The 112,640-nt window shown below is 42.0% G+C and overlaps 2 protein-coding genes across 9 annotated transcripts; both read left to right on the top strand.

Annotated features, from left to right (window-relative positions):
* The first annotated feature begins 19,191 nt into the window (after positions 1-19,191).
* LOC137438675 (myelin protein zero-like protein 3) lies at positions 19,192-59,566 on the top strand. 6 transcript variants are annotated; one of them, XM_078767476.1, is made up of 9 exons: positions 19,192-19,520; positions 35,087-35,282; positions 36,964-37,146; positions 44,453-44,515; positions 45,906-45,963; positions 51,634-51,788; positions 51,919-52,132; positions 55,476-55,596; positions 59,040-59,566. In XM_078767476.1, coding segments are annotated over exons 5-9 (651 nt in total). In that variant the 5' UTR covers positions 19,192-19,520; positions 35,087-35,282; positions 36,964-37,146; positions 44,453-44,515; positions 45,906-45,962; the 3' UTR covers positions 59,200-59,566. The 6 variants fall into 6 exon arrangements, with proteins under 6 accessions (XP_078623602.1, XP_078623603.1, XP_078623601.1 ...); XM_078767477.1 differs by having other exon boundaries at positions 59,043-59,566; XM_078767475.1 differs by lacking the exon at positions 45,906-45,963 and adding an exon at positions 58,523-58,634.
* A 16,371-nt stretch (positions 59,567-75,937) lies between these two features.
* LOC137438318 (myelin protein zero-like protein 3) lies at positions 75,938-99,464 on the top strand. Of its 3 annotated transcripts, XM_078767478.1 has the most exons (8): positions 75,938-76,035; positions 76,612-76,704; positions 76,816-76,932; positions 77,077-77,255; positions 82,015-82,076; positions 91,840-91,991; positions 94,236-94,464; positions 98,323-99,464. In XM_078767478.1, exons 5-8 carry the CDS (start codon positions 82,025-82,027, stop codon positions 98,637-98,639), a joined length of 750 nt encoding a protein of 249 aa, XP_078623604.1. In that variant the 5' UTR covers positions 75,938-76,035; positions 76,612-76,704; positions 76,816-76,932; positions 77,077-77,255; positions 82,015-82,024; the 3' UTR covers positions 98,640-99,464. The 3 variants fall into 3 exon arrangements, with proteins under 3 accessions (XP_078623604.1, XP_078623606.1, XP_078623605.1); XM_078767480.1 differs by lacking the exons at positions 75,938-76,035; positions 76,612-76,704; positions 91,840-91,991 and having other exon boundaries at positions 76,810-76,932; positions 98,323-98,862; XM_078767479.1 differs by lacking the exons at positions 75,938-76,035; positions 76,612-76,704; positions 76,816-76,932; positions 82,015-82,076 and having other exon boundaries at positions 77,083-77,255; positions 98,323-98,862.
* The last annotated feature ends 13,176 nt before the right edge of the window (positions 99,465-112,640 follow it).

The raw sequence follows: 112,640 nt of genomic DNA on the forward strand, positions 1-112,640 counted from the left end.
CCCCGGCAATGCTGCGCTGCAGCATATTTAATTATTTGGCATGGGGCGGTGTACTTTGAATGTATGTGTACTTGGTTTGTTTGTTGTACACCGCTCCTTTCCTATGCCATCTCCAGGCATTGCAAATCGTCATTGCCGGGCACCAAAGGGGGCTCGGCAGTGACGCACGCTGAAAGAGAGTACTCAGTTTTCACTCTGGTTTCTTTCTTGTTTGTTGTACACCGCTCCTTTCCTATGCCATCTCCAGGCATTGCAAATCGTCATTGCCGGGCACCAAAGGGGGCTCGGCAGTGACGCACGCTGAAAGAGAGTACTCAGTTTTCACTCTGGTTTCTTTCTTGTTTGTTGTACACCGCTCCTTTCCTATGCCATCTCCAGGCATTGCAAATCGTCATTGCTGGGCACCGAAGGGGGCTCGGCAGTGACGCACGCTGAAAGAGAGTACTCAGTTTTCACTCTGGTTTCTTGTTTGTTGTACACCGCTCCTTTCCTATGCCATCTCCAGGCATTGCAAATCGTCATTGCCGGGCACCAAAGGGGGCTCGGCAGTGACGCACGCTGAAAGAGAGTACTCAGTTTTCACTCTGGTTTCTTGTTTGTTTGTTTTCTTGTTTGTTTGTTTTCTTTCTTGGTTGTCCGGACGATATCTCAGCCATCCTTTGAGCTAGGAAGCTGAAATTTCGGCACAAGAGTGAGCAAGTCCTTTGTCAAAAACGGTATTTTTTTTTTTGATTAATCAATAAATTGAGGAGTTATTTAATTATTAGCGATTAATTAAGTACTTATTTAATTAATCAAATTTCCTTTCTCTTCTGACCATTAACTCAGGCACCTTTTGAGTTAGGAAGCTGATATTTGGACATGCCAATGACCAGGTGATTTGGCTGCAAAGGATATTTTTGATTTATTAATTAATCAATTAATCGATTAATTATTTAATTATTCGATTAATGACAAAAAAAATTTTTTTTTAAAGTTACAGATTCTGATGAAATAGTGGTAGTTTATGTGTTCTCTGACCAAATTGATTAATAATTTAATTTTTTTATGATTATTATTTATTTATTTTCATTATTAATCATTTATTTATTTTCTTTCTCATTTGGCCAATATCTCAGGCACCTTTTGAGCTGGGAAGCTAATATTTGGACATGAGTGACCAAGTGATGTGGCTATCAAGGATATTTTTGATTTATTGATTAATCATTTCATCTATTAATTATTTATTGATTAATCGATTAATTATTTATTGAGTAATCAATTAATTATTTAATTTTTTATAAATGACTTATTTAATTAAATTTCTAAAAGATACATCTTCGGATGAAGCACTAGTGCTTTAGGTATGCTATTAGCCAATTGATTATGAAAATATTTTATGATCATTTATATATTTAAATTTCACAATTAATCAATCAATTATTGTACTCCTCTCCCTCCCAATGCAGCCTTAATGAGCTGCACTGCGGTATTGCCGGGCGCCGGAGGCGCCCCGGCAATGCCGCGCTGCAGCATATTTAATTATTTGGCATGGGGCGGTGTACTTTGAATGTATTTGTACTTGTTTGTTTTCTTGTTTGTTTGTTTGTTTGTTTTCTTTCTTGGTTGTCCGGGCGATATCTCAGCCATCCTTTGAGCTAGGAAGCTGAAATTTTGGCACAATAGTGAGAAAGTCCTTTGTCAAAAACGGTATTTTTTTTTTTTTGATTAATCAATAAATTAAGGAGTTATTTAATTATTAGCGATTAATTAAGTTCTTATTTAATTAATTAAATTTCCTTTCTCTTCTGACCATTAACTCAGGCACCTTTTGAGTTAGGAAGCTGATATTTGGACATGCCAATGACCAGGTGATTTGGCTGCAAATGATATTTTTGATTTATTAATTAATCAATTAATCGATTAATTATTTAATTATTCGATTAATGACAAAAAAATTTTTTTTTTTTAAAGTTACAGATTCTGATGAAATAGTGGTCGTTTATGTGTTCTCTGACCAAATTGATTAATAATTTAATTTTTTTATGATTATTATTTATTTATATTCATTATTAATCATTTATTTATTTTCTTTCTCATTTGGCCAATATCTCAGGCACCTTTTGAGCTGGGAAGCTAATATTTGGACATGAGTGACCAAGTGATGTGGCTATCAAGGATATTTTTGATTTATTGATTAATCATTTCATCTATTAATTATTTATTGATTAATCGATTAATTATTTATTGAGTAATCAATGAATTTTTTATAAATGACTTATTTAATTAAATTTCTAAAAGATACATCTTCGGATGAAGCACCAGTGGTTTAGTTATGCGATTAGCCAATTGATTATGAAAATATTTTGTGATAATCTTTTATTGATTTTAATTATACAATTAATCAATCAATTAGTGTACACCTCTCCCTCCCAATGCAGCCTCAATGAGCTGCACTGCGGTATTGCCGGGCGCCGGAGGCGCCCCGGCAATGCCGCGCTGCAGCATATTTAATTATTTGGCATGGGGCGGTGTACTTTGAATGTATGTGTACTTGTTGTACACCGCTCCTTTCCTATGCCATCTCCAGGCATTGCAAATCGTCATTGCCGGGCACCAAAGGGGGCTCGGCAGTGACGCACGCTGAAAGAGAGTACTCAGTTTTCACTCTGGTTTCTTGTTTGTTGTACACCGCTCCTTTCCTATGCCATCTCCAGGCATTGCAAATCGTCATTGCCGGGCACCAAAGGGGGCTCGGCAGTGACGCACGCTGAAAGAGAGTACTCAGTTTTCACTCTGGTTTCTTGTTTGTTTTCTTGTTTTCTTGTTTGTTTGTTTTCTTTCTTGGTTGTCCGGACGATATCTCAGCCATCCTTTGAGCTAGGAAGCTGAAATTTCGGCACAGTAGTGAGCAAGTCCTTTGTCAAATACGGTATTTTTTGTTTTTTGAATAATCAATTAATTGAGGAGTTATTTAATTATTAGCGTTTAATTAAGTACTTATTTAATTAATTAAATTTCATTTATCTTCTGACCATTATTAACTCAGGCACCTTTTGAGTTAGGAAGCTGATATTTGGACATGCCAATGACCAGGTGATTTGGCTGCAAAGGATATTTTTGATTTATTAATTAATCAATTAATCGATTAATTATTTAATTATTCGATTAATGACAAAAATATTTTTTTTTTTTAAGTTACAGATTCTGATGAAATAGTGGTAGTTTATGTGTTCTCTGACCAAATTGATTAATAATTTAATTTTTTTATGATTATTATTTATTTATTTTCATTATTAATCATTTATTTATTTTCTTTCTCATTTGGCCAATATCTCAGGCACCTTTTGAGCTGGGAAGCTAATATTTGGACATGAGTGACCAAGTGATGTGGCTATCAAGGATATTTTTGATTTATTGATTAATCATTTCATCTATTAAGTATTTATTGATTAATCGATTAATTATTTATTGAGTAATCAATTAATTATTTAATTTTTTATAAATGACTTATTTAATTAAATTTCTAAAAGATACATCTTCGGATGAAGCACTACTGGTTTAGTTATGCGATTAGCCAATTGATTATGAAAATATTTTGTGATAATCTTTTATTGATTTTAATTATACAATTAATCAATCAATTAGTGTACACCTCTCCCTCCCAATGCAGCCTCAATGAGCTGCACTGCGGTATTGCCGGGCGCCGGAGGCGCCCCGGCAATGCCGCGCTGCAGCATATTTAATTATTTGGCATGGGGCGGTGTACTTTGAATGTATGTGTACTTGTTTGTTTTCTTGTTTGTTTGTTTTCTTTCTTGGTTGTCCGGACGATATCTCAGCCATCCTTTGAGCTAGGAAGCTGAAATTTCGGCACAGTAGTGAGCAAGTCCTTTGTCAAATACGGTATTTTTTGTTTTTTGAATAATCAATTAATTGAGGAGTTATTTAATTATTAGCGTTTAATTAAGTACTTATTTAATTAATTAAATTTCATTTCTCTTCTGACCATTATTAACTCAGGCACCTTTTGAGTTAGGAAGCTGATATTTGGACATGCCAATGACCAGGTGATTTGGCTGCAAAGCATATTTTTGATTTATTAATTAATCAATTAATCGATTAATTATTTAATTATTCGATTAATGACAAAAAATTTTTTTTTTTTAAAGTTACAGATTCTGATGAAATAGTGGTAGTTTATGTGTTCTCTGACCAAATTGATTAATAATTTAATTTTTTTATGATTATTATTTATTTATTTTCATTATTAATCATTTATTTATTTTCTTTCTCATTTGGCCAATATCTCAGGCACCTTTTGAGCTGGGAAGCTAATATTTGGACATGAGTGACCAAGTGATGTGGCTATCAAGGATATTTTTGATTTATTGATTAATCATTTCATCTATTAAGTATTTATTGATTAATCGATTAATTATTTATTGAGTAATCAATTAATTATTTAATTTTTTATAAATGACTTATTTAATTAAATTTCTAAAAGATACATCTTCGGATGAAGCACTAGTGCTTTAGGTATGCTATTAGCCAATTGATTAAGAAAATATTTTGTGATAATCTTTTATTGATTTTAATTATACAATTAATCAATCAATTAGTGTACACCTCTCCCTCCCAATGCAGCCTCAATGAGCTGCACTGCGGTATTGCCGGGCGCCGGAGGCGCCCCGGCAATGCCGCGCTGCAGCATATTTAATTATTTGGCATGGGGCGGTGTACTTTGAATGTATGTGTACTTGTTTGTTTTCTTGTTTGTTTGTTTTCTTTCTTGGTTGTCCGGACGATATCTCAGCCATCCTTTGAGCTAGGAAGCTGAAATTTCGGCACAGTAGTGAGCAAGTCCTTTGTCAAATACGGTATTTTTTGTTTTTTGAATAATCAATTAATTGAGGAGTTATTTAATTATTAGCGTTTAATTAAGTACTTATTTAATTAATTAAATTTCATTTCTCTTCTGACCATTATTAACTCAGGCACCTTTTGAGTTAGGAAGCTGATATTTGGACATGCCAATGACCAGGTGATTTGGCTGCAAAGGATATTTTTGATTTATTAATTAATCAATTAATCGATTAATTATTTAATTATTCGATTAATGACAAAAAAATTTTTTTTTTTTAAAGTTACAGATTCTGATGAAATAGTGGTAGTTTATGTGTTCTCTGACCAAATTGATTAATAATTTAATTTTTTTATGATTATTATTTATTTATTTTCATTATTAATCATTTATTTATTTTCTTTCTCATTTGGCCAATATCTCAGGCACCTTTTGAGCTGGGAAGCTAATATTTGGACATGAGTGACCAAGTGATGTGGCTATCAAGGATATTTTTGATTTATTGATTAATCATTTCATCTATTAAGTATTTATTGATTAATCGATTAATTATTTATTGAGTAATCAATTAATTATTTAATTTTTTATAAATGACTTATTTAATTAAATTTCTAAAAGATACATCTTCGGATGAAGCACTAGTGCTTTAGGTATGCTATTAGCCAATTGATTATGAAAATATTTTATGATCATTTATATATTTAAATTTCACAATTAATCAATCAATTATTGTACTCCTCTCCCTCCCAATGCAGCCTTAATGAGCTGCACTGCGGTATTGCCGGGCGCCGGAGGCGCCCCGGCAATGCCGCGCTGCAGCATATTTAATTATTTGGCATGGGGCGGTGTACTTTGAATGTATTGTACACCGCTCCTTTCCTATGCCATCTCCAGGCATTGCAAATCGTCATTGCCGGGCACCAAAGGGGGCTCGGCAGTGACGCACGCTGAAAGAGAGTACTCAGTTTTCACTCTGGTTTCTTTCTTGTTTGTTTGTTTTCTTGTTTGTTTGTTTTCTTTCTTGGTTGTCCGGACGATATCTCAGCCATCCTTTGAGCTAGGAAGCTGAAATTTCGGCACAGTAGTGAGCAAGTCCTTTGTCAAATACGGTATTTTTTGTTTTTTGAATAATCAATTAATTGAGGAGTTATTTAATTATTAGCGTTTAATTAAGTACTTATTTAATTAATTAAATTTCATTTATCTTCTGACCATTATTAACTCAGGCACCTTTTGAGTTAGGAAGCTGATATTTGGACATGCCAATGACCAGGTGATTTGGCTGCAAAGGATATTTTTGATTTATTAATTAATCAATTAATCGATTAATTATTTAATTATTCGATTAATGACAAAAAAATTTTTTTTTTTTAAGTTACAGATTCTGATGAAATAGTGGTAGTTTATGTGTTCTCTGACCAAATTGATTAATAATTTAATTTTTTTATGATTATTATTTATTTATTTTCATTATTAATCATTTATTTATTTTCTTTCTCATTTGGCCAATATCTCAGGCACCTTTTGAGCTGGGAAGCTAATATTTGGACATGAGTGACCAAGTGATGTGGCTATCAAGGATATTTTTGATTTATTGATTAATCATTTCATCTATTAAGTATTTATTGATTAATCGATTAATTATTTATTGAGTAATCAATTAATTATTTAATTTTTTATAAATGACTTATTTAATTAAATTTCTAAAAGATACATCTTCGGATGAAGCACTACTGGTTTAGTTATGCGATTAGCCAATTGATTATGAAAATATTTTGTGATAATCTTTTATTGATTTTAATTATACAATTAATCAATCAATTAGTGTACACCTCTCCCTCCCAATGCAGCCTCAATGAGCTGCACTGCGGTATTGCCGGGCGCCGGAGGCGCCCCGGCAATGCCGCGCTGCAGCATATTTAATTATTTGGCATGGGGCGGTGTACTTTGAATGTATGTGTACTTGTTGTACACCGCTCCTTTCCTATGCCATCTCCAGGCATTGCAAATCGTCATTGCCGGGCACCGAAGGGGGCTCGGCAGTGACGCACGCTGAAAGAGAGTACTCAGTTTTCACTCTGGTTTCTTGTTTGTTTGGTTGTCCGGGCGATATCTCAGCCATCCTTTGACCTAGGAAGCTGAAATTTTGGCACAATAGTGAGAAAGTGCTTTGTCAAAAACGGTATTTTTTGTTTTTTGATTAATCATTAAATTGAGGAGTTATTTGATTATTTGCGATTAATTAAGTAGTTATTTAATTAATCAAATTTCCTTTCTCTTCTGACCATTAACTCAGGCACCTTTTGAGTTAGGAAGCTGATATTTGGACATGCCAATAACCAGGTGATTTGGCTGCAAAGGATATTTTTGATTTATGAATTAATCAATTAATCGATTAATTATTTAATTATTTGATTTATGACAATTTTTTTTTTTTTTTAAAGTTACAGATTCTGATGAAATAGTGGTAGTTTATGTGTTCTCTGACCAAATTGATTAATAATTTAATTTTTTTATGATTATTATTTACTTATTTTCATTATTAATCATTTATTTATTTTCTTTCTCATTTGGCCAATATCTCAGGCACCTTTTGAGCTGGGAAGCTAATATTTGGACATGAGTGACCAAGTGATGTGGCTATCAAGGATATTTTTGATTTATTGATTAATCATTTCATCTATTAATTATTTATTGATTAATCGATTAATTTTTTATTGAGTAATCAATTAATTATTTAATTTTTTATAAATGACTTATTTAATTAAATTTCTAAAAGATACATCTTCGGATGAAGCACTAGTGCTTCAGGTATGCTATTAGCCAATTGATTATGAAAATATTTTGTGATAAGCTTTTATTGATTTTAATTATACAATTAATCAATCAATTAGTGTACACCTCTCCCTCCCAATGCAGCCTCAATGAGCTGCACTGCGGTATTGCCGGGCGCCATAGGCGCCCCGGCAATGCCGCGCTGCAGCATATTTAATTATTTGGCATGGGGCAGTGTACTTTGAATGTATGTGTACTTGTTTGTTTTCTTTCTTGTTTTCTTTCTTGTTTGTTTGTCCGGGCGATATCTCAGCCATCCTTTGAGCTAAACAAAAAACAAAAAAACACCTTTAGAGGCCATTTTCCCCCGCAAGCGGGGGTTGGCCTTTTTCGGGAACTGTGGTTGTTGTTGTTTTTCGGTCCCCTTTTTGAAGCAATGTTTTACGGCCGGATGCCCTTCCTGACGCCAACCCTTTTTGCCGCTTTTAACGACAAGCAGGGAATTACCAGTGAACTGGTAATTTATGTGTTCTGGACTGGTTATTTTGGACTGTGTTCTGTTCTGTTTGTTTGTTTGGACTGTGTCCAAAGTCTGTCTTTTGGACTGTGTTCTGTGTCTGTTTGGACTGTGTTCTGTGTTTGGACTGTGGACTGTTTTGGACTGTGTGTTGTTGGATTTTGGACTGTGTGTTGGACTGTGTTCTGGACTGGTTCTGGACCAGTGAACTGGTTATATTTCCTTTGAGCTAGGAAGCTGAAATTTCGGCACAATAGTGATTATTAATCAATAGCAAGTATTTACAAGCTATTAATCAATAGCAAGATTAATCAATCAATAGCGGCACAATAGCAAGTCCTTTGTCAAAAACGGTATTTTTTTTTTTGATTAATCAATAAATTGAGGAGTTATTTAATTATTAGCGATTAATTAAGTAGTTATTTAATTAATCAAATTTCCTTTCTCTTTTGACCATTAACTCAGGCACCTTTTGAGTTAGGAAGCTGATATTTGGACATGCCAATGACCAGGTGATTTGGCTGCAAAGGCTATTTTTGATTTATTAATTAATCAATTAATCGATTAATTATTTAATTATTCGATTAATGCCAAAAAAATTTGTTTTTTTTAAGTTACAGATTCTGATGAAATAGTGGTAGTTTATGTGTTCTCTGACCAAATTGATTAATAATTTAATTTTTTTATGATTATTATTTATTTATTTTCATTATTAATCATTTATTTATTTTCTTTCTCATTTGGCCAATATCTCAGGCACCTTTTGAGCTGGGAAGCTAATATTTGGACATGAGTGACCAAGTGATGTGGCTATCAAGGATATTTTTGATTTATTGATTAATCATTCCATCTATTAATTATTTATTGATTAATCGATTAATTATTTATTGAGTAATCAATGAATTATTTAATTTTTTATATATGACTTATTTAATTAAATTTCTAAAAGATACATCTTCGGATGAAGCACTAGTGGTTTAGTTATGCGATTAGCCAATTGATTATGAAAATATTTTGTGATAATCTTTTATTGATTTTAATTATACAATTAATCAATCAATTAGTGTATACCTCTCCCTCCCAATGCAGCCTCAATGAGCTGCACTGCGGTATTGCCGGGCGCCTGAGGCGCCCTGGCAATGCCGCGCTGCAGCATATTTAATTATTTGGCATGGGGGCGGTGTACTTTGAATGTATGTGTACTTGTTTGTACTTGTTTTCATCTTTCTTGCTTTCTTGTTTGTTTGTCCGGACGATATCTCAGCCATCCTTTAAGCTAGGAAGCTGAAATTTCGGCACAGTAGTGAGCAAGTCCTTTGTCAAAAACAGTATTTTTTGTTTTTTGATTAATCAATTAATTGATGAGTTATTTAATTATTAGCGATTAAGTAAGTACTTATTTAATTAATTAAATTTCATTTCTCTTCTGACAATTAACTCAGGCACCTTTTGAGTTAGGAAGCTGATATTTGGACATGCCAATGACCAGGTGATTTGGCTGCAAAGGCTATTTTTGATTTATTAATTAATCAATTATTCAATTAATCGATTAATTATTTAATTATTTGATTAATGACAAAAAAAAAATTCTTTTTAAGTTACAGATTCTGATGAAATGGTGGTGGTTTATGTGTTCTATGACCGAATTGATTAATAATTTAATTTTTTAATGATTATTATTTATTTATTTTCATTATTAATCATTTATTTATCTTCTTTCTCATTTGGCCAATATCTCAGGCACCTTTTGAGCTCAGAAGCTAATATTTGGACATGAGTGACCAGGTTATGTGGCTATCAAGGATATTTTTGATTTATTGATTAATCAATTAATCAATGTATCGATTAATTATTTAATTATTCGATTAATTACTAAAAAAAAATTTTCCCCCAGTTACAGATTCTGATGAAATGGTGGTGGTTTATGTGTTCTGTGACCGAATTGATTGATAATTTAATTTTTTAATGATTATTATTTATTTATCTTCATTATTAATCATTTATTTATTTTCTTTCTCATTTGGCCAATATCTCAGGCACCTTTTGAGCTGGGAAGCTAATATTTGGACATGACAGTGACCAAGTGATGTGGCTATCAAGGATATTTTTGATTAATTGATTAATCATTTCATCGATTCATTATTTATTGATTAATCGATGAATTACTTATTGATTAATCAATTAATTATTTAGTTTTTTATTAATGACTTATTTGATTAAATTTCTAAAAGATACATCTTCGGATGAAGCACAAGTGGTTTTGTTATGGTATTAGCCAATTGATTAAGAAAATATTTTGTGATAATCTTTTATTGATTTTAATTATACAATTAATCAATCAATTAGATGTACATCTCTCCCTCTCAATGCAGCCTCTATGAGCTCCACTGCGGTATTGCCGGGCGCCGGAGGCGCCCCGGCAATGCCGCGCTGTAGGATATTTAATTATTTGGCATGGGGGCGGTGTACTTTGAATGTATGTGTACTTGTCATTTATTTATTTTCTTTCTCATTTGGCCAATATCTCAGGCACCTTTTGAGCTCGGAAGCTAATATTTGGACGTGAGTGACCAAGTGATGTGGCTATCAACGATATTTTTGATTTATTGATTAATCAATGAATCGATTAATTATTTCATTGTTTGATTAATTACTAAAAAAATATATATTTCAGTTGCAGATTCTGATGAAATGGTGGTGGTTTCTATGTTCTGTGACGGAATTGATTAATAATTTAATTTTGTAATGATTATTATTTATTTATTTTCATTATCAATCATTTATTTATTTTCTTTCTCATTTGGCCAACATCTCAGGCACCTTTTGAGCTGGGAAGCTAATATTTGGATATGACAGTGACCAAGTGACATGGCTATCAATGATATTTTTGATTTGTTGATTAATCATTTAATCGATTAATTATTTATTGATTAATCGATTAATTATTTATTGAATAATCAATTATTTATTTAATTTTTTATTAATGACTTATTTAATTAAATTTCTAAAAGATACATCTTCGGATGAAGCACGAGTGGTTTAGTTATGCGATTAGCCAATTGATTATGAAAATATTTTGTGATAATCTTTTATTGATTTTCATTATACAATTAATCAATCAATTAGTGTACACCTCTCCCTGCCAATGCAGCCTCAATGAGCTGCACTGCGGTATTGCTGGGTGCCGGAGGCGCCCCGGCAATGCCGCGCTGTCGGATATTTAATTATTTGGCATGGGGGCGGTGTACTTTGAATGTATCTGTACTTGTTGTACACCGCACCTTTCCTATGCCGTCTCCAAGCATTGAAAATCGTCACTGCCAGGCACCGAAGGGGGCTCGGCAGTGACGCACGCTGAAAGAGTACTCAGTTTTCACTCTCGTTGTTTGTTTTCTTGCTTTCTTGTTTGTTTGCTTGTTTGTTTGTCCGGACGATATCTCAGACATCCTTTGAGCTAGGAAGCTGAAATTTCGGCACAATAGTGAGCAAGTCCTTTGTCAAAAACTTTATTTTTTGTTTTTTGATTAATCAATGAATTGAGGAGTTATTTAATTATTAGCGATTAATTAAGTACTTATTTAATTAATCAAATTTCCTTTCTCTTCTGACCATTAACTCAGGCACCTTTTGAGTTAGGAAGCTGATATTTGGACATGCCAATGACCAGGTGATTTGGCTGCAAAGGCTATTCATGATTTATTAATTTATCAATTAATCGATTAATTATTTAATTATTCGATTAATGACTAAAAAATTTTTTTTTTTTTTTTAGTTACAGATTCTGATGAAATAGTGGTAGTTTATGTGTTCTCTGACCAAATGGATTAATAATTTAATTATTTCATGATTATTATTTATTTATTTTCATTATTAATCATTTATTTATTTTCTTTCTCATTTGACCAATATCTCAGGCACCTTTTGAGCTGGGAACCTAATATTTGGACATGACAGTGACCAAGTGATGTGGCTATCAAGGATATTTTTTGATTTATTGATTAATCATTTAATCTATTAATTATTTATTGATTAATCGATTAATTATTATTTATTGAGTAATCAATTAATTATTTAATTATTTATAAATGACATTTAATTAAATTTCTAAAAGATACATCTTCGGATGAAGCACTAGTGGTTTAGTTATGCTATTAGCCAATTGATTATGAAAATATTTTGTGATAATCTTTTATTGATTTTCATTATACAATTAATCAATCAATTAGTGTACACCTCTCCCTCCCAATGCAGCCTCAATGAGCTGCACTGCGGTATTGCCGGGCGCCGGAGGCGCCCCGGCAATGCCGCGCTGTAGGATATTTAATTATTTGGCATGGGGGCGGTGTACTTTGAATGTATCTGTACTTGTTGTACACCGCTCCTTTCCTATGCCATCTCCAGGCATTGCAAATCGTCATTGCCGGGCACCAAAGGGGGCTCGGCAGTGACGCACGCTGAAAGAGAGTACTCAGTTTTCACTCTGGTTGTTTGTTTGTTTGTTTTCTTGGTTGTCCGGACGATATCTCAGCCATCCTTTGAGCTAGGAAGCTGAAATTTCAGCACAGTAGTGAGCAAGTCCTTTGTCAAATACGGTATTTTTTGTTTTTTGAATAATCAATTAATTGAGGAGTTATTTAATTATTAGCGTTTAATTAAGTACTTATTTAATTAATTAAATTTCATTTCTCTTCTGACCATTATTAACTCAGGCACCTTTTGAGTTAGGAAGCTGATATTTGGAAATGCCAATGACCAGGTGATTTGGCTGCAAAGGATATTTTTGATTTATTAATTAATCAATTAATCGATTAATTATTTAATTATTCGATTAATGACCAAAAAAATTTTTTTTTTTAAGTTACAGATTCTGATGAAATAGTGGTAGTTTATGTGTTCTCTGACCAAATTGATTACTAATTTAATTTATTTATGATTATTATTTATTTATTTTCATTATTAATCATTTATTTATTTTCTTTCTCATTTGGCCAATATCTCAGGCACCTTTTGAGCTGGGAAGCTAATATTTGGACATGAGTGACCAAGTGATGTGGCTATCAAGGATATTTTTGATTTATTGATTAATCATTTCATCTATTAATTATTTATTGATTAATCGATTAATTATTTATTGAGTAATCAATTAATTATTTAATTTTTTATAAATGACTTATTTAATTAAATTTCTAAAAGATACATCTTCGGATGAAGCACTAGTGGTTTAGTTATGCGATTAGCCAATTGATTATGAAAATATTTTGTGATAATCTTTTATTGATTTTAATTATACAATTAATCAATCAATTAGTGTACACCTCTCCCTCCCAATGCAGCCTCAATGAGCTGCACTGCGGTATTGCCGGGCGCCGGAGGGGGCTCGGCAGTGACGCACGCTGAAAGAGAGTACTCAGTTTTCACTCTGGTTGTTGTACACCGCTCCTTTCCCATGCCATCTCCAGGCATTGCAAATCGTCATTGCCGGGCACCAAAGGGGGCTCGGCAGTGACGCACGCTGAAAGAGAGTACTCAGTTTTCACTCTGGTTGTTTGTTTGTTTGTTTTCTTGGTTGTCCGGACGATATCTCAGCCATCCTTTGAGCTAGGAAGCTGAAATTTCGGCACAGTAGTGAGCAAGTCCTTTGTCAAATACGGTATTTTTTGTTTTTTGAATAATCAATTAATTGAGGAGTTATTTAATTATTAGCGTTTAATTAAGTACTTATTTAATTAATTAAATTTCATTTCTCTTCTGACCATTATTAACTCAGGCACCTTTTGAGTTAGGAAGCTGATATTTGGACATGCCAATGACCAGGTGATTTGGCTGCAAAGGATATTTTTGATTTATTAATTAATCAATTAATCGATTAATTATTTAATTATTCGATTAATGACAAAAAAAATTTTTTTTTTAAGTTACAGATTCTGATGAAATAGTGGTAGTTTATGTGTTCTCTGACCAAATTGATTAATAATTTAATTTTTTTATGATTATTATTTATTTATTTTCATTATTAATCATTTATTTATTTTCTTTCTCATTTGGCCAATATCTCAGGCACCTTTTGAGCTGGGAAGCTAATATTTGGACATGAGTGACCAAGTGATGTGGCTATCAAGGATATTTTTGATTTATTGATTAATCATTTCATCTATTAATTATTTATTGATTAATCGATTAATTATTTATTGAGTAATCAATTAATTATTTAATTTTTTATAAATGACTTATTTAATTAAATTTCTAAAAGATACATCTTCGGATGAAGCACTAGTGGTTTAGTTATGCGATTAGCCAATTGATTATGAAAATATTTTGTGATAATCTTTTATTGATTTTAATTATACAATTAATCAATCAATTAGTGTACACCCCTCCCTCCCAATGCAGCCTTAATGAGCTGCACTGCGGTATTGCCGGGCGCCAGAGGCGCCCCGGCAATGCCGCGCTGCAGCATATTTAATTATTTGGCATGGGGCGGTGTACTTTGAATGTATTTGTACTTGTTGTACACCGCTCCTTTCCTATGCCATCTCCAGGCATTGCAAATCGTCATTGCCGGGCACCAAAGGGGGCTCGGCAGTGACGCACGCTGAAAGAGAGTACTCAGTTTTCACTCTGGTTGTTTGTTTGTTTGTTTGTTTGTTTGTTTTCTTGGTTGTCCGGACGATATCTCAGCCATCCTTTGAGCTAGGAAGCTGAAATTTCGGCACAGTAGTGAGCAAGTCCTTTGTCAAATACGGTATTTTTTGTTTTTTGAATAATCAATTAATTGAGGAGTTATTTAATTATTAGCGTTTAATTAAGTACTTATTTAATTAATTAAATTTCATTTCTCTTCTGACCATTATTAACTCAGGCACCTTTTGAGTTAGGAAGCTGATATTTGGACATGCCAATGACCAGGTGATTTGGCTGCAAAGGATATTTTAGATTTATTAATTAATCAATTAATCGATTAATTATTTAATTATTCGATTAATGACAAAAAAAATTTTTTTTTTTAAGTTACAGATTCTGATGACATAGTGGTAGTTTATGTGTTCTCTGACCAAATTGATTAATAATTTAATTTTTTTATGATTATTATTTATTTATTTTCATTATTAATCATTTATTTATTTTCTTTCTCATTTGGCCAATATCTCAGGCACCTTTTGAGCTGGGAAGCTAATATTTGGACATGAGTGACCAAGTGATGTGGCTATCAAGGATATTTTTGATTTATTGATTAATCATTTCATCTGTTAAGTATTTGTTGATTAATCGATTAATTATTTATTGAGTAATCAATTAATTATTTAATTTTTTATAAATGACTTATTTAATTAAATTTCTAAAAGATACATGTTCGGATGAAGCACTACTGGTTTAGTTATGCGATTAGCCAATTGATTATGAAAATATTTTGTGATAATCTTTTATTGATTTTAATTATACAATTAATCAATCAATTAGTGTACACCTCTCCCTCCCAATGCAGCCTCAATGAGCTGCACTGCGGTATTGCCGGGCGCCGGAGGCGCCCCGGCAATGCCGCGCTGCAGCATATTTAATTATTTGGCATGGGGCGGTGTACTTTGAATGTATGTGTACTTGTTGTACACCGCTCCTTTCCTATGCCATCTCCAGGCATTGCAAATCGTCATTGCCGGGCACCAAAGGGGGCTCGGCAGTGACGCACGCTGAAAGAGAGTACTCAGTTTTCACTCTGGTTTCTTGCTTGTTTTCTTGTTTTCTTTCTTGGTTGTCCGGGCGATATCTCAGCCATCCTTTGAGCTAGGAAGCTGAAATTTCGGCACAGTAGTGAGCAAGTCCTTTGTCAAATACGGTATTTTTTGTTTTTTGAATAATCAATTAATTGAGGAGTTATTTAATTATTAGCGTTTAATTAAGTACTTATTTAATTAATTAAATTTCATTTCTCTTCTGACCATTATTAACTCAGGCACCTTTTGAGTTAGGAAGCTGATATTTGGACATGCCAATGACCAGGTGATTTGGCTGCAAAGGATATTTTTGATTTATTAATTAATCAATTAATCGATTAATTATTTAATTATTCGATTAATGACAAAAATCTTTTTTTTTTTAAGTTACAGATTCTGATGAAATAGTGGTAGTTTATGTGTTCTCTGACCAAATTGATTAATAATTTAATTTTTTTATGATTATTATTTATTTATTTTCATTATTAATCATTTATTTATTTTCTTTCTCATTTGGCCAATATCTCAGGCACCTTTTGAGCTGGGAAGCTAATATTTGGACATGAGTGACCAAGTGATGTGGCTATCAAGGATATTTTTGATTTATTGATTAATCATTTCATCTATTAATTATTTATTGATTAATCGATTAATTATTTATTGAGTAATCAATTAATTATTTAATTTTTTATAAATGACTTATTTAATTAAATTTCTAAAAGATACATCTTCGGATGAAGCACTAGTGGTTTAGTTATGCGATTAGCCAATTGATTATGAAAATATTTTGTGATAATCTTTTATTGATTTTAATTATACAATTAATCAATGAATTAGTGTACACCTCTCCCTCCCAATGCAGCCTCAATGAGCTGCACTGCGGTATTGCCGGGCGCCGGAGGCGCCCCGGCAATGCTGCGCTGCAGCACATTTAATTATTTGGCATGGGGCGGTGTACTTTGAATGTATTTGTACTTGTTTTCTTTCTTTCTTGTTTGTTTGTTTGTTTGTCCGGGCGATATCTCAGCCATCCTTTGAGCTAGGAAGCTGAAATTTCGGCACAATAGTGAGGAAGTCCTTTGTCAAATACGGTATTTTTTGTTTTTTGATTAATCAATTAATTGAGGAGTTATTTAATTATTTATTAGCGATTAATGAAGTACTTATTTAATTAATCAAATTTCCTTTCTCTTCTGACCATTGACTCAGGCACCTTTTGAGTTAGGAAGCTGATATTTGGACATGCCAATGACCAGGTGATTTGGCTGCAAAGGCTTTTTTAAATTTATTAATTAATCCATTAATCGATTAATTATTTTATTATTTGATTAATGACAAAAAAAAATTTTTTTAAGATACAGATTCTGATGAAATGGTGGTGGTTTATGTGTTCTCTGACCGAATTGATTAATAATTTAATGATTTTATGATTATTATTTATTTATTTTCATTATTAATCATTTATTTATTTTCTTTCTCATTTGGCCAATATCTGAGGCACCTTTTGAGCTCAGAAGCTAATATTTGGACATGAGTGACCAAGTGATGTGGCTATCAAGGATATTTTTGATTTATTGATTAATCAATTAATCAATTAATCGATTAATTATTTAATTATTAGATTAATTACTAAAAAAAATAAAAATATTCCAGTTACAGATTCTGATGAAAGGTGGTGGTTTATGTGTTCTGTGACCGAATTGATTGATAATTTAATTTTTTAATGATTATTATTTATTTATTTTCATTATTAATCATTTATTTATTTTCTTTCTCATTTGGCCAATATCTCAGGCACCTTTTGAGCTGGGAAGCTAATATTTGGACATGACAGTGACCAAGTGATGTAGCTCTCAAGGATATTTTTGATTTATTGATTAATCATTTAATCGATTCATTATTTATTGATTAATCGATGAATTACTTATTGATTAATCAATTAATTTTTTAATTTTTTATTAATGACTTATTTGATTACATTTCTATAAGATACATCTTCGGATGAAGCACTAGTGGTTTAGTTATGCTATTAGCCAATTGATTAAGAAAATATTTTGTGATAATCTTTTATTGATTTTAATTATACAATTAATCAATAAATTAGTGTCCACCTCTCCCTCCCAATGCAGCCTCAATGAGCTGCACTGCGGTATTGCCGGGCTCCGGAGGCGCCCGGCAATGCCGCGCTGTTGGATATTTAATTATTTGGCATGGGGGCGGTGTACTTTGAATGTATCTGTACTTGTTTCTGTTCTACTCATTTCATTCTTTCCACCACAGCTCACAAAGACATGATTTTTCTTCCCAGTTCACCCTTGACATTGATTTGTTGACCAAACGAACAAGCCGACACAAAACGAAGCAGGAAATAGGTTTCTGGTTGACATTTACATGTAAGTGGAACAGGAAGGATCAGGGTATTGCTTACGCCATGCTTGGTACAGAAACATAAACACAAACCAGCATGACGTCGTTTTTTTTTTAATGTCCTTTTTTTTTATATATATACTGAATCGAGGCTCGTGAAAGAGCTCTGGTTTTAAATGTGTCTGAGGTTAGAATTTCCAGCAACACCAGGAAGTAACTATTGTAAGTGTTTTCTGGGTTAGTAAATCCCAGCCCGATCGTTTTTCCAGTCTTCAATGACAATGCTTAGGAAGCTGGGATGATGACGTCACAAGTTTCATTTCCTCTTTTCATTTTATTCGAAATATTTTGTGCGATGTTGTTCATTCACGGGTATTTATGCTGGAGGACTGGCAGGAGAACGTACAGGTATGCACATCGAAGCTGTCATATACTTACCAGTGGAACTCGGTTGACTTTGGGATTTAAAGTTTTTACCTTTTTTTTTTTTTGTACGAGATCGAGGTTCGTGTAAGAGCTAACATCAATCACAAAAAACACCAACAACAAACGGACACACAAAACATACAATAAAGGGAGCGGGAGACAGAGGAAAGCACACAAGTACAACAGTAAATACCCAGAATGGACACATTATAAACACAATGTACCCAGAATGGACCTTTTTATTGTTTCTGAAGGTTTGCCAAAAACTTAAGGAACCAGATGTCAGGTTCAGGATTCTACATTGAACTTTCAGAATGCCCTTTTGGACTTCAAAGTTCACTATTTGACACTAAGGCTGGAATATGCAACTGAGCGGCGTCCATCACATTGCATTAAGGGCCTAGAATTACTTTAATGATATACTAGCCTCTGATATATTATGATAGTATGATGCTGTACCTACAAAAACATTGCAATGTCCTTGAAATGTTAGGCCAGCATAATTTCGGGGAAAGGACTTCATGACTTATTTCACATCATAACATTGGTGACGAGCGGTGGGCGTGGCCGTGCGCCAATGTCTCACGTCCACAACACTCTCCCACATCACATGATAAACACTGGTCCATCGTCAACGGGTGAATCAGTAGTTTGCGTTCTTTGAATCCTCGGCAGATATTGCATATTGCTCGCAGTGGAAAGGTTCGGAGGCCCCAGGACTGGTTCGAACCCCATTGTGGTTCTGTATCAACCCACGCATCTCCCTTGCGGCTGCGATTGTCAAGATTGCTGAAAGTACAAAGATCGAGATTATCGAGTCAGGTGCGAAGCGGAGTCGAAATCTATAGAATCTCCCAAGAAAGGAACTTCGGATAGAGTTCTGGTAAGTCATTGTATATCCCCTACACGTTTGGAAAAAATGTAGATATTAAGACTTTCAATAATTATATGATATATATATATATATACACACACACAAGTTAAATTAGTTAAATGAAGGTCATGTTGCACAGTGAATTCATGTTTTCTACAACTGAAGTTACCGAACACGTTTTTGTGCGCCTGAACCTCCCCAGTAACAGGATGATTCCCTTACGATAAAATGCTTTCGCTTGTTTAGCTTTGTTTCTGTGCCCTTGTGGGTCTCCCCTGGAGGCTCATGGAAGCGCAAGCTGACTGAGGCTATGAACTGGCAGCTGGAAAGCTAGTCTCGTCTTGCAGACGAGAACAGCCTCAGGAAACTGGTTCCACAAGCAGGAGAAAAGAGGAACAAAAGAGCGGAAGTGTGCACTAAGGACTTTAGGAAGAGATTACTGGAGGAGCTGGGTAAAGTCCAAGGGCTGAGAGATCAGAGGAAGCTAAACCATGGGAGAAGTTGTACAATACTAACTTGAAAGCATCTGAAAATGCAAAGCACGTCCGCGTCCGTTTGTACTCAGATGTCTTCTTCCGTATGCTTAAATAACAGAAACAGTTTGAAAAGTAGAACGACACTCTTTGACGTCATGACGTCGACCGATATGCCTCCGCCCACATTATTACATCATTATAATAGCTGTACTAATTTGATTTGAATCAATTCAGCTTTTCTCAAGTTATTCAATTTTTACCTGACATGACCTCTGACCTTTGATCTGTTGATGCCATAATCCAATCAGCTAATCTTTGCGTCATATATACTTATACAAAGTTTGTTCAAAATCCCATCACTGGTTCAGGACTTGGCGTGGCAACATAATTTTTACTTAACATGACATCTGACCTTTAACCTCATGCCCCCAAAATATAATCAGTTCATCTTTACCTCATTAAATATACCTATTCCAAGTTTGACTAAGATCCCATCAGCCGTTCTTAAGTTATCATGGTAACAAAGTAATTGTAACTTAACACGACCTCTGCTTTTTGACCTCATGACCCCGAAATTGAATCAGTTTATCTTTGCATCATAATATATAATTATACTAAATTTAGTGAAAATCCCATGACTGGTTCACAAGTTAGCTCGGTAACAGAATATTTACCTGGAGGGATGTCTGAAATTTGACCTTCGACCTCTTGACCCCACAATCGAATCAGTTAATCTTTACATCATTATACATACTTGTCCCAAGTTTGAATTAGATCCATTCAGCTGTTTTCAAGTAATAGGCCTATTACAGACTTTGACCTTTGACCTCTTGACGCCAAAATCTAGTCAGGTCATCTTAGCATCATAATACATACTTGTACCAAGTTCGACTAAGATCCCTTCAGCCGTTCTCAAGGTGAACCAATTCTGTGACCCAATGCAAATTCTTAAACTTTATTTTGAGGATTTTATGCAACCTTGATCTTTGACCTTTTGATCTGAAAACTAGAGCAATGCGACTCTGAGCCAATATGCCTCTGCATAGTCACACAACGGGTAGATGTCCTCGTTCACTGTACTAAAAATGAACAATTTTGATTTAAATCTCTTCAGCTATTTGTTTTCAAGTATCACATTTTCACCAGCCATGACAGGTTTCACATCGATCGGTGAAGTGGTTTCAGAGAAGGGACTTTTTTAGTTATCTGCTTTCAAGCTAATATGGCTGCCACACCACGTGACAGATGACCTTAAAAATGTAGACTCTGCATATGTATGGGTAGGGGATCACGTTTGTGAAGTTTCATGTTGATTGGATAAGGTTCATTTTTCTATCGAAGATGGTTGCCAAACCACGTGACCTACGACATCATTTTCAAACTATATGCAACAATGATGTTAGATGATATTTGTAAAATTTCACATCGATAGGGTAAGCGGTTTCAGAGATACAATTATTTAATATTTTCCTTCAATCCAATGTGACTGCCACATGTGACCAATGACGTTTTCGTGGTCATCTTTAATCGCTATGCCTAGTCAATGACACACGTAAAGCTTTGAGTTGGTCGCTTTGGTGGTTTAGGAGAATATGTTTTTGTAAGGATTTAGGTTAAATCCAATATGGCTGCCAAACCATGTGACCTACAATGTCATAAATTTCATATTTCAATAAAAATGGGTCACAGATCATGTGCATGCAATTTCAGATTTTTAGAATAAGGCATTCAATTGAAACATTTTTGGCTGGTATACCACTTCACCGATGATGTCATCATTATCATGCTTTTGTTCCCCATTGGGAGTACTTGACAATGTGCCAAATTTCAAGTTTTTCCATTCAGCAGTTTCCAAGAAATAATTTTTTAATCATTTGCATTTAATCCAAGATGGCTGCCATACCACGTGACCTATGGCATCAGAATTAGCAATAAAACATTCTGCGTCGGTGTCACTCCTACCCTGAAAGTTTTATCTCAATCGGACATGTGGTTGCTGAGAAAAACGAGGTTTAGCCTGTACAGACGTATGGACGTAAGGATGGACGGACATCCAAAAACATAATGCCTCAGGCCACCTTCGTGGGCGGAGGCATAAAATAATCGACTCTTACCTTTTGATTAGTGAACCAATTAAGTGACCTGGGATGCAAAATCTTTAAATTTTAGGTCAATCGGGTGAAAATCAGCGATTTTACGCAACCTTGACCTTTGACCTTTTGATCTAAAAAAAACAGCTTATAGTTTTTGATTGGTAAACTAATTCAGTGACTCAATATGCAAATTTTTTTAATTTCAGGTCAATCGGATAAAAATTGACGATTTTATGTGATGCTGACCTTTAACCTTTTGACCAAATTATTAATTTACCTTGTCCATATTATCATAATAAAGCTTTGGTGCAAATTTGATGACAAAACTCAAATGGTAAATTGAAATTTCAGGTTCATTGTATGAAAATTGATAAATTTTAGGTGATGCTGACCTTTAACCTTTTGACCTTTTGACTGTATTAATAATTTACCTTCTCCATATTATCATAATAAAGCTTTGGTGAAAATTTGATGACAAAACTCAAATGGTAAATTTAAATTTCAGGTCAATTGGATGAAAATTGATGATTTTATGTGATGCTGACCTTTGACCTTTCGACAAAATTATTAATTTTCCTTCTGCATATAATCATAATAAAGCTTTGGTAACACACACACACACACACACACACACACACACACACACACACACACACACTCACACACAAAAGTGATTACAAAACCCTATCTGCTGCGCAGGGGACGGGATAATAATAATAATAATGTCGCGCAACTCCGGTTACACCAGTCGCGGATGGCCTAAACGGTCTTATTCGGAGGCAACAACCAAACACAGATTCGGCTATATGTCGCGTGGGAGGAAGAAGGAAAATGGAGGCTGCGGCAAAAGCTTACATTCAGCGCACCGACGTAGTTCCGGTCCTGTAAGGGGATTAACTCAAGCGGGCACAGGTTTAACAGGGGATGCAAAATAATACAAATGTTTATTAAAGGAAAAAGGCAAGGACAGGAAAAAGTATGCGCCGGTAACAAATATCCTAATTGGGACGTCCCCACTCGACAGATTTCAGAAACGAGACGAGGGAATATGAATTAATAAAAAGAACACGTTCGTCGTGTAATTGGGAAAGGTAATGTAGTGTGCAGTCTTATCTGTCTGTAGTCTTGCATGTAACACGGCCCCGCTCGGCCGCCACCAGGCCTCACTCCAAGCTCCGATCCTCTCGCCGCCCACGAGGTCCGTGCACCAAGCACCAGGCGTCCAACGCAGGCCCGCGAGCTCCACACAAGGTCGACCCTCGACTCAAGCACGAACACAGAACGACGAAGAACGGCAAAGGGGGGAAGAGAGCGCGAGTCCACTGCACGCCAAGTGCCGCTTCGAGGCAAGTTCAAGCCAACGAAGCAACTCTCACAATTCTCTCCCTGTCCGAACTCCACTGCTGGGGAACTCCTCTGCTTGCCAACTCACTCACTCCACTGCGTCTCAAGACTCACTGCCAGAAGCAACTGCTCTGAACCAACTGCCGCGCAACCCACTCACTCCGCGAAAGTTCTGCCGCCCCTCGTATCACTCCGCGGCGGTGACGTCAGCCTTGGCGCGCCACCCAATCAGTGGCCTCCACCGAATCACAGGCCTGTGATGTGGTCATAGCACGTGGGACTTGAGGTGGGTAGGCCTGTCGGAGGTGTAAATGGCGGTGGCCATGCGGCGGTGTCCTGGCCTGGTTTCCTTCCTAAGTCATGTTAGGGAAGGGCGTTATTTAGTGTTGCGCTAAGGACCTGTCAGAATGTCTATGTTGGTCTGCAGTGCCAAAAGGGACAAAGGTTTGGCTAACCAGGTGAGGACACACAGGGGCACTACTCTTTAATCCCTAACTCTACTTAACACACGAACCTCCTGGTTAGTTCACAAGTATACATCTTAACCCGACAAATGCCTACACATACTAACTTAAAGGTACATAGTGGGTTCTAGCTATCGCGACATCTCGAAGCATGTTACCTATTCAGATCTAGCTGCTCTACATATTGCTCTACCCCGCCAGACGTAACACAGCCCCCCCCCCCCCCCCCCCAGAACCGTAGCTCCTGCAAGGTTCACTGCAGGCACTACCATCCCAGTCTTAACGCTTACTGTCACACACTTAATTAACCTATAAAATAAATCAGGAAGGCTGTGGGAAGTGAGTCGGACTACTTACCTACACTTGCTTAACATTCTAAACCCCTTAACAATCATGCATTCATGTATTTACATTTTCGTCTTTGTTCCTGCGGAGGGAGGAAACAAACAACACTCAAAAATCTCCCTTAACCACAAACATGAGCCTTTTTCAAAAATTCAAAACTTCCAAAACTCTATAACATTTGTACATACCCCGGTCTACAGACCACATCCCCCGGTGGATGCCACAAGACACAACCTTAGCTGCAGGGCCATCCCCAATGCGCCCCTAAATTTCCACGGGCCCTGTCCAGATGTTACAGGTGAGTGACATGGTTCGGTGGATTTCGCCCACATTCATTCAACACAAACCCCTTATCCACTCATACTCATTCCGAAACTCACCACTACACAAAAATCATTTCAAGCACTTATTTCACCTCCCCCCCCCCCCCCCCCTGCAGGACCATGGCATTGATGTCATTCACATGTGTGCATTCCTCAACTGCTCAGCGGGGAGGTACCGCACAAGTAAGATGGTGCGACCGCCTCAGACTGTGGTGCCCGCAGTCCCAAAAACAAGTCAACCGGCTCGCAAGTTCATTGCCCCCCCCCCCCCCCATTACCTCTTGGCCCCATGACAGCCCAACAGCTCCTTTCCGCCGTTACCTCGCCGGTGAGGGTCTCCACACACCAGGCTCCATTGCCTCCTGCTACCGCGCAACTCCACGGGTCACCGGGGGTCTCCTTTACCCCAGGGCGCCCAACCAGACCCTCCACCGACGAGCTCGAATTTACAGTTACCACCGGCTGCCAGGGGTAATTGCCACAGAGGGGGGCCACAGGCATCACTCCTCAGAGCCTGATCTGTACCTGCAGACACACACACCTTCCCCACCCACAAGATCCCAAAACAGACTTCCTCCCCCACTGCCATTCCATTTTCCAACACAATTCAGCACAATTCCAAAGATGGTGTAAAAGATGTTACAAAGCTTGCCATGGCCTGCTGCATGTGAAATCCCAGTTCACATTTAACCAATACAATTCCATTTCCAACACACAATAATCACCCTAATCATCTCTCATTCTCAGTTTCCACTCTCACGACCACATCAAAACACATAACCACAACACTAACACAAACGCCACCCACAAGACTCTGTGGCACACAATCCATCCCCCTCACCGGCCATGTCATCACTCTCGCCCGCCCCCAACTCCAAATTACATGTCCCCAATTTAACAAGCAAGTCCTGAAGCCTGGGACAGTACACAGTACACCTCAAAACACTCACCTCAAGGGCAGGTAGTTGCAGGTTGGTCAGGTCCAAAGTGCCATCCACCAACAAAATCCCAAAATTTATCATTGGGCCAATCAAACTGTCATCCAAATTTCTCTTTAGTCCCCACTACACTGGCAGGTATGTGGATCCGCATCCAACGGTGATCATCACGACACAACTACCAGTGGCCACGACAGCTCCGCACCTCTACCGTGCAGGGGTCATCGGGACAAGGTGAGCAGTCAAAAGGCCAACATGGCCCATGAGTGTCCATAAGGGTGCGACCCACCATCCATCCTTCGGCCCCCCTGCGAGGAACACAGCTGCACCAGCCCCAGCTGGCCAATGTGGTGAGCACCTGCTGCCAAAAACACACCACCACTCGCACAACCTCGGCCCTGGGGGGCACGGTCGCAGTGCGTGGCATCCCTACAGCCATGTCCCCTGCACCTCCACATCATCCCCCAGTCCGACCACAGAGCTGCAGCCCCCCAGTGCTCACCCACACTTGACCACACCAAGGTCCAGTCAACAGCCATGCTCCACCAGGAGACCCACCCAGAAGACATGGTCCACACACCGTGGACACGCAGAGCACCAAGTTGACCCCCAGATTACACAACTCCATCCCCATGATCCCGCGTCCCAAATATCAGCACAGTTGCCCCCGCAACCAGTTGAAGGCTGTCTTGCTACCCTATCAATTTTTATCACAGCCTCCAACACTTTGGTCTACACACCTGGATCAATAATGGTGTCACAAAACAGTGTCCACCATTTCTCTTCACAAAATTCACCTATAAATTTACATATAACCCACAGATTACCCATGCCAAACATTTGTCACAATTCACTAACCTCACCAAAGAAAGATGCTTTGCCATACACATGCCAGCCGAGCATGGCCCATATGCTCGGCACGTTACCAATTCCCAATTCACATCCCCATGGCTCTCTTCCCAAACCGAGAGTCCATAAATCATAACGGACCATCTGTGGAAAGTCACCCTCACTCCATCACGTTCCACAGATGCCCCAATGGTTGTCCGGCAGGCTGTCTCATTCCTGTCCATTCGGTTTGACCTGCGTCCATAGACCAACACAGCATGTCAGGCCTCCACATGCTGGCTGTCCCAAAGTCTCAGGGAGAGGGTGCCAGGCCGCATGCCCGGGTGGTCACCACATCAGGCCCAAGTTGGCCGTCTGCAGTGCCACCACCAAAGCGCGACCCACAACACCTCCCCCTAGTGGTCCTCAATAAATGCCATCCCAGGCTTGAGAAACCACCTCGGATCCCCTGGAGGTCTTAACCCCCCCGCCCCCCCCCCCCCAAGGTCCGGCGACCCTGCCGGCCCGAGCCACACGCCTGGACGGCGCCCCAACCGACAAGGGACACCACACTCCACCAGACCCCCCGTGGGGCCCAGGTCGTACCTCGACACCCAAGGCTGGACCCCACGTCCAAATCTCGCCAGCACAGCCCCCCAGCTGGCTGGCACCCCCACATTTCGAAAGGGGCAACTTTTCCGCGAGGCCATCACCAATGACCTCCCCTGGTCCAAAACCTGCAGCCTGGGGACCAACTCCAACCAAGGCTGCTCCAAATCAATTTCCCATTTTAATTTAAATTTAAATTTTCTTTTAACAATTTTTATCTCCTGTCCCAAACCGCAGCTGCAGGTAACAACCTCTACCACCAGTTGTTCTGCCCCTCCCTGCAGCTGTTCCATATTCCCTACAGGGACCAAATCTTCAGAGGCACGATCTCCCGATCCCCCAAGGTCCAAATCCAGCCCGGAGTCAAAACACTCCCCGAACTGGTTGTCCGATTTCGGAGCCTCCATTGCCAAATCGTAGTGTACGGTGAGAGTCCCCTCGGTCTTTCCAACCTCCTCCTCGGACCAGCTCACCTCATCACCCAAACTCCTTTGGGCCTGGTCAACCTTGTCCTCCATGGGACTGTCCCAGGTCCCCAGCCGCTGGGTCACATCATCCTCATCATCATCCCCCATCAATTCCGGCTCCAACAGGTCTTCCCCAATATCCCCAATAAATACCCGGTCTGGCTCCATTACACGGACCCCCAATAACTCTACCCCCTCTCGCTCTGACCCACCACCCTGGCACAGCAAGGATTCAAATCCATCCCCCGGTTTAGGTGTTGTGACATCCACACGGTCCCGATAAACAACCAGGCCAGCAGGTGGGAAACATTCCCCATTACCTTTTCCACATTCCCAATTTCCTTCCCCATTCACCTGTGGGCACTCCACACTCACCTGTACACATGCCGTTCCCGCTGCAATTGCCAATTTGCCTTCCCCCGTTCCGATTCAAATTTTGCCACCCTTGGCTCCTCCTGTGCCCCAACGGCACCATTCGTTCATCCTTCCCTCAATTCATTCGTCCAGGCATCCATTTTGTTAATTAGTCCCTCAATTTTTCCTTTAATTTGCCCCTCCAATCGATCACTCATTCCCTTCATTCCTTCCCTACGTTCATTCCCCTGGGACTCCATTTTGTTTTTCATTTCACTTTTCATTTCTTTCATGTTATTTTGCAATCCCCCAATTTGATTTTCCAAGACATCCTCATTCCCTGCATAAATTGCATTAAGGCCTGTAAATCCACTGGGGCCGTCTCCCTGGCGGGGGAAGTTCCAACACTATGCTCAACCCTAGCTACTTCTGATTCACTCCCACTACTTCCCGCATCTTCCATCCCTTCTTCCATACCGCCCACCTCCTCCTCCGTAAAGGAGGTCGCTTTCCCACGTGGCTTTTCCAACCGGAATAAATTAAATTTTAACTGACGCGCTGTTCGCATCCCGCACACCAATCGACTATGCAAATTTTTGGCTCCGACTACGAAAAATTTTCGTTCAAATTCTCCACTCCTTGACACCAATTTGATTCGGGGTTCAATCCCACTAACTGACAACAGTTGTCGTGTTGTCAAAAAGTTCGTATCCCACTCCTGACACCAGTTGTCGCGCAACTCCGGTTAACACCAGCGTCGCGGATGGCCTAAATGGTCTTATTCGGAGGCAACAACCAAACACGGATTTGGCTATATGTCACGTGGGAGGATGAAGGAAAATGGAGGCTGTGGCAAAAGCTTACCTTCAGTGCACCGACGTAGCTCCGGTCCTGTAAAGGGATTAACTCAAGTAGGCACAGGTTTAACAGGGGATGCAAAATAATATAAGGGTTTATTGAAGGAAAAAGGCAAGGACAGGAAAAAGCACGCGCCGGTAACAAATATCCTAATTAGAACGTCCCCACTCGACAGATTTCAGAAACGAGACGAGGGAATATGAATTAATAAAAAGAACACGTTCGTCGTGTAATTGGGAAAGGTAATGTAGTGTGCAATCTTATCTGTCTGTAGTCTTGCGTGTAACACGACCCGCTTGGCCGCCACCAGGCCTCGCTCCAAGCTCCGATCCTCTCGCCGCCAACGAGGTCCATGCACCAAGCACCACGCGTCCAACGCAGGCCCGCGAGCTCCACACAAGGTCGACCCTCGACTCGAGCACGAACACAGAACGACGAAGAATGGCAAAGGGGGGAAGAGAGCGTGAGTCCACTGCACGCCAAGTGCCGCTTCGAGCCAAGTTCAAGCCAACGAAGCAACTCTCACAATTCTCTCCCTGTCCGAACTCCACTGCTGGCCAACTCCTCTGCTTGCCAACTCACTCACTCCACTGCGTCTCAAGACTCACTGCCATAAGCAACTGCTAGTCAGGTTCACTATGTTTTTTCGTTCAAAATTTTGGTAGATTAGCAAAACTATACATTTTTGGAATATTCAGAGCACGAGGAATCCAAAAATTAATGTTTACATTTGCGTAGACACCTTTGCGAAAATGACACTCAGGACAGTGATGAAGATCTGTAAAAGCATATTCCTGAACGGTATAGACCTCGTAGATCCTGCGTATAGGACTTATAGTTCAATCTGATACTACCTATAACTTCCTATAACAACCTATAACTTCAAAGGACTTGCAATATCATGTATTATGTAATACAGTTATATCACAAATATAAAGACAATGGTTTTCAATTACCTTTGTTTGTTGCTTTTCTATAATCCTGAGCACTATTTTGAGGCCTTTATTGGATTCCTTGACCCAGAAAACATAGGATTAGCATATTTAATTAAGTCTCTAGGTTGACTAGAAGCCGAGATCGCGCAAAATATGTATTTTATGGCGGCCATTTTCAAAATCCAAAATGGCGGCCATGCAGGTGTCTGTGCAAATGCCAACATTTATTTTCAGATTCTCCATGCTCTGGAGATTCCAAAAAATGTACAGGTTTGCTAATACCAAAATTTTGAAAGAAATTATATTTGTTAACATAGTGAACCTGACTATCTTCATCACTGTCCTGAGTGTCATTTTCGCAAAGGTGTCTACGCAAATGTAAACATTAATTTTTGGATTCCACATGCTCTGAATAATCCAAAAATGTGTAGTTTTGCTAATCTACCAAAATTTTGAACGAAATTATATTTGTTAACATAGTGAACCTGACTATGCTCTGAACCAGCTGGCGCGCAACCCACTCACTCCACGAAAATCCTGCCACCCCTCGTATCACTCCGCGGCGGTGACGTCAGCATTGGCGCGCCACCCAATCAGTGGCCTCCACCGAATCACAGGCCTGTGGTGTGGTCATAGCACGTGGCACTCGAGGTGGATCGGCCTGTCGGAGGTGTAAATGGCGGCGGCCATGCGGCGGTGTCCTAGCCTGGTTTCCTTCCCAATTCATGTCAGGGGAGGGCGTTATTTAGTGTTGCACTAAGGAGATCCTAACTAAGTGTCTAAGACTCTAAGTGCTTGCGGTGTCAAAAGCGACAAAGATTTGGCTGACCAGGTGAGACATACAAGGGCGCTACTCTTTAATCCCTACCCTACTTATCAGTCGAACCTCCTGGTAGGTACACAAGTATACATCTTACCGGACAAAACGCCTACACATGAAGAACTTATTACAGTTAGTTTTCCTTACCGCGACACACGAAGCATGTTACCTACTCAGATCTATCTGCTCTACATATCACTACCACATCAACATAACACAAATAACCTTTATTGTCCCGTATCCAGGGAAATTCCTCTTTGGTGACACCGTATGTTCAATCATCATGATCATCATCACATAACACATCAAAAGGAATTTTTAAAATGTTTATTTATTTGTTTATTTATTTATTTATTTATTTATTTTGTATACAAAGTTGAGGCTGGTGTAAGAGCTAACACATAGAACAGAAACAAACATAAACAGAAACAGAAACACTACTAGGACTTTCAGGACAAAAAACGGAAATTTGAAAAAGGTGGATTTGGGGTGTATTAACGGGGGTAGAAAAGATCAAGGTTTTGGATGGGAGAAGATAAGAGATGGTGGTGAACAGATGTTCTAAAGACCTGGAGGGAGGAGAAGGATTGAAGGGAGTGTGGGAGTTTGTTCCAGAGGCGGGAGAAAAGAGGAATGAAAGAGTGAAGGTGAATAGAGAGTCTTGATTTTGGCAGTTTCACCAGAGGAGGGTTGCTAGCAGATCTCGTGTGACCTGTAGGAATATTTGTTATTTACAGTAGTATTTGCTACTTCACTTGACAACATCGACCACAATCCGACAGCAACTACTGCAAGCACATCATTTCATGGAACCAGCATTTCCATCTTCCAACACCCAAAACCGAGAATACTGGTGAGATCCGAGCACCTCTTCATTTAGGAAATAACAAAGTTAAGAAGGTGCCCAAACTGCTCAAATCCTTCACAAAGCCAGTTCTATGTGTTGCTGTAGCCATTTTACTCTCTGTTGTACAAATAGTTTTTGGGGGGTTTTTGAGCTCCTCGTTTTTGGCTTGTTGGCACAGGCAGCATTTAGTCCGGTCCGTTTGCCAGGATGATTTATCAGGTGTCGCCATTTTCTGATTATTGTAGAGCAATATGCCACTCCACATATAATTGTTTATTGTACCTGTATTGGTGTATGGCATGCTAAAGGGTTTCAATTCAAAACATATGCATTTTCTGATTGTTCACCTGGTATCATGTCAGATTCTCTCAACATCGTCCACTTTTCTGTGCTTGCGACTTACAGTTTTCACATCTTCCCCCATCACAACACCTTTAAAGACAAAATAAAGATACCATTTGAGTTGTTTTAATACGAGGACACTTCATGATGTTGATAAGAATGTTATTGATTGGTAATATCAAACATAGTAAACAACTCTATCGATATATGTGGCGCACAATGATCCATATGTGAGGAAATGGTGGCCACCATCTTGGAGAGTGGCAGACATCTTGGATTTTTAAGTGGCTAAATATTTAATTTCCAAGAGATAGCCATTTTGAATGTTTGTGTAAAGTTTCATGCCTGTATCACTATTTGAACGATTCCTGATAAAAAAAAATCACTTATCCGCTTGACTATCCGTGTGGGGTTCAGTCCCCACTGTGGGGTTCAAGTACTGGTACATGATAAACCGTGGGCTTCTCCTTTTCATAATTGTCAGGTCGCAACAAAGAGACTTACACCCTCCCCTGTGAGACTCCCACCATTTTAATTAATTACTGTATACCTAATTAATATATTTTAATTCTTCCGTTTATGGGTTTGTTGTCGTGACGTCACATTCACCTCTCCATTAAATGTTTTTGTGGAAAGTATTTAAATGACCTCTTAAATCTTTAGAGAATTATTCTTTCAGTTATTTAATCGATGGAGCATCTTGGAAGGTAAAAATAACATACAATATCAGTTTCCTTCCAAGGAATTTCAACGGATCTTCGGGATGTTGAGGGGGCTTAGGGGTCTTCAGGGTATTTGGGGTCCTCAGGGTCTTTAAGATGGTCTTTTGGAACTTTAGGGGTATTGGTGGTCTTGAGGGTCTTGGGGGATTTAAAGGGTCTTCAAAGGTCTAAGCAGTCTAAAGGGTCGAAAGCTATATGCCAATAGTATGTAATTAACAGACATATGAAATTACTAGACTGGATGCAACTGACATTTAAACAATATGTAATTAATAGATATATAGTCACACGGCTTCACCGCCTCACCCCCTCGGCTTCACGGACCGTGTTTTTCGGTTTCATATGTACTCGTCTTTGAAGAAGAAAAAAAGACGTTTTGGTCACAAATATACGTACGTACATACATACATACACATACATACACACATACATAACCATATATGTTTGCTCCATCATAATAAGATGTGCTTCTTTGGTAAACAGTTTGTTTCCATCGTGCCCATTTCATCTGGTTTTCTATTGGCTTGATTAAGTGTGTAATAGTTTAGATAGCCGGGAATCCCCACAAATTGGCTCCATAATTTAGCTGGTGCGGATTTAATGGTTTCGCTCGGCCGTACCTGAACAAGTAGACAAGTACGCATCGAGGGTACGTGCCCCAATTGACATCACCAACCCACCGGAAAGGTAACACGCTTCGTAAAAGAGCGAGGACCCTGCCAGGTTTGGCAGTATCAATCGGTGTCCGTGGTTTATTAGCAACCCGTCATGCCGCGGAGTTATCTGCGGCTGGTGGCCTCAGGGAGGGAGTTCGAGAGGAGTGGGAAAAGTCCCCCTCGTGGTGAACCCCGAAACCCGCATCCATAACAATATACTCAAAACATCTCAAATTACCCATTTAATCATAATATTATTGAAACGTGCATTTCATACTTTTATTGTTACTCCACTTTTAATGTCATGATTGTGATGTTTGTGATAGGGTCTCATCAGAAGGTGAATCTGCTTGAACCCAACTTCCAACAATTTAGAATTAATTTTTTCGAATAACGTATTTTAGTCATAAACAAGCACATACTGTCATAAACAAGCACATACTGTCATATACAAGCACATACTGTCATATACAAGCACATACTGTCATATACAAGCACATACTGTCATATACAATCACATACTGTCATATACAAGCACATACTGTCATATACAAGCACATACTGTCATATACAAGCACATACTGTCATATAAAAGCACATACTGTCATATACAAGCACATACTGTCATATACAATCACATGCTGTCATATACAAGCACATGCTGTCCTATACAATCACATGCTGGCATATACAATCACATACTGTCATGTACAAGCACATACTGTCATGTACAAGCACATACTGTCATGTACAAGCACCTACTGTCATGTACAAGCACATACTGTCATGTACAAGCACATACTGTCATATACAATCACATACTGTCATATACAAGCACATACTGTCATAAACAAGCACATACTGTCATATACAATCACATACTGTCATATACAAGCACATACTGTCATATACAAGCACATACTGTCATATACAAGCACATACTGTCATATACAAGCACATACTGTCATATAAAAGCACATACTGTCATATAAAAGCACATACTGTCATATACAATCACATACTGTCATATACAAGCACATACTGTTATATACAAGCACATACTGTCATATACAAGCACATACTGTCATATAAAAGCACATACTGTCATATACAAGCACATACTGTCATATACAATCACATGCTGTCATATACAAGCACATGCTGTCCTATACAATCACATGCTGGCATATACAATCACATACTGTCATGTACAAGCACATACTGTCATGTACAAGCACATACTGTCATGTACAAGCACCTACTGTCATGTACAAGCACATACTGTCATGTACAAGCACATACTGTCATATACAATCACATACTGTCATATACAAGCACATACTGTCATAAACAAGCACATACTGTCATATACAATCACATACTGTCATATACAAGCACATACTGTCATATACAAGCACATACTGTCATATACAAGCACATACTGTCATATACAAGCACATACTGTCATATAAAAGCACATACTGTCATATACAATCACATACTATCATATACAAGCACATACTGTCATATGCAATCACATACTATCATATACAAGCACATACTGTCATATCCAAGCACATACTGTCATATACAATCACATACTGTCATATACAATCACATACTATCATATACAAGCACATACTGTCATATCCAAGCACATACTGTCATATACAAGCACATACCTTCATACACAAGCACATACTGTCATATCCAAGCACATACTGTCATATACAAGCACATACCTTCATACACAAGCACATACTGTCATAAACAAGCACATACTGTCATATACAATCACATACTGTCATATACAAGCACATACTGTCATATACAAGCACATACTGTCATATCCAAGCACATACTGTCATATACAAGCACATACCTTCATACACAAGCACATACTGTCATATACAAGCACATACTGTCATATACAAGCACATACTGTCATATACAAGCTAGTCACCTGGTGATGTCTGTGCCTGTCCCACTGTTCCTATCCCCACTCCACTACCCTCCCCAAATGAATTTAACTTCATAAACTGTTTCATTAATGTCGTGTTGATGTGGTGTCGGTGTGGTGGGCCCAATGTCCTCCTCCTGCATCAATGTTCCTCGTGGTAATCTCCCACATCTGATTCCGTTTGTCTCCTGCAGGTAGTTAGTTTTGGACCATCAGCCCATTCTCCACATCTATAGTTTTCACTAAACAATTGGAGAGGGAACTGGAGGAGCAAAAGAACGACTCGTGTGATTGTTGAGTTTACAAGACGGAAGGCCCAATGAAATTGTTTGGAAAAGAAGAGAGAAGCAATCTCTACGAGAAGCTCTCCAAGTCTAAACGCAACATCAGGTACAGGTACAGGTACAGTTGTTTGACCATGTGGAGTAGGAGGAACGATGGAACTATCATTGCCTGAACCTTGTAGTGATAAGTTTAACTTTGGGTCATTTGTTCATTACAATCTTCATAATTCTCTATAAAAATAAGTTTCTTTTCGAACAGGGTTGGCAGGATATCTTAAAGGTACGCACAACCACCTGTGAGCAGCTTCCCCTCGGTTTATAAAATCCGGATACTATAATTTATACTAGAACGGATCGACTATATAAGAGAGCCGTTGGTCTGTCTGTGTGTGTCGCCATTTTTCTCAGAGATGGCTGAACGGATCTTCGTCAAACTTTCAGAGGTTCATCAGTGAGTGCTTGGGAGTGTTTGAGGCAACAACAAGAAAAAAAAAAAAAAAATCGTTTTGGGGGGATTTTTAAAAAAATCACTGGGAGTGCCAAAGCCTTTTTGATTAACGACAGTTATATACAAGTACACATTCGCATAAATAAATACAAAACAATTACCAAACATTTGAACAGAAATAAAGAAACAATACCGGAAGCGGTCGATGTTGGTGGTAAGGCTTCTTCTTCTTCCTGAACGTCATCATACTTAAATCAGAAACGTGATGAACGGCACATTCAGCAGCATATATCCAACGAAAAGGTAAAATGATGATTTGACATTTGTGATTCTGATTTGGATGTAATTGTTTTTCCATCATATTTGCCCTCATTTCAAATATGTTAATGTTTCTTTTTCGCTTGAGCAACGCCGGGTTACTCGGGGTCCAAATACAACTTTGTCTGGGGGGTAACATCGGCTATGTGGCCGCGGCCTCATGCGGGGTTCTGGGGGGCTGGGGGAGGGGCAAAATTCTCTATGTAAATGTGTACAATGTAGCACCACTTGGTGATGGTGGCAGAGGGTATTAGAATGTCCTATTTTTACCTGGGAAACACTGAGGTTAAAGAACTCTTTGCACGGGAAAAGTTTTCCTCCTTCCCTTTCCCCCATCCCCCAAAACGGAGGGGCCGGTCAAAGCCACCAACCGCCCCACCCCCCTCCAACCAATCCCCCACTCCCCAAATAATGTACAAGTATATGTAATATATCTTTACACTCCCTCTCCCCTCAACTCCCCCTCCCCCTTCCACTCCCCCCACTCCCTTCCTCACCCCTCCCTCTCCCAGCTCGGCCGGGTACTTCTTCTCGTAATTAATAAAAATTATGAAATCCGGATGGACGTATTTTTTTTAATGATTAAATTTAATGACGTATCAAATTATTTTAATAATTTGATATTATTTTTTTTTTAATAATTAAAAATTTTTTTTTAATGATCCTTCATAATTCAGAGATAGGGCCAAAAACAATATATAACATGATATCTCAAAAGGTTGTGGACGAATTATGACTAAACTTGGTGGATGAGATGGGTAAGTGACAAGAACAAGCCAATTCGATTTTGGTTCCAGTCTGGACCCAGATTCGGCTTATCGTTGGGATAAAACACATAAACTGTTCAGCATGGCGGAGGTACGTGCTCTACAGAGTACCGTTCTAGTTTCTAACTACATCTGTAAACTACTAAGTAGTGATACACTAGCTACATTGTCAAAGTACCTTTATTAGTTATCAATAATTATCATGCTCTGGCCTATTTTAACTTGTTCTTATTTTTCTATCTTATACTCAACAGAAAGGTCATTAAAAGGTGTCACCGCTGAGGATTCTGTGCCATTAAGAGCTTTTGCACGAGATACAAAGTCCTTGCTTTTGGGACCACCGAACATCAGGCGGTGCGGAACATTGAGAGTCAGAGCCCGCCGAGAGTCTGAGTACGAGGTGCGAAAACGAGCTCCACAACAAGTACTCTGAGGAGGTATTGGAGAAAATGTATTGCTTTTTCTACCTCATGCCCCTCCACCACCACTATTAACCTTGAGCAGGCTGCTGTCCCGTAACCCCTTCCAATTCCCCCCTCTCTCTCTTGTTGTTTGTTCATTCCCTTTTCTTGTTACCCTTGAGGGAATTACATTTTGGGGTGCTTTTGTTTGTTAGTTTGTTTGTCTGTCTTCAAAAAACGTGCTAATGTAGGCCACAAATGCCACCTGGTGGTAGCCATTATTACACGTTATGTTTTTTCAACCACATACCTGTATAGAGTACTAGCAGAAGTACCCAGCGTTGCTGGGTGGGGAAGGGGGGGAAGGTGAGGAGAGGGGGGTGAGGGGGGAAGGGGGGCGGGAAGGAGGTAGGGGGAGGAAAGGGGAGGGGAGGGGGGAGGGGAGAGGGGAGGGGAGAGGAGGCAGGAGAGGAAGGAGGTTCATATATATGCTGGTGGGTGAATGTGGCGTTCATCACGTTTCTGAGTTAACTGTGATGCAGGTCAGGAAGAAGAAGAAGCCATACTACCAACTTCGACCGCTTCCGGAATTGTTTGATTTATTTGTATTCAAATGTCCGGCAATTGTTTTGTATTTATTTATGCGAATGTGTACTTGTATATAACTGTCATTCATTTTAAAAGACTTAGGCACTATCGAGCGATTTAGTTAAAAAAAAAAAAACAAAAAAAAAAACCTTTTTTTTCCATAAATTGTTTATTTTTTTTCCGCCTAAAACACTCCCATGCACTCACTGATCAACCTCTGAAACTTTGACGAAGATCCGTTCAGCCATCTCTGAGAAAAATGGCGACACACACAGACACACACACACACACAGACAGACATCTGTCTTATATAGTAGACTAGCAGAAGTACCCGGCGTTGCAGGGCGGGGGAGGAGGTAGGGGGAGAGGAGGGGGGGAATGGGAGGGGGGGAGGGAGGGAAGGGGGAGAGAGGGGGAGGGGGAAAGGGGATGGGAGGGGGGTGAGAGGGGGAGTGTGGCAAGGGGGGGTGGGGAAGGGGGTGAGGAGAGGAGGTGGGGGAGAGGGGAGGGAGGGAGGGAGGGAGGATGGGAGGGGAGGTGGAGGGGGGAGAGGGAGGCAGCACTATCGAGCGATATCCCAAAAATGAAACTTCTTTTTTCAATTTTTTTTTTTTTTTTGTGGGGCCTCAAACACTCCCAGGCACTCACTGATGAACCTCTGAAAGTTTGACGAAGATCCGTTCAGCCATCTCTGAGAAAAATGGCGACACACAGACACACACACACACAGACAGACATCTGTCTTATATAGTAGATGTACAATTAAAATGTGAGTACATCTATAAAGTACGTAGTATTGGAATGTGAGTCGGTCTATAAAATACATACGATTTAAACCTGAATCCATGTATATAAAACCGAAAAGGTATGTTTGTCTGCTGTATCAACAAAAATCATCGGTCCATTCTGAAGTTTGAAGAAGCAACATGTTCAGGGTAGAGTAACTGGAGCAGAAACCAAACTGATCATCCGAGATTGAGGAGTTGAGAACAGGTAATGCCTGAGCTGGTCTCCGAGAATGATAGATTCCATCTGTTTGTCAGAAAGGCTGATCCGTCTGTAGAGTGGATCAGATTTTAAACCCTTGTTGTGAATGGGGGAGATAGTCCTTTCTGGGTTCCATGTTTGTAACTTTCTAGGATGAAAGCAGGAGACAATCTGCAAAGGTCTGGAAAATAGGGAGGAAAGTGGAGCGGATCGAGCAGAATTGCAATTATCGAGGGTTAGCACCATTGCCATCGGAAGGGTGTTAACATTGACTTGGAAGATGAAACTCCACATGTAGTAGAGATCAGTCTGTTATGGATGGAAATGATGAGTATGGTCACGGAGGGATTGTGTATCTTGGACCTTTCAGTACAGATAGTGTCAACATATTCAGCTTTACTTTTCTCCTGAGCAGAGTCCATTACTCCATTCAATGGCTGCCAACAGGCTTCCGAGGGTGATGAGGTTGCTCCACAGGTGAGCTTCATCAAAGGAGGTTGCAGGCTCTGCCGGGGAGCATTATGTTCCCATTAGTTTGGTTTCATTCCAGACAAATAATTCATTCAGTATACAAAAAAAAACTCCCCCCCCCCGCCCCCCTCCCCTCCCCACGCCTCCTGCCCCCAAGCCCTCTCCCTCCCACACTTCTCCCTGCTCTCAAATGTTGTGGTTGTGTGCTTCCCCTTCTCTCCCCATCTTGTCTTCCGCTCCCTCTTTTTGTATATTTTGTTTGTCTGGTTGATTTGTTTGTGAAATAAATGTTAGCTCTTTCACGAGCCTCGATTCAGTATACAAAAAAAAAACCCCGCTCTTCATGAGAATCCATAGTTTCTTTTTTGAGGTCTTCAAGGCAACATTCCTCACAATAGTCTGGGATCCGAGGCCTGGAAATGTGTAAAAAAGTGATTTTGAAGTGACACCCCTGCTATAAAATGTTTGACCCCTAGATCATGTCTGTGGGGGTGTTATCCACCAGAAAAGTGACTTTAGCAAGGTAGTTTGGATTGCGCGAATTCTGTAAGGACGTTTTTTAACTTGGGGCGTCAACTGTAAAAAAGCAAGAAATTTAGGGGTAGGGGAAATTCAATTGACCATATATTCCATAATACAGGGGTGAGTGCATCAAATTACCACTCATTCTTTTTGTTATAAATGTGGCTTTTATATGAAACATGATTCAACGTGATTGGACCATCCATGAGGTCAGCAGAGGTCAAAAGGTCACGGAAAGTGGGTTAAGCTGGAAATTTAGCTCCTTTATCAAATAATTCACATATGTATATGTCACAATATGTTCCTTGCATCCCTCTACTGTTTCTGGCCTATATTGATCGTAATAGTGATGGTTTACTGTGGTGGTTGATGCTTTTCATCTTTTGTGTGGTGCTAGGGATTATTATGATACATTTGTTTCAGCAACTTGCTTCACTCTTGCTGATCTTTATGATTACCATCGATCTTCAGCCTTAAACTTCCATTCAGAGACACAAGATGGTGGTAGTTTTGATGCTACAACAAATATAATTTATCAGTACACATTTGAGGGAGAAGGAAGTGGGGAGGTAGTGGGGGCAGTGCCCCTTAAGAAAACCAGGAAACTGACTATCAGTGAACCAGACAAATTCGTTCCAGTAAGTAGTAAACTGACGCTGAAGGACAGAAGACAGGCTAGGTCATTACGTGATATTGAACTTCCTCATGATGACAAGGGGGAAGCCTGCTTTCTAGCTGACAAGAACATCGTTTGGTTCCTACTGAGGATGTATCCAACACAGTTGATGACGGGTGAAAACGACAAGGACACTGGTAGCCTGACATGGAGCAGCTTCTTTGAATACAGTTCTGGGCAACATACAGAGAAAACAAAGATTGGTTATGGACCATTGCTTCCACAAAACCCAACCAACGCAGATGTAGTCCAGACCTCATTGGACTACTTTGTCTCCTTGAGTCTTAAGATGGGTCAGGCTAAGACGGTGGTGACTTGTGACCAGGCGATATATGACATAGAAAAGGGGTTGTTTAGGAAGGAATTGGAAAAGTACAAAGATGTTATTGTTCGACTTGGAGGATTCCATATTGCCCAGAACTTCTTGGGATCTATTGGATTTTTCATAATGGAGAGTGGCATAGAGGACATTCTGGTTTCTAGTGATATCTGTGGTCGAGGTACAGCCAATAAAGTCATGGCAGGAAAAGATGATTATAAGATGGTCCGTTATCATTCATGGTTGAGTGAGGCATTGTTCATGCTGAAGTCGGAGGCATTTGAGAAATGGCGGTTGTTCGAGAAGAATGAGGAGACACTTTCTTTGCTTTCGTCTCTGCTTGAAAGTCTTAGAAATGCCTTTGACAGGAAAGAGAAGGACGAATTTGCTGCACTCATGAAGGAAGTCATGAAATGCCTAGAGTCACTGGAGTCGCTCTGGGGAGATTTTGAGAAGGGATTAGGAGTGACAGCCCATCTTTGGAGCATGTACATAGACATGGTGCTTATCCTAAGGCGTTACATCCATGCTGAGAGCTGGGCTGTGGCAACAGCACTTACAAGAGGTACAGAATATGCTACCCTATACCATTGCTTCCGGCCATAGTAAGTACATGTCCTGCCTTCCGATCTATCTCAGTGAGATGCAAAAGCTTCCAGAAACAGCACCAGAAGTGCACGAGGAGTTTGCAGCTGGCAAATTCACAGTTCACCAGACTGCAGGAGACTTTAATGGTGTGTGGACAGACTTTGCCCTTGAACAGACCTACAATAGGGAAGGCAAAACAAGCCTCTTTAAGGGCATAACACAGTCTGAATCAGCACGAGAAAAGTACACCAAGGCTCTACCGTTCATGACCTCTGTCTCTGAAAGTGTAAAACAGATGGCACACATGGCCTCGCCGCAATCTGACCACCACGAGAAGCTGAGGAAAGACGACATGGAAGCCGTGTTGCAGATCAAACGGACCGTGGAAGAGAAGATGAAAAACCCATTCGATCCTTCACTTGCGACAGATAAACTAATGAACATATCCACAGGTCAGATTCTTGCAGCAACTACCCTGGTAGATGCCAAACGTCTAGGCTTGGAGGCAATGGATGCTGCCACGACGACGAATGCAGACAGGATTGTCCAACCGAAGATAGAAACATTCGCCACGCATCTGAAGAAAAGTAAGAAAAAGATGGACACTGTGAAAGAAGTCATCAGAGAGGAGAGTGCAGTGACAAGGGCAACTTTGTTTCGCACGGGACCTGAGTGATGAGGCACGGACTGAGGCATTTAGTTACGAATGGCTTGAGTACCCTCCCTCGTTGTTTGAGCCAGAGAAGAATGGATTTTCCATGCGGAAAGGATGCAAATCCAACTATCTATCCACTCTACAGGCAGAGGTTGCCGAGTCATGGGAACCGTGAAAAGAGTTGCCTCCTTCTGCATCTGATGCAGTTTATGTAGTCGATGCAATGGCATTCATCCAGCGGTTCAACACACTTGGTTCGAGTACATTTGACCAACTTCAGGAAAGGTACAGGAACAAACGCTTGAACATGAAACCCAGACATTGCACTGAAGTGCATTTCGTGGGCGATCAATATGATTTTGGGTTAAAGAGTCTAAAAGGGGATGAACGCCAGAGACGGGAGTCAAATACCAACTTGCCAGAGTTTGTTCCAACGGACATCATGAAAATCCCTGATTGGAACACATTCCTGTCAAACCCTTGTCACAAGACCAATCTGCTGTCGTATCTTGCTTCACGTTGGTCCCAGGAGGCATCCTGGCCTGATGGCTTCTGCCTGGTCCCAGGCAACTCGTGTGACGCAGACGGAACATACCAATGTTGATGAGCTGTACTGCCCTAACCACGAGGAGGCGGACACCAGAATCTTTGCTCACATTGCTAGCTGTGACAACAGCGTAGTTGTCATTCAGGCTACAGATACAGATATCATCGTCTTGTCAATGTATCATTTCCCTCAGTTGACAAACGTTGTTGAGTTATGGGTGGAAAAGGATGATCTGTTCTCCCCATCCATGACTTGGTGAATGAGTTGGCCAAAGCAGTTGGAAAGGACGTATTGGCACTCACAGACACACTGCTCATCTCCTACATTGTCAGGTTGTGATTCGGTGAGCTATCCTTTCAAACGGGGTAAGAAGAGAGCAGTGAAAGTCGCACTCCAGCATGTTGACAAACAGCCAGCGTTGTCCAATTTCATCCGACATGAATCCGGACCTTCTGCACATGATCAGGTGATAACTGAAGCATGAAGCTTCTTTTGTGATCTCTACGGCAAGCCAGGGTATTCATCCCTGGATAAGCTCCGCGCCCACTTGTTTGCATCTAGCAAACTAGATCTGCGCTCCCTTCCTCCAACAGAAGATGCTTTTCACTTCCACGTTCTCAGGAGCCTTTGTCAGATCAGCTTATACAAGCAAGCTTCACTCAGCAATCCAGTGCTTCTTCCACCTGAAGAGTATGGCAGGAGTGTGGATGGTGACAGGTTAATTCCTGTCATGAAGAGCAAGCCATCAAAGCCTTCTGCTGCGAAGTTGAAGTACTGCAAATGTAAGAAGAAACCGAACTGCCTGAGGAATTGCCCTTGTGCGAAAGCTGGAGTACCATGCATCATTGCATGTGCCTGCAATGGCGACAGAGAAAAATGTGGACGGCTTCTGACTGATGACGGTGATGATGGTGAGTAAATAGAGGTAATGACACTTTTCCAGACAGTATGTGGTATGACTTGTCGTTTTAAAACATGTTGAAGAGTACCGTGCAAATAGATAGTGTGAATGCCCGATTTTGGTGATTTTCTTTAAAGTTATGCAAATCTAAAGTGACATACATGCCAGTAAGTTAAGTTCAATCGGGGCATTTCTTTCCCAAAAACATCAGAGGGGTACAAACAACATATTTTGGGTGTAAAAGTTTGGCTATATTGAGCTTGAAGTAGGAAAAATGTGATTTTATTTACTAAAGGAGCTAAACTTTTAGCTTAACCCACTTTCCGTGACCTTTTGACCTCTGCTGACCTCATGGATGGTCCAATCACGTTGAATCATGTTTCATATAAAAGCCAACTTTATAACAAAAAGAATGAGTGGTAATTTGTTGCACTCACCCCTGTATAATGGGATATATGGTCAATTGAATTTCCCCTACCCCTAAATTTCTTGCTTTTTTACAGTTGACGCCCCAAGTTAAAAAATGTCCCTACAGAATTCGCGCAATCCAAACTTCCTTGCTAAAGTCACTTTTCTGGTGGCTAACACCCCCACAGACATGATCTAGGGGTCAAACATTTTATAGCAGGGGTGTCACTTCAAAATCAAATTTTGAGGTCTCAGATCCCAGACTACAATGACCCTTTTGTTCTGTTAATTCTGAGAAATATTGGGAAGATGCTACTTTGCTTGTTTGCATTTTCCTGTTTTCCCTCCCGTCATCTGGGAGATGCGAGTTATCGCCATCAAACTTCCCTTATGCAGCGGAAAGATGTTCAACCCAGTCCACAACAGATTGCATAACAGCCTCTTTTGTAAACTTTAACAAGTTGGCATATATTATCTACAGTTGTGGCAAAACAATAATGCTTTGAATATTTTCTGATCTGTCATTATGGTTCCCGCAAGGAGGCGTGAAGAGTTCACTGTTTTTTGGAAGAATAATTTCCCATTGTTTTTAATTTGGTGTCATTTAATTATTTATTATTTGGTTTTATTTCATTTATTTATTTTCCAATTTGCAATTATTTAATTTTTGCTGTTTTCAGGTGACATTGCAAGAAGAAACATGAAACTTCATGTGGGATGGTCGTTCTGCGTGGTGGCTTTGGGTGAGATATTTAAGGAATATGGGATGTGTTGTGCCTATGAGACCCAAGGAAAATGATTAGAAGGAGGAATGTAGTCTTGCACTATAAAATGCTCTACAAGTGGTTTACATCAAATATATAGGGATGAACGACAGCTTCCGGCAAAGACACAACTGCACGCTGGGCTTAGGCCCCAAAGTACTATTCTTCTGAGGTGTGTGCCGAGAGGTTGCTGCAGATCATTGGTGGTGCTATTCCCGTTACATTTAGCAAACAAAGCTACGACAATTAAATTATCCAGGCACCCTAAATTAACCCAATCGTTTGTGTAACAAAATGGCAAAAGCACGAGGTACACCATTCCTTACAAAATAAATAATTTATTACACAAAGACATGATATAAAACCACAAGGAATGCACCATCTCCCCCTAGGTACGACACACTTTCACTCGCACAACCAGGCAGGGGTTGAAATAATATGGCAATGTCAGGTGGGCCTGCACTATCAGTGAGATGAACCCACTGAGCTGTATAAACTGGAGCACACCCGCAGCACGCGCTTGCAGGGCCAGCAGCCGCCATGTTGGAATACCCTTCTCTCGCTAGAATGCAAGAGGTACAGGCATAGCTGGGAGTGTGATAAGCGATGGACTTTATCGGGTTCCGTTGACAGATTGATTCACATTTGTTTTCCTCTTTTGTTTATTTTCCTTCAGAACCTATTAATAGAGCTACCAAGGTGACTGACAAAACTGAGAATCTGATTTTAGTAAGTCAGAAGTGTCAAGTTGAGTTGGTCTGTGAAAATAATTGAGTTTCATTTTTCTCAAGAAAATGGAATGAAAGTGTGGGGGGCGGGGTGGGGGGGGGGGTAGGTTAAACCACAAATTAAACCCCTGTCTGTCTCTGCCCCACCGCTCTCTCTCTCTCTCCTCCCACCTCTCTGACCCTCCCCCACCACCTCTCTCTCCCTCTCCCTCATACCATCTCTCTCCCTCTCCCACCCACCCTCTCTCACATCACCATTTCCCCTCCCCTTCTCGCCTCCCCTCCCATTTGGCCCCCTTGTCCCACACCCCTCCCCTTTTCCCCCTCACTTATACCCCCTACTCAATTTCCCCACCCCTCCACCTCCTCTCTCACCTCCCATCCCCTCTGCCCTCACCCTCCTCTCCCCTCACCCTTCTCTCTTTCCCTCTCCCCTCTCCCTGTGCTCCCCCTCCCCTCCCTGCAAAGATATCCACTCTTTATATTCCCGTCACGAAGAGAATATGTGTTGCTCGGCAATGCCGGGTACCTTTGCTCGTAAATAATAATGGCATCATTAAGCATTTCAAAATCCTATTTGATATGAAGTAAAGTTCCCTTACTTGTGAAAAGTGATGCTTTTGGTCACTTTCAACTGGCAGGAATACCTCTGATTGCAGCGGAAAGCACAACAGAACACCATCTTTTTAACTGAAACCAGTGAGCTAAACAGCCTCCTTGGGGTATTCCAAGATGGCCGTCGCTGGCGCCACCTGCTGCCTACTTGTCACCACAGTGGGGTGCACTCCAGTTATATATACAGCTCAGTGGATGAACCACACTACAGCAGAGAGATGCACTGCCATATGATTCACATGAAGCAACCACTTCTGTCCACTTACGTTTCTTCTTTTTCATACATATTGATTGTATTTTGATTGATTTTTGAATATTTTGATATTTGATACATGATTGAGGCTGTGTTGGTCACTTTCAACTTTCAATTGAGGCTGGGTTAAAATTTACAAAAGATTAATTAATGAAGTGATCAATCAAAAAATGAAATAATAACCACGATTTTCTTTTAATGCCGTGAACAAACTTTCATCACAACATAACAAATATCATTTGTGCCAAGTTTAGTCACAATCCCTTCAGCGGTTTCGGATAAGAAATTGCAAGTGTTTACGGACTGACTGATAAGTGATAACGCGCCATCGCATAAGCTCCCCGGAACCTCATTCCAGGTGAACTAAAAACCCTAAAAAGACTTACAAATATGGTGGCCCGCCATCTTGGTCAGCCCACTGCCACTCGCTGGGCTATTAACCTGCCATTTTGTTTCGGCCTATTCAAACGTGCCTTGCCTTGGAAACACGATCGATTATCATTACATAATTGAAGCATATCATCAAAATCTGGTTTCGGATATAAGGATTGGATGCTGTAGACGAAATAAATGTTCAAATCTGGAGTGAAATCTGACAAAATTTACCATATCCAGCGATTTTTATAACTCGGTGTATATATTCATTTATTTAAGAGAGGCTGTGATTCTGCTTCTGGGGTTAGTTTTTTTTAATTTAACTTCATAATCATTTTCAACTTAATTAATACTTCCATGGGATAGGGATAGGGTGTCACTCCACTGTACCTGAGATCTGTTTTTTAAATCTCCTCTCAATGATGGACCCAGATTGCATATATTTTTGAATACGATTAACCACCGCTTGGTGAACACTATTCAGGCTGCTTTTGCAAGCCATGGCATTACAGTAGACAGAGCTGCTTTTTGTTTTTACGTACCCATTTTTTCATTGATTAACATTTATGTGTGATATAGTCACTCTCCCCGTCCCCTCCCCTGCTCCACCCTCCTTCCTTTCTCTTCTCTATGCTCCTCCCCCTCCTCTCTCTTCCCCTCCCCTCCCTTTCTTTCCTCCTCCCTTCCCTTCTCCCCTCCCCCTCCCTTCCCTTCTCCCCTCCCCCTCCCTTCTCCCCTCCCCCTCCCTTCTCCCCTCCCTCTCCCTTCCCTTCTCCCCTCCCCCCTCCCTTCCCTTCTCCCCTCCCCCCTCCCTTCCCTTCTCCCCTCCCCCCTCCCTTCCCTTCTCCCCTCCCCCCTCCCTTCCCTTCTCCCCTCCCCCCTCCCTTCCCTTCTCCCCTCCCCCCTCCCTTCCCTTCTCCCCTCCCTTCTCCCCTCCCCCCTCCCCTCCCTTCTCCCCTCCCCCCTCCCCTCCCTTCTCCCCTCCCCCCTCCCTTCCCTTCTCCCCTCCCCCCTCCCTTCCCTTCTCCCCTACCCCCTCCCTTCCCTTCTCCCCTCCCCCCTCCCTTCCCTTCTCCCCTCCCCCCTCCCTTCCCTTCTCCCCTCCCCCCTCCCTTCCCTTCTCCCCTCCCCCCTCCCTTCCCTTCTCCCCTCCCCCCCTCCCTTCCCCCCTCCCTTCCCTTCTCCCCTCCCCCCCTCCCTTCCCTTCTACCCCCCCCCCTCCCTTCCCTTCTCCCCTCCCCCCTCCCTTCCCTTCTCCCCTCCCCCCTCCCTTCCCTTCTCCCCTCCCCCCTCCCTTCCCCCCTCCCTTCCCTTCTCCCCTCCCCCCTCCCTTCCCTTCTCCCCTCCCCCCTCCCTTCCCTTCTCCCCTCCCCCCTCCCTTCCCTTCTCCCCTCCCCCCTCCCTTCCCTTCTCCCCTCCCCCCTCCCTTCCCTTCTCCCCTCCCCCCTCCCTTCCCTTCTCCCCTCCCCCCTCCCTTCCCTTCTCCCCTCCCCTCCCTTCTCCCCTCCCTTCCCTTCTCCCCTCCCCCCTCCCTTCCCTTCTCCCCTCCCCCCTCCCTTCCCTTCTCCCCTCCCCCCTCCCTTCCTTTCTCCCCTCCCCCTCCCTTCCCTTCTCCCCTCCCCCTCCCTTCCCTTCTCCCCTCCCCCTCCCTTCCCTTCTCCCCTCCCTTCCCTTCTCCCCTCCCCTCCCCCTCCCTTCCCTTCTCCCCTCCCCCTCCCTTCCCTTCTCCCCTCCCCCTCCCCCTCCCTCCCCCTCCCTTCCTTCTCCCCTCCCCCTCCCCCTCCCTTCCCTTCTCCCCTCCCCTCCCTTCTCCCCTCCCCCTCCCTTCCCTTCTCCCCTCCCCCCTCCCTCCCTTCCCTTCTCCCCTCCCCCCTCCCTTCCCTTCTCCCCTCCCCCCTCCCTTCCCTTCTCCCCTCCCCCCTCCCTTCCCTTCTCCCCTCCCCCCTCCCTTCCCTTCTCCCCTCCCCCCTCCCTTCCCTTCTCCCCTCCCCCCTCCCTTCCCTTCTCCCCACCCCTCCCACCCCCCCTCCCCTCCCCCCACCCTTCTCCCCTCCCCCCTCCCTTCCCTTCTCCCCTCCCCCCTCCCTTCCCTTCTCCCCTCCCCCCTCCCTTCCCTTCTCCCCTCCCCCCTCCCTTCCCTTCTCCCCTCCCCCCCTCCCTTCCCTTCTCCCCTCCCCCCTCCCTTCCCTCTCCCCTCCCCCCACCCTTCCCCCCTCCCTGCCCTTCTCCCCTCCCCCCTCCCTTCCCTTCTCCCCTCCCCCCACCCTTCCCCCCACCCTCCCTTCTCCCCTCCCCCCCTCCCTTCCCTTCTCCCCTCCCCCTCCCTTCCCTTCTCCCCTCCCCCCTCCCTTCCCTTCTCCCCTCCCCCCTCCCTTCCCTTCTCCCCACCCCCCTCCCTTCCCTTCTCCCCTCCCCCCTCCCTTCCCTTCTCCCCTCCCCCCCTCCCTTCCCTTCTCCCCTCCCCCCTCCCTTCCCTTCTCCCCTCCCCTCCCTTCTCCCCTCCCTTCTCCCCTCCCCCCTCCCTTCCCTTCTCCCCTCCCCCTCCCTTCCCTTCTCCCCTCCCCCTCCCTTCCCTCTCCCCTCCCCCTCCCTTCCCTTCTCCCCTCCCCCTCCCTTCTCCCCTCCCCCTCCCTTCCCTCTCCCCTCCCCCTCCCTTCCCTTCTCCCCACCCCCTCCCTTCCCTTCTCCCCTCCCCCTCCCTTCCCTTTCTCCCCTCCCCTCCCCCTCCCTTCCCTTCTCCCCTCCCCTCCCCCTCCCTTCCCTTCTCCCCTCCCCCTCCCTTCCCTTCTCCCCTCCCCCTCCCTTCCCTTCTCCCCTCCCCCTCCCTTCCCTTCTCCCCTCCCCCTCCCTTCCCTTCTCCCCTCCCCCCTTCCCTTCTCCCCTCCCCCCTTCCCTTCTCCCCTCCCCCCTCCCTCCCTTCCCTTCTCCCCTCCCCCCTCCCTCCCTTCCCTTCTCCCCTCCCCCCTCCCTTCCCTTCTCCCCTCCCCCCTCCCTCCCTTCCCTTCTCCCCTCCCCCTCCCTTCCCTTCTCCCCTCCCTTCCCTTCTCCCCTCCCTTCCCTTCTCCCCTCCCCCCTCCCTTCCCTTCTCCCCTCCCCCCTCCCTTCCCTTCTCCCCTCCCCCCTCCCTTCCCTTCTCCCCTCCCCCCTCCCTTCCCTTCTCCCCTCCCCCCTCCCTTCCCTTCTCCCCTCCCCCCTCCCTTCCCTTCTCCCCTCCCCCCTCCCTTCCCTTCTCCCCTCCCCCCTCCCTTCCCTTCTCCCCTCCCCCCTCCCTTCCCTTCTCCCCTCCCCCCTCCCTTCCCTTCTCCCCTCCCCCCTCCCTTCCCTTCTCCCCTCCCCCCTCCCTTCCCTTCTCCCCTCCCCCCTCCCTTCCCTTCTCCCCTCCCCCCTCCCTTCCCTTCTCCCCTCCCCCCTCCCTCCCTTCCCTTCTCCCCTCCCCCCTCCCTCCCTTCCCTTCTCCCCTCCCCCCTGCCTTCCCTTCTCCCCTCCCCCCTCCCTCCCTTCCCTTCTCCCCTCCCCCTCCCTTCCCTTCTCCCCTCCCTTCCCTTCTCCCCTCCCCCCTCCCTTCCCTTCTCCCCTCCCCCCTCCCTTCCCTTCTCCCCTCCCCCCTCCCTTCCCTTCTCCCCTCCCCCCTCCCTTCCCTTCTCCCCTCCCCCCTCCCTTCCCTTCTCCCCTCCCCCCTCCCTTCCCTTCTCCCCTCCCCCCTCCCTTCCCTTCTCCCCTCCCCCCTCCCTTCCCTTCTCCCCTCCCCCCTCCCTTCCCTTCTCCCCTCCCCCCTCCCTCCCTTCCCTTCTCCCCTCCCCCCTCCCTCCCTTCCCTTCTCCCCTCCCCCCTCCCTTCCCTTCTCCCCTCCCCCCTCCCTCCCTTCCCTTCTCCCCTCCCCCTCCCTTCCCTTCTCCCCTCCCTTCCCTTCTCCCCTCCCCCCCTCCCTTCCCTTCTCCCCTCCCCCCTCCCTTCCCTTCTCCCCTCCCCCCTCCCTTCCCTTCTCCCCTCCCCCCTCCCTTCCCTTCTCCCCTCCCCCCTCCCTTCCCTTCTCCCCTCCCCCCTCCCTTCCCTTCTCCCCTCCCCCCTCCCTTCCCTTCTCCCCTCCCCCCTCCCTTCCCTTCTCCCCTCCCCCCTCCCTTCTCCCCTCCCTTCCCTTCTCCCCTCCCCCCTCCCCTCCCCCCTCCCCCCTCCCCTCCCCCCTCCCCTCCCCCTCCCCCCTCCCCCTCCCCCCTCCCCCCTCCCCCCTCCCCTCCCCCTCCCCCCTCCCCCCTCCCCTCCCCCCTCCCTTCCCCCCTCCCCTCCCCCCTCCCTTCCCCCCTCCCCTCCCCCCTCCCTTCCCCCCTCCCCCCTCCCTTCCCCCCTCCCCCCTCCCTTCCCCCCTCCCTTCCCTTCTCCCCTCCCTTCCCTTCTCCCCTCCCTTCTCCCCTCCCTTCTCCCCTCCCTTCCCTTCTCCCCTCCCTTCCCTTCTCCCCTCCCTTCCCTTCTCCCCTCCCTTCCCTTCTCCTCACCGTTGCCCTCCCTCTCTTCCCCTCCCCCCACCCCACCGTTTCCCTCCCTCCCTTCCCCTATACCTTCCCCCTCTCCTCACCCCTTCCTCCCCTCTCTCTCCTTCCACATCCCTTCGCTTCCCCTCTCCCTCTCCTCTCCCTCTCTTCCCCTCTCCCTCTCCTCTCCCTCTCTTCCCACCTCATTTATATTCCTGTCAGGAAGTGACTCATTGTTACTCAGCAACACCGGATACTTTTTCTGGTAGAATAATAAATGTTACCGTTGGAACCCATTAAAGCTTGAGGTCCCGCTTCTTCTTCCTCAATACCAGAAACACTGGCTTAAAAAAGTTGAAAGTTTGAAACAAACAGATTTTTGTTCCAAGTAAATTATTAGCTATCCAAGGAAGTTGATAGATTATTACCTTTCCAACGGTACCATGTGTATTATTCTACAACAGCAGAAACTCTGGAGTAAAGCGTTACAGATGTAGAAACTTGGCCAACTTTTATATATAGATTAATTGCCTGCATCACTTCGGGGGTGAGGGGGAAAATAAACATGTAACGTTTCCAAGAAACACCTGACGTGTAAAATCGGTTTGCATCTTGGAATCCGACCGTACCCTACCGACACCATTTTGTTTGCATTCACAGTGATGGTTTCATACGGCCCTGCTGTGACACTCGGCATCGATAACTTGTCTGTGGCCGAAGGTAAAAGTGTCACAATCAATTGCACGTTCTCACCGAAACCAGGAATTCCTTTCATAGTTTGGAGCTGGAAACCTCAACGAGAGAAGCGTAGAGAGGTTTGTCCCCACTTCTGTGTCCCTTTACTCAAATATTTTGATTTTTTTCTTTCTTTCATGTAACATCTTTACCCTCTTAAAAACATGTTGCCGCATTTTTGCTTCGTTTCCTCATATGTTTGCTTTGTAGATAATATTTGTATGTCGTGAAGCACATACTGAAGTCATTGACAATCACTTTTCCGGAAGAGTGTCTTGTCCTTGTGATGCTTTTACCGGAAATGCTTCTCTCGTCATCTCCTCGGTGACCAAGCAAGACTCGGGGGTGTTTTACTGTTGCGTACAAAACTCCGGATTGACCTTTCGCCATGATGTACAAGTGTACATCAAAGGAGTGAATACACGTACGTACTTCACCCGCATTGGAGAGTTTGAGCCTCTTTCTCTATGTATGATATATGTACAACCAGTTATTCTTTTGTCTTTTCACGACATTTCCTTTACTCTAAACCACAGGGAATGTTAAAATGCTTAGAGCGAGATATCTGTGGCTTTGTTGTCAACATCAAATTATGGTAAAAGTTTGACTCGCTAATAGTGAGTTTTGGGGAGGATAGTAGGGGCTAGCTGGACAGATGATGCTATAATTACAGTTAGTTAAAGTGAAAAAGTCGGATTGGTGAGTTTGATTCTGATCCCGGAAGAGTTATAGCAAAAACTTTTTCTTTTCTTTTTTACTTCAAAAAGAATGTTTCTTCTTCACTCGACCCTCAGCATCTTACTATAACTCACCAAATGTCCGTCCGTCCGTTCGAAGGTACCGCAAAAACAGCTGACCGATCGCAACGACATTTTGGGTGGGTATTCCAGGGACCCCTGGGAGTAGAATAGGCTATATTGTTTTTCCAAGTTTTCCAATTTTCCAGTTTTTCCAAACACGATGGAATAATATTTACCGATATGAACAGTGATGTGGCTTTTATTGAAATTCTACAAATACTGTTTAGATTTTGAAGAGAATTATGAACTTGCCGCGAATGCGGAAGTGGACAGATGACGGCAATGCGCGGGTTTGATAATATCCAAATACAACCGTCATTCAATCGTAATGTTAAATCGTTAAACGTTAATCGTGTTGTTAAAGTATCAATTGACGATTGGAATTGAGTGAATACAATTACAATTTTAAATTCGTAATTGTATTCACCCAACCGTACAGAACTTCACATCAGGATTTAAATATTTGTTTATGTCACGAATGTTGTTGAAAGTTTTTTAAAATATATATATTAATGTTATTTCATTTGTGATTGAAGTTATGCTGTTTGGAATGAAAAAAGAGATATCGGGTTCAAGTGAATGACGGAATGCCGTGATGGTTTCTACTTTCTTAACGTGAATTCACGGATCGCTATATGCAGATTCGCCATTGACTGGGCATGGAACAAACATACCCGTTTGTTTGCCAACGGGTACGTTTTTCATGGAAGTCCTTCACGAACTTGCTGTCCATGTCTGACGTGCGACTGAAGGTGCTACAGGAATGTGGAATTTGTTGGTTTCATGCTTTAGCATTCGCCGTTTCTGCATTGTCTGTTTGCTTCTGGCCTCCCACCCTTGCATAGCACGGGTACCTCACTAGTTTTGAAAATAGAGCACAAACAAACCCTGGTGGAATGGGAAATTTCGATTCACGGAAGTCTAATTTGCTGTTTAATCGTGTTTAATCATCCCCTGCACAAGCCAGGTGTTGACTTAGCGGTTCGGGTGCCGGCTTGGGATCCTAGGATCCTGGGTTCGAATCCTGGTCGATCGCTGAATTAACGTCAGGAGGGTTGACTCAGCCTGTCATCCTTCCGAGGTCGGCAAATTGAGTACCAGTTCACTGGTAATTCCCTGTGTGTCGCAAGAGGCGACCAATAGGGTTGGCGGCAGGAAGGGCATCCGTCCATAAAACATTGCTTTAAAAAGGGGACCACGGTGCCCACAAAAGGCCAACCCCCGCTCTGCGGGGAAAAATGGCCTATAAAGTCGGTTCAATCATCTCCTGCACAAGGCACACAGCCACCTGTATGTTTTGTTCAAAAAATGAGTAATTATCACTGAATTATTCAACGGCATCTTATGTGCGTTCTGGTTGGTTGGAGTAATCAGACTGACCAATCAACACCAGAAACATTCAAGCACCTGATGTGAGCGAGGACCCTGGCCAAGTATGTATGGACAAAATAAATGGCTGGGTGCGTTACAAGGACAAATTGATTCGATTTCGGTGAAGATTCGCATCCAGATACGATAATTTTTCATTCCAGACCAGAATTCCAGAATTTCATATTCCAGACCATTTCATGAGCAGAAATCACCATTTAGAGATAGGGCCAAAGTGATATATAGCACAATATATTACCGATATGAACAGTGATGTGGCTTTTATTGAAATTGTACAAATACTGTTTAGATTTTGTTCACAATTATGAACCTGCCGCGAATGCGGAAGTGGACAGATGACGGCAATGCGCGGGTTTGATAATATCCAAATACAACCGTTATTCAATCGTAATGTTAAATCGTTAAATGTTAATCGTGTTAATCGTTTTGTTAAAGTATCAATTGATGATTGGAATTGAGTGAATACAATTACGATTTTGAATTCGTAATTGTATTCATCCAACCGTACGGAACTTCACATCAGGATTTAAATATTTGTTTATGTCTCGAATGTTGTTGAAAGTTTTTATTTATTTATATATTAATGTTATTTCATTTGTGATTGAAGTTATGCTGTTTGGAATGAAAAAAGAGATATCGAGTTCAAGTGAATGACGGAATGCCATGATGGTTTCTACTTTCTAAACGTGAATTCACGGATCGCTATATGCAGATTCGCCATTGACTGGGCTAATTAGCATGGCGGAGATATGCACCCTGTTCTAGTTTTATTTAGATTGGTCTGGTCTTGATGTGGAGGAGGCATGATGGGCCAAATAGCCTCCTTCTGCATCTAATTTCCTTATGTATCATTGTGTAACCCATAGGGGGCACTGTATCAGTGGCACAGCTGCATCTGCAGCAAATTATACGATACATACAACAAGCGTTACGCCTAGGTCCCCCGTCGGTGAAGTGATGTGAGTTGACAAAGTGGAAGACGCAGGGTGGCCATCTTGGATTTTGACGTTGCGACCCAGTTTTCAATAGCGTTCTCCCTTATGCGTAGATACACCCACACACCAGATTAGAAGTTAGTAGTTCGTTTATTTTTCAAGATATTTCGCTCACAAGGTTCAGACATATATATGGTGGCGGCCATCTTGGATTTTGACGTGGCGACCCAATTTTCAATAGCGTTCTTCCTTATGCCTGGATACACCCACACACCAGATTAGACGTTGGTACTTCGCTTATTTTTCAAGATATTCCGCTCACAAGTTTCAGACATACATGGCGTCAGACATACATGGCGGCGGCCATCTTGGATTTTGACGTGGGTTGCACCCACACACCAAATGAGAATTCGGTCCTTCGCTGACGCACGCACGGACGCACGCATGGAGGGGAAAACCATAGTCCCCCTTTCGCTCCGCGGTGCGACGGGGGACAATTATACACACATACACACATATAGAGAATTACCTTATTTGTACAATGTGCTGCATATGAAAAAATTAAAATAACACCTGATAATTAATTTGCTGCATGATTCTTCAGCTCCATTCATATCTTGTTTTTTTTAATCCTCTCCCACAGATGTAGAAAATGCTTTGTATCTCCTTGAAATGTTGATGCCGATCATCGTTTTATGTTCTGCTATGGTCATTGTTGTCACCATTGGATGGGCAATGCTCAGAATGAAGACCTGGGCTTCCAGGTACGTCTTGGCTTTCGGACATACGAGAGGTGTTCAAAATGTTCTCGGAACAAAATACTTGCAATCGTCCAAAAAGTATTCACTTTAATTTATCATTGTACTGTATAATTAGTAAGATAATGAGTAAGGAATTGTTTTTCTCACAACTCACAAGGGCTGGTAGGATAGCATAAAGAGATGCGCACTCTCCTCCAAGCTGTAGGGCCTGGGTTTGAATTGAATCCCGACCCAGATATAAACTTGGAATTTGCCACAAATAAATTGCTTTATGTATAAATTGAAAATAAATGGCTATAAACCCAGCTAGTTTGGGTTTTCGCGAAGGACACCGTGGGATCTTCAACATCCACCAACTAAAGACATTAGACAGAACGCCAAGTTTAATATACATCCGGGAGCCGGCACAAACAATGATGCCTCACACTCAATTTGGCAGTTTATATCTGGGCACCTCAATCAACATCCTACCTGTTGATTCCATCCATTGGTCTACCTGTCCGTTGATGCAGATCTACACTAGCCTTCACCAGCATTGATTATACAGACTTGGCATTTAATATGGAATGTTTTTTTGTGGGGGTGAACTTACTTTTCAAGATGACTTAGAACCAAAAGTTCATTGGAATTATGTTGAAATTATTCTAGATTTTGTTAATGTGATCTTTAAAAGAAACAAAAACCACATTTGACATTTCGAAGCAAATAAATTGATCCTTGAAAGTGATGTAAACTGATATCGAACTCAATTCACGGACAGTACTGTGTTAAACTTCTGTACGTTTTCCAGAAGTATCTCTCTATTTTACACATGAGCCAAAAAAAATTTCAACAAAAACAAGTTAAATTATGACTGGGATTACGGACAGTAAAATTACAGTTCAGTACTTCGTGTAACCCCCACGAGCATTCAGGAGAGCACCTACACGTCGAGGCATGCTGTTCACGAGATTTGCCAAGGTTTGGACAGGAATCGCTTGCCATGCAGTGACAATAGCCTGCTGCAATTCACGCACAGAGGTCGGCTGCTGATCCAAGTTGTCGATTTGACACGTTAATTCTGCCCACAAGTTCTCTATCGGATTCATATCCGGGGACATGGCAGGCCACTCCATATGCTCTACACCACGGTCAGCAAGAAAGTGTTGGATCATGCGAGCACGATGAGGCCGTGCATTGTCATCTTGGAAGACAAAGTTTCCTCGAAAGGCTGCACGAGCAAATGGAAGCAATGTTTCTTCCAGAATGGCCCTGTACTTGAACTGGTTCAGGTTTCCATTCAGAACAACCAGGTCAGTTTTGCCCCCTGCATGAAAAGCAGCCCAAACGGTCACCCCACCACCTCCAGCTTGGACTCTTGGCACTATACAATCTTCGTTGTAGGCTTCATGCACTTGTCTGCGCACTCAGACGTGGCCATCTTGACGATAGACCAGAAATCTAGACTCGTCACTGAAGGTCACGTGATTCCAGTATCCTGGCTGCCATTGACGGTGCTCTCTGGCCCACTGCAATCGGCGCTGGCTGTGTTGTCTGGGCAGGCGTGGCTTTCTCAGGGGACGCCTGGCACGAGAGCCTGCTTGAACCAGTCGTTGGTTAACTAGCCTTCTGGATACAGGCACATTTGTCAGTTGCTGCCACTCAGCCCTAAGCCGATTAGCTGACCTGGTACGGCCATTGCAGACTATCCGGTGCAGCTGGCGATCATCTCTCCTTGTGATTCTGTGGGGACGTCCTGGCCTCGTTATTGGAGAAGGGACACCCCTCTGAGCATTTCGTTTCAGGATCTTTGACACCTGACCTTCAGTGATGCCATACTGCCAAGCAATAGCACGCTGTTTCATACCGGAATTTCGTAAAGCCACCACTCCATGACAAACAGCATTGTCGAGTTGACGGACCATCTCCAGAGGAAGCGGCAATAACTTTTGTAGACATGCAGCAGTTGCTTTCCACTAATACAGAACGCAACAACCCTTATATACCCGATTGTGAAGCCAATCGTCAAATGTACCTGCCCTTACATTTTGTCACGCCACCTGTGATATTATCCTGTTATTGACTTCTTGCTGCGACAGACAATCAGTGACATGGTTCTTTTAACAAAGAAATCACCGAAGCGGAAAAGAAACTCACCAGATTGATATACTGAGTTCAGAAAGTAAACCCAAGTCAAGAGAAAAAAAATATTCCATATTAAATGCCAAGTCTGTATGTAGTTGATGCAGATCTACATCAGAATTGATTATTATTAATTGATTATCTCTACTTTTATTTTTTAACAACACCAAAAGTTGGATTTTCTTAGACCTAGTATCTCTTTGAAAGATCTGGGATGAAAAAAATTAACGTTTTAACGGAAATAAAAACTTTACCCATCCCCTTTCAAGTGGTGGGTGAAGTTGTGGAAGTGTTGATTGAACATATCATCCAGTGATCAAACTGTTTCATGAACATAAGAATTGGATTGACATACAGATACAATGCCTTCTGAAAGTATTCACACCCCTTGACTTTTTCACATTTTGTTGTGTTACAGCCTGAATTTAAAATGGTTTACATTGACATTTTTTTTGTCCCTGATATACACATAATACCCCAAAATGTGAAAGTGGAATTTTTGTTTTGAATTTTTTGCATAACGTCGAAAAATGAAATACAGAAATGAAATGCAGAGACAAATGCAGAAATGTTGTCCTTCCGGTAGGTTCTCACATATCACCAAAGGAACTCTGTAGTTCTGTCAGAGTGGTCATTGGGTTCTTGTTCACCTCCCTGACTATGGTCCTTCTCATCCGGTTGCTCAATTTGGTCGGCCGCCCAAGGAAGAGTCTGGGTAGTTCCATATTCTTTCCATTTCCTAATGATGGAGCTCACTGTGCTCTTGGGAACTTTGAACACTCTAGAAATTGTTTTCTACCCTTCCCAGATCTATGCTTCCTCACAATTCTATCTTGGAGTTCTACGGACAGTTCCTTGGACTTCATCGTAGAGTTTCTGCTCTGCCGTGCACCATCAACTGTGGGACCTTATATAGAAAGGTGTATTTCCTTCTAAATCATGTCCATTCAATTGAAATGACCATAGGTGGACTCCAATGAAGTTGTCGAGACATCTCAAGAATGATCAAAGAAAACTGAATGCACCTGAGCTCAATTTGGAGTGTCATAGGGAAGTGGTCGACTACGTATTGACTCAAGGCATTTCAGCTTTTCAATTTTCATTATTTTGTGATAAGAATTCTAAAAAGAAAATCCCACTTTGACATTATGAGGTATTATGTGTCGATCAGTAACAAAAAATCCCATTTTAATCCATTTTAAACTCAGGCTGTAACACAACAAAATGTGAAAAGGTCAAGGGGTGTGAATACTTTCTGAAGGCACTGTACGATTATAATAAGTGGAAATCTACATTTTTAAAATTTCCATTATTTATCTTTTCAGCAGGAACTTCAAGAAAAGTACTCCGAACTGCTTGTCAAGTGATGTGGAAACACCTGAAGAAGGAAACAAGATTACTGATGAACCAAAGGCTCCGAATGATTTGTGTGTGTTTTTTGTGCAATCAGAAAGAGAGAAAAACGGTTTAGAAAAGGAAATTTGAGAGGAGAATCAAAGGATGGTTGTTTTACGGTGATTTGACGTATAGCCAGGTGTATACTGCACTTTGTTATTATAATCAAACAACACTTGCACTTTGGCTTAAATAAGTCACAAATATTACTCACGTGACAGCTATTTGCTTCAACGATCAGCAAGGAAGATGAATTGCTGCACTTTATCATTTTATATACACATTTGGACATCCAGAATTTATCGGAGAGGTGGGAAGAGCGAAACATGGCAAAGGTGGCACACAGGTGTGCGTTTTGTCCACGTTACATGATGTATTGTTTTTTTTGAAGTGAGATATTTGCACTTGACTTGTTTGTGGAAATACTAAATAAATATGCCATAATGCGATGACATCACTCCAATCCCCTCCAACTTTCCGTTTCCCCCTCAGGCAAATCCTTTATTTTTACTCCTCACGGAAAATCCTGTTTCCCCCCCCACCCCCTCAAGCAAATCCTTTGTTTTCCCCCCTCCCGGAAATCCTTTGTCCCCCCCCCCCCCCCCAGGCTAATCCTTTGCCTCCCCCCTCAGGCAAATCACACTTTGTCTGGTTCCAATCTGTCATCTCCAGGTTATTGATCAATGTGTGCCGCCCCTCGGATGGACCTCAAGTTGGGCCTCCCATCTGACAACATTGGTGGGTGGACGCTAAAGATCCCACGGTGTCCTTCACGAAGAGTACGCGAGTTATTGCCAGCACCCTGAACAAATTAAAACTTCCTGCTCGAACCTACAGGGGGCACTGCATCACAGCACGGCTGCACCTCCAGTAAATGGTGCTACCCACAGCCAGGTCCCCACATGAGAAGAAGAAGAAGAACACCATAATCTTCTCTGCTGCCCTCAGACCTTGTTTTTGTGTACGTCTCTCATCGACCTGACCCTAATACTCCATTCTCAATGTTTACTTTCAACTGAATCTCATTTGTTTGTTCTTCATTGAACCTCAACGTCACTTCGACAAAGCTTTTACCAAACTGTACAGAGCCGAATAAACAAACTCCTCACTTTACTCAGCTGAATTAAGGCCTCAACGAATCGTTAATCATGAAAATAATTTCCACCAAATCCCTGCTCTCTGGCCAGGTAGACATAATAGTTGTAGGATGAGCCTGCAACTATTACATCCACCTGGAGAGGGTGGGGCACTTGTCGTACGGTACCCCCCCCCCCCCTGAAAGACCACCAGCAAATATAAAAACACCCCTATGCACTAATTGGGGTCATTCTGATCCCATGTAGTAAGTCTGGAATTAATAGGCCCTAAAACTGTAGGAGTGGTGAGACACACTCATGAAAAAGCAGGGGTCCAGTGGATTACCAGCAGACAAACTGACTGATATAATCACGCTGGATGGTTGGGCTGTGGTGGTGTCGATTACTCGCCGCACTCACACAAATGCTTGCACTCAGTTTCTCGTCATCATTGCTTGACTTTACCACACCGTGAACACCAACGACACGTACCCCACCATCACCAATGCCAATTTACTCTGCAGACTCCATCCATAAGCATAACCCACTTGGAGTACCTTCAGAAAGTATTCACAGCTCTTGACGTTTTCACATTTTGTTGTGCAAGAACCTGAATTTAATATAGATTAAATTTAGATTTTTTGGTCACTGATCTACACAAGATACCCCATAATGTCAAAGTGGATTTAAAAAAAAATTAATACAAAGTATTTAAAAACGAAATACACAAATATCTAATTTACAAAAGTATTCAACCCCCTGAGTCAATACATCGTAGAGGCGCCTTTGGCAGTGATTACAGCTTTGAGTTTTCTTGGGTATGTCTGTATCAACTTTGCCATCTGGATTTGGGGAGATTCTCCCATTCTTCCTTCCAGATTTGTTCAAGCTCTGTCAAGTTGGATGGGGAGCGTCGGTGAACAAAAATCTTCAAGTCTTTCCACAGATTCTCAATGTGATTCAAGTCTGGGCTTTGGCTGGGCCACTCAAGGACTTTTACGTTCTTGTTCTGAAGCCATTCCAGTGTTGCATTGGCTGTGTGCTTGGGGCCATTGTCCTGTTGGAATGTAAATCTTCGCCACAGTGGTTTTTTTTTTGTTTTTTTTGTTTTTTTTTGTATACAAGATCGAGGCTCGTGAAAGAGCGAACATTAATCACACAGAAAGACAAACCGACACATAAAACATATAACATAGGGAGCGGTAGACAAGATGGGGAGAGAGGGGGAAGGACACAAACACAACATTTGAGAGCAGGGACCGAGAGACATGGAGACATCGAGAGATCTGAGAGAGGGCGAGGGCTTTGGGGGGGGGGCGTGGGAAGGGGGCGGTGGGAGAGGTATAAAACATATGGACACTGCCAGGACTTCCAGGAAAGAAGTTGGAATTTCAAACAAGGTGGATCTGGGGTGAATTAGTGGGGGTAGAAAAGATCAAGGTTTTGGATGGGGGAAGATAAGAGATGGTGGTGAACAGCTGTTTTAAAGACCTGGAGGGAGGAGTGGGATTGAATGGAGTGAGGGAGTTTGTTCCAGAGGCGGGAGAAAAGAGGAATGAAAGAGTGAAGGTGAGCGGAGAGCCGAGATTTCGGCAGTTTAACCATCAGAGGGTTGCTGGCAGATCTTGTGCGACCTGTAGGAATATTTGGGGGACAGAGCACAGAGAGAGCTGGGGGTGCAAGGCCGGAGAGGAGTCGGTAGAAGACAAAAAGACCACCTACCTGCCTGCGGTGAGTGAGTGAAAGGCCCTCAGAGATGGCTTCATCGCGGGAGATTCCAATAATTCTGAAAGCATTCTCAAATGTTTTGTACTCTGAAGCAGGTTCTCGTCCAGGATTTGCCTGTGTTTGGCTCCATTCATTGTTCCCTCTATCCTTACAAGTCTCCCAGTCCATGCCGCTGAAAAGCATCCCCATAGCATGATGCTGCCACCACCATGGTTCACAGTCAGGATGGTTAGATGGGCGATGAGCTGTGTTCGATTTCCACCAGACGTAGCGCTTTGCATTCAGGTGAAAGAGTTCAATTTTCATCTCATCAGACCACAGAAAGTTTGGCCTCATGCTCCGAGTCTTTCACTTGCCTTTTTGCAAACTCCAAGTGTAGTCATGTGGCTTTTTCTGAGGAGCGTCTTCCATCTGGTCACTCTCCCATTAAGCCGAGATTTGTGAAGTGCTACAGAGACTATTGTCCTTCTTGCAGGTTCTGTCATCTTAGCCAAGGCACTCTGTAGTTCTGTCAAAGTGGTCATTGGGCTCTTGGTCACCTCGCTGACCAAGGTCCTTCTTGCCCGGTTGCTCAGTTAGGTCAGACGGCCAGCTCTAGTAAGAGTCTGGGTAGTTCCATATTCTTTCCATTTCCTAATGATGGAGCTCACTGTGTTCTTGGGAACTTTCAACACTCCAGAAATTGTTTTACACCCTTCCCCAGATCGATGCCTCCTCACAATTATATCTCTGAGTTCTACGGACAGTTCCTTGGACTTCATGGTAGAGTTTCTGCTCTGACCTGCACTGTCACCTGTAGGACCTTGTATAGAAAAGTGATTCTTTCTAAATCATGTACAATCAATTGAATTCGCCACAGGTGGACTCCAATTAAGTTGTAGATACATCTCAAGGATGATCAAAGAAAATTGGATGCACCTGAGCTCAATTTGGAGTGTCACAGCAAAGGGGTTGAATACTTTATGAGTCAAGACATTTCAGCTTTTCTTTTTAAATTAATTTGGAAGAAATCAAAAAAAAATAAAAAATTCACTTTCAAATGATGTGGTATTATATATATATATATATCAGTGACAAAAAATTCTCAAATTAATCAATTTTCCATTCAAGTTGTAACATCAAAATGTGGAAAAAGTCAAGGGGTGTGAATACTTTCTGAAGGCACTGTATATTACCTCCTACAAAGTAGCAATCTGTTGCTTCAACCTATCTCTCACAGTCCTCAAGTGCCATTTCTACACAGTTTCTATAGCCAAGACCATTTATACACACGACATGCCATATGTATATACACACTCCCCCTGTCTCCATTATCCTGGACAGGGCCCATATCTACCATATATCAACGTTTATAATCACCCTTTAGAATCACCCATTATAATCACTATTGTTACAGTATGTAACTCTTGTTACATTCTAAAGGGTGATTATAATGGGTGATTATAAAGGGTTACAAAGTGTGATTCTAAAGGGTGATTCTAAAGGGTGATTATAATGGGTGATTATAAAGGGTTACAAAGTGTGATTCTAAAGGGTGATTATAATGGGTGATTATAAAGGGTTACAAAGTGTGATTCTAAAGGGTGATTCTAAAGGGTGATTATAATGGGTGATTATAAAGTAATTATCAAGAGTGATTATAATGTGTGATTATAAAGGGTGATTATAATGGGTGATTCTAAAGGGTGATTATAATGGGTGATTATAAAGGGTTACAAAGTGTGATTCTAAAGGGTGATTATAAAGTGTTACAAAGGGTGATTCTAAAGGGTGATTCTAAAGGGTGATTATAATGGGTGATTATAATGGGTGATTATAAAGGGTTACAAAGGGTGATTCTAAAGGGTGATTATAATGGGTGATTATAAAGGGTTACAAAGGGTGATTCTAAAGGGTGATTATAATGGGTGATTATAATGGGTGATTATAAAGGGTTACAAAGGGTGATTCTAAAGGGTGATTCTAAAGGGTGATTATAATGGGTGATTATAAAGGGTTACAAAGTGTGATTCTAAAGGGTGATTCTAAAGGGTGATTATAATGGGTGATTATAAAGGGTTACAAAGTGTGATTCTAAAGGGTGATTATAATGGGTGATTATAAAGGGTTACAAAGTGTGATTCTAAAGGGTGATTCTAAAGGGTGATTATAATGGGTGATTATAAAGTAATTATCAAGAGTGATTATAATGGGTGATTCTAAAGGGTGATTATAATGGGTGATTATAAAGGGTGATTATAATGGGTGATTATAAAGGGTTACAAAGTGTGATTCTAAAGGGTGATTATAAAGTGTTACAAAGGGTGATTCTAAAGGGTGATTCTAAAGGGTGATTATAATGGGTGATTATAATGGGTGATTATAAAGGGTTACAAAGGGTGATTCTAAAGGGTGATTATAATGGGTGATTATAAAGGGTTACAAAGGGTGATTCTAAAGGGTGATTATAATGGGTGATTATAATGTGTGATTATAAAGGGTTACAAAGGGTGATTCTAAAGGGTGATTATAATGGGTGATTATAAAGGGTTACAAAGTGTGATTCTAAAGGGTGATTATAAAGTGTTACAAAGGGTGATTCTAAAGGGTGAATCTAAAGGGTGATTATAATGGGTGATTATAAAGGGTTACAAAGGGTGATTCTAAAGGGTGATTATAATGGGTGATTATAATGGGTGATTATAAAGTGTTACAAAGGGTGATTCTAAAGGTTGTTTTTTTGGGGGGTTTTTTGCATACAGAGTCGAGGCTCGTGAAAGAGCTAACATTTTTTTTTTTTTTTTTTTTTTTTTTTTTTTGTATACAAGATCGAGGCTCGTGAAAGAGCGAACATTAATTACACAGAAAGACAAACCGACACATAAAACATATAACATAGGGAGCGGTAGACAAGATGGGGAGAGAGGGGGAAGGACACAAACACAACATTTGAGAGCAGGGACCGAGAGACATGGAGACATCGAGAGATCTGAGAGAGGGCGAGGGCTTTGGGGGGGGGGGGGGCGTGGGAAGGGGGCGGTGGGAGAGGTATAAAACATATGGACACTGCCAGGACTTCCAGGAAAGAAGTTGGAATTTCAAACAACGTGGATCTGGGGTGAATTAGCGGGGGTAGAAAAGATCAAGGTTTTGGATGGGGGAAGATAAGAGATGGTGGTGAACAGCTGTTTTAAAGACCTGGAGGGAGGAGTGGGATTGAAGGGAGTGAGGGAGTTTGTTCCAGAGGCGGGAGAAAAGAGGAATGAAAGAGTGAAGGTGAGCAGAGAGCCGAGATTTCGGCAGTTTAACCATCAGAGGGTTGCTGGCAGATCTTGTGCGACCTGTAGGAATATTTGGGGGACAGAGCACAGAGAGAGCTGGGGGTGCAAGGCCGGAGAGGAGTCGGTAGAAGACAGAAAGACCACCTACCTGCCTGCGGTGAGTGAGTGAAAGGCCCTCAGAGATAGCTTCATCGCGGGAGATTCCAATAATTCTGAAAATTCTAAAATTCTAAAATTCTAAAATTCTAAAATTCTAAAATAATTCTGAAATTTATCAAACAAACAAATCAAACAAACAAGTAAACAAAGTATATAAAAAGGGGAGCGGTCGACAAGATGGGGAGAGAGGGGAGGAAGCACACAAACACAACATTTGAGGGCAGGGACATCGGGAGATGTGTGGGAGGCAGAGGGCCTGGGGGAGGCAGGATAGGTATAAAACGCAAGGACACCAAGGACTTCCAGGAAAGAAGTCAAAAGTCACCTCAAAAAAGTGGATTTGGGGTGAAATTAGCGGGGGTAGAAAAGATCAAGGTTTTGGATGGGGGAGGATAAGAGATGGAGGTGAACAGCCGTTTTAAAGACCTGGAGGGAGGAGTGGGATTGAAGAGAGTGAGGGAGTTTGTTCCAGAGGTGGGAGAAAAGAGGAATGAAGGAGTGAAGGTGAGCAGAGAGTCTTGATTTTGGCAGTTTAACCATAAGAGGGTTGCAGGCAGATCTTGTGCGACCTGCAGGAATATTTGGGGGACAGAGCCCAGAGAGAGCTGGGGGAGCAAGGCCGGAGAGGAGTCGGTAGAAGACGGGTTAAAAAGATAGGTGATTATAATGGGTGAATATAAAGGGTTACAAAGTGTGATTCTAAAGGGTGATTATAAAGGGTGATTATAAAGGGTTACAAAGTGTGATTCTAAAGGGTGATTATAATGGGTGATTATAAAGGGTTACAAAGTGTGATTCTAAACGGTGATTATAAAGGGTGATTATAATGGGTGATTCTAAAGGGTTACAAGGTGTGATTCTAAAGGGTGATTATAAAGGGTTACAAAGGGTGATTCTAGAGTGTGATTCTAAAGGGTGATTCTAAAGGGTGATTATAATGGGTTACAAAGGGTGATTCTAAAGTGTGATTCTAAAGGGTGATTCTATAGGGTGATTATAATGGGTGATTATAAAGGGTTACAAAGTGTGATTCTAAACGGTGATTATAAAGGGTTACAAAGGGTGATTCTAAAGTGTGATTCTAAAGGGTGATTATAATGGGTGATTCTAAAGGGTTACAAAGTGTGATTCTAAACGGTCATTCTAAAGGGTGATTATAATGGGTGATTATAAAGGGTTACAAAGGGTGATCATAATGGGTGATTATAAAGGGTGATTCTAAAGGGTGATTATAAAGGGTGATTATAAAGGGTGATTATAATGGGTGTTCATACACTTCACAGAGCCTCTGTGCTGCCAAAGCATCCTCCTGAGCAAGAGTTACACTAGGTGGTTTGCCATTGCCTTCACAGTAGTAGTTAGGGCAGGAATTTGGAATTTGTTCCTGGAGCCAGTGATAGCTCACCTGCTCTTCTTGAAGGGCACAGTGACAGGGGGGTCTTTAGGGCCTACCAACTAATACCAGCAGACTAGACACCCGTTTAACGTCCATCCGACGGACAGCACACACATTAATGGATCACCCTGCCTGTGAAACACCGGGATGACAGTTTATAGCTGGGTCGGGATTCGAACCCAGGCTAGACTGCTTAGAGGTGAGTGTGCATACCTGTAGGCTATCCTGCCAGTCCAGTGGAAGATGATAAACAGTGATATATGGTAGATATGGGCACTACATTTCTGTAACATTCTAACATTTCTGTAACATTCTAACATTTCTGTAACATTCTAACATTTCTGTAACATTCTAACATTTCTGTAACATTCTAACATTCTGTAACAATAGTGATTATAATGGGTGATTCTAAAGGGTGATTATAATGGGTGATTGTGGTAGATATGGGCCCTGTCCAGGATAATGGAGACAGGGGGAGTGTGTATATACATATGGCATGTCGTGTGTATAAATGGTCTTAGCTATAGAAACTGTGTAGAAATGGCACTTGAGGACTGTGAGAGATAGGTTGAAGCAACAGATTGCTACTTTGTAGGAGGTAATATACAGTGCCTTCATAAAGTATTCACACCCCTTGACTTTTTCCACATTTTATTGTTCCAACCTGAATGGAAAATTGATTAATTTGAGAATTTTTTGTCACTGATATATATATATATATAATACCACATAATTTGAAAGTGAATTTTTTATTTTTTTTTGATTTCTTCCAAATTAATTTAAAAAGAAAAGCTGAAATGTCTTGAGTCAATTAGTATTCAACCTTTTTGCTGTGACACTCCAAATTGAGCTCAGGTGCATCCAATTTTCTCTGATCATCCTTGAGATGTATCTACAACTTAATTGGAGTCCACCTGTGGCGAATTCAATTGATTGTACATGATTTAGAAAGAATCACCTTTCTATACAAGGTCCTACAGGTGACAGTGCAGGTCAGAGCAGAAACTCTACCATGAAGTCCAAGGAACTGTCCGTAGAACTCAGAGATATAATTGTGAGGAGGCATCGATCTGGGGAAGGGTGTAAAACAATTTCTGGAGTGTTGAAAGTTCCCAAGAACACAGTGAGCTCCATCATTAGGAAATGGAAAGAATATGGAACTACCCAGACTCTTCCTAGAGCTGGCCGTCTGACCTAACTGAGCAACCGGGCAAGAAGGACCTTGATCAGCGAGGTGACCAAGAACCCAATGACCACTTTGACAGAACTACAGAGTGCCTTGGCTAAGATGACAGAACCTGCAAGAAGGACAATAGTCTCTGTAGCACTTCACAAATCTCGGCTTAATGGGAGAGTGACCAGATGGAAGACGCTCCTCAGAAAAAGCCACATGACTACACTTGGAGTTTGCAAAAAGGCAAGTGAAAGACTCGGAGCATGAGGCCAAACTTTCTGTGGTCTGACGAGATGAAAATTGAACTCTTTCACCTGAATGCAAAGCGCTACGTCTGGTGGAAATCGAACACAGCTCATCGCCCATCTACCCATCCTGACTGTGAACCATGGTGGTGGCAGCATCATGCCATGGGGATGCTTTTCAGCGGCATGGACTGGGAGACTTGTGAGGATAAAGGGAACAATCAATGGAGCCAAGCACAGGCAAATCCTTGAGGAGAACCTGCTTCAGAGTACAAAACACTGTGGCGAAGATTTACATTCCAACAGGACAATGACCCCAAGCATACAGCCAAAGCAACACTGGAATGGCTTCAGAACAAGAACATGAAAGTCCTGAGTGGCCCAGCCAAAGCCCAGACTTGAATCCCATTGAGAATCTGTGGAAAGACCTGAAGATTGCTGTTCACCGACGCAACTCATCCAACTTGACAGAGCTTGAGCAAATCTGCAAAGAAGAATGGGAGAATCTCCCCAAATCCAGATGGCAAAGTTGATACAGATATACCCAAGAAAACTCAAAGCTGTAATCACTGCCAAAGGCGCTTCTACGATGTATTGACTCAGGGGGTTGAATACTTTTGTAAATTCGATATTTGTGTATTTCGTTTTTAAATACTTTGTATTAATTTGTTTTTTTAATCCACTTTGACATCATGGGGTATCTTGTGTTGATCAGTGACCGAAAAATCTAAATTTAATCTATATTAAATTCAGGCACTTGCACAACAAAATGTGAAAAAGTCAAAGGTGTGAATACTTTCTACATTTCTGACAAGAATACTTTCTGACATGCATTGAAAAAGTCAAAGCTGTAAAGTCAAGCAATGATGACGAGAAATTGAGTGCAAGCATTTGTGTGGGTGAGCTGAGTAAACGACACCACCACAGCACAACCATCCATCCAGCGTGATTATGTCAGTCAGTTTGTCTGCTGGTAATACAATGGCCCCTGCTTTTTCATGAGTGTGTCTCACCACTCCTACAGTTTTGGGCCTATTAATTCCAGACTTACTACATGGGATCAGCATGACCGCAATTAGTGCATCGGGGTGTTTTTATATTTGCTGGTGGTGTTTCGGGGGGGGGGGGGGGGTACCGTACGACAAGTACCCCACTCTGTCCAGATGGATGTAATAGTTGCAGGCTCATCCTGCAACTATAATAATCACCCATTATAATAACTTTATAATCACCCTTTATAATCACCCATTATAATCACTTTATAATCACCCATTATAATCAGCATTTATAATCACCCTTTATTATCACCCATGATAATCACCCATGATAATCACTTTATAATCACCCATTATAATCACTTTATAATCACCCATTATAATCATCCATTATAATCACCCATTGTAATCACGCTTTAGAACTGGGGTTCTTATCCTGGGGTATCCATACCCCTTAGGGGTATGGGGACCAAAATATGGTGTTATGGGACTCGTAATAAATTATAATAAATTCAATGAAATATCAACTTTAAATATATTGAAACTAAACTCGCGATATAAAACGAAGCTATTGAGATATTTTGAAGTCACACTGGAACCTAATGGGACTGGAAATCAGGAGCGGATCCCCGAACTTCGCCCATTTTCTGGGTAATAAGTTACCAATTTTCATACAAAAAAAGAGGCAATTAAAGTAAAAACACCCCTCAGAAATCACCACAGAGCACCGAGAAATCAAAAAAATTCTAAGGGGACATGCCCCCAGCCCCCCCGAGCTATGTGCACCTTCGGTGCGCCTTGGTCAGTCAACAGTCTGGCGAAGGGGGTATGGGGACATCATGGGCAATCCGTTGGGGGTCTTGACAGGTAAAAAGGTTAAGAACCCTTTTTTAAAAGGTTGAGTTAAGAACTTTAGAATTACCCTTCAGAACCGTTTAGAATTACCCTTCAGCACCCTTTAGAATTACCCTTCAGCACCCTTTAGAATTACCCTTCAGAACCCTTTAGAATTACCCATCAGCACCCTTTAGAATTACCCTTCAGAACCCTTTATAATTACCATTCAGAACCCTTTAGAATTACCCTTTAGGACCATTTAGAATTACCCTTCAGCACCCTTTAGAATTACCCTTCAGCACCCTTTAGAATTACCCTTCAGAACCCTTTAGAATTACCCATCAGCACCCTTTAGAATTACCCTTCAGAACCCTTTATAATTACCATTCAGAACCCTTTAGAATTACCCTTTAGGACCATTTAGAATTACCCTTCAGAACCCTTTAGAATTACCCTTCAGAACCCTTTAGAATTACCCTTTAGAACCATTTAGAATTACCCTTTAGAACCATTTAGAATTACCCTTCAGAACCCTTTAGAATTACCCTTCAAAACCCTTTAGAATTACCCTTCAGAACCCTTTAGAATTACCCTTCAGAACCCTTTAGAATTACCCTTTAGAACCATTTAGAATTACGCATCAGCACCCTTTAGAATTACCCTTCAGAACCCTTTAGAATTACTCTTCAGAACCCTTTAGAATTACCCTTCAGAACCCTTTAGAATTACCCTTCAGAACACTTTAAAATTAGCTTTCAGAATCATTTAGAATTACCCTTCAGAACCCTTTAGAATTACCCTTTAGAACCCTTTAGAATTACCCATCAGAACCCTTTAGAATTACCCTTCAGAACCCTTTAGAATTACCCTTCAGCACCCTTTAGAATTACCCTTTAGAACCATTTAGAATTACCCATCAGCACCCTTTAGAATTACCCTTCAGAACCCTTTAGAATTACCCTTTAGGACCATTTAGAATTACCCATCAGCACCCTTTAGAATTACCCTTCAGAACCCTTTAGAATTACCCTTTAGGACAATTTAGAATTATCCTTCAGAACCCTTTATAATTACCCTTCATAACCCTTTAGAATTACCCTTTAGGACCATTTAGAATTACCCTTCAGAACCCTTTAGAATTACCCTTCAGAACCATTTAGAATTACCCTTTAGAACCATTTAGAATTACCCTTCAGAACCCTTTAGAATTACCCTTCAGAACCCTTTAGAATTACGCATCAGCACCCTTTAGAATTACCCTTCAGAACCCTTTAGAATTACCCTTTAGAACCATTTAGAATTACGCATCAGCACCCTTTAGAATTACCCTTCAGAACACTTTAGAATTACCCTTCAGAACCCTTTAGAATTACCCTTCAGAATCATTTCGAATTACCCTTCAGAACACTTTAGAATTACCCTTCAGAACCCTTTAGAATTACCCTTCAGAACCCTTTAGAATTACCCTTTAGAACCATTTAGAATTACCCTTCAGAATCATTTAGAATTACCCTTCAGAACCCTTTAGAATTACCCTTCAGAACCCTTTAGAATTACCCTTTAGAACCATTTAGAAATAGCTTTCAGAACCCTTTAGAATTACCCTTTAGAACCCTTTAGAATTACCCTTTAGAACCATTTAGAATTACCCTTCAGAACCCTTTAGAATTACCCTTTAGAACCATTTAGAATTACCCTTCAGAACCATTTAGAATTACCCTTCAGAACCCTTTAGAATTACCCTTCAGAACCATTTAGAATTACCCTTCAGAACCCTTTAGAATTACCCTTCAGAACACTTTAGAATTACCCTTCAGAATCATTTAGAATTACCCTTCAGAACCCTTTAGAATTACCCTTCAGAACCCTTTAGAATTACCCTTTAGAACCATTTAGAATTACCCTTCAGAACCCTTTAGAATTACCCTTCAGAACCCTTTAGAATTACCCTTCAGAACCCTTTAGAATTACCCTTCAGAACCCTTTAGAATTACCCTTTAGAACCATTTAGAATTACCCTTCAGAACCCTTTAGAATTACCCTTCAGAACCATTTAGAATTACCCTTCAGAACCCTTTAGAATTACCCTTCAGAATCATTTAGAATTACCCTTCAGAACCCTTTAGAATTACCCTTCAGAACCCTTTAGAATTACCCTTTAGAACCATTTAGAATTACGCATCAGCACCCTTTAGAATTACCCTTTAGAACCATTTAGAATTACGCATCAGCACCCTTTAGAATTACCCTTCAGAACCCTTTAGAATTACCCTTCAGAACCCTTTAGAATTACCCTTTAGAACCATTTAGAATTACGCATCAGCACCCTTTAGAATTACCCTTTAGAATTACCCTTCAGAACCCTTTAGAATTACCCTTTAGAACCATTTAGAATTACGCATCAGCACCCTTTAGAATTACCCTTCAGAACCCTTTACAATTACCCTTTAGAACCATTTAGAATTACGCATCAGCACCCTTTAGAATTACCCTTCAGAACCCTTTAGAATTACCCTTTAGAACCATTTAGAATTACGCATCAGCACCCTTTAGAATTACCCTTCAGAACCCTTTACAATTACCCTTTAGAACCATTTAGAATTACGCATCAGCACCCTTTAGAATTACCCTTTAGAACCATTTAGAATTACGCATCAGCACCCTTTAGAATTACCCTTCTGAACACTTTAGAATTATCCTTCAGAATCATTTAGAATTACCCTTTAGAATTACCCTTCAGAACCCTTTAGAATTACCCTTCAGAATCATTTAGAATTACCCTTCAGAACACTTTAGAATTACCCTTCAGAACACTTTAGAATTACCCTTCAGAATCATTTAGAATTACCCTTTAGAATTACCCTTCAGAACACTTTAGAATTACCCTTCAGAATCATTTAGAATTACCCTTCAGAATCATTTAGAATTACCCTTTAGAATTACCCTTCAGAACCCTTTAGAATTACCCTTTAGAATTACCCTTTAGAACCATTTAGAATTACCCTTCAGAACCCTTTAGAATTACCCTTTAGAACCATTTAGATTACTCTTCAGAACCCTTTAGAATTACCCTTCAGAACCCTTTAGAATTACCCTTTAGAACCATTTAGAATTACGCATCAGCACCCTTTAGAATTACCCTTTAGAACCCTTTAGAATTACCCTTTAGAACCATTTAGATTACTCTTCAGAACCCTTTAGAATTACCCTTCAGAACCCTTTAGAATTACCCTTTAGAACCATTTAGAATTACGCATCAGCACCCTTTAGAATTACCCTTCAGAACCCTTTAGAATTACCCTTTAGAACCATTTAGATTACTCTTCAGAACCCTTTAGAATTACCCTTTAGAACCCTTTAGAATTACCCTTCAGAACCCTTTAGAATTACCCTTCAGAACAGTTTAGAATTACCCTTTAGAACCATTTAGAATTACCCTTCAGAACCCTTTAGAATTACCCTTTAGATTTCTGACAAGACATGCAATCAGTCATTCCTGTTCATGTTAGGTTGTCAGCGACTTAACCGGCTCTCCCACCTGAGCTCGTTCAGGTGAGGAATGTGTGAGGTCATAGATATATACTCAAAGGCAAAAGTTATTGTGACACACAAACAACAAACAGAATCAGTGTTAAACTTTTACTGCCGCGAATGAAATGTTATTACATGGAAAGACAAATGTTTCAAGGTATGGTAACGATCAACAGTCCATAAGAACAGCGCACCTGGCATATGCAAATGAGCCACAACACAAGAGGGGGTTCACAAGCAAGTTCACACGGTCAGTAGCGAGTGTGTCCACCTTGTGCATTGATGCAGGCCTGGCACCTCCGCCTCATTGAGGCCACTAAACGTCGATGAAAGTCCTGGGGAAGATCATTCCATATCCGAGGAAGGATTTGGCGGAGTTCCTGCAGCGTTGTTGGGGGGATTCGGATGACGTCGTAAACGTCGCTCCATTTCATCCCAGACGTGTTCAATTGGTGACAAATCAGGGGATCTTGCGGGCCAGGGTAACACATTAACATTGTTCTGATTAAGATACAGCTGTACAACTCGAGCAACGTGTGGTCTGCTCCACTGGAGACGTCGACGTCGATGTTCTGGCGTCAGAATTGGCCGTCGGGCTGGGCGTCTTGCAAGGATGCCGTAGACGCGTGGACGTCGTCGAACTGTTCTCGCAGATGCACCTCTGTTGCCAGGTATGGTACGGGCTGTAAGGGTTGCTGGCTGGAACCTGTATCGGAGGTGCGTGGTTCGAATGCATCGGTCTTGACATGGCGTCGTTACTGGTGGGCGGCCACTACAGGGACGGTCTATAACTTGATTGTTTTGCTGAAAACGTCGCCATAAGTGCCAAATGGTGTTTCTATGGACGTTGAATCGACGAGCAACATCACGCTGCGAGGTACCAGACCGGAGCATACCTGTAGCTCTCCATCTGTCATTTCCCCCGAGGCGTGGCATGTCGAACTTGTTCCAGAATGATGAATAGAGGTGTTTTTCTGACTTCTGCACTTCTTCAGACTGCATTGAGTGGAAATGATAAGCGTCTGGTTGTCTGGCCTTTTAAAGTGAACATTGCTGGCCATTTTTCTCGAATATGTCATGCTTCTTGCAAATTTCGTGCAATTCGAACAACAACTGCTTGGTTGCGTTTCTTCGACCATTTTAACACACTCTTTCTCTGGTTCAAATCCAAAAATTCATTCACAAGATTACCAATGAAAAAATTCCATGTCACAATAACTTTTGCCTCTGAGTATATTACTAATTATTATTACATGGAAGCGTAAGATTTGTTATGCAGGCATGCATACGTTTTACAAATAACACTGCACGTCATGAAATAAAAGTTAGCCTCCTTGGTGAAAATATATACATAATTGTTTTTTGTCCAATAAAAAGGTGAACAACACTGTATATTTCTTGCCTCCGGTCCTAAATCTATTGTATATGGTCTAATGGACCACCAAAATAAAAATGGCGCTTTTGTCAAGCCGTTCCCCATTTTCGATAAATATGCTGCTAAGCTGCCTGACTATTGAGGTTGATAGGAGGAGCTTGAGGTTGATAGGAGGAGCTTGAGGTTGGTAAAAGGGGGTAGAAAAGATCAAGGTTTTGGATGGGGGAAGATATGAGATGGTGGTGAACAAATGTTTTAAAGACCTGGAGGGAGGAGTGCGATTGGAGAGAGTGAGGGAGTTTGTTCCACAGGTGGGAGAAAAGAGGAATGAAAGTGGTGAGAAGAGAGTCTTGATTTTGGTAGTTTCACCAGAAGGAGGTTGTTGACAGATCTTGTGTGTCCTGCAGAAATATTAGGGGAGGGAGGAGGGCAGAGCACAGACAGAGCAGGTAGGGGGTGCAAGGCCAGAAAGGAGTCGGTAGGACATAGCAAGACAACCAACCTGTCTGCGGTGAGTGAGTAAAAGGCCCTCAGAACCAGTTTCATCGCGGGAGATTCCAATGATTATGAAACCTTTAGTTTCTACAGCGTGAAGCCGAGCTCGGTGGGAGGCAGGAGCACCAGCCCAGAGGGGAGAGCAGTACTCCATCAATCTATGGATTAAAGTTTTGTAAGTGGTTCAGAGCTCAGTTGTTCCAAGTAAGGACTTTGCACAATGGAGGATGCCTAGTTGGTGACGGGTCCATACCACCTCACCTATGACGTCATAATTATGAATATAAAATTCTACAGGCAGAGGCGATCCTATGGTGAAAATTTCGTGTCAATCGGACCAACGGTTGCCGAAAAAATGATTTGTAAAAACGCAGACACGCACATACTGTATGTATGCCACATGTACGGCAGACATATGTAAGCACCCGATCGCTTAACCCCGCTTTTGATGATGGTTCAGATGGAAATTCGAAACATTAAGTGAGTTGATACACACCTGAACGGAGAATCAGATAAGTTCAGAATTGCGTATTTAACACTCCACCTGTCCAAAGTCCACTCAACCTGAGCCGAGCTGTTTGGTGATGGTTTGTTGTTCTCCACATGCCATGGCAGATTAAGATGTTCATATGGACACCTGAGTTTGGTAAACAAGGTGAGTTTTAAAACATTACAAGTCTTTGTGAAACACTTTGAGATTGCGATTGTTTTGACCAAAATCTCCAATCATCTTAAATAAGGTAAAACTGCTTTGGCGCATTTTATTGCATTTCTCAGCAATGAAGTTAAACTTCCCCTTTGTTAAATAGATCTGAACTTAACCTGAAACCTGTTAACATTGCCTGTCTTGTTACCTTGTATCAAGCCTTCCTTGATGATATTGTCCATAAGTTATCTCTACCTTTGGATCATGTCCTTGTAATAATCTGTGAACATCCTCCATCACTCGGAAACCTTTAACAAAACCTCCTTTTCGTCTTTACCCTGTAAATTCTCTGCTGTGTTTGCAACATTTACTCTCCTTGAACTTTACAATAATTTATGGGTAAATATTTTCACAATGCAGATATCGGGGGTAACAACTTGGGACCTGAGGCAGGTTATTATAAAAGTGCTTTTTTTGTGCTGCAGATGAAGATTTCGCTTTATAATCAAAGGAATGAGGAAAGGTTTCAATGTTTACCTCACCTTACTGCCCTTTGTGCTAATTTAAATTGACATTTGCAAATAGGTGTGGTGACATTTTCGCATCAGAAAAGACATGACGCTTCTTCTGCGACAAAACAACTGCAGGCTAAAATAAACATATTGGATAACAGGTCAGGTGAGTATCATGCTTCAGTTTCGGGAAATGTGCAAACCGGTTTATATTCAAATTACGTGGCGTGGTTATGGTGCTGCATGTTCATTGGCCGTCATCACATTCACCAAACAGGTTTACCGGATTATTTAAGGCCGAGGATTGCGAACATCGGCTTCTTCTGGTGTCATCTTGAAAGAGCCCGACCTGTGTCGAGGAGTTTGGGTGAGACCTGGGGCTCAGCACACACAGGTAAGTGATGAAATGCGCGACTTACCGAGTCCTCCATCTCTATAGACCCAGGATCATTTAATCTTCTTTCCTGAACTCACGGTTCATAATGCTGCAAATGTCGGTCCAAATCCTGCTTCATTTGTTCATTTCTTCTTTGCATAGAACAAAGGATGGAATCGAAGCAACGTTGATCGACATATTCCATCGGACCTGGGAACAAGGAGTGAAATCGGACGAGTGTTGATCGGTGTGTTAGAACCAACGACGACGCATTTGAACCGACGTGGGAATCCAACCGAGGTTGATGCAACAAGCAAAGCATAGCGATTCAAACAAAGAAGGTAAAAGTGCACGATCTTCAATCCCACGCCTCCTTCCAGATCTCTTCTGCCCCCGTTAATTCACCACCAGATCCACTTTTTTGGAAATTCCGACTTCTTTCCTGGAAGTTCTAGCAGTGTCCATGTGTTTTATGCCTCTCCCACCCCCCTCCCCTTCCCATGCCTCCTCCCCCAAAGCCCTCTCCCTCCTACAGATCTCCCGATGTCCCTGTTATTTGCTGTTGTACTTGTGTGCTTCCTTCTCTCCCCCCATATTGTCTCCCGCTCCCTCTATTGTATGTTTTGTGTGTACGTTTGTTTTTTTTGTGATTGATGTTAGCTCTTACACGAGCCTCGACCTTGTATACAAAAAAAAAAAATCTCATGTTTTGTCCACACATGATTGATGTTCAGGTTCCCACAGGAGAAAGATTGTTGGTAAGACCAACATTGATGCAATCAAGTGGTACGAAGTGATTCAGAGAGGTATTTTAAAAGTAGAACAATGGATGGAATGGAATTAATAGAACATAGATCGAGGTAATGTAACCAGAATGGGGAGAAAGGATAATCTCACGTTTCGGGTGTTAACCCTTCCTCGGAACAAAGTGCTCTATCCTGCACAAACAAAGCTCGTTCTTTCTATTTTAAAGGTATTTCTGGTAAATAATGATATTTTGGAATTTCCAATACCCATACCTGTTATGGTTATATATGTAGTTGTAGATTTAGTTACCTGAACCTGTAATTACATTGGGCGATGGCATTACGATTTTGTTTGTTGTTATTGAAATTTGTCCTACACAAGGCTAAAGTTACTATATGCTTCGGGCTACAAAAGAAAACAAAAAATAACGATCAAAGATGAAGGAGGTAGAAATTTATATTATTATAGTTATTGAAAGAAAATGGATCGGAAGATGTGGGAAGAAAGTGACCGGCAAAGAATTCCAAATTGATACAGCAAGTGGGAAAATGCGACAAACCTGAGCAGAAACCGAGAATGTGTCCAGAACTCTTTGTTCTACACCTAGGTGTGGCCAGAGTGTATAGGTGCGAAGTGGTGGGAAGAGGGGTCTCCAGACCAAAGACCCTGACAGAGGGTACCAGGTTGGAAAGAGCAGAGGAGCAATTACCATGAAAATATCTGTAAAACAAACTTGGAATAGCAACAGACCTACGATGTGAAAGGCTTGTAGAGAAGAGTCGAGCTCTACTCCAATCAAATTGACTACGCACTTCTGGAGCCTGTCAAATAAGGACAGATGACAGGCTGGTGCTCCAGCCCAAATGTCGCAACAGGAACCCATAAGGGGGTGTATAGTTCTTTTATACAAATAGAGGATAGCATCTAGAGGTCCATATTTGTGTGCTAGATAGAGACAACCAACTCGCATCAAAGCACTCTGCAATGCCCGATATATACTTCTCCCAGCTGAGATTGGGGAAGATATCAAGACCAAGGAGACACAGGTTTGATGCTTCCAGCAAGATCAAAGGACCAATGTGCACAGGAGGAAAAAAAACCCGAGTCTAAAACGAGACAGGGACAGCAATTTATTCTCTTGGCATTGAAGGTTACCAGTCACTCATGATACCACTTCAACACGTTCTCTAAATCATTATTTACTGAAGTACAAACCTCACTTCGAGAAGTGTTACTTGTTTAGGGGATACAAGGTAGACTGTGGAATCATCGGCATATATGGTAAGCTGGGATGGAACATTATCAGACTAGTCATTGATATATACCATGAAGAGGGTAGGACCAACAACAGAACCTTGAGGAACACCAGAATTTACAGAGCAAATATGGGATGATTGGCCATCAAGGCCCACCTTCAACTTTCGGTCAGAAAGGAAAGCAGAAATTATGAAGAACATTCCACCCGACACACCATATAACTTGCACAGTACAATACTGTATGTCTCTCATGCCACACCCTTAACAAGGCCTTTGGAATATTCAAAGCCACTCAACAGGTCTCACCCATAAAATCTAAGGCTCTGTCAAAATGATCGGGAGAACAAGTCGCCCGTCGACCTAGAATGGCGAAAGTCATACAAACGGTCAGCAAGAAGTTCATTGTCCTCAAGGTGAGAAAGAAGCTTATCTACTATACACCCCTGCGACCTTTCAACACCCTTTAAACCCCCTTAGCGCCCCACCCAAGAATCCCAAGATCCTTTAGGCCACAAAATACCCTTAAGACCCAAAAGACACTGAAAACCCAAAGACCAGAAGACCAAAAAACTCACAGAAGACCGAAAAAGTCCCTGAGGCCCCAAAAGACCCAAAGGTCCCCAAAGACCCAAAAGTCCAGAGGACCCAAAAGACCCAGATAACACAAAAGACACCAAGTACCAAAACACCCAGATGGCCCAAAAGTCCCCAAGGACTCAAAAGACCCAGATGCCCCAAAAGTCCCCAAGGACCCAAAAGACCCAGATGACCCAAAATACTCACAAGATCCCAAAGTCCATGAGGACCGAAAAAACCAGATGACCCAAAAGTCCCTGATGACCCAAAAGTCCCTGAAGACCCAAAAGTCCACGAGGACTCAAAAGACCCAGATGATCCAAAAGTCCCTGATGACCCAAAAGACTGAGAATCCAAAAGACCCAAAAGTCCCCAACGACACAAAAGTCCCTGAGGACCCAAAAGTTAAGAAGGACCCAAAAGACCCCGAAGAGCCAAAATATCCCCACAGTACGGCAGGCAGGTATGCTACAAGGTGGTGAAAGACAATTGGAAAATTTGGTCCAACGGATCGACGGGCCCACTGGTGATTGATAAAGCATTGAAAGATCATATAAATCACAGGAAGAAGACTAATGGAGTGGTAAATAGTAGCCAGAGAACGCTCACCAACTGCCTTAAAAGCAGGGACAACAGAAGCCATTTTCCATGATGAGGCAAACACCGAGTCGGCCAAGCACATATTATACAGCTTGGCAAGAATTGGTACAGGTTCAGGGCACACCTTTGCAATACAACTACAGGAATCTCATCAGGACCAGTAGCTTTTGTGACATCCAACGAATGAATAATTATGGCATCATTCTCAGGAGTGACAAGGGGGCCAGAAATAACCTTATCTGTGTCGGATAAAAAAAAACCAGGAAGGGAATGTCCATCATCGTTAAGTGAGGAGTTCAAGGAAAATTGCTCTGCAAAAAGATTGGCCTCATCCATAGGGGCGGAAAGAACCTCAGGACCATGAAAGAGAGGCAGCATAGAGGAGTTGTTGTGGTTAACAACATTGTTGGCAATCCGGCAGAAGTATCTTACAGCAATTGCTAGCTTCACAAAACAGCACCTTTGAATCAAAGGTCCACAGCAAATGGTACTGCTTGAAAAAATGGTTACGATGAGCAATTACTGCCGCACACGCAGGAATGAACTAGGGTTGAAAATGAGCCTTTATCTGATAGGTACGTGAAGGAATATAATTCTCAATGTCAATGTGAATCCATTGGGATATTTCCTCAGAAGCGAAATCCAGACCCAGTCTGAAAACAGATGTCTGTCGGAGATGTAAACAGATTGAATGTCCACACATCAAGAACACTTTCAAAGATTCAATTCTCTGGAGAAGATTCACTCGAATATAATAAGGATTAAAACACAGTTTAGCAGTAGAATAAAGGCGTACCCAAACAGGACTCAACACAAACGTATCCACAAAATCTTCTGTCAATTCGGCTGACTTTACTCCCTTTATAGTGAATGAGGACAAAGGACAAAGCAGGGTCGGGCTGTCTTTGAAGTGGAAGTGTGAAGGGAGGGAGAAGATAGGGGGACAAAGAGCTCCTGACAACACAGAGTCAGACATTCTTTTACCAGTTGGCCAGCAAGAAACACAATGGGAATTGCATCATTGAGGCACCATGAGTCGTCAGTAAGACAGGATAAAGCATTTCTCAAACCTCATCTCTGAAGCTGGTATTTACAAAGTGATGCAAATGAGAGATAAGTCAGGAGACGACGATGGTTCACGAGTGAGCGGTATTCAATGACAAAGGACGGACTATAACCGAAACAGGCCCGGACAGGCCAGGCCTGGAAATGTCAAAACGAAGGTTACTGACCTTGAAATGATAGAAAATAATGTATAATCAGTTCTGAGGTTGGTTAGCTACACAATACCGAAAATTCGGTGAAAAATGAAATGAAAAACATAAAAGAAATAAATAAATTTTAAAAAAGAAAAAAATTTGAGCTCCGTGGGACTAGACACATGACATTCGCCTAACCAAATATCGAAACCCCTGTCAGATTCCACCAAACCCCTCGGAGAAGATGTGGCTTGAACTCGATTACCCCCTAAAAAGACATCTTTTTCGGGCGTGGCTCCGCCCACAATGGGCTGCTCACAGGGTTCAGACATACATGGAGGCGGCCATCTTGGATTTTGATGTGGCGAGCCAATTTTCAATAGCGTTCTCCCTTATGCCGATACACCCACACACCAGATTAGAAGTTGGTACTTCGCTTATTTTTCAAGATATTCCGCTCACAAGGTTCAGACATACGTGGCGGCGGCCATCTTGGATTTTGACGTGGGTTGCACCCACACACCAAATTAGAATTCGGTCCTTCGCTTACGCACGCACGTATGCACGCACGCACGTCCGCACGCACGGACGGACGGGAAAACCATAGTCCCCCTTTCGCTTCGTGGTGCAACGGGGGACAATAAATAATGTGGTGGAAAATGGGAGAGTGTGGGGGCTCAATGAAAGATTAACAGCAATCTAACTGCTATTCTGATTGCAGGGAACGCAATATGGAATTGTGGATGCTCATCACAATATCAACTGCTTTTCTTCTTCAATGTGGTAAGAATTTGAATAACTGGTATGTTTTTTTAAATATAAATAAGTTGAATCAATGCATCATAAAAAGAAGGGGGTAGTTGAGTGATTGGTTTAAAAGGAGGGATGACTTGCAGCTCAAAATGATTGACAGGTGTCAATGGAAGTCCTGCCTGCCATACCGTCATTACCACGAAGCATTACCATTACCACGTCATTACCACATTACCACGTCATTACCACATTACCACGAAGCCAAGGAGATGAACAATAGTAATCCCCATTACACTTGTTGTTGGTAGTTCTTAGCAGACAAAGATATGAGGAAAGTGGTTGGCAATGGCAGGCCCCGAAGGTGACTGACATGACAAATTCTTGAGACTTGAGACAAATCTGACCGCAAAGGCTGAACCTGTACGTCTGCTTGAAGTGTTTAGTCTTGGTGTTTGTGGTGTCCTGCTTTTTGAAGATCCATAATTTAATTGTTTTTAAGGAATTATGTAATTTATCATTTATTTAAGTTTCCCTTGAAAGACCGAGGGTCTTTGTATTTATATCTTTGTAAAAAAATTATAATTATGTATTTATTTTTTCCCAAATTCCAAGCATGTTAATTTCAATAATTTAGTTATTTCTGGTTCCCGGAGGGAGTCATTAAGTGTTGTCTTGGTGTCCCACCTTTTGAAGAATAATTTTTTAAATTTCATTTTAATGATTTTTTATTCAATCATTTGATTTTCCAATTAAGAAATTTCAAGTTTCAAATATTAAATTTTTTATTATTTATTTTAAAAAAAATCAATTATTTAAAATAAAAAAATTTCAATAACAGCATTTTTATTATTTAATTAGTTTTCCATTTTTAATTGTTTCATTTTTCCATTATTTCATTTCCTATTATTATGGTTCCCAGAGGGAGGCATTAAGCATTTTTAGTCTTGATGTCCGTGGTTGCCCGCTTTTTGAAAAAAAAGATACGCTTGTTTTCATTACAAGGAATAATTTCAAGTTGGACCAATTGGCTAATACTACGAGTTGGCTAAAGTGGGAACCATCAGCGATCTCAGATCACAGCTCTCTCGTTTTCAAAGTGGACTGTTGCACACTTGATATGAAGTTGCCAGGCAGCATGGTCTACAGCCTGTGTTTTCCATAGTTGATGGTTGATATTTCAGATCGAGAGAGACTTCTTCAGTGAATTTTTTTAACATTTATATGGAGCCCCTCGACTGCATTTTCCAGTGCTCAACTCCCAATGCAGCACAACCTTGGACAGGAGATCTTCGTCCATCTGGACCACATGGCCTGCCTAACTCAGCTGAGTCTGCAGGAGAATGGCCTCTATGCTGGTGTTGTTGGATCTTTATTAGCACCTCCACATTGTCAAAGTATTGCCATCGGATTTTGAGAATGGTGCGGAGACAGCGTTGAAGGAAGCAGTCAAGGAGGCACAATGCCAGCAATGTGCTGTCTTTCAATCCTGACAAATCTCACACTCTTACTATGTCTCTCCGAAAAGACCGACTGGGAAACCCTCCTCCTGTAGCAGCATAGCAAACCTGTTGTGCATTTTGTGATACAAGCACCAAATTTGGCACAAATGTACATTAATATGTTGCGAACATTTTCAGATATTGGGCCACTTGAAATTCCGTAATTTTTTTTTCAAATTTTTTCAAATTTCGTAATTTCAAATTTTTCGGGTGACACCGTCACAATTTCGGTCTTCGAGGCCGGCCGATATAGTGGGGCGGCTTAGCCCAAATATTCAAAAGAATTGTGCATTTTGTGATACAAGCACCAAATTTGGCACAAATGTACATTAATATGTTGCGAACATTGTGTGGTCAGCAATGAAGACGAGAGTCTGAATTACATGTATGCAAAAGACCTTGTGAACCAATGAAGCAAATACACGGGTAAGCATGAATTAAATCTAGGGCATGATATAATTTCCATGATGTTTACCTCTACACTCAATGGTGGAAGGAGGTAATGTTTTGATCCCAGCTTGTCTGTATGTCTGTTTGTCTGTTAGTCCACAAAATTCCAGACAAAGCTTGTAGTAGTGGTAGTTGTAGTGGTAGTGGTGATAACAGAAATTGTTATATAGAACTGAACTTATATTATTATTATATGCAGAAAATAACTTCATTTCTATATGCCCTGCAGTGGACAGGTTAATTGGTTTATGCACTGAAGGGGTCACCCTGGTGTGCACTGCTGTGTACTGCCTCACTGAGTTGTTCAGGTATGATGTACTCAGCACAAGCTTCCGGTCGGCCCGGAGGTGGGGGTGCGGGGCCTGTCACGGAACATCAAAACAAACGGCCTGCCAGGGCCGCCCAAAAGTCGGGCGTGAGGGGTGCGTCCACTAATGGAACGCCTCTCGCTTCCCAGATCGAGGGCCACGTGGTCAGGAGAACCTCGTCCCTTCCGGTCACACTTTGCCTATCGGCCGGCCTCGAAGACCGAAATTGTGACGGTGTCACCCGAAAAATTTGAAATTACGAAATTTGAAAAAATTTGAAAAAAACAATTACGGAATTTCAAGTGGCCCAATATCTGAAAATGTTCGCAACATATTAATGTACATTTGTGCCAAATTTGGTGCTTGTATCACAAAATGCACAATTCTTTTGAATATTTGGGCTAAGCCGCCCCACTATCCCATCTACTTTCTCAACAATCCTCTCCAAGAAGTTCTGTCGCTCAAACTTTTGGGTCTCACTATCTGCCATGATCTTTCTTGGGAAAACCACATTGCCAAGCTGGCCCCCAAAGCCAGTCGCCGACTGGGCATCGTGCATCGTGTGAAGTCCTTCCTTGGCACACCTGAGCTCCTCACCACATACAAGGCTTTCATCCGCAGCTCAATGGAATACTGCTCCCCCCTCTGGGCTGGTGCTCCTGCCTCACACCTAGCTCGTCTTCACGCTGTTGAAGCCAAAGCTTTCAGAATCATTGGGAATCTCCTGCGGAGAAGCTAACTCCGAGGGCCTTTCACTGACTCACCGCAGGCAGGTTGGTGGTCTTTCTGTCTTCTACCGACTCCTCTCCGGCCTTGCTCCCCCAGCTCTCTCTGTGCTGTGTCCCCCAAATATTCCTACAGGTCACACAAGATCTGCCAGCAACCCTCTTATGGATAAACTGCCAAAATCTAGGCTCTCTGCTCACCTTCACTCTTTCATTCCCCTTTTTTCCCGCCTCTGGAACAAACTCCCCCATTCCCTTCAATCCCACTCCTCCCTCCAGGTCTTTAAAACAGCTGTTCACCACCATCTCTTATCTTCCCCCATCCAAAACCTTGATCTTTTCTACCCCCGCTAATTCACCCCCAGATCCATTTTTTCGAAATTCCAACTTCTTTCCTGGAAGTCCTTGCAGTGTCCATATGTTTTATACCTCTCCCACCTCCCACCAAGCCCTCTCCCTCCCACAGTTCTCTCGATGTCCCTGCTCTCAAATGTTGTGTTTGTGTCCTTCCACCTCTCTCCCCATCTTGTCTACCACTCCCCTTATTTTGTGTTTTATGTGTCGGTTTGTGTCGGTTTGACTTTTTGTGTGATTAATGTTAGCTCTTTCACGAGCCTCGATCTTGCATACAAAAAAATAATAATAATAATAATAACAAGTACAAATACATTCAAAGTACACCGCCCCATGCCAAATAATTAAATATGCTGCAGCGCGGCATTGCCGGGGCGCCTCTGGCGCCCGGCAATACCGCAGTGCAGCTCATTGAGGCTGCATTGGGAGGGAGAGGTGTACACTAATTGATTGATTAATTGTATAATTAAAATCAATAAAAGATTATCACAAAATATTTTCATAATCAATTGGCTAATCGCATAACTAAACCACTAGTGCTTCATCCGAAGATGTATCTTTTAGAAATTTAATTAAATAAGTCATTTATAAAAAATTAAATAATTAATTGATTACTCAATAAATAATTAATCGATTAATCAATAAATAATTAATAGATGAAATGATTAATCAATAAATCAAAAATATCCTTGATAGCCACATCACTTGGTCACTCATGTCCAAATATTAGCTTCCCAGCTCAAAAGGTGCCTGAGATATTGGCCAAATGAGAAAGAAAATAAATAAATGATTAATAATGAAAATAAATAAATAATAATCATAAAAAAATTAAATTATTAATCAATTTGGTCAGAGAACACATAAACTACCACTATTTCATCAGAATCTGTAACTTTAAAAAAAAAAAATTTTTTGTCATTAATCGAATAATTAAATAATTAATCGATTAATTGATTAATTAATAAATCAAAAATATCCTTTGCAGCCAAATCACCTGGTCATTGGCATGTCCAAATATCAGCTTCCTAACTCAAAAGGTGCCTGAGTTAATAATGGTCAGAAGAGAAATGAAATTTAATTAATTAAATAAGTACTTAATTAAACGCTAATAATTAAATAACTCCTCAATTAATTGATTATTCAAAAAACAAAAAATACCGTATTTGACAAAGGACTTGCTCACTACTGTGCCGAAATTTCAGCTTCCTAGCTCAAAGGATGGCTGAGATATCGTCCGGACAACCAAGAAAGAAAACAAACAAGAAACCAGAGTGAAAACTGAGTACTCTCTTTCAGCGTGCGTCACTGCCGAGCCCCCTTTGGTGCCCGGCAATGACGATTTGCAATGCCTGGAGATGGCATAGGAAAGGAGCGGTGTACAACAAGTACACATACATTCAAAGTACACCGCCCCATGCCAAATAATTAAATATGCTGCAGCGCGGCATTGCCGGGGCGCCTCCGGCGCCCGGCAATACCGCAGTGCAGCTCATTGAGGCTGCATTGGGAGGGAGAGGTGTACACTAATTGATTGATTAATTGTATAATTAAAATCAATAAAAGATTATCACAAAATATTTTCATAATCAATTGGCTAATCGCATAACTAAACCACTAGTGCTTCATCCGAAGATGTATCTTTTAGAAATTTAATTAAATAAGTCATTTATAAAAAATTAAATAATTAATTGATTACTCAATAAATAATTAATCGATTAATCAATAAATACTTAATAGATGAAATGATTAATCAATAAATCAAAAATATCCTTGATAGCCACATCACTTGGTCACTCATGTCCAAATATTAGCTTCCCAGCTCAAAAGGTGCCTGAGATATTGGCCAAATGAGAAAGAAAATAAATAAATGATTAATAATGAAAATAAATAAATAATAATCATAAAAAAATTAAATTATTAATCAATTTGGTCAGAGAACACATAAACTACCACTATTTCATCAGAATCTGTAACTTTAAAAAAAAAATTTTTTTTGTCATTAATCGAATAATTAAATAATTAATCGATTAATTGATTAATTAATAAATCAAAAATATCCTTTGCAGCCAAATCACCTGGTCATTGGCATGTCCAAATATCAGCTTCCTAACTCAAAAGGTGCCTGAGTTAATAATGGTCAGAAGAGAAATGAAATTTAATTAATTAAATAAGTACTTAATTAAACGCTAATAATTAAATAACTCCTCAATTAATTGATTATTCAAAAAACAAAAAATACCGTATTTGACAAAGGACTTGCTCACTACTGTGCCGAAATTTCAGCTTCCTAGCTCAAAGGATGGCTGAGATATCGTCCGGACAACCAAGAAAGAAAACAAACAAACAAGAAAACAAGAAACCAGAGTGAAAACTGAGTACTCTCTTTCAGCGTGCGTCACTGCCGAGCCCCCTTTGGTGCCCGGCAATGACGATTTGCAATGCCTGGAGATGGCATAGGAAAGGAGCGGTGTACAACAAGAAACCAGAGTGAAAACTGAGTACTCTCTTTCAGCGTGCGTCACTGCCGAGCCCCCTTCGGTGCCCGGCAATGACGATTTGCAATGCCTGGAGATGGCATAGGAAAGGAGCGGTGTACAACAAGAAACCAGAGTGAAAACTGAGTACTCTCTTTCAGCGTGCGTCACTGCCGAGCCCCCTTCGGTGCCCGGCAATGACGATTTGCAATGCCTGGAGGTGGCATAGGAAAGGAGCGGTGTACAATAATAATTGTGACTCATGAGTCAGCACCATAAAGGGGCTGGGGATGACAACAACTGTGCAAACCTTGACTTTGGTTTGCATACATGGGTTGTGTTTTTCCAGACATGCTTAAGGAGTCTCCAAAGGCACTAATGGCTTTGGAGAACCTGTTGCAAAATTACCCTAATACACCACCGAGGATCCACACCCCCACATGACACCATATACCTGGAGCATCGTGATTTATTGAACAAATCGGAGAAATGTTATTCATTTTCTCTGATAACAAATTGACAACTCATCCATCCACATGTATATGTAGCTTTCCAGAGTGAAATGTTATATTGCCGAAACTGCTTCCAATCTTGTTTTATATGATTGATATTTGTATAAGCAATTATATGTGCAATAATTCACTTGGTAATGTTTCAAACCATTGAAGATAATTTCCAGCCCACAGTTAAAGTCGAATAATGCGTTTGGATTTTAAAACTTAGACCCAAACATTAGAAATTCCCACATTATTCGAAAACATTTCATAATTATTGTTTGATGAACTTTACTCAAGACACATCTTCTCAAAGTGCAGGTGTGTCCTTGAATACCTCGGAGAAGTTCGGGTTTCTCGACAAACTTGGTCAGATAACTGAGTTGGAGTACAATTTCCGACTCTGTAAAGCAGCGTTAGGCATGTGGCATTTTGATTCATTGTTTGAAAGCTTGAAGGAATTGAAAAGCAAAAAGAAAAGAAAAACTGTTACCAACATACAGCTGGTAGGATGATGTACCTGTACTCTATATACCGAAATGACTTTAAAGAAGTACACAACAACACAACAACAGGCATTTTAAAGGCCATTTTCCCTGCAAGAGCGGGGGTGAGCCTTGCGGTCCCCATGACAATCTTCTCCATTTTGCCCTATTTTCTGCATCTCTCCTTGTTAACCCCCTTGCCCGCATTTCTTCTTCCACCATCTTCAGCCAAGTCTTTCTCGGTCTTCCCCTTCCTCTACTTCCTTCCACATTCATTTCCATCACTCTTTTCAACCAGTCACTTTCATCCTTCCTCAACACATGACCAAACCATCTCAAACTGTTTCTCTTCACAGCATCCATCACAGGCTCTATTCCCATCATCTTTCGACTTCCTCTCTCTCAACGATACTCCACACATCCACCAAACCATTCGCATTTCCACCCTTTCCAGCCTTCGTTGCTGCTCTACGTTCATTACAAATGTCTCGCTCCCATAAATCATAACACTTCTCACACATGCAGCATACACCTTTCCCTTCAGCTTCAACGACACTCCCCTCCTCGTCAGCATGCCACTCAGTTCCCGAAACTTCTTCCATGCACATCTCACTCTAGTAACCGTTGCTGAGTCTGATCCACCTTCTCCATTCAGCATATCTCCTAGGTAACAAAATGTTTTCACACCTTTCAGCTTCACGCCATCTCCAAGATGCAACTCAACATTTCCTCCATCTGCAGCTCCCTCTGTGCACACCTTACACTTGAATGTAGCTGCCACACTGGTTAATGACCCTCTCAAACCACTACATTTTTGATGAACCAACTCAGCGCACATTGTACATTGAATGGGGTTCACTCCGACACCCTTCCTGCACACAGCACATGGCCACTTCCCAGTTCTTTCCACCTCACCACATGCTTTACCACTTGCCATCACCTTTGTTTTTCCGATATTCACCTTCAGACCTTTCGTCTCCATACATTCCTTCCACTTGTTCATCTTCTCCTTCAGTCCATCCATACTTTCTGCAATCAACACCAGATCATCTGCATACAACAACTCCCACGGTAAACCCTCCTTTACGTTCCGAGCCAGCACCTCCATCACAGCTACAAATAGTAGTGGACTTAGTACCGACCCCTGATGCACTCCCACCTTCACCTCAAACTCACCACTGTTCCCGTCCTTCGTCCTTACAGCTGTGCGCGCTCTTTTGTACATTGCCATCACTACTCTGATCAACCATTCCTCCACTCCTAACTTCCTCAATGCCCATGTCACTACTTCACGTGGAACCCTGTCGACTGCTTTCTCCAGATCAACAAACCCAAGAAACAACTTCTTCCTCTTCTCCATGTACTTCTCCTGCAACTGCCTCACAATAAAAAGTGCATCTGTCGTTCCTCTTCCTGGCATAAATCCAAACTGCATTTCGTCAATCTTTACTTTCTTCCTTATCCTCCTCTCCAACAACCTTTCCAATACCTTCATTCCATGCTCCAATAACTTTATCGCTCGATACGAGACACAGTCCAGAGGGTCACCTTTCCCCTTGTATAGAGGGACAAGGGTACTCAGTTCCCAATCCACTGGAATGCGGCCTTCTTTCACCACCAGATTGCAGGTCTCTGTCATTCTCTTCACACCCCAATTTTCTGCTGCCTTCAACATATCTCCCACAACTCCCGTCGGCCCTCCCACTTTTCTACTCTTCATTGCTTTAATCGCTTCCTCAACTTCCTTCTCGGTTATCTTCTCTGCCGGTCCTAAAACTGGGTTACTCTCTATGTTGCCATCCCATTCATTCTCTGCATTCAACAGTATTTCCATATATTTCTTCCATCTTCCTTTAATTCCATCTGGGTCCACAACGATTTGTCCCACTTCATCCTTCAAGCAACTCACCCCCATCACATCACACCTCTCTTTCGCTATCTGCTTTGCAATCCTGAATACCGCTCTCTGACTCCCTTCCAAATCCAAGCTTTCTCCGAACATTTTTCTACATGCCTCCTGCGCCTTTGCTACCTCTTTCTTTGCAGCCTTCTTGGCTGCCTTGTAACTTTCATGCTCTTCCTTTTCTGCCCCCGTACCTTTCGCCTTCTGCCACTCCTTGAACTTCTTCCTCTTCTCGTCAATCTTCTTTCCAACTTCATCATCCCACCACCATGTTTCCGAGTCCCTCGGTGGTCCTTTTGTCCATCCACATACCTCACCAATGGCTCCCAACAGACTATGTTTCATTGACATCCAACCACTTTCAAGCTCAACCACAACATCCTCTACCCTACTCAGCCTCTCTTTTAATGCCTCCCTCACTGTCACCTCTTTCAACCTCCACACCTTCATTCTCGGTTGGTACTTCACCTGCCGAGCTCTCCTCGCACCTTTCAACCTTATGTCGAAGACAACCAAGTGGTGCGGTGAAACAGCCTCCTCCCCCGGGATCACCTTTGTGTCCCGGAGGTGCCCCCTTTCTTGCCTACGCACCATCAGGTAGTCAACTGTTGTCGTCAACCCACCTGAAGTGTATGTAACAAGCTTATTATCCTCTTTCTGGAACTGAGTATTACAAATCAACAAATCAGCTCCATCAGCAAACTCCAAAATCCTTTCACCTTCTCCATTTCTCACACCATATCCGTAACCCCCATGAACTCCCTCAAAACCATCCATACTCCTTCCCACATGTCCATTTAGGTCTCCTCCTACCACAACAACTTCCTTATCTTTCACGTTTTCCATCAGCTTCTCTATTGCACACCAGAACTTGTCCTTCTCTTCATCGCTCCGACCAACCTGCGGAGCATATCCCGAGATGACGTTCACCAAGAGCTTTCCAATCATCATTCTCACCATCATCAACCTATCACTCACTCTAGTCACACTCACCACACTGTCTACAAACAACTGTAAGGAAGGACATGAGTAATTAAAATTGCTTGGTAGGATTACTAATTGAGCCTTTATTAAATTGCACTTCATTTGTGTGCTCCACAGCTTCTTTGACTCTGGCAAATAAGGGAAGCAGAAATGATAAAATGAATGTAATTGAAGGTACACGTATCACAATCGAGTGCCTTTTCGAACCGGAATCTGAAAAGCCAAGTGTAATCTGGCTATGGGAGCCAGAAACGGGAGATCGCAGAGAGGTCAGTGTTATGTATATGAATGAAGATTTGAAATGTTTCATGAATGAGTACAAATGATTTATTTGATTGTGGTATCCATGCTGGTTATCAGCAATGATAAATTTGCACAGTAATACATTTCTCACCAGTTGGGTGTCTCAGAATTACTCGACCCACAAAAAAAATACACCTTTTACATTTTATTTATTAAATATTAAAATTGATTCCCACCAAATTGCACAAACATAATTATTGCACGTATGTTTCTCTGAACGATTCTTCAGAAGGAAAGACGGATGTCAGCACATTCCTTCCGAATGTTTTCCTTCAAATCTGCTACACTGCTTGATCTCATGCTATAAACCACATATTTCAGTGTTCCCAAAGGTAAAAGTCCAGTGCTGTTCGATATTGACTACGTAGGGGCCATTCTACCGGCTACGGTATCATATCACCTCAGAGGTATTGTTTCATCCAGCTGGTTTTGGACAGTCGTGGGATAATGTGGTGGTGCCCCCATCCTGTTGAAACCACACTTTTCTCATTTGTGCTTAAGCTGTGATTGAGAAAAGGAACCAAAACATCCAATTAAGGAAGCAAAACCGCCTTCTAACAAAGCCAGATAGTACCGGAAATTTATTTTTCTCTTCTTAAAAGTAATGGCCGAACAACGTCACCATGGACAGCACACCACACCATAATTATTGGACCGTACTGAAGATGAGATGCATCAGTTCAATTGGGATTCTCATCACTCCAATATCGGTAATTATGATGGAAGACTCTCCAGATCAAAAGGAACGAGGGCGAATCACTGAGGTTGAAGTCAGATAAAAATAGGGCCAATACCCATGGGCAGGAGTGCTGTAAGGGGGGGGGGGGGGGGGAAGTTAGGTTGATTCCAAGGGCCCTGCACTGACAAGGGCCCTAAAAAGTATTCGAACATGAGGTAAAAATTCTCAATATTAAATTATTAACCAGGCTTTGCAGTCTTGCCATGCTGTCCATTGAAAGTCAGTTGGCCAGAAAGCTGGACTTCAAAGTCTTGATCAGTGACTTTGCCAGCAACAAGGCTCGGCGCTGGGGTCTTGGTGTGTGAGGCTGAGCAAGGACCAGTGATAACTAAATGGCATGGCTATGGATATTGGATCACTACACTTGCTATGTATACTTGTATGTATACTCTGATGCTGATTTTATTATTTTGTTTTTTATATCATTCTCAAGATGATAATGTTAATTTATTTTAATTGAAGAGGTTAATGTATGTTGTAATTCTTACCATTAAAATGACATTTAGACTGTAAAAGATGGCCTTTAGCACATTTCTTGTGTGGGTATCAGTCTTGCATCAAATAGTGAATTCCATACTGTATGCAGAAATATAAGCATTGCTTCAACCTCCTGGCAAAAAGTCGGGGGAAAAATGTGCGCGCGTGCTTCATAGGGGCCCATTGTGATATCTTTTCATGGGGCCCAAAATCCCTGGCGGTGCCCCTGCCCATGGGTTCACCAAGTAGAACCAGGGAACGACTACTCGGTGTGGATGACGCACAACATATGTAATGGAGAAGAAAGTAAATACATATTTTGGGGGCCAAACCCCAGATTTTTTTAATGCCATGAACAAACTTTTGATGAAGGTTGTAGTCCAGTTTCATCAAACTCATGTGTGTAGTTTGAGAGAAGAGAGCAAATACCTATTTTGGAGGGGATCAAACCCCCTCCCCTGTAGACCCTCTTAATGAGCGCAGATTTTTATGTGGTCAATACATCTTCGTTTGGCATCAGATATGAAGCTTGTGGCCAAGTTTAATCGAAATTGTGTGTTTGGTTCAAGCGATAATGACTAAACTGTTTACACACTCATTCACCTGCTCACTCACTTACTGACTTACCTGTAGACACTGCTTGATCGCATAAGCTCACCAGACTAAAGTCCCGATGAGCTAATCATGTTGGTTCCACATCAGGTCTATGCATTACACTCACAAAATTCCATGTGGATCAGCATCTCATTATGAAGAGCTTGAACAAAGGTAACCATATAAGCATGCGTCTTGTTACCTGTGTCACCGAAGTTGGATTGAGGTTATGTTTTCACACCTGTCAACAGGTTGGGATGAGGAGAATGTAACATTACGAGTACCAGATTAAATTATATATAAAACTATTCAAGGGTTTATGAGATTATCCTTTCTTCGAAGTCAACTGTCATTCTTTACATTGTTTGATAAGTCTCTCTTTCTCCTGAATTTCCTTCAGATATTCATGGATCTCGGGATACCTGTGGATAACCTGGACAGGCAGTTCTCTGGCAGGTTGTCTTGTCCTGGAAACTTTCTTGCTGGGAATGCATCTCTTGAGATTTCTAACATCACCAAGCAAGACTCGGGGACATTTTTCTGTCAAGTTCAAAAATACCAGGTCATCTTGTTTCACAGCGTGGTTCTAAACGTTACCAAGGGCACGCGTGGTGTTCCTCAATCTCCAGGTCAGTGTTTAATCAAGATACTGAACTTCAAACCTAAAGTCTCCCCACATGCCCATCAACCCTAATCATTGTATTGCCTTCTTCATCATGTCATCTTCCATTAACATTTCTTCATTCATACATATTCATTCAATCACAATAAATTCTTTCCCAAAATCTCGATCTTACTCCCACGAGGGAGTAATGCATTCGATCGTGTCCGTCCGTGTGTGTGTATGTGTGTTCGTATGTTCGTGTGTTTGTGAACAAGATATCTGGAAAAGTTCTGAACGGATTTGGATGAAAGTTGGTGGGATGATTGCCCTTTGGATAAGGAAGAATTGATTAGTTTTTGGTGAACCTCAGGATATTATTCCGGATCCAGGAATTTTTTGAAGGATTTTTTACCATTGGAAGATAGGGCTCAGCAGCGGCCACCCACGGCGGGAGTATGCGCTCTACAGAGTGGCGTTCTAGTTTTATTCTAAAATTTAGATAAAGTAATTTTTTTAATGAAATGTGCATTTGAACTATGTGAATTCCATTTATGGATGGGCTGGCAGAATGTTCTCGACTCTGGACTCCAGACTGTGGAGGTACGCACACTCAACTCTAAACTGTCTCCCCTGGGTTCGAACCACTGCTCAGCTATAAACTGTCATCCCAATGATCATCGATGTGTGTGTGTGTGTCGTCCCTCTGATGGACATTAAACTGGGTGTCCCATCTGGCAGCATTCATTGGTGGATGTTAAAGACCTCACAGTGTCCTTCGCGAAGAGTAGATGAGCTATCACCAGTATCCTGAACAAATTACAAATTCCTGCCCTAACTACTGCTGGGAAGGCAATGGCAAACCATCCAGCATAACTCTTGCTCAGGAAGCTGCTTCAGCAGCACTGAGGCTCTGTGAAGAGTATGATACATCAGAAAGGCAGAAAGAGAGAACTACAGTGCTTAGTCGAGCATCACGCCTGGACAAGAAGGACGACAAAACTTTTGCCGAAAACCTCCCATGGGCAACCCCACAAGAACGTGAGAATAATTGTGCCCGAAAAGAAGAAGAAGAATAAAATGACTCTCCATTTGTTTTAACTTATTAACCCATTTCCCTGGGAGTAAATCCTTTACTCACTGGAACGGGGCTGTGGAAAATATTGTCGCGCGGACCCTTCCGGTTAACACCAGGGACCACGGATGGACCAGAACGGATTTACTTGAGGCGACGACCAAACACGGATTCAGCTATCAAACGCGGGAGGAAGAAGGGAATTGGAAGCTGTGGTAAAAGCGCTCAACTTCAGCGGACTGACGGCAGCTGCAGGGAATTAATGAACTCGAACAAGCAAGATTAGAAGGTACAAAAATAGAGATTTATTCACGGCACCCGATAACAAGGAATGCGACGGTAATCAAATAATGGGCCTAAATTGGGATCCCAGACACCTCACTTCAGAAACGAGACACAGGAAAATTAATTAAAGGAAAAGAATGGTCGTGTAATGTTCTGTGGTGCGTCCTTATCTGTCTGTGGTCTGTCGTCCCCACTTGGCTCCAAGCTCCGCTGCACACCATGAGGTCCCTCGCCCCAAGCTCCAAAGCACCACGCAGGCCCGAGCCAACGCCCTCTCCGTGCGCACACGCGGTCCCGCCCGTTCACAGCACCGAAAGCACCGAGCACCGCTCCAAGCACCACGCAGATGGTGAACCAACGACCAATAGGACCTCTCAAGACCAAGAATAAGCGCAAGAGCTTCAAGCACGTCCAGACCCAAAGAGCACAAGGGCTAGAGCTGCGCAAGAGCCTAGAGCAAGAGCAAGAGAGAAAATGTCGTTCGGCGCGCCCTTATATAACCTGGGTTACGACGTCAGCCTTGGCGCTCCACCCAATCAGCGCCTTCCACCGAACCTCCTTCTTAGTTGCTATGCAAGTTCGTGATGCAAGTTCGTGATGCAACCAGTGGCAGCCATCATCGGCGGTGTCCTGGCCTGGTTTCCTGTCTGTTTTCTTCCAAAGTCATTTTCAGGGAAGGGAATTTAATTACTGCGTGGACTAAAGGGCCTGTCTAAGTGTCTACAGGTGTGCATTGCTATAAGGGACAAAGGTTTGATTACCAGGTGTGACACACAGGGGTTTATTCTTAATCCCTACACAATCTAACACCCGAACATCCTGGTATGTTCACAGGTATACTCTTACCCGACAAATCGGACTACACATGGAACTTATCACAGGTAGATTCCCTATCGCGACAGACGAAGTATGTTACCTATTCAGATCTACCTGACTCTAGATATTGCTCTACCCTACCGGCATAACATTATATTGTGCACTCCTGTTTCATTTTGCAAACATGTCATCATTACCTCTGTTACCCGGTTAAACAGTCATCCAGTACGTCAATGCATGTACTTGAGAATAACAGTAAAAAATCATTAGAAAGACAAACAACAAAATCATAGTTATAAAAAACATACCGCACAATACTACAAACCCGGTCCCTATGTTAATCAAATGTTACGATTTCAATTCCAACTTGGGATGTCAATAAATTGGTCCAACTATTTCCCAAATTTTACAAGTGGAAATAAACATAAAATATTTTACTGTTAAACTGAGTGACCAGAAGACATGGTTAGATGCAAACTCAATGTCCCTCATCAAGACGTGGTTATATGCAAACTCAATGTCCCTCATCAAGACATGGTTAGATGCAAACTCAATGTCCCTCATCAAGACGTGGTTAGATGCAAACTCAATGTCCCTCATCAAGACGTGGTTAGATGCAAACTCAATGTCCCTCATCAAGACGTGGTTAGATGCAAACTCAATGTCCCTCATCAAGACGTGGTTAGATGCAAACCCAATGTCCCTCATCAAGACGTGGTTAGATGCAAACTCAATGTCCCTCATCAAGACGTGGTTATATGCAAACCCAATGTCCATCATCAAGACGTGGTTAGATGCAAACCCAATGTCCCTCATGAAGACGTGGTTAGATGCAAACTCAATGTCCCTCATCAAGATGTGGTTAGATGCAAACTCAATGTCCCTCATCAAGACATGATTAGATGCAAACTCAATGTCCCTCATCAAGACGTGGTTAGATGCAAACTCAATGTCCCTCATCAAGACGTGGTTATATGCAAACCCAATGTCCATCATCAAGACGTGGTTAGATGCAAACCCAATGTCCCTCATGAAGACGTGGTTAGATGCAAACTCAATGTCCCTCATCAAGATGTGGTTAGATGCAAACTCAATGTCCCTCATCAAGACATGATTAGATGCAAACTCAATGTGCCTCATCAAGACGTGGTTAGATGCAAACTCAATGTCCCTCATCAAGACGCGGTTATATGCAAACCCAATGTCCATCATCAGGACGTGGTTAGATGCAAAATAAATGTCCCTCATCAAGACATGGTTAGATGCAAACTCAATGTCCCTCATCAAGACATGGTTAGATACAAAGTCAATGTCCCTCAAGACGTGGTTACATGCAAACTCAATGTCCCTCATCAAGATGTGGTTAGATGCAAAATGAATGTCCCTCATCAAGATGTGCTTAGATGCAAACCCAATGTCCATCATCAAGACGTGGTTAGATGCAAACTCAATGTCCCTCATCAAGACGTGGCGAGATGCAAACTCAATGTCCCTCGCCCCCCCCCCCCCCCCCCCAAAAAGATCTGCTCAATATCAGCAAAGATGTTATTGCATAGAAAGAATAAAAACACTCACAATTTTAGCATTTGGCCGTGAGCATCATAATTTACCAATCAGATGGTCATCAAAGCTGATTTTAATCCTTATTCACAAATCCTGTATTACCTACCATGCTAGATGAGCATTAACATCTTTTTATTCTTTCCTCAGATAATGGACAGGACAAGGTTTCCAGAGCTCCATTGTTGTTGCTGTTTCTGCTGAGTGGTCTCACTCTCAGTCTTGTAGTCGTCTGCATCATTCTGTGTGTGATTATCATTAAAACAATCCGCAAAAAGGGAATGGATCAAAGACCGAGTACCAAGAAACAGGAAAACCAGAGTGGGGGATGCAACAATGAATCAACAAATCAAAAAGACGTTGAAAAGGAACTAATTCCACCTGAAAAGTTTGTTACATTAACAATCATGGCACCTGAGTGCAAGAAGCAACTTAAACAGAGCGAAAATATATTGAGGGTCGCATAGATCAGCGGGATGTAAACGGACAGTCAGGACAGGTACCATTGGATTGGAGAATAGCAAATGTAACACCAGTACTATATATAGGCGGACTCGAGGGGTCGGGGAGGGGGGGCGTAAAGCGAGTTGAACTTGAAATTAGCGCCTCAAGGCCACACTTCCGGTTCCTCTTCGCTCCTAAAAACCAACCACCGGAAGTTCCTCCATGAATATCCGGGAATTCGAATAAGTAACTAACTATTATCCTTACATATTATAACTACTTGCCTATTGAGCTTACATTACTAAAAAATAGCGTTAGGTAATTTTTCAACGGCCTCATATTGGGTTCAACAATCCGTGACCATGTGATGGTGGAGCTCCCACGTTAAGAAGGTCGCAGTCAAATGCGCCAAGGGCCGAAATCTAATTCGATGCCTCACTGGCACTTCCTGGGGAGCCCACCAGGGAAGGTAGTGGGGTGGCTTAGCCCAAATATTCAAAAGAATTGTGCATTTTGTGATACAAGCACCAAATTTGGCACAAATGTACATTAATATGTTGCGAACATTTTCAGATATTGGGCCACTTGAAATTCTCTTTTTATGTCCGCCATATTGGATTTCAAAATGGCCGCCACTTGAAATCTACATTTGCTATTATCTCTGGACGTAATGTAGCTATTGACTTGATTCTGGTATCTAAATGTATGTTTTTGGGGGCAAGGAATCCAATGGTACCAATTTCAACTTAATATTATCTATCACAGTCTGTTATATAATTTTATTTGGAAATTATCTAGGCAAATATTGGATTCAACACAATACTTTGAAAAGAATGTCTTAGTTCTGTAAATATAAATAAATAAAAAATAAAGTGTTGCACAGGAGACCCCACTTCCAATATACATAGGGATGATGCTGCATGCTCATACACGCAAGAAGGAATTGGTCGACAGACTGTCACACCTTGGCCTGAGCATCTCCTATGATAGAGTGCTCCAGCTCTCAGCACAGATGGGCAACAGTGTCTGCCAACAGTTTCACAGAGAACGAGTGGTCTGCCCTCCGAAGATGCGTGGCAAAGTGTTTACAACTGCCGCTGTAGACAACATAGATCACAACCCCAGTGCAACAACATCAAAGGACTCCTTCCATGGTACCGCTATCTCCCTCATACAACATCCTTCTTACACTGGTGAAGGAGTGGATCGGAGTATCGTCATTGTTGGAGGATCTGGGGATGTCCAAGACAGTCGCCCCCTTGTCGCACTACTACACTGATGTACCCCCTGTCACTAGCAGCATCAAGAAGTCGCCTGTCCCAGCTGCTAAAGTGGCGTCATTGACCAGAGGAGACTTCAAACAGCAGACTGATGAAGAATACCAATGGCTAGGCAATGCAAAGCGAGTCCTAGAAGACAACACTGGTACAGTGGACAATGACAACACATCTTGGGCTGCATTTCATGCCAGCCGACAGCCACCAGATGCTCGAGTCATCTGCCCCACGTCCCTGCTTCCACTCTTCCTGGAGAGTGCCCACACAGTGGCCATGATCCGGCACTCAATGGACGTCGTGAAGAATGCTGTGGAACACCTGAATCCTGGACAGACACCAGTGGTCACCGTTGATCAGCCACTGTTTGCTTTGGCCAAGCAGATACAGTGGAAGTGGCCAGAGAGCTATGGTGAAGACCAGATAGTGGTGATGTTTGGTGGCCTCCACATAGAGATGGCGGCACTGAGGACACTGGGGGACTGGCTGAAAGGGAGTGGTTGGGTGCAAGCACTTGTGCAAGCCGAGATTGCGACAGCAGGGACAGCAGACTCATTCCTGCGAGCATCCCATGTCTTGCGCACAAGAAGAACACATCAAGTGACTGCAGCAGCACTGTACATCCTGCAACACCGTGCCTACAACCACTACTGTCTGGGAGAAACCAGGGATGCAGAGGACCTTCCGGAGTTTGAAGACTGGTGTTGCCAGAGAGGAGAAGACATCCCCCAGTTTCACTACTGGGCAACCGTGCTGGAACTAGAACTGTTGGTTCTAGTGTATGTGCGTTCTCTCAGGCAGGGATCGTTAATGATGTACCTCGATGCTCTGACAGAGCTGGTCCCCTGGTTCCATGCACTGGATCACACCCACTATGCTAGGTGGATACCAGTGCACCTGAAGGACATGGCCGAACTCACCATCAAACACCCAGATGTAGCCAGGAAATTCCGGGAAAGCCACTTCACCGTTCAGAAAACACAGAGGGTGTTCTCTTCAATCCCGATTGACCAGGCACATGAGCAGAATAATGCCTGCATCAAAGGAGACGGTGGAGCAGTTGGGCTCACTGACAACCCTAGTGCCCTACGTCGCTGGATGGTTGCGGGACCAGAAGTTGCCAGGGTGATCGAAGAATTCCAGGATGGGAACCAACACTGGAGACGGCAAACAGCAGACACACGTCATCATGATCAGACGCCAAGTGTACAGGCCTCATTTCTGAAAGATGCTCGCTCTCTCGTCGGTGTCATAGAGGAGATGGGCAACCCATTCGAGGAGAAGAGTCAGGATGTAGTCAAACTGGACACAAAGGAGATCGCAGATCCTGCTGCTGTGGAGACCGTGATGAATGCCAAGAGGATTGGCCAAGAGCAGTTCGAGGCTTTCACCAGAGAGTGTCTGTTGGACAGAACAAAGGCAGTGGACGCACCCATTCCTCGTAACAAGCTGAAGGTGTTCAGCACTTCCACTCCAAGAAGCCAGAGCAAAGGTCAGCAACAGCTCGCCTCCATCAAGAATGACCGTGAACTCTTCGCACGCCTGTACATTGGCTGCCAGACGAGGGATGGAAACCTTGAGGAGTTCTTTTGTCACGAGAATCAGGCATGTCCTCCTGCATTGTCTGATGGTGGAAGCCTCTGCACTGGTACCAAGAGTGATCTCCTCACATGCTTGGAAGAAGTCTCCGACGCAAAGACAGAGACTCCTGTCACGACCTGTATTGTGCTTGATGGAGCAGCCATCGTCCAGATGCTGAAGCCGGCTGCATCAAAGACCTTTGAAGAGTATGCACAACAGATCTTCATCCCATATATGTCCACGAAGCTGCAAACAGTGTCACGCCTGGATCTGGTCTGGGATACTTACCTTGCTGATTCACTGAAAGGTAGTACACGTGCAAAGCGGGGACAAGGTGTGCGGAGACGTGTGGTGGCTGCCGCAGCCATACCAGGAAACTGGCAGAACTTCCTACGAGTGGACAGCAACAAGACCGAGCTGTTCAGGTTCCTCTCAGCAGCTCTCATGGAATGGTTTGACCAGGAGGACAAGCAACTCGTCATTACTGATGGAGAGGCAGTGCTCAGCAAGCCACTACTGCCAGATCTGACCTCACTCGCCCCATGTAACCATGAAGAGGCTGACAGTCGGATGTTGCTGCATGCATCTCACACAGTCCAGCATGGACACCATGCAATACTCATCCGGACTGTAGACACCGATGTTGTGGTGCTGGCAGTGTCCCTGGCACAGGAGTTGCAACCAGAAGACAAACTGTGGCTGGCATTCGGAACAGGCCAGAGTTTCCGATACCTAGCAGCACACGAAATAGCAGCTGGATTGGGACGAGAGAAGGCTCGTGCACTGCCAATGTTCCACGCTCTAACTGGATGCGACACTGTGTCTAGTTTTCATAGACATGGCAAGAACACTGCGTGGGCAGTCTGGACGGTACTGCCAGAACTCACTGAGGCGCTGCTGCTGCTGTCCTCTGCACCTCGTGACATACCAGACGATGCAATGCGCATCATCGAGAGGTTCGTGATCCTGTTGTATGATCGAACCAGCAAATGCACAGACATTGACAAGGCCAGGAGGAAACTCTTCGCAAGGAAGAACAATGTGCAGCTCATCCCTCCAACGAAGGCAGCTCTGGAGGAACATGTCAAGAGGGCAGTGTATCAAGGTGGACATGTGTGGGGTCAGATACTGCTGCCAGCACCAGAGCTCCCTCCACCAACCAACTGGGGTTGGTCAAGGACTGGAGAAGGACAGTACACACCTTACTGGACCAGGCTAACTGAGGCAGCTCACAGCTGCATTGAGCTGGTTTCTTGCAAGTGCAAGAAAGGGCGTGTGAGGCGCTGCAAGTGCAAAAAGGCTGCCCTTCAGTGCACAGCCCTCTGTGTGTGTGAAGGGGACTGCACATGACGATGAGTCAACAACATACATGTACTTGTGGCAATGCTGAACTTGTTAACATGACACTGTTTATGTACACGTATCTTCAGTACCGGTATATACCTAGCCTCAGATACCAGTACACCTAGCCTCAAATACTAGACCATGTAGCATGTCAGTATTATACCTAAGACATTTACAGAACTAAGACATTCTTTTCAAAGTATTGTGTTGAATCCAATATTTGCCTAGATAATTTCCAAATAAAATTATATAACAGACTGTGATAGATAATATTAAGTTGAAATTGGTACCATTGGATTCCTTGCCCCCAAAAACATACATTTAGATACCAGAATCAAGTCAATAGCTGCATTACGTCCAGAGATAATAGCAAATGTAGATTTCAAGTGGCGGCCATTTTGAAATCCAATATGGCGGACATAAAGAGAGAATTTCAAGTGGCCCAATATCTGAAAATGTTCGCAACATATTAATGTACATTTCTGCCAAATTTGGTGCTTGTATCACAAAATGCACAACAGGTTTGCTATGCTGCTACACTAAGGCTTTTTCTCCTGGTACAAAGCCCTTATCCACCCTCATCTGGATGATGTTTTTTTCTGACATGTCAAAACCAACCGCAGTGTACAATATATTGTTGATTAGCAGAAGTACCCGGCATTGCCAGGCGGGGGAGGGGAGGGGAAGGGGAGGGGAGGGGAATGGGGGGGAGGGGAATGGGGGGGAGGGGATGAGAGGGGGGGAGGGGAATGGGGGGGAGGGGATGAGAGGGGGGGAGGGGATGAGAGGGGGGGAGGGGGAGGGGGAGGGGAGAAGAGGGGGGGAGGGACTATTAAAATTAAAATATATTAAAATCGGACTATTTTCACGTCCGTTATGCAAGTGAGCTACACTACTCACAATAAGTTAGGGATATGGCAGGTTCTTCGGTGTGGTTGATTTTGTGTATTAATTATGTTGAAAAAAGTTGTTGGTCCTAATTCTATGGTTATTAATGTGTGAAAAAACACAGCATTCTTGATTTCAATACCCTAACCCTAACCCCTATAAAAAAAAATAAACACTCCCACAATATCCCTAACTTATTGTGAGTAGTGTACTTCAGTCTATACGCATGACGTCACAGCACATACACAGTCAATTTACCCTGCAAATTAGCACATACACATTTCTTGTAAATTTCGCATTACAAAATATTTTGTTTCTATAGGTATAATTTCAGAATTGTTCATAAGATTTGCAAAATTACGAAACTGCGAATGTCATAGGTGGAAACCCTCATATCATTTCCCAACTCTGCTTTAAACTCAATGTCTCTATATTTTAATCCTAAACAGCATCATATAACAGCATCACCAATAAGTACAACGGTCTATAATGTGCAGCATCTGGCAATATGATTATTGAATGACATGGATGTGATGGTGCTTATGAGGCCAGCACTAAGGCCTGCCTTTTTTATAATAAAAAAGGTTTTAAAAAATCAAACATTTAAACAGCATTGGACGTGCACCTTGACCCCACGGCCAAGGCACAACGTCTATCAAGGCTGTCCCATTAACATGCACATGCACCTCAACCCAAAGGCTGAAGCACATGGTCATTCAAACATATGCATCCTGACCCCGAAGGGCCACAATGCATGGTCATACAATTTGACCCCTCCTCCATAGGAGGGAGTCCACTGACAATGTATTACTCCTGTCAGGATGGTGATGGTCCTATGCTTATGTACTATTAATTGTTGTGATTTGATGTGTCTACGTTTAAATGTTGTGCCCATTTGTGGGCAACACAAATTCCTTCCCTGGCAATAAAGGTTTTCATTCATTCGTTCATTAAGAATGAACATATTGTGTGTCTATTATTACCCTCGCCTGAGGAGAGGGTATGGCATTTGAGTCCTTTTTTCAGATCCCTGGAAATATAGGTAGAATTTTTTAATGATAATTATGACATCATAGGTCACGTGGTTCGGCCGCCATCTTGGAAAAATCGAAAAACTTTGCACCTCTATATCTCGGAAAGTGCTGAATAGAAAAATTGAGACATGGCTCATTGTAAACAACTCTCCATGGCGAATAAAATGTTAATGATGATGTCATAGGTGTCTCCATTATGATGTCATAATTCGACAAGTACAAAACGTCAGCCGATAAAGATTAAATTTCTTGAGCATCATGGAGGCATAAACTGGTGGAGAAAAGAATAATGATTACGTCATTGGTCACGTGGTTCGGCCGCCATCTTGAAAAAAACGAAAAAAATTGCACCTCTTTTTCTCCAAAAGTGCTGCCGAGAAAAAATTGAGACGTGGCTCATTGTCAAGAGCTCTCCATGTGGAATAACATGTGTTTATGATGATGTCATATGTGCCTCCATTATAACATCATAATTTTGTTCAGGCTGAACATATCGTCGAACGTGTCATATATCACAATCGCCATGCTCTACCTTTACATTTTTCATTCAGTGTGAAACACAAACAAATCGATTGTTAGAATGACCATGAAATATCAAAAGCATCGGCGTTACGTCTCTTCCAACGACACAGTACATATAGGCCCGGCAGGAAGGGTCATGTTATTTACCCAACCCATGTGGGGTATATAGATTACAGTAGATCTTCACTCAGTTCTGTCAGTAAAGCGTACCTCAGGGATGTCGGGATTCCTCCAAATTTCTTTGTTTAATGTTATGAACAGCATTAGCGACTGTTAAAAAGCATTTCCATGAGCGATGTAGATACTGATGTCGCCTCTGCGCCGAAATCAGCACCCTGCCATTCAGTGACCAGAAACTCAACTAGGGCTTCCTTGTTTTTCCCGTTTGCAAGGAACTTTTTCCACTGCGTTGGAGTTTTCTGGTGTTTGTTGTGAATGCAGAACGTCTGTTTCCCACCATCGCCACGACGCGTCCTCTCAGCATTTTTCACGCTGATAGCTGGGTATGTGTCGGTGACAAAGTCCACCCGATTGCATTTCAGCTTCTTCGTCAGCTGGATGAGTCGAGACAGCACAGCATCGGCGAGTTCGCCAAAACTCGAAACTGAATGTCGCACGCTATGCAAAAGGCCCATACCATCGATGATTAGGGCACCATCATCAGGCACTGCTGAAACCAAGTAGTCCTTGGAGCTTTCAATTGCATCAAGTAAGGCGGACTTCGTTGTCTTTGCCATGGAGCCATCAGCTGTCGCAAGAGGCAGCGAGACAGGAGACGGTGAATAGCACAGAATCTCATGCAGATCGATGTTCCTGTTCTGTGCAATAATAAGCAGTCTGGAAAATAACTGCTTGTCATTGCGTAACATGATCTCCTTACCTGACTTTGATTTGCCTTCGATTTCCCCAGATTTGAAAATGTTTTCAGCTTCAATGCCTTGAAGGATGCAAAGAAATCTACTGACGGATTTATCAAACGGTTGTCAACGAATTCGTACATGCTCCTCTCACCAATCCCATTGGCTGAGATCCGGTCGTGTTGGACCTCACTGATGGCCACAACACCTGAACTGATGCTTGTCAGTTCTGTAAGGTGGGAATCAAAGGGATTCTGCATAGACTCGATGACTGACACGATGTTTCCGACTGACCTTTCGTCGGCGATAATTCTGCTGTGGCCGAGTTCCTTCCTGACCTGACGGTCTCGAGAAGTATCAGTCATAGCTTCGCATTGGTGGACAATGGCCAGCCGTTCATTTTGGCTCAGTATCCATCTTTGGACAGCACCACGATTCAAGGTAATTCCTGTCAACCCCCCTGGTGTTTTTGAATCTCTGTTCAGAGTTTGCTCGATTGCCTGGTCACAAGCAATTGACGAGAACCCTGTGCCTGTCCGCTGAACGGTCCATTGACCATGCGAGGTCACAGATTTGTGAACCTCGGGGTGAGTTAGGGGGACAATGACCATCTCCAGCCAATAAGCGGGCAGGTATCGAGCATAATTAAATCGATCGTACGAGGAAAAACCAAGGGAGCATGTGCCGTATAGCAGACACATGAAGATTCCAGTCGGACTCACGCGTTCCCCTGATGAATAATAACAGCAGCTGGACCATCTCGATGTAGGACGACCAAAATGCAAACTTGGGATTCTCTTCACCTTGCCGCTGAACAAACGAATTGAAGGCAGATAACAATGTGGTGAACGCATCGCCAGACGACAGGCTGAGAAATTCCTCACTGGGATAGACATCAGCAACGTCGCCCACGATTGCGAGAGCGCGTCGCTCTTCGTCCTCCGACAAAGATTCGAGGAAAGCCTCGAAACGTAGTCTCCGGAGCCCTTCGGCTAAGAGTTTGTGGGATCTCATGCTTCCATTATAGTGATGACCGCTCACTACGCCATTGATGGCACCCTCAGCTACCACTTCTGATTCGATCGGTATGTCTTTCATTCCGGCATCTGCAAATCGTTTTCCGATAATGGCTAGAAAGGCCATTGCTGTGTGGAATTCTCCAAGCCTGACTATAAACCGATTGGTCAAGGCTTCGTCTTTCCACCTGATCTGCTGGACCTTTGAATAAATGGCCTGGAAAAAAACGAGGATCATTTGCGGTAAATCCAGTCGATCGGATATTTCTCGACTCTTATTCAGAATTTCATTTACGGTGGACATTTCGGTAGGCGAGGATTCTATGACAGGTAGGTAATGGATGGCTGACTTTTCCAACGTGTCGTTCTGATGAAGCTCAAGATGGAAGGCTGTCCATCCAGGAATTGTAGAAAGCGTGTCAGCCACTACCTTGGTCATCCTGTATGCCGCCATTTTGTATGTCATGTGACCCAAGCAAGTGTTCTGATAGGCCTAGATTCAAGATTAGTGCCTTCGATGCAAGACAAAGTAGTGCGACATAAACGCGTGGAAAACTTTCAAACTGGCAGGATCTGATAGTTAAACCTTTTGTATGTGCTACAACTCGGCACGTACTCAGATTACCAGTGATTATTTTTTAGTCTCTCTGACCTCGGAACGGGATTGAACGATACACGGTGTCAGCTTGAGGCCTACTCCTACAAAGTAGCAATCTGTTGCTTCAACCTATCTCTCACAGTCCTCAAGTGCCATTTCTACACAGTTTCTATAGCCAAGACCATTTATACACACGACATGCCATATGTATATACACAGTCCCCTGTCCCCCTGTCTTCGTAAGTCCCCCTGTCTCCATTATCCTGGACAGGGCCCATATCTACCACAATCACCCATTATAATCACCCTTTAGAATCACCCATTATAATCACTATTGTTACAGAATGTTACAGAAATGTTACAATGTTACAATGTTAGATTAGAATGTTACAATGTTAGAATGTTACAGAAATGTTACAATGTTACAATGTTAGATTAGAATGTTACAATGTTAGAATGTTACAGAAATGTTAGAATGTTACAATGTTAGAATGTTACAATGTTAGAATGTTACAGAAATGTTAGAATGTTACAATGTTAGAATGTTACAGAAATGTAGTGCCCATATCTACCATATATCAACGTTTATCATCTTCCACTGGACTGGCAGGATAGCCTACAGGTATGCACACTCACCTCTAAGCAGTCTAGCCTGGGTTCGAATCCCGACCCAGCTATAAACTGTCATCCCGGTGTTTCACAGGCAGGGTGATCCACTAATGTGTGTGCTGTCCGTCGGATGGACGTTAAACGGGTGTCTAGTCTGCTGGTATTAGTTGGTAGGCCCTAAAGACCCCCCTGTCACTGTGCCCTTCAAGAAGTGCAGGTGAGCTATCACTGGCTCCAGGAACAAATTCCAAATTCCTGCCCTAACTACTACTGTGAAGGCAATGGCAAACCACCCAGTGTAACTCTTGCTCAGGAAGATGCTTTGGCAGCACAGAGGCTCTGTGAAGTGTATGAACACCCATTATAATCACCCTTTAGAATCACCCATTATAATCACCCTTTATAATCACCCATTATAATCACCCATTATAATCACCCATTATAATCACTCTTGATAATCACCCATTATAATCACCCTTTGGAATCACCCATTCTAATCACCCATTATAATCAGCATTTATAATCACTCTTTAAAATCACCCATTATAATCACCCATTATAATCACCCATTATAATCACTCTTTATAATCACCCATTATAATCACCCTTTAGAATCACCCATTATAATCACCCTTTATAATCACCCATTATAATCACCCATTGTAATCACCCATTATAATCACCCATTGTAATCACCCATTGTAATCACCCATTATAATCACCCATTGTAATCACCCATTGTAATCACCCATTATAATCATCCATTATAATCACCCATTATAAACAGCATTTATAATCACTTTAAAATCACCCTTTATTATCACCCATTATAATCACCCATTATAATCACTTTATAATCACCCATTATAATCATCCATTATAATCACTCTTTATAATCACCCATTATAATCATCCATTGGAATCACCCATTATAATCACCCTTTAGAACTGGGGTTCTTATCCTGGGGTATCCATACCCCTTTGGGGGTATGGGGACCAAAATATGGGGGTATGGGACTCGTAATAAATTATAATAAATTCAATGAAATATCAACTTTAAATATATTGAAACTAAACTAACTGTATAAAACGAAGCTATTGAGATATTTTGAAGTCACACTGGAACCTAATGGGACTGGTAATCAGGCGCCAATCCCCAAACTTGGCCCATTTTCTGGATAATAAGTTACCAATTTTCATCCAAAAAAATAGGCAATTAAAGTAAAAACACCCCTCAGAATGCACCACAGAGCACCAAGAAATCCCAAAAAATTATTGGGCTACATGCCCCCAGTCCCCCCGAGCGATGTGCACCTTCGGTGCGCCTTGGTCAGCCAACAGGCTGGCGAAGGGGGTATGGGGACATCGTGGGCAATCCGTTTGGGGTCTTGACAGGGAAAAAGGTTAAGAACCCTTGATTAAGAATCACCCTTTATAATCAATCACCCTTTAGAATCACCCTTTATAATCAATCACCTTTTAGAATCACACATTATAATCACCCTTTATAATAACCCATTAGAATTACTCTTTATAATCACCCATTATAATCAGCATTTATAATCACCCTTTATTATCACCTATTATAATCACCCATTGTAATCACCCATTGTAATCACCAATTATAATCACTCTTTATAATCACCCATTATAGTCACTCTTTATAATCACCCTTTAGAATCACCCTTTATAATCAATCACCGTTTATAATCAATCACCGTTTATAATCAATCACCGTTTATAATCAATCACCTTTTAGAATCACCCTTTAGAATCACAATTTATAATCAATCACCTTTTAGAATCACCCTTTATAATCAATCACCGTTTATAATCAATCACCCTTTATAATCAATCACCGTTTATTAATCAATCACCTTTTAGAATCACCCTTTAGAATCACAATTTATAATCAATCACCTTTTAGAATCACCCTTTATAATCAATCACCCTTTATAATCAATCACCCTTTATAATCAATCACCTTTTAGAATCACCCTTTATAATCAATCACCCTTTATAATCAATCACCTTTTAGAATCACCCTTTATAATCAATCAGCTTTTAGAATCACCCTTTATAATCAATCACCTTTTAGAATCACCCTTTAGAATCACCCTTTATAATCAATCAGCTTTTAGAATCACCCTTTATAATCAATCACCTTTTAGAATCACCCTTTAGAATCACCCTTTATAATCAATCACCTTTTAGAATCACCCTTTATAATCAATCACCTTTTAGAATCACCCTTTAGAATCACCCTTTATAATCACCCTTTATAATCAATCACCCTTTAGAATCACCCTTTAGAATCAATCACCCTTTAGAATCACCCTTTATAATCAATCACCTTTTAGAATCACACATTATAATCACCCTTTATTATCACCCATTATAATCACCCATTGTAAGGACCCATTGTAATCACCAATTATAATCACTCTTTATAATCACCCATTAGAGTCACTCTTTATAATCACCCATTATAATCACCCTTTATAATCAATCACCCTTTAGAATCAATCACCCATTATAATCAATCACCCTTTAGAATCACCCATTATAATCAATCACCCATTATAATCAATCACCCATTATAATCAATCACCCATTATAATCAATCACCCATTATAATCAATCACCCTTTATAATCATCCATTATGGTCACTCTTTATAATCACCCATTATAATCAATCACCCATTATAATCAATCACCCTTTATAATCATCCATTATGGTCACTCTTTATAATCACCCATTATAATCACCCATTATAATCACCCTTTAGAATCAACCTTTATGATCAATCACCCTTTGGAATCACCCATGATAATCAATCACCCATTATAAATCAATCACCCATTATAATCAATCACCCATTATAATCAATCACCCATTATAATCAATCACCCTTTATAATCATCCATTATGGTCACTCTTTCTAATCACCCATTATAATCAATCACCCATTATAATCAATCACCCTTTATAATCATCCATTATGGTCACTCTTTATAATCACCCATTATAATCACCCTTTAGAATCAACCTTTATGATCAATCACCCTTTGGAATCACCCATTATAATCAATCACCCAATATATTCAATCACCCTTTATAATCATCCATTATGGTCACTCTTTATAATCACCCTTTATAATCACCCTTTAGAATCACCCTTTATAATCAATCACCCTTTATAATCACCCATTATAATCACCCATTATAATCACCCTTTAGAATCAACCTTTAGAATCACCCTTTATAATCAATCACCCTTTATAATCACCCATTATAATCACCCTTTGGAATCACCCATTATAATCAATCACCCATTATAATCGATCACCCTTTAGAATCACCCATTATAATCAATCACCCATTATAATCACCCCTTGTTTATCTGTAAAATTATCATAATCTATGATTATCATAATCTATCATAAGGTTTATAAAACCATAATCAAACACCCATTATAATCCCCCTTAAGAATCACCCTGTATAATCAATCACCCTTTAGAATCCCCCTCTGGAATTACCCTTCAGAACCCTTTTGAATCCTTTATAATTATCCTGTATATCCCTTCATAATTACCCTTTAGAATTACCCTTCAGAACCCTTTAGACTTACCCTTCAGAACCCTTTAGAACCCTTTAGAATTACCCATCACAACCATTTAGAATTACCCTTCAGAACCCTTTAGAATTACCCTTCAGAACCCTTTAGAATTACCCTTCAGAACCCTTTAGAATTACCCTTCAGAACCCTTTAGAATTACCCTTCAGAACCCTTTAGAATTACCCATTATAAATCTGTCAAGACATGCAATCAGCAATTCCTGTTCATGTTGGGTTGTAAGCGACGAAACCGGCTCTACCACCTGAGCTCGTTTAGGTGAAGATTTTGTGTGACACACCCAGTAAGACTAAAAACAAGACCTGGCAAAGGCAGAGGAGCTTGTAAATGGAGCTTGAGTTGTAGGGAGGAGCTTGAGGTTGATAGGAGGAGCTTGTAAATGGAGCTTGAGGTTGATAGGAGGAGCTTGTAAATGGAGCTTGAGGTTGATAGGAGGAGCTTGAGGTTGATAGGAGGAGCTTCTAAATGGAGCTTGTGGTTGTTAGGAGGAGCTTGAGGTTAATAGGAGGAGCTTGTAAATGGAGCTTGAGTTGTTCGGAGGAGCTTGTGGTTGATAGGAGGAGCTTGTAAATAGAGCTTGAGGTTGATAGGAGGAGCTTGTAAATGGAGCTTGAGGTTGATAAGAGGAGCTTGTAAATGGAGCTTGAGGTTGTTAGGAGGA

This window comes from Myxine glutinosa, chromosome 13 (genome assembly GCF_964187855.1).
Source record: "Myxine glutinosa chromosome 13, kmMyxGlut1.1, whole genome shotgun sequence".
NCBI lineage: Eukaryota > Metazoa > Chordata > Myxini > Myxiniformes > Myxinidae > Myxine > Myxine glutinosa.

Coding starts and splice junctions, on each gene's coding strand:
- LOC137438675 (XM_078767471.1), top strand. CDS start 44,473: ATGAAACTTCATGTGGGATGGTCGTTCTGCGTGGTGGCTTTGG. Junction 52,133..55,475: donor CATCAAAGGAGTGAATACAC/GTACGTACTTCA, acceptor CCTCTCCCACAG/ATGTAGAAAATGCTTTGTAT. Junction 55,626..59,039: donor GGCTTTCGGACATACGAGAG/GTGTTCAAAATG, acceptor TTATCTTTTCAG/CAGGAACTTCAAGAAAAGTA.
- LOC137438318 (XM_078767478.1), top strand. CDS start 82,025: ATGGAATTGTGGATGCTCATCACAATATCAACTGCTTTTCTTCTTCAA. Junction 82,077..91,839: donor TGCTTTTCTTCTTCAATGTG/GTAAGAATTTGA, acceptor TGTGCTCCACAG/CTTCTTTGACTCTGGCAAAT. Junction 91,992..94,235: donor AAACGGGAGATCGCAGAGAG/GTCAGTGTTATG, acceptor AATTTCCTTCAG/ATATTCATGGATCTCGGGAT.